The sequence below is a fragment of the Adiantum capillus-veneris genome, chromosome 24 (genome assembly GCF_014529385.1).
Source record: "Adiantum capillus-veneris isolate H3 chromosome 24, ASM1452938v2, whole genome shotgun sequence".
NCBI classification, from domain to species: Eukaryota; Viridiplantae; Streptophyta; class Polypodiopsida; order Polypodiales; family Pteridaceae; genus Adiantum; species Adiantum capillus-veneris.
Genome location: NC_140954.1, coordinates 23,474,100 through 23,601,411, shown reverse-complemented (window position 1 = coordinate 23,601,411; position 127,312 = coordinate 23,474,100). Strand labels below are relative to the sequence as shown.

The 127,312-nt window shown below is 43.2% G+C and overlaps 1 protein-coding gene and 1 pseudogene across 2 annotated transcripts; one reads left to right on the top strand and one right to left on the bottom strand.

Moving 5' to 3' along the window:
* Positions 1 to 27,434: 27,434 nt before the first annotated feature.
* Positions 27,435 to 79,620, bottom strand: LOC147426088 (uncharacterized). Of its 2 annotated transcripts, XM_086498733.1 has the most exons (9): positions 79,416 to 79,620; positions 49,582 to 49,681; positions 49,382 to 49,502; positions 49,130 to 49,251; positions 32,351 to 32,472; positions 32,109 to 32,268; positions 28,093 to 28,117; positions 27,957 to 27,992; positions 27,435 to 27,750 (listed from the first exon to the last, which is right to left on the bottom strand). In XM_086498733.1, the coding sequence occupies exons 1-9, from the start codon at positions 79,564 to 79,566 to the stop codon at positions 27,691 to 27,693; spliced, it is 897 nt and encodes a 298-aa protein (XP_086354859.1). In that variant the 5' UTR covers positions 79,567 to 79,620; the 3' UTR covers positions 27,435 to 27,690. The 2 variants fall into 2 exon arrangements, with proteins under 2 accessions (XP_086354859.1, XP_086354858.1); XM_086498732.1 differs by having other exon boundaries at positions 27,957 to 28,117; positions 79,416 to 79,617.
* Positions 79,621 to 101,586: 21,966 nt separating this feature from the next.
* On the top strand, positions 101,587 to 103,098 carry LOC147426087 (uncharacterized; annotated as a pseudogene).
* The last annotated feature ends 24,214 nt before the right edge of the window (positions 103,099 to 127,312 follow it).

Below are 127,312 nucleotides of genomic sequence, written 5' to 3'. Positions count from 1 at the left end.
ATTTTTTAATCTCAACAATAGCCAATGGTGTGTGCAAGTTCAACTCCAACGATAGGCTAATTTGCCTTTAAGCTAGCTATGGACATATATACATGGTGTGTGGAGTTGGTATCTCTACTTAATGCCCATCAACACTCAACAATATGAAGTTGGTATCTCTACCTAATGCCTTCCAGCACTAGGTAGAGGGACATACTACCTTTATGCTAGCTATTGACATATATGCATGGTGTGTGGAGTTGACATCTCTACCTAATGCCCACCGGCACTCAACAATTTGCAACCTTCTTGGAAGATAAAACCTTTTATACATAGGGTTGTTGCCAATGTGAACCTTGACCAAGCTCGATATGAAGAACACCTGCACACGAAGTGATACTTTGAATTCATGTGCTTTATCTTTGCATGAAACACCAAATTTTGTCCCAATTAAATAGGAGTTTGAATATCACAATGCAAAATTAGACCTTTGCAGTACCACATCTCCTACTAGACGAGATTGCCATATAGCTGCATTGTTGGCCTTTGATGCAGCAACGTACATTAGGGCCAAAAACGACTCAAAAAAGGTTGTGTAAGGAATTGGTTAACTTGCTGATTAGCAAAGCCGTTGACGGTCAAAATAGTTCCAAATTTGGCCATTTTGGATATTTAAAGCATATCTAAGTACATATCTCTAAATATCCAAAAAGATATTATTTTCACACTATTCCTTTGCGGTTCACCTTGAATTTTGTTCTCATTCAATTGACTTGGCAACAACTAGTTGTTTCCACTTTTGAATGATTCAATCCCTCCTTTTTCTCTCTTACTCTCCCATGACCTTTTAGAGTGCTCTACTCACTTTCACGAGCTTTCTCTCTCCTATTCTAATGCTAATAGCTCTACAACTATCATTATCTCCATTATACCTTCTAATGTGTGCTCTTCACTACTTGCAATGAGCGATACATCTTCCATTAGTGGTAATCGCAAGTTTCACTTGACCATTAAGCTCAACCAAGAATATGCAACTACATGGAGTGTTACAAATGCAAATGAAGCTCAACAACTTTGCAACGAGGGGAATAAGCACATTGACCTATGAACAGGTGGGAGTGTGTATCCACCAGATCCCAGAACCAGAAGCTATCCATTTTTCACACACCCCATGATTTGATGAGATTTATTGGAGATGGGGTTGATGGCTTACTAGGATAAAGTTCTAGGCTATCTCAGCTACACATTAACCATGCACATTACATTCATTATCTCCAAACTTCTTTGTCTTCAAATGAAACATGAATTTTAGTATCTCAAAACCAAATAGCCTCTTTAAAACAAGAAAATCATTAGCTACAAGCTACAGACCTTAAAGAAACCCCAATAGGATTAAGAGCATAAGTGAAACAAATAAGAGAAGTGGTAAACTTGACAGAAGGATCTAGACAAAGGAAATAAAGGTTAAAAATTATTAGAGAACATGTGACGATATGTCTAATGCTTGCTCAGGAAAGATTGAGATTCTTGAATGAGGTAATGGACAAGAGTGACATTTTGAAACTTTTAAAACTTCTCAAACTTCAAACCCAAAAGAAATTGGTATTTCAAAATTTACTGAAAGATATGGATTTATTGGTCCAACCTTCCCAAATGCGAAATTTGTGACACAGTGGGGTTGAGTGGAAGGGGATATAGAGTCATCTCTAAAACCTGGTTCCAAGTCCTTAAGTGTTACAAGATTAAAGCTTTTGGGTTGCCTACGCCTCACAATGTTGGGAAAGTGAGAACTTTGTTAAATGAAGAAATACCCAAACATTTTGGAGAATACTATCATATATAGGAAATGATGCCATACAAACCTACTTGTATGGACTATATTTGGCAGAACAAGGACCCCTTGCAACATGGAATACACAAGGAATGAAAAAATCCCACTATTAAGCCAGGACTTCATTTTTCAGATGTACTAGAAAGGAAGGGTGGCAAAGAAGAAGCAATTTACCAAAAGAATTATTCAATTGGTTCTATAGGAGGCCATTACAAAGGATGAAATTAAACAACCAACAACCGTGCTGCTCAACCACACAAAGACCTTAACAAAACGTTGTACCTCTTTCTGAAAAGATTCAAATTTAAAAAGTACATCTTTGCATAAAATATTGTTGGTTTTACATCAATTTTTGATTCTTTTAGTATCACTTGGCATGTGATACTAAAAATATCTAAATTCAACAAAAAAAATCTTTGCGCAAAATATTGTTGGTTTTATATAAGTTTTTGATTCTTTTAGTATCATTTGGCATGTCACCCTTGTATCTTTAAAACTTTCTTCTTCTATAACCTCCAAGGGTACTGACAATTATTTGCTTAGTTGCAGATGCATAGCTAGAGTAGCACAGAAAGTATTTTGCTCTTGACGTTGTTGGGAAAAAGAAAAAGTGGGATGCCTCTATAGATTTACAGTCCAAGAGCGTTAAAACTTCAAGCTCAGCACCAAAAAGTATAACAAAATCACCTTTAATAAACCCCAACCAAAAGGCCTATTCTCCCTTGGGAATTTACAAGCACACGTCCACCAAAGGACCATAGCACATAGGAGCAAAACACTGTCAAAACACGGATTTACAGCACACGCCAACCAATGCATATGAAAAAAAATGCCTCCCCTTTCACAATTTAACATCACAAACCCACAACTTAAACATCAATTCCACAATTAATAGATACATGTCCTCCCAATCTGTATACACACAATTTGTTACTAGGCTGCCATAGCCATAACCTGCAGAGAACTAGTCATAACCTGAAGAGAACAACTCCAATTGGGGCACTTTAAAGCTTGGAAAAAATCTTGAAAATTGAGTGGTGAGAAAGCTAAAGATAACCAAAATTGAATCTACACGCCGCTACATGAAAAATTGACGCGAACAAAGAGCTATCTCGAGGGCAAAAACTGCATCAGAAACCATCAAGGAGGCACAATGAGCTAAAACCTGAAAATTTTTGGACTTTGGATAAACTTTTTTAATTTTTTACATGAGTTTTAGTTATATACAAGTGACACTTTAGAAAACTCACCTATGGGCAGCCAAGGAAACCTAACATTTGGTACTAGTCAAGCGCCTTGCAGTGCATGGACATGTGCTTGCTAAAGCAAGATAAAAAGACCACAAAAATAAAGCCACACACACTTTTGACATCCTCCGTCATGCACATATGTACAAATTTACACAAAAATGGGGTGCACAAAATGCACGCAACATAGTTTTCCCAACCCCCAGTCTGCTAGAACATTCATGCTTAACAGTAGCATAAACACGTTTTCCACCTGGATCAAAAGGCCACATAACATAAGCACAAAATTCAAAAGAAAACACCAGCCATATCAATGCTCCCAATATCAAATCATAAACCATATGTGGAATCCAAATCCTCTTTAGGCATAAAGTACTCTCAATAGATACCACAGAGAAGCTCTTCTATTAATATAGCAAGCAAAGAAGCCTTTAACATCTCATCCAAAAGTTCTTCAACTTTTAACTAAGCCATTTTCATATCCTTATGCATATCCATCTCATTCTCCCTACTCTTTGTTAAGCATCCATCCAATTCAAATGTGTCATGCTTGATAGGTAAGCCATTTTCCATACATACCTTAGGCTCCTTAACAAGAGGATCAAGCAAGGTAGCATCAACCACATTTACATGAGGCATAAGAAGAGGATCTCCATCATTTTTCACATACTCTAAAACCTCAATATTCTCTTCATCAATTAAGGAATGACTACCCAAATCATCATACACATCACGAAGCTCCTCGTGGATAGGCTCCTTATCAACAACACAAGTATTATACCTAATTGCTTCATCACTCTTAGGCATATACTCAGCCAAAGCATATTCTTGAGAACCCTCTTCATATGCATCATCCTCTTACCCATTTTTATCTTTATTGACATCCATATTCAACTATCTCATCTATAAGAGAAGAACTTACAACATTCGCATTTGTATCACAAACATACTCCTCTTCATTAAAACATACATTAGAAGCATCATCCATATGACTTATTAATTCAATATGCTCATGCCCTTGCATTTGAGACTCATTCATGACCATGGGAGCCTTCTTGCCTTCATTCACCTTTCTAGAATCATCATCTTTGACATGACGAGTGACATCAAATTGCTTAAACAAGAGAGACGGCATAATATGAGAACCTTTATTATGCTCTTTATCATTATTACATGACTTTATCATTTGCTTAAAAGAATCATTATCAATGAGATCTCCATAACATGTATTGGTCATATCCACATTTAAAACATGGGTGACACATGGCTCCACATCTCCTTGCAATTCAAGATGTCTCACTCTCTCTAGCTTCTATTCCTTATGCTTAATGGCCTTTACTGCATCCTCAAATGTCTTTGGTCTTTTAAGCTCGACCTTTAATCTCAAATTAGCTCTCAAATTTTTCATAAACATACACTTCTTAAGCGTAAGGGGAGTAGCATCGCTTCCAAAGCAATACACCATCTTCTCCACAAAGAATTGAACTCCTTGACAAAGACATCTACACTTTGACCATCACCTTGCACAAGTCCTTCAATGGAGTGCCATACATCTGTTGGCTCCTTTAACCTCTTGAACTTCTGAATAAAATCCTTCTTTACTGCATGATAAGTCATCACTTGTGGAGGTTGTGATGATTTCAACCAAGACTCATACTCATCATACCATGTCCTTGCATCCTCTTTCAAGCAAAAAAATAAAATCTTCAGCATAAGCATTGGATCTTCTTTATTTGCAGTCAAGCAAGAAAACTCCATCTGTGAATGAATCAGCATCTTCAACCCCATGACCATAGAACTTTGGAAACTCTGTCATTATAGCCATAAAAGCTGTCAATTGAAGCTTATTTGAAGAAGATCCTTGGTGGTGGGCACCAAAACAATGTTGGACAAAAGAAAAAGTGGGACACCTCTATAGCTTTACAGCCCAAGATCGTTAAAACTTCAAAGTCAGCACCAAAAAGTATACCAAAATCACCTTTATTAAACCCCAACCAAAAAGCCTATGCTCCCTTGGGAATTTACAAGCACACGCCCACTCAAAGGACCATAGTACATAGGAGCAAAACCCTATCAAAGCACGGATTTACAGCACACTCCGACCAATGCATATGAAGGCAAGGGCCTCCCCTTTCACAATTGAACATCATAAATCCACAAATTCAACATCAATTCCACAATTCATAGATACATGCCCTCCCAATCTGTCTGCACACAATTTGCCACTAAGCTGCCATAGTCATAACCCTGCAAAGAACTAGTCGTAACCTAAAGAGCACAAGTCCAATTGGATCACTTTAAATCTTGGAAGAAATCTTGAAAATTGACTGATGAGAAAGCTGAAGATGACCAAAATTTAATCTACAAGTCGTCACATGCAAAATTGTAGCGAACAGAGAGCTATCCCGGTACGACTACACATACAGAAGGCAAGGCGAGGGCAAAAACTGCATAAAAAACCATCAAGGAGGCACAAAGAACTAAAACTTGTAAATTTCTGGACTTTGACTAAACTTTTTTAAGTTTTTACATGAGTTTTAGATATATACAAGTGCCACTTCAGAAAACTCACCTACGGGCACCCAAGGCAATCTAAAAGCTCCGGCACTAATCAAGCACCTTGCACTGCATGCACATGTGCTTGCTAAAGCAAGCTAAAAGACCACAAAAAGAAAGCCACACAAACTTTTGACATCCTCCATCATGCTTATATGTACAAATTTACACAGAAATGGGGTGCACAAAATGCATGCAACAACGTATTGAATCTTGCAGCATATCCAAATACTATAAGTGCTACAGCTCTCTCAAATAGCAGGACGTTGTTTCCATTGATTTGAAGGAGATTTTACCCCATAAACCATGAAAATATCTTCAGGGAACTTATTGGCAACTCGAGATCTTCAAAATATTGCATGTGAAAGGCACAGAAGGTGGCACTGTCCAATGTAAGCAAGTAGTGCATGAGTGGGGAGCCCTCTGTTGCTTTTCCTCTAGAGCCTTTAGCTCTCCCAAGAAAATTATCCTTGTCAAGGCTTTCAATTTGAAAAACAAGAAGCAATAAATGTTTAACAAAAACTTGAAAAAAAAAATTGTGGGAAGGGAGATCAAAGTGAATCTACCTTCTGCAACTCATCATCGGGTAGCAATGACATTTTCTTGAAGAAGGTTGCTTGATCCAACCGTCTCTCTTTTGTCAGCATCCTTTTCTACCTCCTTCAACTTAAAACCTCTACCAAAATACTGGATACCAAGCTCTACAAGCTTCGTCTCAAAATCCTCACCTAAAAGAGTAGGTTTCTTCTCTTCCACTTTTTTCATGCATAGAGCAAGCGCATCAGGAGCAGAAAGAAATAAGTTGTCGGACGTCTACAAATCAAGTTCCAAACACTCCTCCTTTGATTCTTCTTATTCATTAATAAATCCTTTGGCCACCTCAAAAGCTTCATAAATGGTTGCAATACAATAGTCCTCCCTGATATTAACCAGTCATTGAATACGGTGGAGAGGCATATACTCTTTTCCATTGATGTAAAAGAAGGGAAGGCTTGGAGTAGTAAGAGAGGCCTCAAATAACTCTACCTCCTCTGGGCTCGCCAATGACAATACTAGCCCTAAATTGAACAAAATCAAAATTTGCACTCTCCTGCTCCTTAGCTACAACATCAATTTCTTCCTCCTCTAGAACACTTTTCTCAAGCTCTAAAACTATGGCAACATTTGAATTTTTTCCCTCTTTGTCTGCATCTTTCCCTTCATCTTGATTTTTGCCTTGCATGTCAACTTTAAGAAACAAGTAGAAAATCAAGGCAACTTCCTTTGGAACTAGGTTAGAAGGCTTCGAATGGACAGGACAAGAAATGGTAGGCAAGCAAAAAAAAGAAGATTTCTTGAAAAATCTTCCTAGCCTCCTTGTTACTTTGCTTTTCTCAATTGGGTTGTAGTAAATTCAATTAGATGACAATAATTCTTGCCATCCAAGACAAAACACTGACCCTCAATTGCCTCTTCAAATTCTTTGATCTCCTCTACCAGAATATTTTTCAACTTGTCCAAACATGATTGCAAGATCAAATTTTAATAGGATTAAATATTTCAAATGCCTTTGTGAACACTTCCATGTCATCACCATCCATAGTAGCAACCAATAGCTTCTCACTTGGGCTCTCCTCCAAAATCTCCTATCGACCTTCACGAACCATACTCATCCTTTTGCTCTAGCTCTGGGGGAAAAGGATAGGAGGGAAACATGAAAGTGATGGATGGGGAAAAAGGGAATGGGAAGGTGGGAAATATTGTGGGGAGGAAAAGGATAGAGTAAATGGATGACCGGGGAGGAAGAGGGAGATTGTACCAAAGGGTGGCCGAAACGATGCGAATAGAAGGAGAGGGAGTATGTAAAAACGTAGAACATCATGTCGTGCAGGGGAGGAAGAGGGAGTGTGTGCGATAGGGTACACAAGTTTGGAAAAGCAAAATGAAGCTCTGGTCCTAGGAGGAAAGGATAGGAGGGATATGCGAAAGTGATGGATGGTCGGGGAGGAAGAGGGAGATCATATCAAAGGGTGGCCGAAACGAAGCGAAGGGAAGCAGAAGGAGTATGTACGAACATAGACGATCACGTCATGTGGGGGAGTAAGAGGGAGAATATATGAAAGGGTACAAATGTTATGAACCAATTGATATGAGGTAGAGGAAGAATGTACAAAGGTCAAATATCACATTGTGCATGAAGGTAAGGTAGGTGAGAGACATGCGGTGAAGTGTGAGAAAAGAGTAATATATGACCCAAAAAATAATCATTTGGTGATGTGGAAGTCATGCACGTATACCACATGGCATATGCCCAACGATCAATTGTACGGATGTCCGGTCATATAAAAGCTTACTTGCACGTGCTCATTTTTCACTCCCTTACTCCATATCTCACAGTGCTCTTTACCTTCCACTTTCTTTACCAACCCCTCTATCCCATATGGCATGATAAGGCAAGGCCCCGTTTGAAGAACCTTCCTTCCTCCGGCCCTCTGTTTGGTGCGATAAGGCGAAATCATAGTTAAAGGAACCCATTCTCCTCAATTGGTCCCACATGGTACTATAATGCATACTCGTACTTTGCAGAACCCATTCTCCTCGTGTCGTTCGGGCATTTATCTCTTCAAATCATCCATCCCACATGGCACGATAAGGCAAAAGTCGCACTTTGTGGAACCCATTCCCCTCACGTCGTTCAAACATTTCTCTCTTCAAACCCTCCATCCCACATGGCGCGATAAGGAATAGTCGTACTTTGTGGAACCCATTCCCCTCACTCTTCAAACCCTCCATCTCGCACGGCACGATAAGGTAAGGTCATAATTTGTTGAAACCCCCCTCTTTGATTTGTTTGGGGATTTTCCTCCTTCATAATTTTATCCTACACGATGCGATTTCCTAAGGTCGGAGGTTGTGGAACCGCTCCTTCTCACTTCATTCGGGCAATTACCTCTGCCATCCACGGCATCTCCCTTGCTCCCCCTTGTAAGTTTGCCTTCCATCCACTGCATCCCCTTGCTTCCCCTTGGATTCTGCATGCCATCCACTATATCCCCTTGCATTCTACCTTCCATCCATGAAATCTTCCTTGTTTTGTTCTTGCTCACATGGCAAGAACAAAAAAACCTGCATGGAAAGTTTACAAGGCTCCAGAGGAATTAGAGAAGCATGAGGAAAACAAGAGGATTCAATACTAAAACTAGAATCAGAGAAGGATGAACAAAGACAGGAGAAACCAGTTCCAAAGCCTCGTGTCAGGCCCATTGCTAGAAAGAGAATGAACTATCAAGTGAAGTCTTTTAAGGGAGATAAGAAAAGCACAAAAGTCAACTTGCCTTCTTATCCCTACGCTGCCCTTTATGAGAGTTGTCAAGGAGATATCAGAGAGGCTGGTTAGCATGATGACAAGTAAAACCTTTGTTTCTGTAAGGTGGCAATGCCAAGCTCTTTTAGAGCCTTCAAAGAGAGATTTTGTATTGATGGTCGGCTTTGAGAAGCTACGGCCGTGGGAACTAACCCCAACCGGGGAGCTTCATAATGCAAGAAGAAAAACGTTTTTTGTCTGTAGACGACCGCCACCACCACCCTCTCTCTCCCCCTTGCTCATGCATGCGCCCACAGTGCCCCCCCCCCCCCCCCCCCCCCCCCCCCCCCCCCCTCCTTCGCATCACCCTCGCCCTCTCCTCCATTATCCCCCCCCCCTCTCTCTCTCTCTCTCCTCCTCTCTCTCCTCTCTCTCTCTCTCTCTCTCTCCTCTCTCTCTCTCTCTCTCTCTCTCTCTCTCTCTCTCTCTCTCTCGTTCCCACACATACACACTTAGCTACACACACTTACACCCACACACACTCCCACACAGCTAGCAGAATCTCTCTCTCTCTTTTACCATGCACATACACACTCACACACTTACAAGCACATACACACAGTTACACACACACACACACACACACACACACATTTACATACACCCTCACGAGCACGTGCACATACGCACACATATGTACACTATAAGCACTCGCACGAGCACGTCCAAACAAACACACGCATGCCATACACACGTACAAGAAGAAAGAACGAAGAAACTCGCCACTGACGCCCAAAGCAACGAAGACAAACAGACCAAGAACACGCGATGGCGACCATCATTCAAAGAAAGACAACGAAGGCCGGCCGTGAAAGTGACGAACGTGCTACACCGACGCACCAACAAAGCCCGCATTCATCGGCATCTCGTCCACGACGCATCTCCGCAGTAAACATCCGTAGGGTAATCTACTTTTCCCTTTTCAAGCCAAAACCTTGTATAAAAAATATTTGTATATTGCCATCTCTCTCTAAGTGATGGTCACAAAGGCCCACCTAGGAGCTACCATTTTAAAATTCTCCTAAAACAAAGCAAGGATCAACCATCTGGGACCCGGCTCCTTGCTTTGTCTCTCCTGATTAGGGCCCTAACCTAATCACATTATCATAAACTAATGCAGCTTGCGTCTTTAGAAGAACGCTGAGAGGTCACTATTAGGGGCAGCTCACTTGAGAAGGAAGCCATGCACATACATTGACTCCAAGGGTCGCCACACACGAGAGTAGGATCTCCGTGCATATGGAATTTTTCCTAGAGAATGCACTATAGGCTCTCTCTCTCTCTCTCTCTCTCTCTCTCTCTCTCTCTCTCTCTCTCTCTCTCTCTCTCTCTCTCTCTCTCTCTCTCTCTCTCTCTCTCTCTCTCTCTCTCTCACCACGGTCTCCATCTCGCTGAAGCTAAGTTTTCTATAAATACCACTTTGAAGCAAGATTGCCCTCACATCCCCGAGGGATTTTCATCAGCTACATCTCTCTCTCTCTCTCTCTCTCTCTCTCTCTCTCTCTCTATGATGTGTTGTATTAGTGTTACTTTAATCACTATTGTCTGCATCCTAGCCGCTCAAAGCTAGGTGGTGTTCCCTGTTTATTCCCTGTGACGAGTTCGGCATGCATGGTCCTTGCGTTGAGGCCGTTGGGGTCCGTCTTGCGCTTGTGCTTGTCATTTGGTGCCCCCACTAAGGAGGGCTTCTCAGAAACCTCCAGTTTACAACACTGAAAATGATGCACGTCGTCAACCATGGACAAATGGCTGCGGGAATTGTCCAATTGAAGAACGAGGAGGAAGAAATTGAAGAAGCACTGATCGCTTTATCGAAGTGCTGCTGCCGGAATACACCGTCGTCAACATCCAGGAAGTAAGTCCTCCATCTCACATCTCTCATTCTAACCACAGATCAAGAGCCACCAAAGGTAGGGCTGCAGGCTGCTCTCATTTCCGTCACCCACCGCACACTATCAATGAGTTCCAGCAACAGAGGTAAAGAAGAAGCGGAAATCCTCTACATCGACATCCACCGCGAAGAGATCATCCATATAAAGGGAGGAAAGGGGTTAGTAAATCCTCTCTTCCCCAAGGAATCTGCAAGTAAAGGTATAGCCTTTGCTCCTAAGTGGCCCAAAGGTGCTGCTCGTGGAAAAGGAAAAGGAGGGCTAGGCCAATCCTAAATCACATGACCCCCAAGGAAGAAGAAACACCCTGCCATGCGAGTGCTTCAAGTTCGGAAAGCAGAATTGTGCCCAGGCTGCCAAAAAGAAGGTCATCTGAAGCAAAGCAGCGAAAGATCGCCTATCGATTTGCGGTGCACATGCGAGGGCTGCGAGTTCACTTTGACAACCCCAAAGCAGAGGTGGTAAGGAGGTTCCCATGCCCTAGAGAGGAGTGGTTTGGCTACTGTCCTCGTTGTTTTGGAGGGAAGGTAGAGGGCCTTCCTCCTCTCCCCGTACAACTCATTCTAAAGAAACTGTCTACCACGGGTGAAACCCAGTGGGCCAGAGATGAGCCGCAGTTAAATGGTGCAGAATCCATGCAACAAGCCAATTACGGTAATTACTTGCAACTGCTACTAGCTAAAAGACTACGAGTGGTCAAATGCGTCGCCATCACTCCATATGTGCTGAGCAATGAAGGGAAGGTGGAGCTTATGAAGGGCAATGACCTCCAGTGGATGTGCCGACTTGTCAACACCGGCACGGTAAGGGTATAAGTGAATACTCTACACTCTGTGCATCATGGATAACGGACCAACTGATTTTTTGTTTAGGCTTCTGCAACACATGCTCGTAAATATATATGTAGATAGGAATTTCTTCTATCAACAGAAGATTGTGTATCTGTTTGGTGTTGGGGTGCTAGGAGAGATCCTTAGCTCCCCAAACCCCATTATACTCCCCGCGTTGGATTATCATCCCTCCTTCAATGTTTCCATTTTCATCCTGTTTTAATCTATCCACCCAGCCTTGTAAGAAAGCCACTATAAGCTGCTAAGTCATTTGTGTATAAGAAAAAAAAGTTTGAAAAAAATATTGCTTTTGCAATGGGAAACGTTTCCTTCCCAACCTTCATGGTAAGGTGGGGGAAGATGCTTCAGATTTTTTGGATAATCTTGAAATAACATGTGTCGTCTATGGAAGGGATGATGATACTTCGTGTCTGCGTATTTTTCCATTGCTAATAACTAAAGTGGAGGCAAGATCATGGTACAACGCCTTGGTGCAAGCCACCAAGGAGAGGTGGGATCTACTAAGAGCAGCATTCCTAAGGTGTTTTGGAGAAGGCACCACATCCGAGAAACTATGGCAATTGCTGAGAGAGTTGAAGCAAGGAAGTATGGCTGAGTATGCAGCATACGAATCAAAGTTTGTGGATCTATGGGGACGATGGGTTGCATCGCTCAGGGAGGGAGAAGGGGCACCCGATTTCCTAAAGAAAGATCGATTCTATGTTATGGCCAATTCTTAAAGAGAAGGTGAAGGAAGCTTTTCTGCTACATATGAGGTAGCAGTTGGAGTAGCCCGCCTTAAAGATAAGAAGTTGCATCTACAAGCCAGAACTACCCGGAAAGAGGAACCGACCACACCTAGTCGCACCTGCAGCAGCAGTCCAGAGGAATCGACCACAGGAACCGGTTGAAGATCAACAAGACCTGCTCAATCAAATCACCAACAACTAGAGAATATTTCAGTACATCTGGTGCAGCAAGTACATGCACCTCCCAGAAATCCAGAGCAAGAAAGAGGACAGTGAAGATAGAATCAAAACTATCATTGTTACAACTGTGGAGAGGATGGCCATGGCATGTACTACTGTCCTCATCCAGGAAGGTAGAACTTCAATAGATGAGGAAGGCAGAATCAGATCTCTTCACCAAGGGCGAGACCACCACCACTCAGGCAACCAGAGCCGATTCCACCGGTCCAAATCCTTTGACCGCCCGTACAACCACCACCATCGCAACCTATCATTCCACCGCTACCTCCACCACCCGCTTGAAACCAAGTAGTAAGTGTCATCAGCCTTGAAGCTAAAGGGAAGTCAAAGGTAGAAGAGCGTGTCAAAGAGAAGGACAAAGAAAAAGAAAAAGTAGAAGAAGTGGATGCCATGGGAGTGAAGCGCGCTAGGCACGAAGAGGCCTCTCAAAGGGAGGAAAAGATGAAAGGAAAAGGAGAGTCTAGCAAGCATGCGTCTAAGCCTCGGTGAAAGATCAACATCGTGGATTTTTCACTGGGTGAGTATGCTAGACCATATGACCTAGTTCAAGATGTTTTGATGCAGGGGACATCCTACCTTTCATGGCCCACATCAAGGGGCAACACATCTCAAACATCTACATAGATGGTGGCGCACAGATATGCGTCATGAGTGAGAAAATGATGCACCATCTAGGCCTAGAGGTAAGTAGGCCGCCACCCTACCGAGCTAAAATGGCAAATAACGTCAAAGTGAAGTGCGTAGGCATTGTGAATACAGTCAAGGTGTTGAAGGCATTCAACACAAAAGTGGAGGTAGACATTTTTGTCATGCCACACAAAGGGGAGGGCTACCCTATCATTCTCGGAAGGCCATGGATCATGGCTATGGAGGCTTAAGCAAGACTGGAGTATCGGAATGATCCAGATGAAGGATGCTAAGGAAAAGCCCATATTCTACAACATGAAGTCTGGGAAGCAACACAACATGATCTTAGAGGCATCAAAAGATGAATTCACTAGTGACTCTTTGACCACCTCAAGAGAAGAGACGACAACAACTGAGGAGAGCGACAGTAGCATCGAAGTGATGAGAGTCATCTTCAGATATCCAAAGAGATTGACACCATCTGAAACACCACCGGAGAACCAAGAGGGACCATCACGTATGCAACCCTTGGTGGATACAAGTAAGTTACATCGGATGCTCTCCAGTGAGTTTGCTAGTGAGAGAAGAATACATCTCTATGCTAAGTAACTTCACCACACTTTTCATTGATGGTTATGACAAGATCACACGGATCACAGTGGTGCAACACCACATAAGACTCAAGGAAGGAAGTAAGTCTGTAGTGCAAAAGCTCAGAAGACTTGGGGTAGTTCAGCAAGAAGCATTGCTCAAAGAGGTAAGGAATTTGCTACAAGCAGGTTTCATTTACCCCGTCGAGGACTCGGAGTGGGTCTCTCCAGTGGTGGTCACGCCAAAGAGGAATGGTAAGTGGAGAGTTTGTGTAGACTACAAACATGTCAATGCAACAACAAAGAGGGATCATTTTCCCCTCCCATTCCAACACGAGATCCTCAATGAGGTAGCAGGTCATGAGTGCTACACAGTATGTGATGGCTACTCGGGCTACTTCCAGATCAGCACTGCAGAAGAAGACCAAAAAAAGACAACCTTCATAACACCATGGGGATGTTTTGCTTATAGGGTGATGCCTTTTGGCCTCACCAACGCTCTAGCCACATTCCAACGTTATGTAACTTTTGTCTTCTAGCCATACTTTGGTAAGTCAATACGGGTTTTCATAGATGATTTCTGCATCTACAACTCTTGCTCCCTCCATTTGAGCAAGGTCTATGATGGCTTGGCTAGGCTGCAAACCCTGGATGGCCATCTTAACGTAGATAAGTGTCACATTGGTGAAAGCAAGGTCACTCTTCTCGGCCATGTAATTTCAGCCAAAAGAATTGAGGCTGATCCAAGCAAGGTTCAAGCTTTAGTATCTTTCTCATCACCCACAATAGCTAAGCAATTGGTCTCTTTCCTTCATAAGGTAAGGTATTTGAGCAGGTTCATTCACTTGCTCTCTCAAGTGGTTCTCCCTTTACAACAAGTCACCCATAGAGATGTCTTCCTATGGAGTGAAGAAAATGAGCAACAGTTTAGCGAAGTGAAATAGATCCTGGCTACACTTCCCACCATTGCGCCCCCTAGATGGACAAGCCATTTTATGTTAACCCCAGTGTAGGGAGTGATATACTTGGAGCCATACTAATACAGAAGGACCCCCAAACCTCTTTCATGCGTCCTATCTACTTCTCTAATCGTGTCATGACCCCATTGAAAAAAGTATTCACCACGGTAGAGCACATGGTGCTTGCATTGATGTTTGCCACTACAAAGTTCCACTCTTATCTATTTCCTAGACCCTTTGTAATTCTAACAAGGGAAGAGGTCTTTCCGTATGTGATGCAGCACATGGATGTCTCATCTAGAATCTCTAAGTGGCTCATTAGATTACAAGAGTTTGATTACATTATGCAAGTGGAGAACTCCACTAGGGCTAGTCTAGCAGGTATTCTTACTCATTGTCACTATGAGAAGAAGCTAAAGGTCAACACAGAAGGTAAAGGAGTGACAACAATGGTGAAAATTCCTAAGCTAGAAGGAGCACACTCTCTTTTCTTTGATGGAGCTTACAAAAGGAGAGCGGACCAGGCTGCAGACAACTGGCATCGTCATTTTCAATGAGCACAAAAGGAGAAGGTATTCTCTATTGGACAACTGCTACACTCCCACTCCAACAACGAAGCAGAGTACACGGCCCTAATTCTTGGATTAGGACAATGTGTTTTGGAAGGGGTTCGACGCCTAAATGTGTTTGGTGATGCCATGCTCTTGATAAGGCAGATAAATGGTACTTGGATTTGTAAACATCAGGTTTTGCTTGTCCAATTACGCCAAATTAAGAAATTTTGAAGCGGTGCAATTATTTCATGTCCCTAGGACAGAAAATCAAGAAGCAGACGCTCTAGCCAAGGAAAGAATACAAGATGTTCCCATAGGAGCAATCAACCTAAAGCTGCCCCTCTTTCAGGGTAGCGATGTTATGCTTGATATCATCAACTTCTTAGATACAGGAGAATGTCCTGAAGGGTATACAAAGGGCCAAAAACAATGGCTTGTCCGGAAGGCAACAAGATACTGCCTTGTAAGCAGCACCTTGTACTGCAAGGGCAAAGACCAAATCCTCAGGCGAGTACCAATCTCCAGTGAAATCACGGAGGTGATCTCAAGCTGCCATGATGGTGTTTGTGGCGGCCACTTTGCTCTAGATATTACTAATAGGAAGATTCTATTGGCAGGATTCTCTTGGCCTAGTCTGAACAGGGATGTGCATCATTGGTGTAAAACATGCAGAGCTTGTCAAGTATCCAGTGATCAAACACTAACCTATGAGCCACAGACTCCTATCATCTCATATGGCCCGTTTGAGAAGTGGGGAATAGATTCAATTGGTCCTTTACCAAGGGCCCAATCAGGTAAATTGTACATTCTAGTTGGTGTAGACTACATGACCTGATGGGCGGAAGTAGCAGCCACCACATGCATTACAGCCCAGGAAGTGGCAAAGTTCATATTAGAGTACATCTGTTGCCGCTTTGGCACACCTCTGGAGATAATATCTGATAGAGGGCCAGGTTTCAGAGGCGACTTGGTGGGAGAACTAATGAAAAAGCTAGGCATCACACGTCGACATTCCACTCCATACTATCCATAGTGCAATGGTCTAGTGGAAAAGATAAACGGAATGATCTGTAAGGTCATCACAAAGCAGGTGAATAACCACACAAGTGACTGGGATAAGCATCTCATGGGCCACTCTTTGGGCCTACCGCACGACATTCCAAACATCACTAGGTTTCACCCCTTTCCATCTGGTATATGGAAAAGAGGCCATTCTACCCATTGAGGTACAGATAGCTAGCTTGGGAGTCATGGCTAGCCACTTACAGGGCCCAATTGCCCATCTCCGCAACCACACCTTAGATCTAGAAAGGCTTCAGCTAGACAGGGAAGATGCGATCAACTACTATGCAACGCAAGCAGAACGACGTCGACTCACATTCAATCAAGGGCTTAAGGAGAAGGGTATGAAGAAAGGCATGTTAGTATGAGATACGACAATAGATTCGACACTAGGAAAGATAAGAAGTTTCAACCCAGATGGGAAGGGCCATTCATTGTCAAAAAGAGATACGCCAATGGTAGCTACAAATTGATGGAAGCAGATGGTCGAATTCACAAGACCAGAGTCAATGGATGGAGGCTCAAAAGGTACTTCTTAAGGTTTGACCCGGAGTTCATGGTAGATATTCCAGAGGAGGGAGAACCCTCCAACTCCGCTGCTAGAGAGTCAGAAGCAGAGCTAGAGGTATAAATGCCTCTAGCCAGAAGGGGAGGGCTAATGATGGCCGGCTTTGAGAAGCTACGGCCGCGGGAACTAACCCCAACCAGGGAGCTTTATAATGCAAGAAAGAAAATAAAAAAACGTTTTTTGTCTGTAGACGACCGCCACCGCCACCCTCTCTCTCTCTTTGCTCACGCATGCACCCACAGTGGGACAAACCCCCCCCCTAGCATCACCCTCTCCCATTATCCCCCCTCTCTCTCCTTCATTATCGCATGTAGCCAAAGGCTCTCTCTCTCCCTCTCGTTCGTTAACTCGGGAGGGGGGGCGCCATGAAGCAAAGCTCACCCACTCTCTCTCTCTCTCCTACTCACCCACTCTCTTAGCCTCTCTCTCCCCATCTCCCGGTCTCTCTCTCTCTCTCTCTCTCTCTCTCTCTCTCTCTCTCTCTCTCTCTCTCTCTCTCTCGTTTCTTACACACCCAGCCACCCACCCATACACACACACACGAACCCCCTACACACACACGAACCCCCGCACACACACACATTCTCACCCTCTCCATCCCTCTCTCCCCCTCTTGCTCACTCACGCTCTCTCTCTCTCTCTCTCTCTCTCTCTCTCTCTCCTTTCCTGTGTCGGTTCAACATGTAAAAACTCTCTCTCTCTCTCTCTCTCTCTCTCTCTCTCTCTCTCTCTCTCTCTCTCTCTCTCTCTCTCTCTCACACACACACACACACACACACTTACCTACACACATATACATACTTACACCCACACACACTCTCACATAGCCACTAGAATCTCTCTCTATCTTTTACCGTGCACATACACACACACACTTACAAGCACATACACACAGTTACACACACCCACACATTTACATACACACTCATGATCACGTGCACATACACACACATACGTACACTATACACACTCGGACGAGCACATCCAAGCAAACACACGCACGCCATACGCACGTACAAGAAGAAAGACCGGAGAAACTTGACATCGATGCCCAAAGCAATGAAGACAAACAGACCAAGAACACGCAATGGCGACCATCATTCAAAGAAAGACGTCGAAGGCATGCCCCGCGGCCTCGAAAGTGATGAACGTGCTACACTATGCACCAACAAAGCCCGCATTCACCAACATCTCATCCACGACGTATCTCCACAGTAAACATCCGTAGGGTAATCTCCTTTTTTGTTTTCAAGCCAAAACCTTGTATAAAAAACATTTGTATATTGCCACCTCTCTCTAGATGATGGTCACAAAGGCCCACCTAGGAGATACCATTTTAAAATTCTCCTAAAACAAAGCAAGGGTCAATCATCTAGGACCCGGCTCCTTGCTTTGTCTCTCTTGATTAGGGCCCTAACCTAATCAGATGATCCTAAACGAATGCAGCTTGCACCTATAAAAAGAACACTGAGAGGTCATTATCCGGGGCAGCACTTGAGAAGGAAGCCATGCATATACACTGACTCCAAGGGTCACCACATACAAGAGTAGTATCCCGTGCATATGGAATTTTTCCTAGAGAACTCACTATAGGCTCTCTCTCTCTCTTTCTATTTATCTCTCTCTCTCACTCACTCACTCTATCACCACTATCTTCATCTCGCCAAAGCTAAGTTTTCTATAAATACCACTTGAATCAAGATTGCCTTCACATCCTGAGGGGTTTTCATCATCTACGTCTCTCTCTCTCTCTCTCTCTCTCTCTCTCTCTCTCTCTCTCTCTCTCTCTCTCTCTCTCTCTCTCTCTCTCTCTCTCTCTCTCTCTCACACACACACACACACACACACACACACACATAGGCGGGCATCTTTGAAGAAACCCTAGACTTGCCTGTGTCCCTCCCAGGATTAAGGGCGGCCTGTGGAGGGGCGTTAAGCCCACGAGCTCGCCGCTTGCAGACAGTACAACAGTCTACGCACCACTTCAACCTGGAGTCTCTCTCTCTCTCTCTCTCTCTCTCTCTCTCTCTCTCTCTCTCTCTCTCTCTCTCTCTCTCTCTCTCTCTCTCTCTCTCTCTCTCTCTCTCTCTCTCTCTCTGGTTCCGGTCCTGCCCAACTACGCCCCGGCCCTCGTCCTGGCTATGGGCTTTGGGCGTTGTTCCTACGTGGCCCTGCTCGGTTTTGGCCCTGGCTTCTACGAGTCCCGATTTTGCCCTCAAGAAGGCCTTACAGTGGGTTGTGCCTACGACCTCAAGAAGGTCGGCCCTAACCCGACCTAAGGTTTCAAGCAAGAATCTCAAGCAAGAAGGTGTTTCTATGTTTCAAACAAGAAGGGGTTCTCTGTTTCAAGCAAGCAGGTGATTTTCTGTTTCACAAGAAGAAGATCGGTCTTTAAGGCTACTCCAACCTAAGCAGCTCACTCTTTGCATTCATGGCTACCTGAGCCTCGTCTCGAGGTAAGCTCAGTTTTGTTGGAGTCGAAGCAACACCTCTGAAGGTAGACAACATCACCTGCCTTCAAACCGAAGTCGAAAGCCTCTGCAAGGACTGAAACGAAGGCTTTCAGCCTTTGAAACCCGGCTTGCCACAATAGAGAATAGCAAGGAGGAGGAGTTGAAACAGATAGAAATCAAATTCACGAAGGCAAAAGAGGAAGTAGAGACGACGGTCACAAAGGAGGTCAAAACTCAGGTACAACAGGTAATCTCTCGCAGGGTCTAAGATCGTGTGGCATCTACGCTATGTGAACAGCAACGACAATAGGATATCGCCCTCAATGTTTGCATTGGCGGGCTCCCAAGCAATTGGAAGGGGGAGGGGGACCTCAATCACGAATCATTTGCCCGCATCCAGTCCGCAATCCCTATGGTACAATGTGATCCAGCAACAATCACTTCTCTTGCACACGAACCTCGCACCAATCATGCAATCTACACTTTCAAAACTAAGGTGGACCAATCAAATTTCTTGAGCAATCAAGGCTTCTCAAGGACACCAAAATGTGGTTTGCAGAAGATCTTACACCCGCTCAACTCAAGCAAAAGAAGGAAGAACTATAAAAGATGTGAGAAGCGCGCATAGCAGGGAAATGGGCAATCTACCGAGGAGGTAAAGCCATTATTCAAGAGTTTCGAACTCCCAAACCAGCTCCCTCCTCACCCCCTTCTCCATAGATTTTGTTCATCTTATCTTATCTTACCTTCTTTTTGGACCCTCATTCCTTAACTGAGATGTATCCCAAAACCTTATCTTTGGTCCCATAGGTCACATCTGACTTCCGTGGACGATAATAAAAGCTATCTATCTATCTCTCTCTCTCTCTCTCTCTCTCTCTCTCTCTCTCTCTCTCTCTCTCTCTCTCTCTCTCTCTATGGTGTGTTGTATTAGTGTTACTTTAATCACTATTGTCCGCGTCCTAGCCGCTCCAAGCTAGGGGGTGCCCCCTATTTATTCCCCGTGACGAGTTCGGCGTGCACGGTCCTAGCGTAGAGGCCATTGGGGTCCGTCTTGCGCTTGCACTTGTCAGTCTCTTTTGACAATGATTGTGTAAAATAAAAAATAGAACAAAAGGTCAGACTCCAGTACTTTGAGCCACAAATTTAATGGGCTTCATCATCCCAAAACCACCTAAATATAGTAGTTTTGGCCAAGTGACCAAGACGTTTAACCGTTCTCCACCAAAATAGGACTATCAAGACCCAAGATAGAGGAGACAGGAGTGCCATACTTTTATATACGTGTCAAATGACTGTTGGACTATTCTTTAACCCTTAGATTAACAAATAGTCCTTTTCTAGCCGTTTTTTGCCCTAATGACTCATCTTTGAATATGCATCTGAATACAATCCTGCAAACAAAATCTCAATGGAAGTGCACTAGTAAATGTAAAGCCTTCACGTAGAGTACCATATAGCCAATGACACATGCTTTGTTTCTTCCAATCTATCTCTGGCATGCGTCACACAACTAATAGCGTACGCATAAGGAATCTTTTCCGTCTCTCCTTTTTTTCATCCAAGATGGAAAATAATCTCGGTCAAGTTTCACATGTGGAGGCAATTGTCACAAACTGGTGACGTGACGTGGTTGGCCCTCGGACACACACACATACATGGTTGACTGTACGGAATTTTGAGAAATGCACCGACAGGCTGATGTGGCAGCAGCGTACGAAATCCCCTAGAACGCATTGACATGCTAACGTGGCATGACGTACAAACAATAGTACGAACGCTCCGCTTTTTGCGCTGACAGGCCGTACAGATTTTCAAAAATTACGTTGGCCAGCTTTTGGGCAATATGCTTTGATTTTGAGTTTGAGATTTTGGAGCAAAGCTTTTGAGTTTTTAATAAGCTTTTGAGTTAAACTTTTGGGGCAACCCTTGTAACGTCTTTTGGGCCTCATTACTCAGAGCATTTGGACGCATAGTCTGAGTGTGAGTTCCCAGGGACTCACTTGTACTTTGCACACAGATTAATATAAAAAGAAATAATGAAAGAGGCACCAGTCTTTGGGGCCAATACCTCTAAGCACGGAACTACGTCAGGCAATGTCGTCTTTTGTGAACTATTTTAAAGTGAGTCTCTGGTGTGTCGTGGTAGAATCTAGACTTGGGGTGTCCAAGTTTGTTACAGTGGTCTTAGAGCACAGAAAGATTCTTCTTCTATGGAGGATTCGATCCTTTTTGCAGTGCACATAGCTTTTGTGAAAGGATCTTTGTGTCTCGATCCCGGACGTATTAGCCACTCCCACCCTTCATACATCGCGCATCGGGCGCGCTCCCGTCTTCATTGCTCTGTCTTACAAGGCATAAAGCCATAAAGAATCCAAAATTACACATGGGTTCTCGTGAAGAAACTGACAGAGATGACACCTCTGAGTGGGAAGGCAAAGAAAAGTTGAAGATCCGGCACGGAAACTAAAGGAAAGATTAAAGATTTGGGCCCAAAAAAAATTCGGACAAGTTTGCTAGAACGGAGTTCAAACGTCAACTACGGATTGGCATATGTGTGAACAGATTGATTAAGTACTCCAGGGACCCAAGATTGGCGAGATACCTGAAGAAATGCCCGATTGATAAGATTTACTCGATATGGCATGTAGCCATTGCTTCTCCTCTTAGGTAGGGAGGAAAGCCGAAAGGACAGACGAGTGCAGAAAAGCAAAACTTGTAACTCAAAGGATCACCAGAAGATGAGAGTTATAGAGCAGCAACCGAGTGTAGAAGAAAAGAAAAGATGAAAGCAGAACTGGTAACACGTTGAGTGGGGCTCGAACCGAATCAGATGAACGGAAAGTACAAAACTTTGCCGCCCTTGGGGCAAAGTGAAAGATCAGGAAGCCCTCGTTTTTCTTTGATAGAGGAGCCAAGGCCAACTTCTTGAATTGGCGGCTCGATTTGGAAATACGCCCGACATGATGAGGCCACAGGCGGAGGTAGTTCTAGCGGCACCCGAATGGGATGTTGCCATTACACTGATCATTGGCAAACTTCATTTGCAATGTCATGAGTATTTAGGGCACGAAGACTTCTGCATAATTCCCTTAGGAAGGTAGTGCCGTCCTCCTCAAAATCTCTTGGTACCATAAGAACAACGCCGTGGTTGACTATTGGACTGAGAAAGCGACTTTGACAAATAAAGGGCAAAGAGATTGTACTTGATGAAATTCACTTTCTTTACTCGATTTTTCTTGAGAGAACTGCATGATGTTTGAAGGTCGAATATGTTTGACCTCGAAAAGAAACAACAAGATTTTTTTGCAATAGAGGCTGATTGTTTCTCGGAAGGCGTACAAAGCGAGTTACCTCCTTTACGTCATGAAGATTATATGATTGATTCGTGGTAGTATACCACCGAACTGGCCACCTTACAGCGTTAGCCGAAGCCAAGATAAAGAAACAATGAACCAAATATGATTTCCACATTACGAGGATACTCGACAGACTTCAAAATTCTACTCGCCGAATTGATATGAAGAAGTGATTATCATCAGATCTGTATTGCTCCTGGAGACGTCTACAAGATAGCTTTCAGGACGCCTTTTATGATTTTCAAAGAATACCGATCATTTGTGGGTTTTCCAGACACTAAGGAAGCATAAATTGCTTATAAATGTGAAAAAGAGCTAGGTTTTTCTTGCCTGAGATACATTTCTTGGGACACATCGTCTCAACAGAAAGGGTACAGATGGATCTAGCTAAAAGTGACATTATCCGCGATTGGCCTGACTTGAAGAATGTTCATGAAATTAGAAGCTTCTTGGGCTTTTGTTCTTACTACCGGTGGTTCATTCAAAAGCTTGCAGAGGTAGCTTCCCCTTTGCACATTTTGACACAAAAAGGAGTCCCTTTCTCGTGGGGATCCACAGAGGTAACTGCCTTTCAAACACTTAAAGAAAAAAAAAATTGACGACTAGACCAGTGTTGGCTTTGCCAGAGTTGCAAAAGCCATTCGAAGTATATTGTGATGCTTGTGGTCGTAGTCCGGGAGCGAACTTAATTCAAGAAGGCCATGCGACTGCCTATGAAAGCCAATTGTTTTCAAGGCCTGAATTTACATCACAGATTTATGAGAAAGAGCTATTGGCAGTGATCCATTCTCTTACTCAATGGCAACATTACCTACTCGAAGCCGATTTCACGATCTTCACTGATCATGAGAGTTTACGCTACCTCTTGTCACAGAATCAGCTTTCGGAAAAGCAGCTGCGGTGGGCTAACATCTTGTCACAGTTTCACTTCCAGATTGTCCATGTTCAGGGACATAAAAACTTGGTGGCACATGCTTTGTCTCGGAAGCCCCTAGTCTTAGCTATTTTCGCGATTCATTATAGAAGCTTCGAGGACATGGTTGATCAGTATGTCATAGATTTGGATTTTTCGGATGTATTCACTTGAATACAGAATGGGGAGGTAGTAGCGAGATATTCCATATGGGATGGCTACTTAATAAAGAAAACGATGTTGTGCGTTACACAATCGTTGAGGGAAAAGGTTCTAACTGAGTGCCAATGTCCACTTTTTACACGTCACCGCGTCATCGACACCACATTGAAAGGTGTGGAGCATTACTTCTTTTGGCTGACTCAAGAAGGGTGTGAACGACTTTGTTCACAATTGTTTAGTATGCCAGAGGATCAAGTTTGACAGGCATAAGGCACAGGGATTACTACAGCCTTTACCCATTTCTACCCGTCCCTCGGAAAGTATTGCAATTGATTTCATCTTTGATCTCCCAAAGACACAAAGTGGGCATGATGACCTTTCGACGGTCATCAATAGATTCAGTAAGCACGCTCACTGCTGTGCAATAAAGAAGATAGTTAAACCCGATCCTTTGGCAAAACTGCTCAAATATATGGCATGTCTAGTCCATTGTTTCGGACAAAGATCTCCGATCTACTAGTTGTTTTGGACGGCAATCTGGGAGAACATTGGCACGTGGTTGCAGTTCTCGTCCTTGTTCCACCCCACAGACAGATGGGAATTTAGAAATAGCCAACTCAATGGTTTTGAATTTGTTGAAGGAAAGGAGTGGCTTTTTCCAAAGCTTGGCATGAGGTATTATGGCCCTTTCCAGATAAAAGAAAAGATAAGTGATGTCTCCTTTAGACTAAAGCTCCCCTATACTTGGAAGATTCACAATGCTTTTCATGTGAGTCTATTGAAGCCTTTTAAAGGCTATGCGCCCGATGATGGGAGCATGATAAGCAACCCGAAGTGGAAAAAAATGAGCAGATACTCGTTCTAGAATAGATTTGGCACACAAGGACAAAAAGATAAAAGGTAAAGCGATTAGGCGGTTCGTGGTTAAATTCAAGAACTATCCTCTGCATTGGATGCGAAGTGGATGGAGGAGGAGGACCTGGCAGATACTCCTCAAATTTTGGAACTTTACCTTGAAGCGTTCAGTTTAGCATAGTCTACTCTGATAGAACCTCGAATTCAGCAAGGGTGAATCTAGTGCAGCGGGTTTGCAGAAGAGGAGAGTCACTCCGCTCCTTTGTCAACGGATACCCTGATTTTTGAATAAGGTCAATGATGTCCCCTTTGGGTTTCAGGGATACTACTCGACTAAGTAGTATTTTGCTGAATGACTTTATGACAAGAATTCCCGAAACTAAATATGATTGATTTGTACTTGACTTGTTTGAGTGCAAGAACTGAAAGACGAAATGACTGCAACATTTCGGTCTCATAAATCTCTATAGACATGATTGCAATAAGGATTAGTTAATCGAGCATCCATGAGTTCCGGAATGGATCTAGATGCAATTGCTAAGAAGTTGCCGATTGATCATGGTCTAAGATTTGGAATGAATTTGTATGTGATTTGTCTTGTGATGTCCGTTGATGTCCGGTGATGTGACTGTCGATTTGTACCAGTGTTAGATATGTTGTGTCTAGTGCGTCGGTAGAAACAGTCAATGTCTACTAAGACAATTTATGGCCTCTGTCTGTTTTGCAGGCGTAATCCAGGGCAATTACCATTCTTTCAAGAGGGGGGTATGTCACAAATTGGTGACATGGTAGGTCTCTCGGACACACACACGGCTGACTGTACGAAATTCTGAGAAATGTGTCGACAAGCTGACGTGGGAGCAATGTACAGAGTCACGTAGAACGCGCTAACATGCTGACGTGGCAAGTCGAACGGACAACAATATGAACTCCGTTTTTTGCGTTGACAACCCGTACGAATTTTTGGAAATTATGCTGCCAGCTTTTGGGCAATATGCTTTAATTTTGAGTCTGAGATTTTGGAGCAAAGCTTTTGAGTTAAATTTTGGGGCTCTGTTTTTGGGGCAACCCTTGCAACAACAAATTGGTCTTTTGGGCCTCATTACTTAGAGCATCTGGACGCAGAGTCTGAGTGTGAGTTCCCAGGGACTCACTTATACTTTGCACACATATTAATATAAAAAGAAACCCCAAAAGGGGCACCAGTCTTTGGGGCCAATACCTCTGGGTACGGAACTACGCCGGGCCGTGTCGTCCTTTGTGAACTGTTTTAAAGCGAATCTCTGCTCTGTCGCGGTAGAATCTAGACTTGGGGTGTCCAAGTTTGTTACAGCAATCGAGTAGTTATTGGCTTCCCCCTCTCCAGATTGTATGCTTTAGTATCCCTTTAATACCATACTTATTATCTCTCTTTTGAGTCAATCAACAAAACTTTATGAGAACTATCTTACATATTGGACATGCCAAGAATATGAGCGGCCAGGGGGGTATTGAGAGTCGGTGTGTCTATATGTGCTCCAATATGCAGGGCGGCCCTAGGGTGGCTAGGGGACGGATGAGAACAACAACTAGCATTTTTCTTGTTGGCTGCCTGGCGTTTTCGCTAGCCCTCCCACCTTGCAATCGCTAGGCTATGAGCAGGAGCGCCAGACAGATGTGATGGGCATCAAGGGTTCTACCTTGCGGTTTTCTCCTCAGAGCATCTGCACAGAGATGATGTGATCACCCAATTATAGAGCACCACATCCAAGGCGCAAGCAACAGAGGAGATGTACCATGCTCTCTAGATGGCACCTATGCCATGAGACATGTTCCTTTCTCGCCATATCATCTCTCTTGCTAGGAGGAGATCCTGCTAGAGCCTTGCTTTCTCAAGAGGCTAGGGCAACCCATGTGGAGACCATGTCAATGGTCTTGTGTGCAAGAGCAGATGGCAGTAGCAGTTGTGTGTACCTCAAGGATAGATCTAGATCACCCTTGGTCACTTGTATGAGCAGTATGTTATCGACATGGAGAGCCTTTCCCAAATCTCTCTCTCTCTCTCTCTCTCTCTCTCTCACAGATGTCTTGTCTCTTTCTACTCAGTGATCTCTCTTCTCCACAAGTGCCTAGTCTACGGTTATAGATCCAGATATGTATATTAGTTATTCCTGTTCACAGGACCCACATCTGCATTTGTCGCCATACTCGGCACCCTCAGCTCTATGATACCATTTATCTTGTTCATCCTTACCATTGGCCAACCTATTCACTCAAAAAAGAATTTTTCTTTGAAGCAGGGCATCATCAATGGCCAAAAAAGTGAACCTATTATCATCACAATCAAAAATTTGTTATCTGTGACAAAGGCAGCTATTTAATTTATGTCTAGAGTAACAAAAAGGATGGAAGGGCGAGATAAGTACCATCACAGAGATCTAGGCAGAAAATCAGCTCTTCACTTTTTATGAATTGAAGTGCTTAGGTAACATACGAAGTAAGAATCGAACAGAGTGCTTGCAACGGCTCCTCGAATTATGCGATAAATCTAGGAGAAGCCCAAATTCCCCCATAACTTAACACCATAGTCATCCTCGAGATTGTAAACATCCACTCTATCATACAAGATACTCACAAAATACCAAAGCAAAGACCTGGTGGCTTGTAGAAAATTTGTTACAATCAACCATCTTACGTGAACATTGATTAATATTTTATGCTGAAACTTAATATCCAAAAGATGGATAAGGTAGCTTCTGACAATAGACTTACAAGTTACACAGGTTAACAACATTGAACAAGTACCTTCACAAGGTCAGCAAAGTCGTTATGTAAAAGATTGTATGTACAAATTGTATACTCATGAGAAATTGGACAGCCATTTCAATGCAAGAGTTCTACTCTTCATGTTTGGTATATATTTACGACAAAGTTGCAGATGTCCACTAAAAAATGGAAGACCAGTCTTGTGACCGAAAATTCCATGCCTGTATTCCAATCTCACTCTGCAAAACCAACGAAGATGATCCTTTCAGCGAATACGGACCACACACAAAGATCTTTGCAGACTAATAAGCTTCTGAACAAAAAATTCCCATTTTGTGGTCATTTAATGGTCCCCATGCAGCATTTGAGCTTTCAACATCATCGCCTTGAAAGCATAATTGATGCAGAGTAGAGTTCTGACACACAGCAGCTGTTTGAAATATACCTGTTCAGACTTCATCGGACTTTTGAACCAGTGTTTCTGTCTCATCCTGAAGACTTGAATCCTGTCTCCCCTGATTTCTCATTCGATAGAGTGCCACTTTAATCATTTGATAGGAATAATGCGTTTTTGCTTGGACAGTCCAAATTTCCCATAGACTCTTTCTATAGAAGAAAATATAATGGAAATCAGTCATGTCTTTTGAATCACCAAAATCCAAGATAAAACAAGATAAAGGCACGTTTCTCCATAACCACAACATATAGTTATGGATAAACGTGCCTACATTACTATAGTAGCCCTCTACAAGACTACATAGCCTTACAGCTCCATGGTGATTCGTGCATAAAAATGACTAAGCTACTAAGACACCATCATAAAAACTCATCATCATGTGTGCTTGTGAGCATGTATTTTATACATAGTTCATACCTACTGTTAATCACTGATGATGGTAATGGGAGCCTCAGAAACTCAAAAAGAAGAATCCTCAATATGAAGATATTTTGTTCTTTTTGATGTTGTACAAATAAAAGAAAAGTTATTACACCTCATACAAACCAGATTCGATAGGTATGAACAATGTAAAGGCAGGGTTCACCATGGTACATGTGTTGGCCATGGAGGGCTGGTATAAACTAACACTACACTAAATTGAGGCACAAATCAACATCGGATTGATGCGTCAAATGCACGACTCACCTTGTTACAAACCATCACTGGGTTGATGTGTCGAAAACCACCATTCTATGTTCTTTGTTGTTATGTAATGCTTGCATGTGAAATCTGTTGTGACAGTGTAAACCACAGTTTTTTTTCTCACCCGTGAGGAAAGTCAACTGGGCTTCTGGGCGTGTCCGCGTGAGGATCACATGAGAAACGTTTTTTCTCACTTGGCAGGGATTTTGACACGTGGGCATTTTTTTGCCTCAAATGTGAGCTTGGGTCATTATGAGTGAGGACGCCTGTCAGAATCTGAACCTACTCACCCAATTGCAGCCCTGTGCTCCCTCAATCTTCACATTGAGTGTCTCACCTCCTCTCTTCACCCACGAGCCGCTTCGATTCTGCCTCCCGTTGCGATGCCCTAGACTCTAGTCATTTGGAGTCATTTGAGTCTACAGTCTTGTTGGTTTTGGAGGCTCCATATTTTGCATCTCTTGCTTTGCTCTAGTATCTATTGACCTTTGTCCCGACTCCTTGATTCGGCTAGATTTTACATTTTCTATGGTGTTTTGATGCATTGGAATCAAATGGAAGTCTAAGCTAAGGGGACCACAAGAAGACTTTTGCTGCCAGAAAGATACCCTATTTTGGTGAATTTTTTACACAAGGTTCAAAAGTATATAATATGGGAGTTGTAGCTTATGAGCTGAAATTTTTGCTCCTATTTTTATTTCTTTATTTGGAGCCACGGTTGAGGAGATATGATCAAAATGGTGGACCCCAGTCTGCCCACATCATGCAGGGACTGCTCATTCAAACTTTGCCAGTTCCTGTTCACACTGGCTCTTCTCTTTCTTGTGTAACCCTTGAGGGTTCCCTTGCTCTCTAGTGTTTTAATTGCAAGTTGTTATATATATAGACTATGTTTTAGGGTGTTGTATGGTATTCCACGTATGGAATCTTCGGGGGGTCTGAATCGGGCTTATTTCGCGCTTCCATGCTAGCCTGACTGAGACGCATGGTTGACGTATGTAAAAACTATGGTCACGGTAAACTCATTAAATTCGAATGTCCATGAGGACGACACCTCTAAGGACTGGAGAGATGAATGTTTGCAGCATTCCATCTCTGTTTGACAAGTGCATTGAAAACATCTGAATGAGTTTGATGTGAAATGGCAGACCACAATATGATGGCTAGTTGTGACATCCGGGTGAGTCTAAGACCAGGATGTGACATTCAATGGAAGTATTGAACAAAATGTGTCTTATGCATATTCTAGTTTGTACCATCTAGCATCACTACATGCCAACATGGTGTGCACTGTGCAGTAGTATGTTTACTCGAGTTCGGTTTTGACAGGTATAAATAAGGAGCGGTAGATTTTTGGGAACATCCTCCCAAATAGGGATTTTTTCTAGGAATCGATGTTTCCCATCCCAATTGGATTCGAAATGTCGAAGGCACTTCTCTTTTTCCCGAATCAAACTGAATTGAGGCAATAATCATTCCTAAATATTCTACCTGAGATACAGGTAGACTATATTGCAACTTGATGACATGACATCACCTTAAAAATTACCGACGTAGCAAGTGGCCATCATAGATGCTTTTCTGTTGGACAGCTTTTATCCAAGTATTATGCCAACCATGTAATTCAAGTGTTTTTAAGTGAGTTGCTTTTAGCAACTCCAAGAGCTATAAAAGTCTACTACATACCTGTCCTGACGATTCTCCGAGAGTAGAGAGCCATTGCTCCTCTTTAAAGTTATCAATCCCGATAAAGAAAGACAGCCACAGGTGCTTGCCTTAGGGGCCATTACCTTTCCAAGATGAACTCCACCCTTCTCTCTATTCATGCAGGTGATCTCATCTCTATCGATGATGTTTCTCTGATTGCAAGTCCTTCACCACCAATCAAGAGTTTCCAACGGTTTCATACTTAACGCGTGTGACAATGAAGAAGTCGATAATCGTACTATGCCTGGATGGGCCTTGCTTGCTGGTCCACAGTTCAGGGCTGCTTCGGAGGAGGTTTGATCACGTCACTGTCGAGGTTTGGTCGCTGCCCATGATGGAGAGATTCCTTCTCCAACGGTTGCAGACTTGATCACATCCAATTGACCTTTTCCACTGCACCTTTAACACATGTTACCCACAACAAGAGCACAGTTGTGTTTCCATCCTGCACCAGTCTTCGCACCGTTTTGCTTCACAATGATGTAAAGATTTTAATGTATAGAGCCTACCTCACGATGATTTCCAGGGTTGTAAAGAACAACCAACACACAAGGTTTGACGAACGTGCATTGTAATTTGTGATCAGTATCACAGTGCACACCATGATTTGAATAAAGATCTCTGATGTCCCTATCTCTCTTCTCAAGAAAAAAAAAATTTCTTGAGTGCCAATGAGATAGGTGATGTGTTCTGCTCTTCGGTAGACTGGAAGTCAAGGTCAAGGATAAGTAAGCATAATTTCCAACAACTTCAATGGATTTGGGAGAGGAGAAACCTATAAATCCTGGATATATGGAGTACATGCTACACCGGCAAACATGTTGTTGAGCATACTCACACCATGGCTTAATGGGTGGTACGTAAAAATTCTCTTGACAATGGGTATCACGCCAAGCCATGGCACATGCAGTATGGCTTGAAAATGTTTTGACCAAATATCTCCTATACACTATAGCCTCATCTGTCTCCTAGGAACTATGCTCGATACAAAGCTTTCCAAGGTCCTATCCTGTAGTAACTCCTCAATTGTATCAAAGGAAACAACATGGTGACTTTTGGTCTTCGTGATAAAATGCCAAGTAGAATGACATCTCCATCCCAAATGTCCTCGTTCTAAATCACATGTAGCAATTCCCCCTTAGGTGGAGCAAGGTGAGATATGCTATACAGATAGCAACAGGATTCTCCTTATTTCCCAGACAGGGGGGAGGGTTGTCATTTTCATCCCTAAACCTTTTCATAGAGGATTGCATTATCGGAGTGTTGTAAATTTCTTTGGTCTCATTTATTTCATTTTTGCTCTGTGTACTTGATTAGCAACCATTATTTCAGGGCGATACAAAAATGGCTGAAAAGGAGACACTTTGAAACAATGTTAAGCAGCTATGCCTCCATAAGAAACAACACGAAACAGTATAATTCAACACAATAGTCTATAAACACACAGACGACGAGGGCTTGATGAAGCAAGGGCAAACGCTTAAACTTGTAGGAGTTTCAAGTGGAAAAAAGTGAGCAGACAATGTGTAGACATTGTCATCCTCATGAGAAAAGGCTGGCATCAAAAGGCAGGACAACATGTATATGCATATACAAGTGAGTAATGTAGAAACACGTACTCTAGCAGGCAAACTGATGATTAAGGTTGCTTTTCTTTTGGTATGTGATATGGCTAGTTGAGAGCTTAGAAAATATGAACTGCTAGACTTAAAGCATTTCAAAAGATCTGGGTCTTTATAAATGAATTACCTTTCTTCATCAATTCTTCGGCGTACAAGCATCATTGTTACCATAACTGGCACCATAGCTGAGCAGAGGTGCTTCAAAGTATGACCACTAACAATTTGATGAGTTGCACCATATATTTCCTTGTCCATTGCCTCCTCCACCTTTGCTAATAGATACCAGCCTACAAAATTCAAGGCACAAAGGTAAATGCTATAAAAGCAAGACAAGTATTAAGCAGGACCACACATATATTATATATTAACCTGCTCCCCACAACCAATAGCTCGAGTGAGTGTATTTGGATGGCAAAGCTATTGCCATTGCTGGAATTGCAAAACAAGGCCCAAACTGCACCAGTGCATAAGGACGTAAGTCATCTGTAAACCTGTGTGGAGGGAACATGGTAGCTTTGTTATGGCTAAGTTTCTCCAAATAAAGCATCCAGAAAAATTTAAGCAACTCACAGGCTCCATGAGAAAGGTATATAGAACTGAAATAAAAACTAACCTCTCAAGACCTAACTAGGATCATAACATCTATACCCCTGTCACAAATCAGCCCTTCTTTTTATAAGCCAAGGGATTGGATAATTGAAAAGCCAATGGTCGGACAAATGAAAAGCCAAAGGTCCCGACAATTGAAAAGCCAAGGGTCAAGGGCACTCAAAAGGTTAGGCGAGTACCTATATAAAGACTCCTTCGAGGGCATGTAAGGAGGAAGAATGGAGCATCAGTTTTTGAGCGATCACTCTTTGAGCATTTGTGAAGACAATCAAGGCTTTGAGCTTTCTTGAAGATGATGAAGGCTTGAACACGTGTGAAGATCAAGAAGGTCTTGAGCACTTGTGACACCAACTTGTATTGGCCATCTTTTGCAATATAAAAGAAATACACTTTGGCGGCGCTCGTCTTGAGGACCAACACTTCTAGGGAAGGAGCTACGCCTTCCTATGTCTCTTGCGTTTGGTTTCTCTTCTTCTTCTTCTTCTTCTTCTTCTCTCTCTCTCTCTCTCTCTCTCTAACTCTCTCTCTCTCTCTCTCTCTCTCTCTCTCTCTCTCTCTCTCTCTCTCTTCAAGTTGACGTGTCTGTTATTGTGATTCACCGTCTATTCTTGACGTACAGAATGCTTTCAATGGTATCAGAGCTCAATTGATTGTTCCTCTACGAACAATCGGATTCTTCGTACAGTAGCAAGCGCCATGGCTTCAGAATCAAACCTCATGCAAAGATAAAGAGGAGAGCAACATCAATGATGTGGATGACACGGATGTTGTTTTTGCGTTCTATTCAAATTTCAGTGCACCAAAAGTTATCTAACTCTCCAAGATGATAGTACAAGAGATTGCACATTTGCCCATATACTTTTCATCACGATTGACCATCTGGAACGTGGGCAAATTACGGCTAAATTTTCATGCATTATTTACTTGGAAACAATACCTTCTTGGAGTTGATTTCACAATTCATGCTGATCATCAGAGTTTGAGATACTTCTTGTCACAACCGAAGCTGTCGGACAAAATTGAGATAGGCAAATCTTTTATCTTTTATTTTTAGAGTGTGGGGAAGAAGAATGTGGCTGCATATGTTTTATCTCGCAAACCACAAATTTCAGCAATCATTGCTATTTTTCATCATGATTTCGATGACATGCGACAACAGTATGCTATAGATCTCGATTTTCAAAGAATTTATGACAGCTTACAGGATGGTGAGGCTGTTCCAAGATATACTCTTAAAGAACGAATTTTTTTTATTTTTTAAAGATAACCAAGTTATGTGTCACACGCTTTACAACTTGCACCCCTTTCGGTGGCCCTCTGGGCACTTATTCATTACAAGGGATGCCAAAAAGCAGAGTCCCACAAGCTTAAATTCTAAAAGCACTTGAAATCAAAAGTATCTGCACACGCAAGGACTTGCCCAAATCTGCCCAGCATAAAAAGCGAAAATCCGTACCACCTGCCACGTCAGCCTGTCAACGCAAATCACAGAAAATCCGTACAGTCTGCCATGTGTCATCATGCAACGTAGAATGCGGGTGTCCGTACTACTATGCCACGTCATAAGGTTTTTACGCCAACCTTGTGTGTGTGTGTGTGTGTGTGTCTCCCCTCTCTTATTAGGTTAGGCCCCTTGGCGGAACTTATAAGTTGGAAGAACTCTTCTTTTTTTGCCTATTATAACTTAGGCCCCTCCACGGAAACCCATAAGTTGGTATTTCTTCTCTTCTCTAGGTTTTAGGCCCCTCGGCCAGAATCTGCATATCAGAATCAAGTTAGTCCTAGACCCGAAGGTCACTCAAATGTCCTAACATCACACAAATGATATTCAGATGCAGCAATCACCTAGAGAAAACTGATCACGACACAGAGAATTCTGGCTTTGACCAAGAGATTGGCATGGACAACCTTCCTAGGAAGAGTGAGTCTAGGGTGGTCAAATGAACGCATTGGACCGATGCATCAATGACCTTGACGCAAAGACCCTAACCATAAAACCCGTCACATACCGCCTTCTAAAATCAAAGCAATCGTCCTCGATTACAGGTTACAATAAAAATGCTCATACTGATAACATTCATACAGCTTAAAATCTCACAATTGATCATTTAATCATGCATTCAAAAGCTAGCTGCAGACACCTCGAGTGCGTCTGAAAATTGATCTTATGGCCAGTTTCTTAGCCAATGCCTATAAAAGGTCATTGGATCTCGCTTGGATGTCGATCACACACCCAAGATCTTAGCCAATGCCTATAAAAGGTCATTGGATTTTGCTTGTGATGCATGCACACACCCAAGATCATAATCTTTATTAATCATAAATTTGTACAAAAGAATTCTCTCACCAATCCTTCTTCATAGTTTCGTTCCTTCGATTCATGATTCTTAGTTTGTCGGCACTCCTTGAGTAACTTGCTTACCGAAGTTCAACACCAATTCGTTGTTCTTGTGCTTCAATTCGATGGTTCATTCTCTAGCGTCAAAACGGGCATGATACATGTAGAATCAAAGCATGCACAGTAGAACATCACATCCTCCCAGATCCATAATGTAGAAGTCAATTGGATTTGTAAATGTATGAACTTATAGTTGAAGTGATCCAAAGGTGTCGACGACGTGTAGGTCAGCCATTTGTGTCTTAATTTGTGTCCCCTTGGCGTATTCCTCAATACCTTCTCTCAATACCTAATCTTGCAGCGAATTCTGGGGAGATGAGGACGTCTTGATTTTTAACTTGAGCTTGAATCAAAGAGGATAAGGGCGTCTTGATCTTTAACTTTTCCCATAGCTTTATATGGTTCATTGGATACGTTGATGGTAGGAACACCTATCAAATTTAAAATCAATCCGACTGAGGGTCAAGATTTCTTGTTTTCTGTGGTTTCAAAAGAGAGGGATCTTCTATTGTTGGGATATTCCGGTGTAAGGCGGAAGTGAATGTTGAACTTTGCTCAAGATGAGTGCTCCGAACTGTGCTCAAGGATTCCTTTCACTTACGAAAGGGAGAGCCTTCCGTTCCTTTAGTGAGAGAGTGCAATGGACACAAACAAAGTGGATGAACACTGAGATTGAGAGATAGAGAGAGAAGAGAATACGACACCAGAGACGTTGTAAAACCCTCCTCCAAGGGCCCCACTCTCTATGGCGAGAGCGGTCTACTTATGATTGCACAAATCTCTACAATGCTTGGACTTGCCGACGATGTCGATGACGATGAGGACGACGACGAGATGGGCTGAAATCTGAAAACGCTAAGGGCTGAAATCTGCAAATCTTTATATGCTGAATTCTGACTCCATGTCGATGGCGACGATGTGACGACGACCCGCTGAAAACGCAGATGCTGAAATCTGCGTTTTCCGGGCTGAATCTGTAAACCTTGCGGAATCTGACCATGCAGCGAGGATCTGCTGCGGGAAGGTGATACCTGCGAGGTTTGGGACTTCTACTGCGGGTGACTGCTGAAAACTGAAAACGCTAATGCTTGTGGGGATTCCGTCGCAAAGATCTGCAAAATCGCTGAAGTGTCTTGCAGATGCAAAAACGCTAGGGCTGAAAATGGTCTTAATGTGGAGAATCTGCTAACGCTGGGGAATCTACTACTTCTTGTTGTCAGGCTGTTGTCAAAGCAAAAACGCTGGCTGATCTGAAGTTTTGTCCAAAAACGCTAGCCCATCTGCCAGGGAGCAAAAACGCTAGGGTTCTTGGGGGTTCTGTTGAGAAGTTGCCTGTTGAGCGAGTGCTCCTGCTGCCTCTTCTGCCAGAAAGTGCTAGCTCTGGTTTCCTTATATATCATCTTAGCAAAATTGCCCTACCTAGTTCACAACAAAAGTCACTTAAAAATAATAAGTGAAAAATGTCAAAAATAGAGAAAATAGGTTTAATGCACTGGAAAATTCCCTTGATGGATTCTGATGAATTCTGATGGAAATGCTGATGATCATGCTGTGTGCAACAGGAGGATATGCATCTAACCTAAGTGTCTGGTCATGCATGGTCTGCGAACAGACTCACAAAAGTGCCAGATTACTTCCTATTCTAGACTGACTTGACTGAACTGAACCCTGGTCGTGCTGTAGCTTGTCCACGGAAACATAGGGTTAGATGTGTCACGTGACATCTCCTCCTTTTCAAAGTGAGGTACTGGTACCGAACTGTATGGCGGCGAGGGAGATCGCCAACAACATCCGGAATCCTGGAAAGGACTCTTCGCCGGCCCACTTTGCTGTGTGGATTGTGCGATACTTGAACTTCATAAAGGTCTGCAACGCTTGCTTCTTTGGGCCGCGCCGAAAGCGACACAAAGGCTTCTGTAGCTCCTTCGATGCTTCAACTTCGTCTAGAGTCATGCTTCTTGTTTCTTCAAGAATCTCCATGTCTGAAAATTCCTGAAGCCACTTCCAACACAAAAACATGAACATACCTATTCCATGTAAAGTGGCTGGAAAAAATCTTGTCTTCCTCAAAGACTATGCATGCAATGGAGTTGGACAAAGAGACGGAGTGCCAAACCGTTCACCACACACACACAAACAATGAGATCAAATCTTGGTCTAAATCAATCAACTGTGGCAATTCACAATGGAAATGTCCATGCTTAGTGCTCATACTTTCATGTGCTCTTTCTACAACTGTGTCGTACCAAGGAAGAGACATGGAATGTGACTTCCTTGAATGCATACTTTTCAGCTTTTCATGAATAATTCGCATACATCCATGCTCATTCATGAGTGAAACGTACTCAACGTACAATATGGCATGCCTTTCGAAAGGGATCACATAAAGACGTTGACTAAAATACAGGAAACGATCACAAATAAAACACTCGAACAATGCGTGCTAACTAATCATGCGAACACATAATACTTCCTGTGAGGGTTCTTTGGACCTAGGCTCGAGAGCCAAGATCGGTTCTTCGTGAGGGATCGAAACTTCCTGAAGGGGTTCTTTGGACCTCGACTCAAGAGCCAAGATCGATTCTTCGTGATCGATCGAATCTGCAACGAGGTTAGCTTCGCTAGAAAAAGCATCAACTAAACCATCATCCTTGTGAACAATCACATCATCTTCCTGCAAATCGTCATGCTTGTGAGAAATCACATCTTTGATCATGCAAATCATCATGCTTGTGAATAATCACATCTTGATCATGCAAATCATCATACTTATCATTATCATGCAAATCCTATGTGTCGTGCTTTGGAGAAGAAGAGACTAAGAGAGTCTCCTTTTCCCGAATCTCTTCAATCTTCGTCTGCACATTAGAAATGAGAGAGGAAGAATAAACAACGTTCTTGCGATCCAATTCTGTTTTTCTTTCTGCGTACTTGCGATCAAATTCTTTGGCCTCCAACGTAATTGCTCGCGCTCACGCTCCATGGCTGCCATTCTTGCTTCATGCCACGTTGTCATCATGTCCATCATCGTCTTGCATCAAGCCTCCATAGGATCTGGTGCAATCCTTGGCGTAGATGGGAAAAGGGGAGAGTCAGAAAAACCTCCTGGTGGGAAAATTTCTTCTTCGCCTCTCTCATGCTCATCACCTCCAAGTGAAGTATCCATTCTGCTTCGAGTGATGATTATCCACTGAAGTCGAGGGTTCTTGTGGTCTTGGGTTCTTAAGTTCACGAGGAACTTGGGTTCTTGGGGGTCTTGGTTCTTGGGGTTCTTGAGTTCTTGAGGTTCTTGCGGGTCTTGAGGTTCTTGAGGTTCTTCCTTCACTTGCAATCAGTGTTAGAGAAGGATCTTCTCTTCACCCGAGTTCTGCTCTTTTCCGGGGGCGCACCCTTGGCGGCCTTGCGCTCACACCAAGGTTGCTTTTTCCCACCTCACGTTGATTGGCCGGCCGCTAAGTGCACGGTCCGCTCTCAATGAGTGAAAAGAGGCACAAGGGGAGGCTGGACAAGCCCTTCTTACCTGGGTTTCTTGTCACTCTTCAAAACACGATTAGGAATCGACACACCAAGTGAACTTGGGTTCGTGCGACCTCAACAAGCAAAAAACAATTATGTGGTTTTTGTGGTTCTTTCCTTGAGTGATACAGAACACTGCCAAAGCTCTGATACCAATGTAAGGTGCAGCGGAAGTGAATGTTGAACTTTGCTCAAGATGAGTGCTCCGAACTGTGCTCAAGGATTCCTTTTACTTACGGAAGGGAGAGCCTTCCGTTTCTTTAGTGTGAGAGTGCAATGGACACAAACAAAGTGGATGAACACTGTGAATGAAGGTGCATAAGACTGAGAGATAGAGAGAGAAGAGAATACGACACCAGAGACGTTGTAAAACCCTCCTCCAAGGGCCCCACTCTCTATGGCGAGAGCGGTCTACTTATGATTGCACAAATCTCTACAATGCTTGGACTTGCCGACAATGTCGACGACAATGAGGACGACGACGGGACGGGCTGAAATCTGAAAACGCTAAGGGCTGAAATCTCCAAATCTTTATCTACTGAATATTGACTCTATGTCAGTGACGATGTCGATGGTGCCGATGCGACGACGACGCGCTGAAAACGCAGATGCTGAAATCTGCGTTTTCTGGGCTGAATTTGTAAACCTTGCGGAATCTGACCGTGCGGCGAGGATCTGTTGCGGGAAGGTGAGATCTGCGAGGTTTGGGACTTCTACTACGGGTGCTAACTGCTGAAAACTGAAAACGCTGATGCTTGTGGGGATTCCATCACGAATATCTGCAAAAACGTTTAAGTGTCTTGCAGATGCAAAAAAGCTAGGGCTGAAAATGGTCTTGCTGTGGAGAATCTGCTAACGCTAGGGAGTCTGCTGCTTCTTGCTGTCGCCAAGCTGTTGTCAAAGCAAAAACGCCGGCTGATATGAGGTTTTGTCCAAATACGCTAGCCCATCTGCAGGGAGCAAAAACGCTAGGGTTCTTGGGGGTTCTGCTGAGAAGTTGCCTGTTGAGCAAGTGCTCCTGCTGCCTCTTCTGCCTGAAAGTGCTAGCTCTGGTTTCCTTATGTATTATGTTAGCAAAATTGCCCTACCTAGTTCCCAACAAGCGTCACTTAAAAATAATAAGTGAAAAATGTCAAAAATAGGGAAAATAGGTTTAATGCACTGGAAAATTCCCTTGATGGATTTTGATGGATTCTGATGGGAATGTTGATGATCATGTTGTGTGCAACCGGAGGATATGCATCTAATCTAAGTGTCTGGTCATGCACGGTCTGCGAACAGACTCACAAAAGTGTCAGATCACTTCCTATTCTAGACTGACTTGATTGAACTGAACCCTGGACATGTTGTAGCTTGTCCACGGACACATAGGGTTGGATGTGTCACGTGACATCCGAGCAGTCCCAGGCAACATGGCCGTGAAGGCCACATTTGTAACACCTTCCTTCTTATCTGTATTGGGCCATCTCATCAGGAGTCAACCCTCGAGTAGAGGTGTTGGAGACTGTACCAGTTCGTGGGGTATCTTGCGTGAAAGATCAAGGATTTGGGTTTCTCTTCTGGGAAGGGCGATAATGTCAATGTTCCTGTTCCGGGTAACTCTGGCTCTGATACCACTATAACCACTTCCGGTGAGTGATTGGACGGAAACACAAAGATAACTGCAAACTTCACACTTTAACACTTCAGACACTTAAATATCAAAGAAAGATGACACGACTCAACGAAGTTCCAAGCCAAGACAGTTGGCCCTAAAGACTGGCGCCCCTTTCGGTATTCCTTTATTGTTACACTTCGCAAAGTACAACTCCGGAGGGTCCGACTCTCTGCGAGACTCTGCGTCCACATGGAAGTGGCCCTCTAGGCACTTATAAATTACAAGAGATGCCCAAAAGTAGAGCCCCGAAAGCATAGAAAATAGTGACACTCTATGTATGTATTATATGGAGGTGGTGCAAGCTCTCCATCACCATTTCCATAAGAATCTCGAAGACTGATACTATCTTGCATGTTGCTAAATTGCTTGTGAAGTAGATTTTTTGAAAGCACTTGAAACCAAAAGTAACCGCACCAAAAAGCTTACGCAAGGACTTGCCAAAATCTGCCCAACGTAAAAAGCGAAAATTCATACAACCTACCACGTCGGCCTATCAAGGCAAATCACGAAAAGTCAGTACAATCTGCCATGTGTCATCCTAGACCGTAAAATGTGAGTGTACTAATGTGCCACGTCATCAGGTTTTTACGCCAGCCTTGTGTGTGTGTGTGTGTGTGTGTGTGTGTGTGTGTGTGTGTGTGTCCTCTCTTATTAGGTTAGGCCCCTCGGCGGAACTTATAAGTTGGAAGAACTCTTCCTTTTCTGCCTATTAATAACTTAGGCCCCTCGACAAGAACCCATAAGTTGGTATGTCTTCTCTCCTCTAGGTTTTAGGTCCATCGGCTAGAATCTGCAAATCACAATCAAGTCCTAGACAAGGTCACTCAAATGTCCTAACATCACACAAATGACATGCAGATGCAGCTATCACCTAGAGAAAACTCATCGCGACACAGAGAATTTTGGCTTTGATAAAGAGATTGGCATGGACCAACTTCCTAGGGCGAGTGAGTCGGGGGCAGGCTAAACGAACGCATTGGACCGATGCGTCTATGACCTCAACGTAGAAACCCTAACCCTAAAACCCGTCACACTAGCATTTTGCACTTGCAGTCCTTAGCCTCTCAGATCCAAGCATCAGTAGCAAGATTCCATCAACATCTCAACATCTAGCACCATTGTATGAGCATTTGTGCATTCTAAAGCGAATACCTTCTTGGGGGGGGGTGGCTCTCTCTCTCTCTCTCTCTCTCTCTCTCTCTCTCTCTCTCTCTCTCTCTCTCTCTCTCTCTCTCTCTCTCTCTCTCTCTCTCTCTCTCTCTCTGTGTGTGTGTGTGTGTGTGTGTGTGTGTGTGTGTGTGTGTGCGCGCGCGCGTGCGCGCGCGCATTTGGGGGATCTCGTTTTTGGAGAAGAGGGGCCATACAGGAGAGCTCGTTGAGGAGAAGAAGCACTGGCGGAGAAAGGGCAAAAACGAAGGAGAAGAGGCACTGATTGTAATCAAGCTTGGAAAAGGAAGAAAACAAACCCAACCTTTTGTTTTTCTTGCTATCGGTCTTCCCACCCCCTCTCTCTCACACACAAAACTTTCATTCACAGTATCATTCTCGTTTTTTTCTCTAGTCTTTTGCACATCTCTCATGAATTAAAAGGAACTCTCGTGAAGTACAAGGAACCTTGAGTACACACCGAACACTCATCCTGAGCATTCACCATCAATTACTCGCTACACACTATCATAGCAATATAGTCCGGGGCCTTTAACATTGTTGAAGGTGGTAAGAAAATTCCGCTTATCTTATGCACCAAAGATAAGATTTTTGAGGCAGATCACTTTGTGGAGGATCTTGACACCTCATTGTCCAAGATAAAGGAGGCCTTGCAAACCAAGAAAAACACAAAAAGGCAATCGATGAGCATCGCAAAGACCTGCAGCTTAAAGAGAATGATTGGGTGCTACTCAAGTTTAAGAAAGCATGCCTCAAAAAGAAAAATGACAAAGAGAGGCTTTATCAAAAGCTGAGTATGATCCTTTCCAGATCAGTGAGCAAATCAATGATGTTGCTTTCAGATTGAAGCTGCCACATCTTTTGGAAGATTCTGAATTCACAATGCTTTTCATGTGAGTCTTCTGCGTCCTTTCAAGGGACAAGTGCCAGGGGATATGATTGTTGATGAGCAACTTGAAGTTGAGGAAACAAAGGAAATCCTTCAACGTGAACACATACTAGCACACAAGGAAAGAAAGATTAAAGCAAAGCTAATCCAAAAATATTTTGTCAAGTTTCGGAATTATCTGACCTTGGATGCCAAATGGATGGAGGACTTGGCAGATACTCAATTATTAGAGCTCTACCTTGAGGCTTTTGGATTGGCTCCTACAATACCACCAAGAGTTCATAATGATTTAGCGGTTGAGTTTGGTGCAGGAATTGTTGCATAGGGGAAAGCTACTCCACTCTCTTGTCACAGATCAACACAAATGATTGATAGTGGTTTTTACTGACCGGTTGTTATCTTTTCAGGGGTGCCGAGCTGACGGCACTCTGCCATCACTATATATTTTGATGAAAGTTGAAACAAGAATGATTTACTCTCTCATTTTGACTGATGTCTAACTATTTGATTGAGTGTAATTGGATCGAATGCTTGCAACATTCTATCTTGATGATGTACTAATTCATCAAACATATCCGTAAATCGAGTTAGAACTAGATGTGATGATTAGTATGGATAAATCTAGTGCATCAAGTGCAAACACTGAGCTTGTTGCTATTATTGCGCCCCCTGCTCGCGTCGCCCTCGAGCTCTGCCGCTTCTCTCCGTGGGGGTTCATCCCCTGCTACTTGGTCACGCTCACCGTGCTCGATTTAGCGGGAGCCTCGGCCCCCTTCGCTTTTCCTCGTAGTCGCAAACGCAGATGGAGGCTTGTGCTCTGCCTTAGAGGGACTCAGATGAAGCCCCCTCGTCCGACTCTGCCGAGCCTACCATCCGACTTGCTTTGTCGCCATCGGAGCAAGCGAGCCTTGCAACAGAGGTGGAGCACCTTCAGGCCTCCTCTTATCATCTGCAAGATCATTGACATTCGTCCCAGTAGAGGCGAGGTAGGCGACCTCCTACAGGCCCGTCTGCTAGCAGAGGTGGGAAAGATCATCGACATACAGCTTCTCGGGCGAGGATACTACCAGATAGAGTTTGAGACTCCTGAGATGCTTGACAAGGTCATCTTGATGAGCCCTGCAATCCGAGCGATCAAGGCTCATTTCAGACAATGGCGCCATGGTTTTGACCCTTCTTCACATGTTATTGCCAAGGAAGCAAATTTGTTGGCCTGAGGAGAGAGTACCTCCCGCTTCTCTCTAGAATTAGTTCCAAGATTGAGACCTTATTGGAGACACCACGCACGGCAGCTTCTGTTGCTGTCAAGGCAGCAAGCATACCTACGGTACGTGTTCTGGTTCGAGATACCCACGCACTCCCAAAGGTAGTTCTACCACCTCGGGTGAGTGGTGGTTGGCTCCATCAGAGAGTGGAGTATTCGGGGCTCCCGAATCAATGCTTCATTTGTAGAGACAGATGGACCATCTTGCGAAGGTCTGTCCACGAAGGAGGCCCCGACCCTTAACACAGACCCAACCTACTAAGGTTGGCTAGGCTCAGCACGCAGAGACGCAGGGAGCACACGCGAGTACCTCGTCCGATACACGTGCCCAAGCAGAAGAGGGCTGATAACAGGTTCGTGACCATCGTCGCTAGGGATAGACACGCCAACTTGGCGTCCCTGGTGGTAGGCTTGCACCAGGCCAACAACAATGGGTTTCCTCAAGAAACCGTTTCGACCCTCTTAATCAGGATGAGCTGGCGGATACCCCCTCCACCTCAGCTTCGCCACCGACAGCCCCTCCTCCTCCCCCTCCGCCTACTGTTCCCACCTCTCTGCCTCCACCTTCACCTACTCCACCTCCATCTCTCCCATCCCCCTCGTTTCATGATTCATCGCCTGTATCCTCCCATACCCCGCCGCCGCTCAGGGGATAGTCACACTTCGGCAGCTCAGAGGTCTCTTGACATTGCATTTGCCACGAGCCGCTTGGTGCCAGAGGAGCAACCATACCTGCGAATGCCCTTGCCGGTGCAGGCATCACCCTTTGCGGCAGTCCCTCGTGGGCTAACCAGTTTTGACATTCGTCGCCGCTAGGACTTCTTCGACTACGACTTTACACGTTTTCTCGCAACTCTTCTCCCGACCTTGAGGCGGCTTGCTTCAAAGTCCGTACACTGTTTCTAGCAACCAGAGGGGCAGAGGCCCTAGACACAACGGTTGGTTTCTCCTTCCCATTGTGTGGTAGGGATCAAATTGAGTGACTATGGATATAGTGCTGTCGGAGGGATGTATGCAGAGAACAGGTGTGGGCACAGATGCCTTGCCTTGTCACTGAGGAGATGCGATAGATGCTAGAGAGAGAGCCCTCTCTTGTTAGAGGAGCTTTAGGAGGCTCTCAAAGCACTCCCTCATGGTAGTTGCCCTGGAGAGGATGATTTGACTCCCAGTTTTTTCTTAGAGTGCTGGGAGGTGATTGGACAAGACTTATGTGGCACATACCAGCACATTTTGCACACTAAGGAGATGCCTGATAGTATGAGCGAAGGTTTGATCTACCTCATCCCCAAGGAGGGAAGATCTCCTTATGAGATTCGATAGTGGCGACCCATCACCATTCTCAACTCAGCCTACAAAATTCTTGCAAAGGCTCTAAGTTTGAGAATTCAGCCACTACTTGAGAGCATCATACATGAGACTCAGATGCACATTGTCAAGGAGCGTAGTATCCTTGACAACATCTTCACCTTTTGGGAGGCGACTACCCTCGCCCGCCTGTGAAGAGGGGATCTTGTGGTGCTCCTTCTCGACTTTGAGAAGGCCTACAACAGAGCTGATTGGGACTTCCTCGAGGGCACTTTGTGCAGATAGGCTTTTCAGATGCATAGATCAGAGGGATGCCTGTTCTCTACAGGTGTGCTCAAAGTCGGGTGTTGCTAGCAGGAGGTCGAGGGGAACGCTTCATGCTTACATGCTCAGTACAGTAGGGCTTTCCTCTTGCCCCCTTCTTGTTTCTTTTCTACGCAGAGGTGATGAGCAAATTTTTGGCCTCACGGGAGGTTGGTTTGCGTGGTCTACAATTACCCATTCAAGGAGAGGAGCTTCTTGACACTGAGTTTGTCGATGACTCCAGCATGTTTTTGGAGGGTTGTGAGGCCAATTTGCACAAGTGTGAGCAGGCTTTGGAGGTGTTTTGTTGTGCGTCGCGAGCATTGATCAACTGGCGAAAGACAGTTGCTTTTTGGGATGGTGATGCTCCCATGCCTAACAAGATGTCTAGAGAGGGCTTTCGTTGGATCCCTCCTTTGACTGCCAGGTTGGCTTGGACTTGTCACCAGAGCAACAGACTGCCCCCCTCCTCCTAGCCATCAGGAAGAAGCTGTTACATTGGAGCTCGGCAAGGCTTTCTCTTGCTAGTTGTTGTGGCCAACCACATGCACTTGGCCACCATGTGGTTCATCACATCTTTTTGGATCTTCTTGAGCTCTTGTATCAGCCAGCTAGAGAGGCTGATTAGGAACTTTCTCCGGATAGGGAGAGACATGCAGTCAACTCGGACCAAAGTCTCCTAGCAAGTCATCACCTTACCTTGCTCTCAAGGGGGGCTGGGTATCATCGATCCAGCACGGCAGAGTAGAGCCCTCCTTGGGAAGCTCATTGTCAGGGGTCTTCTCTAGCGGAGGAGCCCTAGAAGTAGAAAGAGCTTTTTGTTACATTGGATCAAAGGTCAAGTTCCACAGATAGGTGGCCCTTGGAGCCCCTCCACTCGTTGGATCTTCACAGAGACACGCAGAGTGGGCCTAAGCAAGAGATGGGAGGACCATTTTGTATTGAGCTTACTTCGGTCGTGGGAGCACCTAAGGGGGGGACTTGAGCAGCATCAACCCACATGCACTGCAGAGCGCTTGAGGTGTCTGACACATGGAACCCGTTGATCACTACACAACGAGGTCACATGGTTGACAGTAGACCCCATGTCTCATGTGGTCCCATGGCAGAGGGTCCGGCTCGCACACTCGGAGACTAGTTGCAGTTTACAGTAGTTCCTGAGGAGAGTCTGCGCATCCAGCTACACCGCATGAGGGGGGTACAGAGCATGTGTTCGGACATCGTCGAGGCTATACCAGCAGAGTGGCACACGCCTCTCAAGCCGGCGAGGGCCTTTACTCACCTTGAGGTCGTCAGTGCAGTTCGCGTCTACTCTGATCCATGCCTTTGCATGTTCTTTGAGGTTCAGTGAGAGGGTCGCCTTCACAGAGTTGCTACTGAGGCACCAAAGGTAGCAAGGAGTTGCTTTTGATAAATTCGAGTTGTGGGCATTACACGGAGGATGTGTGCTTTGATCCTGACCCGACAGATCTTGAGACTGGACATTGGAGGCTCTAGGCTTGGGAGAGTCGCCCTCTGTCGCGACTGCAGTGGGACCCTGGGGAGTGGTTTTGGCAGGACCCTATCAATTCGACTGATCACCCAGGGATCCCTTTTTTCCGATACACAGCACAATTAGAACGTCACATGCTGGTTGTTCGGAGAGAGGCCCGCTCTACTACAGGCTACAGCAGATCACTGGCAAGAGGAGGGTCTCACAGCTGAGTTCCTTACAAACTTTTGGGAGCACTTGTGGGACAACAGGCAGTGGAGGAGAGTCACCATGTTCCGGTGGCTTGTGGCCCATCGACCTACCGCAGTGGGGAGTTGGTTCCTCTACAGTGGCCATCCGACGAGCTCTGCCGCATGTGATCACCCACTTGAGTCATGGAGGCATTGTCTATGGGACTGCCCCATGGCGTAGCAGGTTTTCTATGGTCGATGCCAACCCTGTCGTAGGGTCCACCCTCACGGGCCCAGCACTTCGTTTTGAACTGTCCTCAACCAGCTTGTTATAGACTTCCACCCCAAGAATAGAGCAATGATAGAGAGATTTAATGGGAGCGTATCCGCAGCCCGACTCTCTTGTTCATATGGAGAGCCGTTGGTTCCGCATCTTCGAGGACCATCTCATCCCACCGATGGAGACTGTATGAGATATAGATCCACACACATCGAGGTCCGTTCGAGAGATTGCAGGGCAGCTCGTGTATGTGGGAGCACCGCAAGGCATTCCTACGACTTTGGCATCCAAGGCCTTTCTACACCATGAACCATGGGGCTCCTACATAGCACTACCGGCCACCTATGTGGTTGTTTCCTCCTCCCATATCATGATTTAGCCGTCATTGTATATATCTCATTATTTCATTAGGCCTCATGCTGATGCAGTCCCCCTCTTGTTGGGGCAGCTTACAGCCTAATGGGCAGTTTTATTAACTAATAGAAGGATCTTTTTTCTTGGGGAAAAAAAACCTAGAGCATCAAAAGTTCCAATTTGGATGAGATAAACTAGGTATGTGGTTTTAGTGCATCAAAACATCCGTCAGATATCGGTGAGATTTGGATCTGATGGCTAATATTGATACTCCAAGATATCGAAAGTTATGATAGGGATGATGGCTGGATAGAAATCTGATTGATTCTGTTGCATCAAAGACATCCCTGGAGTTCAAGATAGACTTGTTCAAGACAGATACATGTGATGTATGCCATGTGGTTTGTACCATTGATGCATGTACATGAATGATTGATTAATTGATAGATATTGTTGTGTTACCCTTGTTCTATTTTGCAGATGTAATCAAGGACGATTACTATTTTCTAACGGGGGATATGTGAGGCGCATAACACAAATCAGCCCTTCTTTTTGTAAGCCAAGGGATTGGATAATTGAAAAGCCAAAGACCCCGACAATTAGAAAGCCAAGGGTCAGGGGCACTCAAAAGGTTAAGTTAGGCAAGTACCTATATAAAGACTCCTTCGAGGGCATGTAAGGAGGAAGAATGGAGCATCAGTTTTTGGGCGATCTCTCTTTGTGCATTTGTGAAGACAATCAAGGCTTTGAGCTTTCTTAAAGACGACAAAGGCTTGAGCACTCGTGACAATCAAGAAGGCCTTGAGCACTTGTGACACCAACTTGTATTGGCCATCTTTTGCGACATAAAAGAAATACCCTTTGGGGGCGTTCGTCTTGAGGGCCAACGCTTCTAGGGAAGGAACTCCGCTGTGTCTCTTGTATTTGGTTTCTCTCTCTCTCTCTCTCTCTCTCTCTCTCTCTCTCTCTCTCTCTCTCTCTCTCTCTCTCTCTCTCTTCAAGTTGAAGTGTCTGCTATAGTGATTCACCGTCTGTTCTTAACGTACGGAAAGGTTTCAACCCCTCTCAGAACACCTCCTCACAAATGAGCACTGTGAAACTATAGGATGCGACCAAATCCCATGTAGGGAAGAAAAAACTGCTGTTAGCAAGCACTTATTTTGACAATGATCATGAAGTAGCATGATTTTCTAGTAATTCTCCAAATACCTTGAGGCCATTGGCTTTAGGGATATCCAAAGCAATGTACTATGCTTAGATAGAAGCTTTGGAGTAAAGCACCCATCATAACATACATGTAAATTGCTAAAGTTTGCTATTCTCTTGCCTTAAAAAGACATCTTCTAGATATTACAAAAGAAATGACAGGGCAGACGAGTGTTTAGGAAAGAATATGGAATTTGCTATGTTTCTATGAATCTCTTTCAAAAGAGGTATAAAGATGGTTCTTTCATTACGACTCACAAGACAATTCAATGACATTGATTAAAACGGTTGTTCGGATTGTGCCAAGGCCAAACATAAGGTGACCTTTAATAAGGGGCATTTGGACAACAATGTAGTATCCAACTGAAATGACAATAGAATCAATGATTGTGACAAAAAAGCACATAACCAAAACAATCAACAATTGTACAAAACAACAAATACTCTATGAATAGCTTATTCTAGAAGAACGTGAGTCAATTGAGGCAGAAAATGTCAATTCCACAGATATCTTCAACCAGAAAGGTCAGATACATACCTCCAATATGCAACGCTAACAGCACCAATAAACAAAAGTGGAGCAAGTGATATAGTTCCCTTTCGCTCGTCTATCCTTTCTATGATGAATACTGCCAATATTGACGAGAACGCAATGGTCATCTGAAATTAGAATTTCGTTAAGAGCATTAAGACTCTAACCTTTACATGCTGGTAACATCAAACAGAAAGCGTTGCGATGATAAAACAACATGAGTACACGTTGAAGTTGACTAAAGATTTCAGAACTTACAGGGAGGCGATCCCAAACTAAAGTGGAATCGTTAGGCTTCAAGTGATAATACGCAGATCCGAAAGCTGTAGCTGTAATCCCAATATAGAAAAATGCAAATCCCCATACTTCACCCTTTGAACTGTAAAAGATAAAAGCATTTGATTTCAATATTCTTGCAACTAAAACTCATGAATGAAACCAAACCACCTTATCAATACCTCAATCCCAGATAGGTGGGATGAAAGCATAGCACTAATCCCACAATACCAATTATCAAGTATGGAAAGTTTGAAATCACGTTCAGTGTATTTGGAATCCCTGAAGACCCACCACAGGGCATTAAAAGGTTCGTAAAGTTGTATCCTTAAAATTATGAAACCAAACAAAGAACCACAGCAAATGTCATTAATAAAACTTGCAGCAGAAATAATGAACCAGCCAACATGTAATGATTTGTAAACATTTCCATTACAAAAAACAAACAGTAAGAAAGGAAGGCCTTGCAACATAGGACCTGGAAAGCAAATTTCACATGTTTACTGGAAAATTAATTCTCGTCTCAATTCTCGACTATGCTCGTGGTGCGTGCCAGTGCATGTGGGTGTGCGCACACGCACACGCACTATTAAAGATCATTTAGAAGAGTGACTGTTTTAAACCGAATGGACCAACCTGAAGCTTGAACAGACCAAGCACAAATGCTGCCGCGGCAGCCTGGTTTATGCGCCTGGTTCTGCCATGTCATCAGGCTGTACAGATATGACCTGATGTTTGAACGGACCAAGCAGAAATGCTGCCACGGCAGCCTGGTTTATGCACCGTTGCTCATGTAAGGTGCAGCGGAATGAATGTTTGAACTTTGCTCAAGATGAGTGCTCCGAACTGTGCTCAAGGTTCCTTTTGTTCTTATGGAAGGGAGAGCCTTCCGTTCTTAATGAGAGAGTGCAATGAATACGAACAAAGTGAATGGACACTGTGCGCGCAAGTGTATGAGACTGAGAGATAGAGAGAGAAGAGAATACGACACCAGAGACGTTGAAAAACCCTCCTCCGAAGGCCCCACTCTCGTTGGCGAGAGTGGTCTACTATTGATTGCACAAACTGGTACAAAGTGGATGCATGTGACTGATGCAAGTCTAGGCTAGATCGATGACAACGACGGGGATGACGAGACCGATCTAAGGTCTGGAATTGGCTGCTTTTGTCTTGCTGTCCAAAAACGCTACAGGCTGAAATCTGATGCAAACTGCTGCTGTCCCAAAAACGCTAATGGCTGAAAATGTCTGGAACCAAAAACGCTGATGGGGGCTGATCTTTGCAGGCTGAAATCTGTTGGTCTTTAGGTGGTCAAAGGCTGAAATCTGTTGGTGCTTTATCTACTGAAAACGCCATGCAAATGGGGGGCGACTTGGGGTTTTGGAAATGCTAGGGGTTGTGTCACCAGCGTGTGACATCTATCTATCCTTTTTGTTGATTTCTTTCTTATTATCTATTTACTTTCACTTTTTGGAAACACCCCTCGGGAAATCTAACTGCCCTGCATTGCATAGCTAGTGTGGAACTGTCCAGAGGGAGTCCAGGCCTGAGGGCAAGAGAGCACTAAGGTTGGACAAGGACTATGGTTAGCCAAGTGGGGTCATTGACTAGCCAAAGTGGAATCCTTTGCTACAGAGGCTACATTTCAGTTCTGGATGTGGCCGCAGTGTACAAAGAGGGTCGGATGACCTAGAAAGATACAATGGCAGCATCTCCTAAAATTTAGGGAACTGCTATTTTGGGACCTGAAAATGTGTTGGCGTCATTACCTCCGGAATGACAAAGGGAACATTTTCTTACTCTGCCGTGAAGTCAACTGGGCAACCCGTTGGGATATTTTTAGGCGGCAACCCCGAAACGGGAAAATGCTTGTAAAAGTGCCAAGTGGCACCTTCTGGTGCACTTGCCTTATGCAACAAGAAGTGGCGCTGAATTTGAAGAGGAGAGAGCCTCATTTTCAGATTTTGTCACACGTTAAGAGCTATGGAGTGCTTGCTTTCCCTCTTATGCACAGTGCGGTGCCAGGAGTGATGCCCTGCACGCTACGCACTGCCCTCTCTCTCCCCTTTGGCAGTATGTTATGCCCCTCTAGTGGGCTCTTCATTTGACCAATGTACAGTTGTGTGGGTTCATGCGCGATTGCCGAGGCAAGAGCCTCTTGCACAGGTACTGGAGTAGCTAGCGGCTAATCCCCCCGCAGGTACAGGTGAATTCGGAGAGGTTTCACGCCAGAAATCTCGTCCGATTCAAAGGGCAAGTAGCCCTACAGGTGCGGGAGCTCGAGGACTTGCTAGGGATGCGACCGGCACGCGGAACGGAGCCCGAAACAGTGAATTACAGCCTGCTGTGTATTTTTGCAGGTTTAGGGTTTTGGCCCTAAACGGACCCTAATACCCCCAGGAGGTTCGGGGACGCAAGGGGACCGCTGTACAGGCGATCTGGCGCATTTTCAGGGCTGAAAACAGAGAATTCAGCGTGCTGCAGTTTCTCGCCAGGTTTTGCAAAGTGCCCGTATGCGTCGGGAAAGTCAGTCAATGCGTGGGAATACTGACCGTGAAGGGTTCTAGTACAGTTATGCTGCCGAAATCGGGCTGAAACAGTGGAAATTCAGCCGAGTTTGTGCGGGGCAGCTTGTAGGAACCACAGCGTTTATTCCCTCTTTTGAACAATAAAGAAATACCGAAAGGGGCACCTAAGTTAGGGGCCAATCTGGTGTCTGTCTACTCATACAGGTGCAATCTAGCAGCCTGTATCCCTCTCCCCTTTGTTGTGTCTTGAAAATACAAGTAAAATAGACGACTAATAATGGGTGAAAGCTAAATCAAGGTTTAAAGTAAAGTCTACCGCCCTTTTTGGATCATACAGGCCGGTTACATGGTTCCATCGACGGGATTAAATCACTTTTTTCCATAGAAGTGAGCCTTGGTCAGTTTTGGGCTTGAAGACACAGGGGATCATAGACCAGACACAGGGAATTGTAATTATGGCTGACAGACCAGATGATGTGACTGAAGAGGTTTCCTCTTCACAGGGTCAACAGACACATGAAGTGGGTGAGTCCTCAAGACCACCACAGACTGATGATGATATATTCAGGACCCAGTTGGCTACTGCTGTGGCTATGTTCACACAAGTAATGCAAAATCCGAGGTTTTTAGCCTTTCTGCAACCTCCTGTTCCGTCTCAGCAAGTTGGGTCACTGGATCATATTCAAAAGCCTGTTAAGACTCGAACACAGGTGATTCATACCGCACAGTCAATGGAAACACCTGTACACTTGACGGAGAACATGCAGTCTCCACAACGTACGCCTAAGGTGCAAGAACAGGTGGCTGAGATGCCAGTTTTTCAAGCTGTACCAATTCAGCCCGCCACCTTTCAGCAGCCTATAGCTGGTTCTAATGGGCAGGGAAGCAACTTACAGGCTATGCAACAGGTCTTCCCACCACCTTCAGTACACCCTACCACCTTCAGTACACCCTGGCTATTTTGGAGGTGGATCCGTATTCCAAAGCATGGCTGGTCATGCACCTGGAAATCAGTTTTATACACCAGGAACAGTGTTTGGGGGTGCTCAAACGATGATGCCTAACCCCATGTACAGTGTCATGGGTATGCAACCAGGGTTTCAAAGCACTCAGGGACAATTTGGGATGCCACAAGCAAATTTTGGTATGGCTGGAATTACAAATCAGCAGCCAAATATGGCATTTCCAGGTCAAGTTAATAGCGGCCAAGGAACACAGATGAACCCTATTAGTGTTCCCATGTTTCAGTCACTTCCATATGACAATTTAACGCCGCTGGAGAGGCCAACTCCGTACAAAGAAGGTGGCAAAGGAGTGTCATTCACGACCTTTACAGGGTTTGATGACAGGAAGAAGGCTCTTTCATTCCTCCAGCAGTTTGACAAGGCCTATGCAGGGGGAAACTTTACAGAGGCTTCAAAGGTCCGCAAGGCAGCCACTTTCTTGACAGGGAATGCGGGACAATGGTGGACAACTTTATTGCTTCAAGGGCAAGCTCCGTCCACATGGATTTACTTCAAGCAGATTTTTGCAGCAGCATGGTTATCTGATGATTTCGAAGCAGATGTCATGACAGAATGGCACCAGCTTAATGCTGCCACTTGCAGAAATCTGGATGATTACAATCGGAAGTTTTGGAAAGCTCTACTTCCAGTAACTTCCTATAGGTTTGTGCCATTGACAGAACAGATTGAAAAATACTGTTGTGGCCTACCTAAAGGATTGAGAAAGTACTGTACGAAGACAAAAGTCACTACTTTGACGCAGCTCATCGAGGTAGCAAACACTGGCAATGGTTTGCTCAAGGGAGAAGATTGTGAATTTAACACTGGCGTCAAGGCAGGATCAGGCAAGAAAAATTCAGCCAAGAAGCACGTTCCCAATGAGGCTCCTAAAGGGACTCAGGAGTCGGCCAACGCAGGGAAAGACAAAGCTACGGCTGAATCAGAAAAAGGACCAGCAAAGAAATGGAAAAGACGTTTTCCTCGCAAGTCAGAAGAGCAAAAGAAGGTCCTGAGGACAGAGAACAAATGCTTTATATGTGAGCAGCCTGGCCACATTGCTTACAACTGTCCTACAAAGAAAAGGCCAGGTGATTCTGAAGACAAGGAGGACAGGAAGGGAAAGAAGCCCATGGTTGGTCTAGTGCCAGATATGGTGGGCGACAAGCCAAATTCAGATGCAAGTGAGCTTTGCAGAGCATGGGGAAAGGTTAGGGATCAAACAGTGCTTATCTTCTTTGATCCAGGTGCCAAAGCCAACTTTATTTCCCCAGAATTGGCTTCAAAGTTGGGAATCAGACCTGAAGAGATGGGGTATACAGCAGAGGCAGGTTTGGCATGTCCTGGCCATACAGAGGCTGTGACACCCATCATTGGAAAGTTTCGTCTACATATCCAGTCCTATGTAGATGCTGAAGAATTTTACATCATGCCACTGGACGGATGTGATGTGTTGTTAGGTATTCCTTGGTTATTTCGTGTACAGGGAATCATGGATGCCTACAACAAAAAGATCACTGTACAGAGCAGGGGAAAGACTCACATTCTGGATGTAAAGCTTAAAGGGGAGTCTATTCCTACTGTATCAGCTTCTGCTATTACTTCTGTAATGAAAAAGCATCTTTCTGCGTACTTGGTTTTTGCACGTGAAGTGTCAGATTGTGATGAATCAAATTTATCTGTGCTAGATAAAGAAAGGTCAATGTTTTTACAACAGTATAGTGACTGTTTTTCCGATTCATTACCGTCTCAATTACCGCCAGAGAGACCCGAGGACCATGCGATAGATTTGGTGCCAGGCTGTAGCCCACCAAATAAGCCTCCGTACAGGGTTAGTGCGGCTCAACAGAAAGAGATAATGGGCCAAGTACAGGAGTTGTTAGAAAAGGGGCTGATTCAGCCCAGTTCATCTCCATTCTGTTCTCCAGTGTTGTTGGTGCAGAAAAAGGATGGCTCATGGCGTATGTGCATCGACTACCGTGCACTGAACAAGAATACCATCAAGAATAGGTTCCCTATACCTAGAATTGATGATATTATGGACAAATTAGAAGGAGCAGCTATGTTTAGCAGGATAGATCTAAAGAGTGGGTATCATCAGATCCGCATTAGATCAGAGGATGTGCACAAGACTGCTTTTAGAACAACGTTTGGCCTTTACGAATTTTTAGTGATGCCCTTTGGTCTCACAAATGCTCCTGCTACGTTTAATAGGATGATGGACAGAATTTTCCGTCCACACCAGCAGTTTGTTGGTACATTCTTTGATGACATGATAGTCTATTCAAAGAATGAAGAGGAGCATAGGCATCACTTGGCCATTGTGTTCAAAGAGCTACGCAGTCATAGGTTGCTCATCAATGCAAAGAAAAGTGAGTTTTTTCTGGAAGAGATTCACTTTCTGGGACACATTGTCTCAAAGGACGGTGTCAGAATGGATCCTGCAAAAGTCGAAGCGATCAAGTCATGGCCAAATTTGAAGACGGTGCATGATGTCCGAAGCTTTTTGGGACTATGCTCCTATTACAGAAGGTTTATCCGAAATTTCGTTGAGATTGCTTCACCTTTACATGCTCTTCAAAAGAAGGCAGTCACCTTTAGATGGACACAAAAAGAGATTTCAGCTTTTAATCTCTTAAAGGAAAAGATGACTTCGGATCCAGTCATTGTGTTGCCAGATCTTAGGAAGTCATTTGTGGTCCAGTGTGATGCCTGCGGTAGTAGCATTGGTGCAGTGCTAATGCAAGATGGCAGGGTAGTAGCCTATGAGAGCAGAATTTTGCAAGGGCCAGAGATGACCATGCAGGTCTATGAGAAAGAGTTACTGGCTGTGATTCATGCGCTCTTAAGTTGGAAACACTACCTGCTAGGTGCAGATTTCGTTGTCCAAACGGATCATCAGACCTTGCGATACTTCTTGACACAGACAAAGTTATCTGAGAAGCATATGCGATGGGCAAATATCTTGTCCATGTTCCATTTTCAGATTGTGCATGTGGAAGGCAAGAAGAACGTTGTGGCTGATGCCTTGTCAAGAAAGCCACAAATTTCAGCTGTGTCGATTCCTTATCATCATGAACTTGATGATATGAGAGAACAGTATGCAAATGATGAAGATTTTGCAAGGGTCTTCGAGCAACTAATGGATGGACAACGTCATGAACCCTATCTTCTTAAAGACGGGTTCATGATGATGCATGGCAGATTGTGTGTCACAAAGCCATTGCGACGCAAAGTTATGGAAGAGAGTCATGTCCCACCGTATGCAGGGCATCGTGGTATCGATGCTACAGTTAAAGCGGTTGAGACATTCTTCTATTGGCCTACATTGAGAAGGGATGTGGATGCCTTTGTGCGAGAATGCCTAATATGCCAAAAGGTCAAGTTTGACAGGCAAAAGGCACCAGGGTTATTGCAACCACTACCTATTCCAGATAAACCATGGGAAAGTATTGCTATGGATTTTATCTTTGATCTTCCAAGAACGCAGACAGGAAATGATGGTATTTGGACCATTATTTGCAGATTCAGCAAACAGGCTCATTTTATTCCTGTCAGGAAGAAGATAAAGCCAGATCAGATGGCACGCTTGTTTATGAGCAATATTTTCAAGTATCATGGCATGCCACAGTCGATTATTAGCGACCGTGATCCACGCATGACTAGTTTGTTCTGGAAAGGCTTGTTTGAGAATATGGGTACCACGCTCAAATTCTCTTCGTCATTTCATCCTCAAACAGATGGGCAGTCAGAAGAGGCAAATTCTACTGTCCTAGATCTGCTGAAGTGCTATGTGTCAGAGCATAAAGGAAAGTGGGAGCAGTATTTGCCATTGGTGGAGTATGCATACAATAATACAGTGCATTCATCAACTCGCAAGGCACCTTTTGAGATAGTTGAAGGTGGCAAGAAAGTTCCTCCCATACTGCATACAAAGGACAAGATATTTGAAGCAGATAAGTATGTTCAGGACATGGATGAAATGTACAAGAAGGTCAAAGTGGCCTTAGAAAGGACTCACGCAAAGCAAAAGAAAGCAGCTGATCGTCACCGTCGTGAAGTAGTATATTCACTTGGTGATTGGGTGCTTTTACGCTTTGAAAAGGCAAGGTTAAAGAAGATGAAGGGCAAGGAAAGACTGTTTCCAAAGCTCAGCATGCGTTACTATGGGCCTTTTCAAGTATGCGACATAATCAGTGATGTTGCATATAGGCTGAAATTGCCTGACAGTTGGAAGATTCACAATGCGTTTCATGTGAGTCTTCTCAGACCCTATGTGGGTGATGTGCCAGAAGATATGCCAGCTGAAGATCAGCCGGAAGTCGAGGAACTTGACGAAATCTTGGTCCCTGAACAGATTTTGGCACACAAAGAAAGGAAAGTGAAAGGCAAGGTTGCTAGGCGTTACTTGGTAAAGTTCAGAAACTATCCACCAATGGATGCTAAGTGGATGGAAGAAGGTGAACTTGCAGAGTCACCAACTGTGTTATCACTTTACCTGGAAGCCTTCGATTTGCAACCTACCTTGACCCCTTGAGTTTCAAAGCTACATGGATTGTCAGTGTGACAATGGCTTCTGAAACAAATGATGTACATGGTATTTAAAGTGAGCTCAAATCAAATACCTGTTACATGAATGTTAGAGCTGTACAGATTGTCAGTTTGGCAATTGCTCTTATGGAATGTCCAAAAGTTTGGTTAGTGCTATAGAAGTGAGTATTTCTTGTCAGTTTGTCAAGGATACAGTGATTGCTTCTATTGAAGAGTACATGTGTAACTGCATTCTTAAACTGTCGGTTTGGGTATGCTCGAAAGTGTTACGGGATCCAACGTGTACGATAAGACAGTGGCAAAATGTGCAGCTATCATTTTGTCATTGGAAAGTTAGTGACTCAAAGCAATGGCAGAGTGCGAAGCTACCACTATGTCATTGGGACAGGGTTCACACGCAGGCAATACATGAGTCGACGAGGTGTTGAATACACCAGGGTTGACAATGAGCATGTATGTGTCGTATATGTGTCGACAGGTGTTGAATACATCAGTGTTGACAGTAAGCATGTACGACATAGATGCAAACGAGGACGTTTGAGATTTCAAGAGGGGGGTATGTCACCAGCGTGTGACATCTATCTATCCTTTTTGTTGATTTCTTTCTTATTATCTATTTACTTTCACTTTTTGGAAACACCCCTCGGGAAATCTAACTGCCCTGCATTGCATAGCTAGTGTGGAACTGTCCAGAGGGAGTCCAGGCCTGAGGGCAAGAGAGCACTAAGGTTGGACAAGGACTATGGTTAGCCAAGTGGGGTCATTGACTAGCCAAAGTGGAATCCTTTGCTACAGAGGCTACATTTCAGTTCTGGATGTGGCCGCAGTGTACAAAGAGGGTCGGATGACCTAGAAAGATACAATGGCAGCATCTCCTAAAATTTAGGGAACTGCTATTTTGGGACCTGAAAATGTGTTGGCGTCATTACCTCCGGAATGACAAAGGGAACATTTTCTTACTCTGCCGTGAAGTCAACTGGGCAACCCGTTGGGATATTTTTAGGCGGCAACCCCGAAACGGGAAAATGCTTGTAAAAGTGCCAAGTGGCACCTTCTGGTGCACTTGCCTTATGCAACAAGAAGTGGCGCTGAATTTGAAGAGGAGAGAGCCTCATTTTCAGATTTTGTCACAGGTTAAGAGCTATGGAGTGCTTGCTTTCCCTCTTATGCACAGTGCGGTGCCAGGAGTGATGCCCTGCACGCTACGCACTGCCCTCTCTCTCCCCTTTGGCAGTATGTTATGCCCCTCTAGTGGGCTCTTCATTTGACCAATGTACAGTTGTGTGGGTTCATGCGCGATTGCCGAGGCAAGAGCCTCTTGCACAGGTACTGGATTAGCTAGCGGCTAATCCCCCCGCAGGTACAGGTGAATTCGGAGAGGTTTCACGCCAGAAATCTCGTCCGATTCAAAGGGCAAGTAGCCCTACAGGTGCGGGAGCTCGAGGACTTGCTAGGGATGCGACCGGCACGCGGAACGGAGCCCGAAACAGTGAATTACAGCCTGCTGTGTATTTTTGCAGGTTTAGGGTTTTGGCCCTAAACGGACCCTAATACCCCCAGGAGGTTCGGGGACGCAAGGGGACCGCTGTACAGGCGATCTGGCGCATTTTCAGGGCTGAAAACAGAGAATTCAGCGTGCTGCAGTTTCTCGCCAGGTTTTGCAAAGTGCCCGTATGCGTCGGGAAAGTCAGTCAATGCGTGGGAATACTGACCGTGAAGGGTTCTAGTACAGTTATGCTGCCGAAATCGGGCTGAAACAGTGGAAATTCAGCCGAGTTTGTGCGGGGCAGCTTGTAGGAACCACAGCGTTTATTCCCTCTTTTGAACAATAAAGAAATACCGAAAGGGGCGCCTAAGTTAGGGGCCAATCTGGTGTCTGTCTACTCATACAGGTGCAATCTAGCAGCCTGTATCCCTCTCCCCTTTGTTGTGTCTTGAAAATACAAGTAAAATAGACGACTAATAATGGGTGAAAGCTAAATCAAGGTTTAAAGTAAAGTCTACCGCCCTTTTTGGATCATACAGGCCGGTTACAGGTTGAGGTTGTCTGGCGATGAAGCTATGATGAAAAACGCCAATGCTTGGGACTGTATGGCGATGGGTACTCCTGAAAACGCCAGCCACGAGAGGCCTAGGGCGATGCTTGATGGAAACGCTAGAGAAGGTGAGGTTCTTGCTTGGAGGAAAAACGCCACCAAGGGGATCTTGCTGAGAAGTTGCTTGTTGAGCAAGGTGCTCCTGCTGCCTCTTCTGCCAATTAGTGCTAGCCTAGGTTTGCTTATATACAAACTTACTCAATTTGCCCTACCTACTTTCCAACAAAAGTCACTTAAATTAAGAAGTGAAAAATGTTAAAAATAGGGAAAATAGGCTAAATGCACTGGAAAATTCCCCTGAACGATTCTGATGGGAAAGCTTATGATCATGCTGTGTGCAACCAGAGGATATGCATCTACACTAAGTGTCTGGACATGCACGGTCTGCGAACAGACTCACAAAAGTGTCAGATCACTTCCTATTCTAGACTGACTTGACTGAATTGAACCCTAGTCATGTTGTAGCTTGTCCACGGACACACAGGTTTGGATGTGTCACGTGACATCCCCTCCTTTTCAAAGTGAGGTACTGGTACCGAACTGTATGGCATCGAGGGAGATCGCCAATAGCATCCGGAATCCTGGAACGGACTCTTCGCCGGCCCACTCTGATGTGTGGGTCGTGCAGTACTTGAACTTCATAAAGGTCTACAACGCTTGCTTCTTTGGGCCGCGTCGAAAGCGACACAAAGTCTTGTGTGGCTCCTTCAATGCTTCAACTTCGTCGAGAGTCATGCTTCTTTCTTCTTCAAGCATCTCCATGGTTGAAAATTCCTGAAACCATTTCCAACACAAAACCATGAACATACGTATTCCATGTAAAGTGAGTGGAAAAAATCTTGTTTCCCTAAAAGACTGTGCATGCAATGTAGATGAACAAAGAGACGGAGTGTCTAACCGTTCACCACACACTCGCAAACAATGAGATCGAATCTTTCGCTTATGATCTAAAGCAATCACCTGTGGCAATTCACAACGGGAATGCCCATGCTTGGTGCTCATACTTTTATGTGCTCGTACTACAACTGTGTCGTGCCAAGGAAGAGACATGAAATGTGACTTCATTGAATGCATACTTTTCACCTTTTCATGAACGATCCGCATACATTCGTGCTCATTCATGAGTGAAACGTGCTCAACGTACAATATGTCATGCCTAGGAAAGGATCACATAAAGATGCTGACGAAAATACAGGAAACGATCACAAATGAAACACTCGTACAATGCGTGCTGACAAATCATTCGAACACATAGTACTTCTTGTAAGGGTTCTTTGGACCTAGGCTCGAGAGCCAAGATCGGTTCTTCGTGACTGATCGAATTTGCAACGAGGTTAGCTTCACTAGAGAAAGTATCAACTAACACATCATCCTTGTGAACAATCACATCATCTTCATGCAAATCATCATGCTGGTGAGAAGTGACATCTTGATCATCATGCTCATCATTATCATCCAAATCATCATGCTTATCATTTTCATTCAGATCCTGTGTGTCATACTTGGGAGAAGAAGAGACTGAGAGAGTCTCCTTCTCCTGATTCTGTTCAAACTGCGCCTGCACAATTGAAAAGAGTCACAAAAACTCTTTCATGTGTTGGTCGCTCTTCTCTTTTCTTGCTTTGTTCTTGCAATCAAATTCTACTTCTCTTGCTTTGTCTTCCAAGTGTGCTTTCTCGTACTTACGCTCGATGGCTGCCAATCTTTCTTCGCGTTCACGTGCTATGGCTGCCATTCGTTCTTCGTATTTACGTTCTATGGCTGCCATTTCTGCGTCACTTTCTAGCTTACTGTCCATCATCATCTTGTCGAAAGCTGCCATAGGATCTGGTGCAATCTTTGGCGTAGATGGGGAAGGGTCAGAAAAACCTCCTGGTGAGGAAAATTCTTCTTCGCCTCTCATGCTCAATCATTTCCAAGCAAAGTATCCATTCTGCTTCGAGTGATGACCATCCACTAAATTCTTGGGTTCTTGTGGTCTTGGGTTCTTAAGTTCACAAGGAACTTGGGTTCTTGGGGTCTTGGTTCTTGGGGTTCTTGAGTTCTTGAGATTCTTGCGGTCTTGAGGTTCTTGAGGTTCTTCTTTAGCTTGCAATCTGTGTTCGAGAAGGATCTTCTCTTCACCCGAGTTCTGCTCTTTTCCGCGGGCGCACCCCTTCGCAGCCTTCTGCTCACACCAAGGTTGCTTTTTCCCACCTCACGTTGATTGGCCGGCCGCTAAGTGCACGGTCCGCTCGCAATGAGTGAAAAGAGGCATAAGGGGAGGCTAGACAAGCCCTTCTTTCCTGAGATTCTTGTCACTCTCAAAAACACGATTAGGAATCGACACGACCAAGTGAACTTGGGTTCGTGCAACCGCAACAAGCCAAAAAAAAAAAAAAAAAATCTTGTAATTCTTGTGGTTCTTTCCTTGAGTGATACAGAACACTGCCAAAGCTCTAATACCAATGTAAGGTGCAGCGGAATGAATGTTTGAACTTTGCTCAAGATGAGTGCTCCGAAATGTGCTCAAGGTTCCTTTTGTTCTTATGGAAGGGAGAGCCTTCCATTCTTAATGAGAGAGTGCAATGAATACGAACAAAGTGAATGGACACTGTGCGTGCACGTGTATGAGACTGAGAGATAGAGAGAGAAGAGAACACGACACCAGAGGTACAAAGTGGATGCATGTGACTGATGCAAGTCTAGGCTAGATCGATGACGACAACGGGGATGACGAGACCGATCTAAGGGCTGGAATTGGCTGCTTTTGTCTTGCTGTCCAAAAAAGCTATTGGCTGAAATCTGATGCAAACTGCTGCTGTCCCAAAAACGCTAATGGCTGAAAATGTCTGGAACCAAAAACGATGATGGGGGCTGATCTTTGCGGGCTAAAATCTGCGGGTCTTTAGGTGGTCAAAGGCTAAAATCTGTTAGTGCTTTATCTGTTGAATACACCATGCAAATGGGGGGCGACTTGGGGTTCTGGAAACGCTAGGGGCTGAGGTTGTCTGGCGATGAAGCTATGATGAAAAACGCCAATGCTTGGGACTGTATGGCGATGGGTACTGCTGAAAACGCCAGCCAAGAGAGGCCTAGGGCGATGCTTGATGGAAACGCTAGAGAAGGTGAGGTTCTTGCTTAGAGGAAAAACGCCACCAAGGGGATCTTGCTGAGAAGTTGCATGTTGAGCAAGGTGCTCCTGCTGCCTCTTCTGCCAATTAGTGCTAGCCTAGGTTTGTTTATATACAAACTTACTCAATTTGCCCTACCTACTTTCCAACAAAAGTCACTTAAATTAATAAGTGAAAAATGTCAAAAATAGGGAAAATAGGCTAAATGCACTGGAAAATTCCCCTGAAGGATTCTGATGGGAAAGCTTATGATCATGTTGTGTGCAACCAGAGGATATGCATCTACACTAAGTGTCTGGACATGCACGGTCTGCGAACAGACTCACAAAAGTGCCAAATCACTTCCTATTCTAGACTGACTTGACTGAACTGAACCTTGGTCATGCTATAGCTTGTCCACGGACACACAGGGTTGGATGTGTCACGTGACAACTAATGTCACATCCGTACAGCCTGATGACATGGCAGAACTTATGCAAGGAGTTGACAAGGCATTTTCAGCATGCGTTCATGGCCCCGATCGCTTTTAAGGTCAATACTGGCTGATTTAGAGCACAATTTTGGTAGCTTTTAGGGGGCCCTGAGCCTATAAATTAAAGGCCAGGGCAGATTATGTCAGTGATCCCACTCAATACTATTGTAACACTGTTTGATCAATACTAAAGAGACACCGCCAAGGTCACTCAACTTGGGGGCCACTCATTCTGACAGAGAACTCCGCCCCTCTATGTGTCTTTACTTGAGTGTTATTTCAAGTTCAGTTTGTTGTTTTCAGTTCATATCAATGTTGTTACAGTGTTTTACAACCTGTTCAAGCGACCAACCAGTTACAGTAGTATCAAAGCACCAGTTAATCATTCTTCTCAATATAATGCAATCCAGTTGTGCAGCAAATAACCATCGAAGCAGCACCCACCAACCAACAAGAAGATGTAGAGTATGAGAAAGGTGCAATATGAAGGAAAAGAGGAGATGATGGAGATGCAGCAGAAACTGATAGACTTGCTAAATTAGCTTAATCTAAAAGGAATATAATTCTAAATGAATTATTGGAAATAACCAGGTCCATAAATATGTGTTAGCGGCACCAATCTCGTGCAGCGGAGATTCATCTTGTGATGCCATGGCGCGTAAATAGTGATATATGGGGGTATGTAGTAGAGGCTCGCTTGGAGAAAATACCCAAGGCACTTAGGTAAATACGAAAAATGATAGTAGATATAAAAGAAAACAGGAGATAGAGTGGGCCACAGAGAGAGAGAGAGAGAAAGAGGAGAGAGAGAGTGTTGCGTGCGGGTGATAGTTTGAGGTGAACAAAGTGATCACACTCTCTCGCTGGCACCTATACATAAACAAAATGATTAACTACCCTTGATGCTTAACCGCCTCAAGAGGAAGCTTGCTTGTCGTGTGGGGAAGCTTAACCGCCCTTGATTCTTAACCTGGCCTTTAACTGAATATGAATTATCGGAGTTGTGTGAAGCTCGAGTATGCATACAGCTTGATGATAAACGGAAGCTTGAAAAATGGCAGATACGCGCTCGCCAATGGGCTTTTGTTGATAAAGGATGTGCTTTGAAGCAATTTCTCAAGCATTTGCATCACCAAGGGTTTCTCAGGATTTTTGGCGTGTAAAGATTTCTTCAGATGCTTGGACATCCTCTAAACATGAACTTGTTGATGCCATGGTCTCGCATTATAGACAGGTTTTTGCAAATGCTCCTCGAGAATCGCCAGCGGTATGTCAAGCAAGACAGTTGTTGCTATCTCATGTACGACCGATCATCCCTTCCCGTGATGCATTATCTCTTGAGGAACCTTTCACTGATTTGGAATTGCATAATGCATTGCTTTCGTTGGGCCGCTGGCGATCCCCTAGCTGGGATGGGCTTACTCCGGAGTTTGTTCTCTTTTTGGGAGTCTCTAAAAGAGCCGTTACTTTTATGATGAATGTTGCATGGGAGAAACAAGAATTGCCGGTTTCTTGGAAAGAAGGCTTGCTTAAATTGTTGCCTATGTAGGCACTTTGTTAGCATTTCACGCAATGGAGACCGATTACCTTGATGCCTGTAGTGTATAAGATATTGGCTAAGTTGTTGGTTAACCAGATTAAGGATCATCTTTTTGAAGGAATACATCAAGCGCAATATGGTTTCATACCACATCGTCAAATCAATGGTAACTTGACTAATGTTCTGATTGGTATGGAATATGAAAGTACTCGTAGTAAGATGTACTTGTAATGCAAGTTGATAAAGAAAAGGCTTTCGACACTGTGCAATGGGACTATGTTTGTCACATACACATCTAAACCTATGTGTACGTGGACAAGCTAGTTCATGACATGGGTTCAATTCAGTTAGCTTAGGAAGTGTTCTGGCACTTTTGTGAGTCTGTTCGCAGACCGTGCATGTCCAGACACTTAGAGTAGATGCAGATCCTCTGGTTGCACACAGCATGATGATCAGATTACCACCAGAACCCATCAAGAACATTTTTACAGTGCACAGACCTATTTTCCCTATTTTAGCCATTTTTCACTTATTATTGATAAGTGACTTTTGTTGGGAAACTGGGTAGGGCAATTTGACAAGCAAGTATATAAGAAAACCCAGCGCTAGCACTTTCTGGCAAAAGAAGCAGCACGGACCTGACATCCAACAGAGCACCTTCTCAGCAAGACACACCTTCTCAGCAAGACACACACACACAAACCCCCCCCCCCCCCCCCCCCCCCCCCCCCCCCCAGCGGATAACTTAGCGTTTTCAGCCAAAGAACAAAGACCAAGAGCCAGCGTTTTCAACATCGCAGATCCGCCAATGTTTTGCATTTGCAAATCCACCTGGCTACAGCAGGACACATCAAATCCACTAGCGTTTTTCCAGTAGATCACAGATCAGCCCTAGCGTTAGCAGAAACAACAGATTCAACCCTAGCATTTTTGGATCAACAGAACAACATAGCATTTTGCAGATTCTCCGCGACAGAACCAGCATAGGCATCAGCGTTTTCAGTTTTCAGCAGTCAGACTCCGCAGTAGAACCCCCAAACCTCGCACATCTCACCTTCCTACAAGCAGATCCTCGCCGCACGGTCAGATCCACTGAAGTTTGCAGATTCAGCCCGGAAAACGCAAATTTCAGCATCTGCGTTTTCAGCACGTCATCGTCACATCGTCATCATCGCCGTCGTCATCGACATAGAGTCAGAATTCAGCAGATAAAGGTTAGCGGATTTCAGCCCTTAGCATTTTCAGATTTCAGCCTGTCTTGTCATCGTCCTCATCGTCGTCGACATCATCGGCCAATCCATTGCATTGTCGAGATTTGTGCAATCAGTAGTAGACCGCTCTCACCATAGAGAGCGGGGCCTTCGGAGGGGGGTTTGACAACATTCCGGTGTCGTATTCTCTTCTCTCTCTATCTCTCAGTCTCGCACCTTCATTCACAGTGTTTATCCACTTTGTTTGTGGTCACTTGCTGTCACAAAGTGATGACGTGGCTACCGACAGCAGAAACCCTAATTTCTGCCAGAAACCCTAAAAATTCTGCAAACCCTAATTTCTGCCAAAAACCTAATTTCTGGAAACCCTAACCCTAACTGCTGGCTGAAAACCCTAACTGGCTGGAAACCCTAATTTCTGGCAGGGAATGCCACGTGGCAACAACTACAGATTTCCGGAGATTGCTGGCACATGATGACGTGGCACTGTACGGTCATTTCCGCTTTTTGCGGCGTGAAATACGGCAGCCATGAATGCTTTTTTTCTCCTACGCAATTTGAGCTAGAGAGATAGAGAGAGTTCTATTGCTTTATTTTTTTTTAAAAGCCCTATAGAGGGTTTGAGAGAGAGAAGTTTTTAGCTTTTGATTTAGAAGCTTTTGGGGCTCTGCTTTCAGGCATCCCTTGTAACTTTAAATAAGTGGTTTGGGCATTCACTTCTCAGAGCATCTGGACGCAGAGTCTGAGAGTGAATCCCAACCCACTCTCTTGTACTTTGAACTGATTAATACAAAAAGAAATACCGAAAGGGGCGCCAGTCTTTGGGGCCAATATCTCTAGGCACGGAACTCCGCCGGGCCAGTGCAAATTTATTGTGATCTGTGAATTGTTTGAAGTGGTTATTGGGTGCTGTCGCGATTGATTCTTGACTTGGAGTGTCCAAGTCTATTACAGTGGTATCAAAGCACAGCCGATTTCTCTTCTATGTGAAATCCGATCCCCAAACTTTTTTCCACGGCACCTATGGCTTCACGCAAGGATCAATCGACTCCCTCTGCATCTGGAGATGCAGGCAAGGATCACAACGAAGATTCAGACAGAGTATGGCCCGCCTTGGCCTACTCAGGCGGAGCAAAGAGAGATGAAGCGTCGTCAATTGATCGACAATGCTACAAAGATGATGCTCAGTTTTGCGAAGGATCCGAAATTGGCAAAATATACGAGACTTCTTTTCAGGAAGTGCATGCACAATGGTAGAAAACCACTACACCACCACTGAAACCCGCTCTCAAGAAACCTTCTAATCACAAACAGTATTCAGAGGAGGAATTACAAGAGGTGGTTGACTTCGGGAAGGCTACTTGATGAAAAAGACTATGTTGTGCGTTACACAGCCGTTGAGGGAAAAGGTTATGACTGAATGTCACTGTCCACCTTTTACGGGTCACCGCGGCATTGCTACCACCATGAAGGGGGTAGAGAGATACTTTGTTTGGCCGAGACTCAAAAAGGATGTGGAAGAGTTTGTGCGCAGTTGCTTAGTATGCCAAAAGGTCAAGTTAGACAGGCATAAGGCACAGGGATTGTTACAGCCTTTACCCATACCCACCCGCCCCTAGGAAAGTATTGCGATGGATTTCATTTTTGATCTCCTGAGAACACAGAGTGGTCACAATGGTATCTGGACTGTTATTGACAGATTTAGCAAACAAGCTCATTTCATTCCAGTGAAGAAAAAATTCAAGCCGAATCACTTAGCGAGATTGTTTGTGGCCCAGATCTTCAAATTACATGGCATGCCTGAGACGATTGTCTCCGACAGAGACACCAGATTTACGAGTTTGTTTTGGAAGGCAATTTAGGAGAACATTGGCACGCGGTTGCAGTTCTCGTCATCGTTCCACCCGCAGACTGATGGGCAATCTGAGATTGCAAATTTAGTGGTTCTAGATTTATTGAAGTCTTATATCTTTGATCAGAAGACTCAATGGGAAAATGTCACGTGACACATCACAACCCTATGTGTTCGTGGACAAGCTACACCACAGCAGGGTTCAGTCAGTCAAGTCAGTTTAGATTAGTAGTGATCTGGCACTTTTGTGAGTCTATTCGTAGACCGTGCATGCCCAGTCACTTAGCAATAGATGCATATCCTCCGATTGCACACAGCATGATCATCGGAATTCCCATCACAATCCATTAGCATCAGTTAGGGGAATTTTCCAGTGCATTTAGCCTATTTTCCTATTTTTGGTTATTTTCACTTATTATTTTTAAGTGACTTTCCAACAAAAGTAGGTAGGGCAATTTTGCTAAGTTAATATATAAGCAAACCCAAGTTAGCAGTAATTGGCAGAAGAGGCAGCAGGAGCTTCCCGCTCAACAAGCAACTTCTCAACAGTACCCCCCCTCATGACCCCCTAGCATTTTCCATCTCCAGTAGCCATTGCCATAAACCTCCATTGCTTGGCGTTTCCAGCCCTTACCGGCAGCAGCATCAAGTTTCCACTAACGCTAGCCATCCTTGGTCATCATCAGCGATTTCAGCCATTACTAACGCCAGCATCATCAGGCACTTCAGCGTTTTTGCTTTGCAGAGTTAGATCAGCCTAGGTTTTTGGCTAGAAGCAGGAACCATCAGCGTTTTTCAGTTTCAGCCCTTATCGCATCAGAACCATAGTGTTTTCAGCCTACGACACAGTAGCAGATCCGCCCCAAGTTGGTTGCAGATGTTCCCCCATTTTCAGCCATAAAAACGCAGCCAAAACAGTCATTTTCAGCCACCGAAACAGTCCCGAAATTCAATGATTAGAAATCTCAGATTTCAGCCATCGAGTCGTCGTCGTCATCACTGTTGTCGCCATCGGCATAGTCCAAGTTGCATCAGTCCATTGCATACGCATTGTACACCTTGTGCAATCAAAGTAGACCACTCCCGCCGACGAGAGTGGGGCCTTCGGAGGAGGGTTTTACAACCTCTCGGGTGTCGTATCTCTTCTCTCTCCTTCTCTCAGTCTCATTCACTTGCACGCATAATAGCCACTCACTATGTTCGTGATCATAGCACTCTCCATAAGACGGAAGGCTCTCTCCTTCCCTAAGAACTAAAAGGAACCTTGAGCAATAAAGATCACTAATCTTGAGAAAATACAACATTCATTCCGTTGCACCTTACATTGGTAAGGCTAACACAATTGCTAAACCTAAGCTTACTCCAGATGAAAAGGTAGCACAAGGAATTGTAGGAGGTTACATCACTTCGGAAGAACAAAGCACTTATTCTAAGGAAGGTCGCTGTTTTCATTGTCACATTAAGGGTCACATAAAAAGAACATGTCCTAAGCTTGAATCGAATGAGTCTAAAGAACCCACAGCACCCACTACATCTGTCAATGCAATGAATGATAACACGATTGTGCCCAAAGTTTCTCAGGACCCTCCCATTGATGATTCTCTCATTAAATGTTATGGTCGTACGTCAGGGCACCGTTTTGTCATATTGTTTGACCCAGGTAGTATGCATGATGTGATCAGTTCCTCTCTTGTTGAGAGAGCCTGCCTCGAAGTTAGTCCGAGATCTCCTATCGAGGTCTCTGGCTTTCGCCTCGGTATGGACGCTCTCATCACAGAGGAATGCCTTGATGTGTTGTTTGCAATTCAACAAACTGCCTTCACTAGAAGATTTGTTGTTTCTCCTCTCTCAGGATGTGATATGATTTTGGGCATTCGATGGTTTCGTGATAATGACGCTCTCATGAAATTTGCGGCTAACACTATAACTCTCAATGCCGACAGTGATTCTCCTATTGTCATTCATGGAGAGGACGTTGCTCCTTCTCCATCTCTCATTGCTAATATGCAGGACAAGGTTGAAAGGATTCGGGATAAGGAGATTCTCTCAATCTCTTTTTCTCCACAACATGACACACAGGATTTGCATGATTATGAGAAGCACGATGATTTGAAGGATAATGATTTGCATGATCAAGATGTGATTTCTCACAAGCATGATGAGTTGCATGAAGAAGATGTGATTGTTCACAAGGATGATGTGTCAGTTGATGCTTTTTCTAGCGAAGCTAACCTCGTTGTAGATTCGATCAATCACCAAGAATTGATCTTGGCTTTCGCGTCAAGGTCCACAGATCCCCCACAAGAAGATTCGATAGATCCCGAAGAAGCGATCTTGGCTCTCAAGCCTTGGTCCAAAGAACCCTCACAGGAAGTATTATGTGTTCGCATGATTGATACGCACGCATTGTTCGAGTGTTTCATTCGTGAAGGTTTCCTGTATTTTAGTCAACATCGTTATGTGATCCCTTTTCCTAGGCATGACATATTGTATGTTGAGCACGTTTCTCTCATGGATGAGCACGAATGTATGCGGATTTTTCGTGAAAAGCTGAAAAGTTTGTATGTAAGGAAGTCTCTTCCTTGGCATGACACAGTTTCCGAAAGAGCACATGATTATATGAGCACCAAGCATGGACATTTCCATTGTGATTTGCCACAGTTGATTGATTTCGATCAATCAGAAAAGATTCGACCTCATTGTGTGAATGTGTTTGATGAACGGGTTGTCACTCCGTCTATTTGTTCATCTACATTGCATGCACAGTCTTTGGAGAAGACAAGATTCTTTTCCTTCACTTTACATGGAATGGGTATGTTCATGGTTTTGTGTTGGAGATGGTTTCAGGAATTTTCAGCCATGGAGATTCTTGAAGACGAAAGAAGCAGGACTCTAGACGAAGTTGAAGCAAGAAAGGAGATTCAGAAGACTTTGTGTCGCTTTCGGCGCGGCCCATAGAAGCAAGCATTGCAAACCTTTATGAAGTTCAAGTACTGCACGACCCACACATCAGAGTGGGCCGACGAAGAGTCCCTTCCAGGATTCCGGATGCTGTTGGCGATCTCCCTCGACGCCATACAGTTCGGTACCAGTACCTCACTTTGAAAAGAAGGGGATGTCACGTGACACATCACAACCCTATGTGTCCGTGGACAAGCTACACCACAGCAGGGTTCAGTCAGTCAAGTCAGTTTAGATTAGTAGTGATCTGGCACTTTTGTGAGTCTATTCGTAGACCGTGCATGCCCAGTCACTTAGCAATAGATGCATATCCTCCAGTTGCACACAGCATGATCATCGGAATTCCCATCACAATCCATTAGCATCAGTTAGGGGAATTTTCCAGTGCATTTAGCCTATTTTCCTATTTTTGGTTATTTTCACTTATTATTTTTAAGTGACTTTCCAACAAAAGTAGGTAGGGCAATTTTGCTAAGTTAATATATAAGCAAACCCAAGTTAGCAGTAATTGGCAGAAGAGGCAGCACAGTAATTGGCAGAAGAGGCAGCAGGAGCTTCCCGCTCAACAGGCAACTTCTCAGCAGTACCTCCCCCTCATGACCCATAGTTACAAGGGACGGGGGGACGGGCCCTAGGGCCGGGGAACGGCCGTAACCAGGCCGGGAACGGCTGGGAACGCCGAGGGACGGACGGAAAACGGGCCGGACGGGCGGGTCGCAGGGGGACGGCCGGGGCCGGACCGGGGTCGGACGGACCGGACGGGAACGGCAGGGGTCGGCCGGGGTCGGATTCAAAAAAGTGGCCGTTTTTTACCGTTTGCAACGGCTCTGTGCAGCCCCAACTGCCATATTTTTTAAGCCTTGGCCCTTGGGAGGCTATAAAAGGCTCCCTTGGGCCTCTTAATACTCATAGTCTCAATGCTCAATGCTCATTCCATTTCCCTCAAGCTCAAGGCTTAAGCTCATTCCATTTCCCTCAAGCTCAAGGCTCAAGTTTGAACTTTGAAGCTCTCCTCTCCCTCTTCTACCCACTTTGAAGCTCTCCTTTACTCTCTCTCCACACAAGCTCTCCTCTAACCCTTCTAACTTCTAAGCTCTACTCTCTCGAGTCTCTCCACCATCATGTCATCTCAAGCCAACTCCACTTCTCAAGCCGCTTCTTCTCGAAGAAGGCCCGCCGTGCAAACGTGGTCGTGGTGGGATGAAGTCGACTTTAGCTCGCGTGGCAAAGGTGGCGGTGCAAGACCATGGACGTGCAAGCTATGTCCATACAAGAGATCGGGTGGTTCAAACAAAGTGCGAGCCCATCTTCTTCATGAACCCGGTCACGAGGTGAAGTTTTGCCCTCATGTAGCTCCCGAGAAGAGGTTGGATCTTCTTGAGAAACTCACGGTGTATGAGGTTGCGGAAGCGGCCAAGAGGGGCCGTTTTGTTGCCGTTGATCCCTCCGCCACGGCGACACCGCGAGAGCAAAGGGAAGCCTGCTCTCGCGAAGCCAACCTTGACGACATCTCTCGAACCTTCAAGAGCCATGGATCTACACCGTCCTCTTCCCTTCCGCATCGCCAAACCACTCTCAACGAAAATTGGAATCCTAAATTGAAGGAAGAGGTAGATAGGTCGGTTACCCGATTCTTCTTCCACGACCACATTGCCTTCCATGCTTCGCGGTGAGTTTCCCTTGGCATATGCACATTGCAATCTTCCATTTTGTATTCATAATGGGTTATAATTTCTCGATTCTCCATACTAACGCAACATGCTCTATTTTGTGTGGATAGGTCTCCATACTTTCGAACCATGGTTACGAAAATAGGGGAATATGGCTCCTCTTATGTGCCACCTTCATCGGAGAGGCTTCGCACCACCCTCCTTGACAAAGAGAAGCTTGCCGTGGAGCAAGCGGCCCAAGCAACAAAGGATTTGTGGGAGACCAATGGCGTCTCTCTTCTTGTAGATGGATGGAGCGACACCCGCAAGCGGTCCATCCACGGAGTGGTGGCCTACTCTTGGGGGGAGATGTACTTTGTGGAGTCACATGATGCATCCGATAGTGGCAAGGCCGCCGAGATGCTTGCTGCGGAGTGGACAAGCACCATAGAGATCACCGGCCCGGAGAATGTCCTTTGTATGGTTGCAGATGGAGAGGCGTCAAATAGGGCAGCCGGAGCTATCATTGAGGGCATGTATCCCAGCATCCATGTCACATTTTGCATGGCGCATTGCCTCAATAACCTCCTCAAGGACATAGGGAACTTGTCATGGATTTCACCCACCATTGGTGATGCCTCTCGAATTGTCTCCTTAGTGCTCAACCATCAAAAAGTGTGCCATGAATTCTCAAAGAGGAGCCACTTGTCTTTGCTCAAATATTCAGAGACAAGATTTGCATTCAATTGGCTTATGCTAGGCCGCTTGTCTACATGTGGCGGAGCCTTAAGGGGCCTCTTTCTCAGTGATGAGTTCCAGGCCATGCCGGAGTCTACATCAGCAGTAGGATTGAAATGCCAAGAATGGGCCGACAACGCCGCTTGGTGGGAGGAGGTGAAGACTCTTGACGCCATGGTCAAGCCTATTCTACACCTACTTCGAGTGGTGGATGGCTTGCAGCCATGCATTAGCAAAGTCTACGAAGCCATGGATCGGATGATAGAGGCACTTGAGAAGCTTGTGCCTGACCCTGTTCAGTATGCGGAGATTCATGGCTTGTGTGAGTCGAGGTGGAATGGATACTACTCTCCACTTCATGCGGCAGCTTATGTGCTTGACCCTGAGTTTCAAGGAAGGCGTCAAGAGACCGACAAGGAGGTGAGCAAAGGATGGCGGCTTGCATTGGAGCGCCTTGAGCCTAGCAGTGACATTAGGCGCAAGATTAGAGACGAGCTACTCAACTACAAGCAAAAGAAGGGCTCCTATGGATGCTTGATCGCAACAAGATTGGCTCGGTTTTGTGGTGGGAGGACTATGGAGGAGATGGCCCACATTTGCAGCGCTTGGTTGTTCGTGTCCTTAGCCAAGCATGTACCACTAGTTGCTTGGAGCAACTATGGAGTGTGTACAGCCACATTGCTTCTAAGAAGAGGAATCGCCTTGGCGTTCAGAGGGCCAATGATTTGGTGTTTGTGAGCGCTAACTTGCGCATGCTTGCCAAGAGCGTCACACACAAGGCAGATCCTTTCATTGAGTGGGAGATGGCACAAGAGAATCCATCTATGGCCGATACTCTTTTGGAGGAGCTAGAGGAGGATTTCGAGCCTCAATGCGAGCCTCTCGAGCCGGAGCCCTCATACGTTGCTGACGACCTCGACTACGACGACGATGTGGAGATTCAGCAGGCGAGCACTTCTTGAGTTTGATGATCATTGATCACTCGACTCTGGAGTCTAGACTCTTGAGTCTACGACTCTACCTACTACATAGCCCTTTGTACTTTTTGTTATCCTTGAGGCCTCAGGCTTGTCCTAAGTCCTTTAGGCTTTTTGACTCTTGAGCCCTTGTGGCATGCACTTCTCATTTTGTATCCATCGATCATCGATGTTTTATTAGCACATTTCAGCCTATATGACTCGTGTTCTTTGGTCTATTTAGTGTAAATTTATGGTCAAAGTGATGCTCTATGTGTGTGGCATGTGTGTAGGTCAAAAAATGCCAAAAAAACTCTTCTTTTTTTTTTGCCGTTCCAACCCCCGTCCCCGTTTCCTGACTTTTGCCGTCCCGACCCCGTTCCCGACCCCGACCCGCTGTCCCATGTAACTATGTCATGACCCCCTAGCGTTTTCCATCTCCAGTAGCCATCGCCATAAACCTCCAATGCTTGGCGTTTCCAGCCCTTACCGGCAGCAGCATCAAGTTTCCACTAACGCTAGCCATCCTTGGTCATCATCAGCGATTTCAGCCATTACTAACGCCAGCATCATCGGGCACTTCAGCGTTTTTGCTTTGCAGAGTCAGATCAGCCTAGCGTTTTTGGCTAGAAGCAGGAACCATCAGCGTTTTTCAGTTTCAGCCCTTATCGCATCAGACCCATAGTGTTTTCAGCCTACGACACAGTAGCAGATTTTCCCCAAGTTGGTTGCAGATGTTCCCCCATTTTCAGCCATAAAAACGCAGCCAAAACAGTCATTTTCAGCCACCGAAACAGTCCTGAAATTCAGCGATTAGAAGATCTCAGATTTCAACCATCGAGTCGTCGTCGTCATCACCGGCCTTCGGAGGAGGGTTTTACAACCTCTCGGGTGTCGTATCTCTTCTCTCTCCTTCTCTCAGTCTCATTCACTTGCACGCACAATAGCCACTCACTATGTTCGTGATCATAGCACTCTCCATAAGACGGAAGGCTCTCTCCTTCCCTAAGAACTAAAAGGAACCTTGAGCAGTAAAGATCACTAATCTTGAGAAAATACAACATTCATTCCGCTGCACCTTACAGAAAAGTACTTACCTTTGGTGGAATTTGCCTACAATAACACGATACACTCTTCGACGGGGAAGGCACCATTTGAGATTGTTGAAGGTGCTGCGAAGGTCCCACCCTTCCTAAGCACGATAGATAAGATCTTTGAAGCGGATGAATATACGCGAGATTTGGATATGGCTTTTGCCAAGGTTCGTGAGATTTTGCAGAAGTCTCAAGAACGACAGAAAAAGGCAGCGGATCGCCATCGTCGCGACATGAAATTGAAGGAGGATGATTGGGTGCTCTTACGTTTTGAGAAGGCACGCCTACAAAAGAAAAAGGAAAAGGAGAGGCTTTTTCCAAAGCTTAGTATGCAATACTACGGACCTTTCCAGATCACTGAAAAGATAAATGATGTCTCCTTCCGATTGAAACTGCCAGATACTTGGAGGATTCACAATGCATTTCATGTGAGTCTCTTGAAACCTTTTAAAGGTGATGTGCCTGATGATGGGGAGCCTGATGAGCAACCCGAAGTGGAAGAAAACGAGATCCTTGTTCCTGAACAGATTTTGGCACATAAGGATACGAAGAATAAAGATAAAGTCTGAAGGCGGTTCTTGGTTAAGTTCAAGAACTATCCTGCATTGGATGCGAAGTGGATGGAGGAGGAGGACCTAGCAGATACTCCTCAGAATGTGAAACTTTACCTCGATGCTTTGGTTTAGCATAGTCTATTCCAAACGGAACCCAGAATTCAGCTTGGCCCCAGATCTGGTGCAATGGGATGCACAAGAGGGGAGTCGCTCCGCTCCTTTGTCAACAGATGCCTTGATTCTGATGTCTCTTTGAGCTTCAGGGATACTGAAAGCTGACAGTATTCTGCTGTATGACTTTAATGAAATGGAATTCCTGATTATGATACTGACTTGTTCTTGACTTCTCTTAAGTGCAGGAACTGATAGACGAAATGACTACAGCATTTTGGTCTGATTGACCTCGAATAGACATGGTTGCAATAGGGGTTAGTCAATTGGACATCGATAAGGTCCCGATTGGACCTAGATGTGATTGCTAGCTACATTGCCGATAAATCATGCTCTAAGATCTGAATGAATGTTGAATGTCATGTGATGTCCTGTGATGTTTGGTGATGTCCTGTGATGTGACTGTCGATTTGGTACATGTTCTAGATGTGTGTTCTTAGTACGTAGATACTAACAATCAGTGTCTGCTAAGACGGTTTATGGCTTTTGTCGGTTTTGCAAGCGTAATCGCGGTCGATTACAATGCTTTCAAGAGGGGGGTATGTCAAAGTGATGACGTGGCTATCGACAGCAGAAACCCTAATTTCTGCCAGAAACCCTAAAAATCCTGCAAACCCTAATTTCTGCCAGAAACCCTAATTTTACAGAAGCCCTAATTTCTGGAAACCCTAACCCTAACTGCTGGCTGAAAACCCTAACTAGCTGGAAACCCTAATTTCTGGCGGGGAATGCCACGTGGCAACAAGTACAGATTTCCGGAGATTGCAAGCACATGATGACGTGGCACTGTACGGTCATTTTCGCTTTTTGCGGCGTGAAATACGGCAGCCATGAATGCATTTTTCTCCTACGCAATTTGAGCTAGAGAGATAGAGAGAGTTCCATTGCTTTAATTTTTTTTTTAAAGCCCTATAGAGCGTTTGAAAGAGAGAAGTTTTTAGCTTTTGATTTAGAAGCTTTTGGGGCTCTGCTTTCGGGCATCCCTTGTAACTTTAAATAAGTGGTTTGGACATTCACTTCTCAGAGCATCTGGACACAGAGTCTGAGAGTGAATCCCGACCCACTCTCTTGCACTTTGAACTAATTAATACAAAAAGAAATACCGAAAGGGGCGCCAGTCTTTGGGGCCAATATCTCTAGGCACGGAACTCCACCGGGCCAGTGCACATCTATTGTGATCTGTGAATTATTTGAAGTGGTTATTGGGTGCTGTCGCGATTGATTCTTGACTTGGAGTGTCCAAGTCTGTTACACTTGCACTCTCTCACTAAAGGAACAGAAGGCTCTCCCTTCCGTAAGTAAAAGGAACCTTGAGCACAGTTCGGAGCCCTCATCTTGAGCAAAGTTCAACATTCACATCCGCTGCACCTTGCAATGTTGCAGCCATGATGCGATGTCTTCGGTTTGGTCCTAAATTAGCCAATATTGTTTATTTCTTGTATGCTCGCAGTGCATCTTCGGGGCTTCTTAACGGTGAGTTGACAGATTCCTGGCCTCTTGGTTGCTCGATTAGACAAGGTTGTTCCCTTAGTGCATTGTCGTATGCCATTGCCACACACCCTTTGCTGATGTATCTGAATTTTTTGACTTCTGCTGGTCGTCTTCATAACCTGCAGTTATCGTCAAGGCGCAATTTCGTTGGGAATGCTTATGCACACGACTCCTTGTTTACGCCCCGTAACTACCAAGCTGATGTTTGAATGATCATGAAAGCTGTGGATCTGTATGGGCTTGTGGCTGGTCTTCGAATCAACTTTCGTAAATCGAAGCTTCTCCCTCTGAATTCTTGTGATTGGCATAAGTTGCTGTGGACAGGAGAGATTGTTCCTCCAAATGTGATTGTGAGGCATTTGGAGTATCCAATCGGTTGGAATGTCAATCATGCTCAAAAAGTGGATTGGTTATGCAACGTTTAAATGCCAAATTACATTACTGGAAGCTGTCTACATGGCCATTGCATGTTCGTTTGAGAATTATCCAAAGTATCATGATGTCATATGTACAGTTCTATTTAACGTTGTTGCATTGGCCTTGACATTGTCTCACTTCACTCATGTCATCGATTTTGTCTCATCTGTGGCGTACTCATGCTCACAAAAAAGGCCTGCATTTGATGTCCATGGAGAAACTTTGCACTCCCAAGCGCTTGGGTGGGCTCAATATTTTGGACTTGCGCCGGCATGTTCTTGCCCGGAAGGCTATGTTGTTACCGACTCTCGTGCTACAAACTCAGTCGTGGGCTATTATGTTTGCCTCCTTGTGTTGGCATGTTATTACTTCCTCCTTTGGCCATTGGCAGCCAACCTTTTGGAAGGTTGTGTTTGGCAAGATGGAAGGACGTATTCCTGGATGCCCTAACACCTCCAGCCTCATTGCTGATTGGAAGGAAGTTACAGTGCATTTATCATGGCAAGGTCGACAGTAGCAGGACGGGAACTCGATCCGGTTAGAGAGTCTTCATTGAAGTAGGATGTTCTCTCTTACTTTGGTCGACCGCTCACCTTGCCAGACCTACTTTCTCTCATATCGTGGCCTTCAAGTGGTTGGTGACGTGGTTGATAATGCGGGGTACAATTTCCAGTTTCCCTTTGCTACTCGTCGGTTTGGCTTGGGTGTGCATTACCGACAGTTTTGGAAAGAGCTTCAGCACATGCTGACTGACTTTCTGCATGTTCCGCCTCTACTGGTTGGGGATCACATGTCTGATTGGTGTTTGTGGGACAAGCCCCTTGACACTATGCCGGCCAGAAAGAATTGTAATGCCCTGTGGTCAATGCACAAGCCTGAAGAAAAGCGCTTTCTGTCCTTTGGAAGAATCATTTGCCTTTGAAGGAGCGATTGTTTCTTTGGCGATGCTTGCTTGGAGTTCTTCCAACGTGTTCTTTTCTCAGTGCACATCATATCTGCTCCTCCCGTTGTGTTCGTTGCTCGGCTACAAAGGAGACTGTTAGTCACCTCCTTTGGGATTGCTGCATTACTAGAGAATTTCTTCGTGGTATAGCAGTTGGCATGTGGCTCCGATTCCCCTCGATGATTTTCCATAAAAGGTTTTGGGCTTTCGGCATTCTCCCCACATCCGCTCGACCGTTTGCAGTTTTCGTTATGTGAGTCAGATTTTCGGCCTATTGGACCTTGTGGCGTCAACGCAACAGTTGCATGTTCTCTCATGTTGATGAACACTTCAGTGTTCACGCCTTTGTATTTGCTCTTTTCTGTGGGTTTTCCTCGCCTTGAGGTTTTCCACTTGTAATTAATCCCAAAGATTTACCAAAAAAAAAGGTGTGTGTGTGTGTGTGTGTGTGTGTGTGTGTGAGAGAGAGAGAGAGAGAGAGAGAGAGAGAGAGAGAGAGAACGAGAGAATGTGAAATCTGCCCAAGACTCAAACAAGTGTAGAAATTGTATGAGAAACCCCTCGCCCTCTCCCTCTCCCTCTCTCTCTCAGAGTCAGCCCAGATTTGTACACGCACAAAAAAAGCAAGTATGGAGAACATATGAGCAAAACAACAGTGTCCTCAGTCGAGTAACAAACCGATGAAGTTACGTTGGTCGGCGAAGTCATGGTAGGACTGATCCTGAGGAATGCGAGGCGTGACTATCATAAGCACGATAAAGCAAAGGAGGGAAACGCCCCATACCCACAGTCTCCCATGCTCCACTCTGGCAGTCTCTTCCCTCGGCATCACTTTCTGTACGCAGAAACTTCGATGGCTTTACGTTCAGATTGTTAGTCAACTAATTAATTCACAAGAAGATTTAGAAATTTTCTCATGTAGGAAAACGGAGTCTTTTCATACAATGAATAACATCATGAGCTTCGGAGAGGGAAGCACCGCATACCTAGCTAAGTACAATCGGGGGATTGGGGGCAGGGGACCCCCGGCCACCGGGCGGGCATACCTAGCTAGGTACGATTGGGGGCAGGGGCCCGGTGGCCGGGGGTCCCCTGCCCACAATCGTACCTAGCTAGGTATGCAGTGCCTCCCTCACAAAAGCTCATGATGTTGAGGTAAGTCACAATGTGGGAATTATTGTGAGAATTTGTCCAAAACTTCTTGTGTATGATTTGTTATGACTAGAGAAACTTTGATGTTTTACTTCCTATTAACGAGATAGTTAATAGCACAAATACGTATTGAAAATATTGTGAGGTATCCCCTCTCTCTCTCTCTCTCTCTCTCTCTCTCTCTCTCTCTGGCAACACATAGAGTACTTTTTCTCAGTTTTTGTGGTCGATGAATATCCTTGAATTTTCATGGAGTATATGCGAAGCGAGGGCCCTTCTCAAATGCAATAGATTACCTATGATTTCACGTTGAAGGCCTATGTCCTTACACAAGACGTTGCAATGGGTGAGAGAAATTGCAAGGAGATTGTAGTGCTTTCGGCAATGCATGTGAGGAGGGGGGAGGTGGAGAGAGCAGAAAAGGACTCTCTCTCTCTCTCTCTCTCTCTCTCTCTCTCTCTCTCTCTCTCTCTCTCTCTCTCTCTTCATGGGGCATGAGCAAGAAAAGGTCTCTTTCCCATCGTACCCTGCTTGAATGTGAGGGGGGAGGTGGAGAGAGCAGAAGAGGAGGCTCTCTCTCTCTCTCTCTCTCTCTCTCTCTCTCTCTCTCTCTCTCTCTCTCTCTCTCTCTCTCCCCTTCTGGGGCATGAGCAAGAAAAGGTCTCTTTCCCATCGTACCCTGCTTGAATGCTCAGCTTTTGATCACATTAGAGCTTGCTTTCCCCACATTTTCAGCCATGAGTTCTCCCTACACACATTCCTCTCCCAAGCATGATGTAGACTCTCTATTGCAACACTCATTTTCACAACACTTGAGCATTGAGAGTCACTTAACACCTCCACACACCCTATATGATATGTTTCTTTTGATTTCATAGGTCATATTTGACCTTCGAGCATAATAAAATCTAGCTCTGTGTGTGTGTGTGTGTGTGTGTGTGTGTGTGTGTGTGTGTGTGTGTGTGTGTGTGTGTGTGTGTGTGTGTGTGTGTGTGTAGCTTTCAATGAAGGGACCTAAGGACATCAACTTAACACAAGTACAAAGCATAGATGCTTCAAAAGAAGATACTTCCATTAGGTTGGTAGTTACAACAGAGTGCTCTTTTAGAAGAATTTGTGTACAAAATATAGAAAGCTCCACGAATGATACCTGCATCAATTATGAGAAAAAGAACAAATTAGTGCTATGAATGATACTTGCATCCATTATGAGAAAAAGAACAAATTAGTACTTCACTCGTAGATTGCAAGTGTTGTGTAAGTGGAGCACTTGTTATTGATGTCAACTATATGCTAAACACAAAATAAAAAAGTACTCATGTTTTTCTAAAACCTGAGTGGGAAGATCCATGTAGAATTGGTTGGCGTTGTAAGGCCCAATGAGAAAGTCTTGCAGGTTGAGAGCCTCAGGATCAAAGACCACCACCTTCATATATAGTTGAAGGTGCTCCATGCATGAGAATACAAGCAGTTAGAATTGTGGCGCTGAAGGAGTGGGGGTAGTGGGAGAGGTGGTGGACCTACGAGAGGTTTTTTCTTGCACCCGCCATGCAAGGATAAGTCCAGAGTGGGATTGTGGATTCGTGTAGGGAGGTACTTTGATTTAATCCCTCATGTATAATGGTTGCCCACGTCACTTGGTACCCCTATAGATTTTGCTAAAAATTCTAAATGATAGGATTTTTATAATTATGGGGAGGTTCCTACATAAATCTCAAATGGAGCAAAATTATGGTGTGTGTGTGTGTGTGTGTAACCCTCCATCCAAACCCGCACTAGGTCAGGAGTATTATAGAGTCCACTGATGGGGGCACTAGGCCCCCATTAGGGACCTAATGCCTACCTTTTGAGGAATGAGTTGACTTTTTTGAGATCTTTGTAAACTGTGAAGATTCCAAGTACTTGTATATGATTCGCCAGAGCCTGATCCACTCAAAACCGTTGCTGCAAAAAGCCTTTACAAGGTCTTTGATCTCTTTGCTTGCTTGCTCTGTTGAATGGTTGTTGAATATGACACGTTTGATTTGAGAGAGGATGACTTTGTGTGCCCATCCAGTTGGTCTATTGCTGCTTCTATGGATAAACTTAAGCACCTCTACTAGCACCATCAACTCCTTCCTGAATCTGGTTCTTTGAAGTTGGTCATTATGAACTCATGCTTAAGAAGGATGTGCTTACTCCAGTTGTACCTTCAAAAATAGTGGCACTGTCACCGATGGATAGGAAAGAGGGACAGATTGGGTTAGAAATGGTGAAATGTTTTGGGGCTCCATTGTTAATCCAAAGGATGTCATCAAAGTATCAAAAGGGAACCCTGAGATGATGAAGGTGGAGTCGGGATTGGGGATTTTTCAGGCAAGAGTAGATGTAGTCATACTCTAGTGCATTGTTTTGGGGCTCCATTGTTAATCCAAAGGATGTCATCAAAGTATCAAAAGGGAACCCTGAGATGATGAAGGTGGAGTCAGGATTGGGGATTTTTCAGGCAAGAGTAGATGTAGTCATACTCTAGTGCATGAAGATAAAGATTACACCAAATTGGGGAACATGCTAGTCCCATAGGGATGCCGTTGACTTGCTGATAGGTTTTTCCATTGCACTGAATGTACATATGATTTATCAACCAGGAATTAAGCTCCATTGCTTGAGATTTGGTAAAAGATAGGTGGTTCTTGTATGATTGTGTGACCAGGTTCCACATATAGATATGTTAGGGAAGCTTTTAAATGAGATAAAAGGTCCTTGTTAATCCAAGGCATAGCTAAGTAGATTGTTGATAATTGTGACTAGGCCTATGTCTCCATGATGTGAGATATTTCCATAGCGTTTTGTAATATCGGTTGAGTAGATTAAGTTGACTTTTTTTGGTAAGTTAAGGACAACATCATATAGAGAATCGACTACCCACTACGATTGTAATTTAATATTGAAACATAGAAGAGCTTTTTGATTTAGTAGGTGAGCTCGATGTTTTAGGCATGGAATACAACTTTTTAGTATGCATGCTAAGAGTAGTGAAGCTTCCGTAAAGCAACAATTAGACCCACAGGTGATCCATCTGAAGGCTTTCTGATGAGCTTTGTATGCAGCAATGAGATATGGGAGGGAAAGGTGGTTTTGGGCTTGAAATTTTCCCAAGAAGGATTGAATTTCTTGTAGAGCGGTGGAGGGGGAATTGTTATTAGGTAGGAAAAATCATTGCCGTCCAATCTCTTCCATGCTTCTTGTATTATAATGGATGAGCAAATGAGTATGTGGTTGTTAGTTGCTTTGTCCAGGCAAGTAATAAAGAACTTTCTCTTTAGATTATCAATGTAGGGATCTAGTGGGGTTATCATTTTTGAGGATATTTTTGGTGGAAGGAAAGTTTCACAGTACTTCCAAAAGAGACTTTTAACATAATCCTCATGTAAGTGAGGGGGTAGTATCACAATGCCCTCTCTTATGACTTTCACAAGACACAACCAAAGCTTATTGGTGGCAATATGTCTACATAAGGGTTGAGTGGGAATGTGATCCAATCCTTTCATGAAGTGTGTTTCTTAAGAGAATATCTTCAAGAATCATGAGATCAAAAAACAACACATGTTTCAAGTCTTGGTGATAAATAGGCATTGCTTTATTACAATAACATACAGACACTAAAGGGTGAGTAAAGACATCCTTAGCATTACATACCATATGCTTGATGGGGTCAAGAAAAGACCATGCAAAACATATGTCATCCCATATTGCATTAGGTGTGCTATTGAATCCATACAAAAATAGCCCAAAAAAAGCTTGAACATGCCTTAAGTCCATGAAGGCATTCCGATAGGTTAAGTGAAAGATAATGCGGTTTCTAGGTTGAGTTTGGGGGAGTTATCTTCGATCGACTTCATCCTTGATAGTAACCTGCAAACCATTCAAAAATATAACACATTTTTAGCACTAGGGGTACAACCAGGTGTAATTGCAGAGCGAGTTCTAGGGATGTGGGCATAGGGCTTTGATTGACTATAGACCAGTTGAAAGTGTAGAGTGCATGTGCGTTCGGATATGTGTGTGCGTAGGTGCACTAGCAAGGGAGAGTGTGTAAGGGGGAATTGGGGAAGAAGGAGAAGTTGCACAGCACAGTGGGTTAGTGGAGACAAAAGTGAGAGAGTTGAACATTCTCTCACTTTCCTCTCCATCAACCCATTGTGCTGTGTGTAGCTTCTCCTTCTTCCCCAATTCCCCCTTACACACTCTCCCTTGCTAGTGCACCTACGCACAAACGCATCCAAACGCACGTGCATTCCACAATTAATATCAGTGTGTTTGGTTCGGCGGCGATCTCGTGGCAGCGACGAAGCTCGATCGAAGCTCGGCGCTTCACGACATCGGATCGGACTAATTCGGGCTGGATCTGACACGGATCAAAGAGATCAGGCGGTTCCCGGCTTCTCAACGTGTGCAACCCCTCTCCGAAGGAGAAGAGAAACCATAGCATCTCTGGAAAAATAGAGACCTGCAGGAGATTTGCTATAGAGCTTGTGTGCAAGAAAAAGCTTCATGTCGGCAAGACAGTTGAGCTGGAATTGGATAGGGTCGGACACTAATCTCAACAGGTAACTCGATGTGAGCACTGCAAGCTTGAGAAAATTACAAGCAAACCGAGATAGAGTTGGAATTGTAGTGGGAATGCGGGTAACAATTCAATCGAGCTTGAGGGGGAGCTTGGAAGAATATAGCACCTTGGGAGAGAGCTTGCAAGCAGCCAATCAATCGGGGCACTGAGAAGCAAAGGGGGAATCGAATGCAGGTAGTTTGTGAGATGCATTGCAAAGAGAGCCAGCAGGTCAAGCATCATAGAGCTTTGAGAGCTTGGCAAGACAGTCGAGAGCAGGTCTAGCTGGCAGTGTGTTGTCCTCTCTCTCTCTCTCTCTCTCTCTCTCTCTCTCTCTCTCTCTCTCTCTCTCTCTCTCTCTCTCTCTCTCTCTCTCTCTCTCTCTCTCTCTCACACACACACACACACACACACACACACACACCCCTCACCCTTTTCGCCTCGCATCAAAACTTGCAAAGGTCGAGTTGCTGCAGCCCGTAGCAGTAAAAAGAAAAAAAAACATTAAAGTTTTTTTTTACTTGGCCCTTTTGTGTGCAAGGGAAGGTTCACCCACCCCCCATCGATAGCCTTGACCCTCGGCACACTGACCTATGACCCACACCTCTCCTCTGCTCTCTCGACCGCCATCGGTTTTGTTTTTTGAGCCTCGATTTCTTGGCATCAAGCCTACTTACTCTCGGCTTTTCTGACAGCGAGTCTATTTGCTCTCAGTTTTTCGACTTCAACAACTCTTGGGCATAGAGAGAGAGAGAGAGAGAGAGAGAGAGAGAGAGAGAGAGAGAGAGAGAGAGAGAGAGAAGTAGAAACTCTACAGTTTCTTCAACATCGGCTCGGCATTGATATCGACCTCGACCTCGGCGAATTTCCTTGACACCGGCTTCGAGCATAGGCGTCTGAGACTATTTGTCTAGCCATTCCCGTCTGGCGGCGGCGGGAGACAACATCGGCACTTTTTGGCACCGGCTTGACATCCTTACACATTACGACAGATTTCTCAAAATTTGACCCAACACCGATTTCACGCGGACAACATTTTCTCGCGATCGGCAGTTGTACTTGGCACATGCACATGTGAGGTGCCTCTACCATAGAGGAGTGACACCCGGCCTTGGCACTGAGCACACCAATCACGCTGTATGGCATGGTTTTTGTCTACCACACCTTTGGCGGCTATTCAACTAGCACATTTTTGCCTGTCAGCAGAAATTGACACATAGCGACACCGACACGCAGGTTACAGGTTACAGGGGTTTTTTTCAACCTGTTCACACACAATTCTCCATATTACCAGACATAGTGCTTTCACAGGCAATTTGGTAGTCATTTCAATAGTAGATTCTCTACGGACAGATGCGTTGGACAGATGCATTTTGCTGTGAGCACACCTAGTGCTACTAAGCTCTTTTGAGAGCAGATATCCCCGTAGGGATCATGTTTACTACATGTAGCAGTTCTTGGTGCCTGTTTAAGCGCGGTTTACTCATGTACGTTGAGTTGCGGACACTTCCCATTGTACTACATGTGGAGCCATTTTTTGCTATTTTGGTAGTTTTTCCCGACCGTTTCTGAGACTCGGACCGGAAGAGCCCTTTCTAAGACTGTGGCTAGTCCATTTGTGTCTGCATTAACCTTTGGAGGGTCGATAGCTTGAGGTTTTCTTTGAGCTGGGGTGTGCTCAAATGTTGAGACACCTTCGGTGATACAGGTAGCTAGAGTTCCCCTTTACGGTACCCTCGCCATAGGATATGTATCTGGATGGTTTTTTGTTCTCTTGATGCCGAGTTGGCAGTCACACAGCAGTGGTTTTGTGTAGTAGATGCCCAGTTAGTGCAGTTGGCACATTTATGCGTATTTTGAGTTGAGATTTAACTCCTCATACAAAGGAGACTCTGCCCAAATTTCTGCAGCTTCTCGCCATAGTTTGGCACCTCTCAAAACCTCTTGTTAGCGATGGATTCTTCTTCAGAAAAGGAGGAGTATTTCATTCGTAAGTTCGATGCAGCAACTTCACCATGTGGAAAGTTCGTAAGTTCGATGCAGCAACTTCACCATGTGGAAAGAGCGCATGAAAGATGTTTTGACAAACAAAGGCCTATCAAAACTGTTGAAAGAGCGTGTAGAGGATGATGACTATATGCAAGCTCAGTGGGAGATTTTGGGTGCGAGAGCCATGGCTACGATACATCTACATCTAGCCCAGTCAGTGTTCTTCACTATCATAGTGAAGACAACAACCAAGGAACTTTGGGATAGCTTATGTTCAACATGGGAGAGCAAAAGTGCATCCAACAAAGTTTCTCATGAAAAAGCTTATGAAGCTCAACATGAAAGAAGGTAGCACATTTTCTGGTCACTTAAATAAGTTCAACTCCTTGTTTAATCAGTTGACATCTCAGGGCTTTAAGGAGTTTGACGACGAACTCAATTCTATAGTCTTGTTATGCTCTTTACCCAGTTCATGGGACATTTTTTGCAAAGCCATTAGCAATTTGGCTCCAAATGGCAAGTTAGTGTTTAATGTAGTCACATATGCGTTGCTCACTGAAGAAATTCGATGTAAATCTCTTGACGGTGCTTGTCATGGAGATGCATATATGGTTTGCAGTTCAAGGAAGGCAAGAGGTTGTGACAGGAACATATACAAAAGCAAAAGTAGAGAGCGAAATCCTCGTAGTCCTAGCAAACACATGAACTCAAGTAGAGACCGCAGTACCAGAAATGTCAAGTGTTACTATCGCCACAAGAAGGGCCATTACAAAAAGGATTGTCACAGTTTCCTAAGAGATCAAAAAAACGTGCTAAAGGATAATTCTGGCAAAGGCAAAAGTACGATAAAGATTGAGGAGCTCAATGTGGTTGAGTCTCACATACCTACCACTGTAGTAGAGGATGCTCCTCCTCCAGTGATGATCATTATGTCAACAGAGATTCATGCAAAGGTGACAAAAGATCCCTCAGATGTTCTCATTTTCACTTTAGATCTCACTCCAGATGCTTTGGTTGCACAGGATGAGGGTTATGCACAAAATTGGATTCTTGATTCTGGTGCAAGTTTTCATGTCACACCGCATAGAAAGTGGTTTTCCTCTTATGCATCTATGCATGGCATAGTCAAGCTTGGTGATTTCTACGAGCTTGACATTATTGGCATTGGTGATGTGAAACTTCAGATGCATAATGGCACTACTTTTGTGCTGCAAAATGTCAAACATATACCCAAGCTTACCAAGAGCTTGCTTTCTATAGGGCAATTGGATGATCTTGGCTACACTACAGTCTTTGGTAATCGTTCTTGGATGATCCGCAAGAACAACCTTATCATGATGAAAGGTCATAAAAACAGATCCATGTACTCTATGTTTGTTTCAAGTGTCGACGAACACTCTATCTATGTTGCCGAGCTGCCGTATACTCAGTTGTGGCATAGCCGGCTAGGGCATATTATCCAAAAGGGAATGAAACCACTTCAACGTTTTGGCTACTTACATGTGTTAGACTACACAGACTTTTCATTGTGTGAGCATTGTCGATACGGCAAACAGACTAGGTTGACATCTTTGCCATTGAACAAGAAACTAGGCAAACCCCTAGACTTAGTGCACAATGATTTGTGTGGTCCAATGACACATAAAATTCTCGGGGGGGCAAACTACTTTCTCACGTTCATAGATGATTCCACAAGAAAAGTGTGGGTGTATCTCCTTAAGCATAAGGAAGAGGTATTTTCTATGTTCCAAAAATTCCTCGCCATGGTTGAGAACCAAGCAAGAAAAAACCTCAAAGCTTTTCACACGGACAATGACGGAGAATACGTCTCCACGGAGTTCCAAGGATTTTTGCAATCAAAGAGGCATTTGTCGGCAGTTCACTGCTCCATACACACTTGCAAAAAATGGGATAGTTGAAAGAATGAATCGCACGATTGTACGCTTTGCCGTACGTGTCAGAAGCTGGGAACTTGCATGTACACTGTGTGTGAGCCTCGAAAGGCTGCAAACACACAACTAGAGCAAGCTCAAAGGGGTAGGGGTGTGTCACTCACCACTCAATTCTTTTGTCGTGAAGGATCCTATGCTACAGAGAAGAAGGAGCCACCACCGATGCCGCACTCAACCGCCTCGCTGCCGTCGATGCCGCCGCAATGCTCTCTCACCCACACTCTCTCTCTCAAGCGCTCACACACACACACACACACACACACACACACACACACACACTCGTGAGCACACGAAGGAGATATAGAAGCTCATACTTCCCACTTTGACTTCACTCATATACTCTACATTTTGAATCACATGTGCCCTCGAACAATGAGCCCAAATACGGCAAAAAGTCATTTGACTCAACGTCGATGCTTCCTTCTACCAACTTCAATTGGACATAACTTTGTGCTCATAGTTCCAATTGATGTCTTGGAACTGTTGACTAGTTTCATATGTTGCATACTACCTTTGCAAACCCTTGCAAGCTAAAAAAACTCCCTAATGGTACACTAATCAAGGTGACCAAACTGACACATAATTGGACTTGAAAAAACTTCAATTGCTCATAACTTGGCCGATTGGATTCTAATTGCCGATACAAAAAGACCGACACGCTAAAAAATGTGAGCACTTCAAACTATTAGAATATCCAAGATTTGACCACCCATCTACACTTGTCCAATTCAGTGATGTCTACAAACCACCTTCACATTTAGGCTGCCATATCTTGCACCTTGTAGCTCCAATTGAGGAATCGTATGGACCAACTTGGAGCCCCTCCTTGGGCGGATCCCTCCCTTTTGCTCCAACACTTTTAGGACCACCTTTGGCACTTCCAATTTTGCACTTTAAAACCTTTGATAGGACCTATGGTAGAGCACCTTGACCCAAGAAGCATACAGAACTATAATCATCTACTTGCCCTTCATCTTCATAGCTGCTTTACCTCTTTGGCATGCACCTATAGACACGCATAGCCCTACTTTTCCCTCTTCATAGCATTGACCAAATTTAGCTACACCAACGTGGTAGACATGTGGAACCTAGACAGAGATGGTATCAAGGTTGAAGAAGGTCTCAAAGTTGTAGATATATTCCGTGGGACTCGTGAGGAAGAGACACTATGAGCATGAATTATTAAAAAGGTAATTAGATGAAAGTTTATGGAAACATTATACTTTTATAATTAGATACTTAACTCATACTATATAGCTTAATCTTGCTATCTGAGCTTGCTATATGGTGGCACTTAAGTAGTCGATGGGTGCTGGTGGGCTGAGTAGCACTAGCTGGCCCTTGAGGAGTGATCTTGATATTTTCACAAATTTAACACATTTTTGGCGATGAAATGGTATACTTATATACACAATATATATACATATGGTGTTTAAGTAGTCGATGGGTGTTGGTGGGCTGAGTAGCAATAGCTAGCCCTTAAGGAGTGATCTTGCTATTGTCACAAATTTATCACATTTTTTGTGATGAAATGGTATACTTATATGCACAATATAGATACATACATGTAAGACATAACATAAAAAGAGATTCAACATGGGTGCTTGTCTTGCATGAGGGTCTCAAGAAGAGCCCTCATTTGGGCATACAAGCCCCAACATCTTTTGTAGGCAGCATATGGTAGCCTCCAACTCCTTGACAAGGATCTACTGGTACTCTATGATTTCCTTTGCTATCTGCTCCCTCAAAATGCTGATAGCTTGTAATAATAGGCCATTCAAGACCAATAGTAGCCTCACTCAATCTGACTGGAAGCCATCAAAATGACCTTTTTGAAAATTTGAGGTTTTAGTCAGCCATTTGATTTGAATTAAAATTGAAGAGAAAGTAGATGATGAATAGACTATATTAAATCGCTTTTTATGCTTTCTAGTCTCTTTCTTGGGTTTGCTTTTACTTAGCTTCTTTTGCTTTTTCTCATCCTCACTAGAAATAAAGGGAGACAATGCATCCACATAGCCCCCCACACTATTGTCAATGTGGTATTTTCTTTTGATTGCATAAATAGAATGTACACAAATGCAATACTTCAATACAAACTCTACTGACTCAATGGGGAATGTTATCACAGTAACTCTTCAAAATGAATCACCTCTAGGGCTGATTTGATGCACCTTTCCATCCGTCTTGATGTGGGGTTTTTGATGGTCACCAAGAAATAGATCTAGAGCTGATTTGTGCTCTTGATGTGAGAGGAATGAAGGTTGAAAGTTGACTAATTTGCACACTCGATGTGGAGGAACGAAGGGCTAAAAGCTGGCTACAAAAACACACATCTGATACACAAAACCCAATAGATTTGTCACGAGAAAGAGGGCTAAATATGTAAATGATCATGGAGAAAATGATTGATATCCCATATGAAAGCACAAAAAATAGGAAACCCCAACCTTTAGGTGGATTGATCTCTGATTTGTTGATAAATAGTCATCGATGAACCATGCAAAGCTATGGGAAAAGTTAATCAAGATGCCCTTATTCTCTTTGATTTAGGTTTTAGACTTTACACTTCCACAAATCTTTGCTTCTTTCCTTGCTTGAATGATGGTTCCTTTTAGAGCGAGAGAGAGAGAGAGAGAGAGAGAGAGAGAGAGAGAGAGAGAGAGAGAGAGAGAGAGAGAGAGAGAGAGAGAGAGAGAGAGAGAGAGAGAAGGGGGATACCTCGATGGGGTCCCAACCACTCCTTTGAAGGGGCCCCCACATGATTTCCAATGTAGTATTGGCTTTGAACAATGCATTACCTCAAATGTAGACTCTACTAATTCAATGGGGAATGTCATTATTGTAACTCTTCAAAATTAAGCACCTCCAAGGGTGATTAGATGCACCTGTGGATTGATCTTGATGCGGGGCTACTGCTCATAGCCACCAAGGGTTGGATTTGGGGTTGATTCATGCTCTCAATTTGAGAGCATGAAGGGCGCAATTTTGGCTACAAAAACACAAATTTGGCATGCAAAACATAGCAGATCTATTGTGAGAACCAAGGCTGAAATTGCAATTGATGATGGAGGGGATGATGGGTAGCAATGGGAGCACTTGATGCAATGGAGGGAATGGCCAAGAAAGAGGCTTGATGGGTTGCGGTGTGGGATTTAGTAGGAGATTCCATACACTTGATGATATCTTCACACTGAGAGTGATCATTGAGGAGGGCAGAGCACATGGGAGAAGGATTAATTTTATCTTTGTGGATTTCCACAAAGTCTTTGACACAGTCCGAAGAGCCAGGTTGACACAAAGACTACATAATTTAGGAGTCCCATAGGAGCTTGTATGGGGTATCATGGAACTATATGAGATAGTTATAGGGAGAATATGGAAAGCAGAGGGTCTCTTTCAAATCCTGTTCACTCTACTATTTGGGTGAATTAGAGATGCTCGCTTTCTTTGAATTTGTTTGGATTGTATATTGATGAGATTTTTGACTATATTGAGACTATAGGGATAGAGGAGCATAGCTATCAGGTCAATGGATACGTCTTTTAATTTATGCCAGCAGTGATTTTGTGCTTCTTTTGGACTCTCCAGAGAGTATGTAGGGACATCTAGAAGAGTTAGATGCTTGCTCACACGACGGGGGGGTCTCTATGTATAAATTGTGTATATCACATGCAATCAAGGACTATTTCTAAAACTCCTTATCTATGAAATTTTGACAAATAAGATACACCCTTTTCCTATTCAATCTATAAATTTTTTTCCCAATTCCATTTTATGGGATCCTTTTGTATGTGAAAATATGAGAAAAAATATAATTCAATAACCCCTTTTGCTCCACTCATGTGCTAGTCACATAATAATTAAGTGACCTCCCCCCCCCCCCCCCCCCCCCCCCCCCCACGAGTGGTAGTGATGGTATTCAATACTACAACACGATGGGTCAAGAGATCAACACCTACTTTTACATATGCATAGGAGATATTGGGGTAACTAACTTCTTATACATATCTTAATCTTGTATTTAGTGGACCTACTTTCTCTTTAAGAGTGCCGCAGAGATAAGAATGATGAGGGGATATGTAGCTTAAGGAGGACTAGAGAGGATATATGTTAACAGGTGCAATTTCAGGAGCCACGCACTAAGTTGTGTCAGCGCCTAAATAATTGTGTAGCCATCTCATCCTTTTGGGACTCTTGATGCAGTGACAATAGTATTTAGTCATCTCATCTAGATTGACATGTTGATGTACTAGAGGAATCCCAAAATCCGAGCCAATAAAAGCGAGCAAACCATAAACCGAGCAAAACCAACAAATTTTTTTGATATCCTTGTGCAATATATTAGTTGCAATACAAAATTACGCAAACCATAAACTTTTTTTTGATATCTTTGCAAGACAAATTTTTTGGATATCCTTGTCCAATATATTAGTTGCAATACAAAATTACGCAAACTATAAATTTTTTTTGATATCCTTGCAATACAAAATTACGCAAACCGCAAATTTTTTCTTGATATCCTTGTAATACAAAATTATGCAAACCATAAACTTTGCAAAATTTACAATGTTTTTGTAATATATTAGTTGTATATATTGTGGTGTGTGGTTGTGAAGGTGGAGTCCGACCACCTAGTGTGGTCAGACATGTTATGGTTGTAATTGCTTGATGGTAATATAAGGAGGTTCCGGATGAGAGAGAGGCACACTTGGTTTGGACTTGTAGGCAGAGTCGACAACACACCACAATATCTTGGATTTTTGTTGGTTAGAGATACTCCCTACCTAGTTTCTTAACCTAAAAAAATAATTTTAAATTGTTCTATCTCTAACACATGCCAAAAACCTTCCATCAACATTGAAATTAACCAAAAAGGTGTATTGCATCTACATATCAAAATGGAGTGTGCAACAAAAAAAATAATTCCGCACTGGAATATTTGGGGCAAAAGTTAATAGCCATAAGCACATATCACCGAAAAAACTACTGCTATAAAATCATAGCAAGGTCCACAAGCCTTTAAGGCTGCATCAGCACCCGTGAACCTCCAAGTGCTTGGACTAACTCCAATTTCGTTAAAGCCGCCTGATGCATGAACTCATGAGCATGAGGGTCAAGGCCAAGTACTTGCAGAAATATGAAGTAAATGTGCTTACATGGCATATACACAAGGCGCTTGCTTTCTTGGTTTTGAAAATCCTCGCAAGTACATCTAGGAAAATCTGACATTGTCACAGAGTATGTCACTCCCTTTGCACTTGACCCCACAGTATTAACATAGAAAACATGTGTTTCATTGCAAACCACAATGACCTCTCGCACCAACTCTGCTGCCATGGTTCTACCCACTTCAATCTTGCCATGAAACTCCTTCGTTAATCGTGATCTCCATTTCACAATCTTTCCATCTCTAAATTTGGGACGGATGCTGCTAGTAACTCTTTGGTTCAATGGAACTGTTTCATGCATTCTTGATGCTGATGCAACTCCTGCTCGCAAAACAAAACCATTGGCTTGCAGTTGTGTTACCTCTTGAGATTGCAAATTTGTGCCCTCTGCGACCACCCAAACACCGGGAGCTGGACCTGGTGGCCCTTCGACTATGCTGTGAACCTTCCAAGTGTGCATGTTTTTGGAATTACAAAACCAAATGAGCCCTTCCACAAGGCCTCCCAATTGTGAACCACATGGAGGATATTTCCTGCGACCCCAAAAACAAGGAGCTGGCACCCCTATTTTGGCATTCGTTGAACAGGCATTAATGAACCGCCCACATCGATCTCCATCTTTTGACACTACACCAAAACAAGTCATCTTTCGCCCAGGTTCTGTTCTCCTTATTGCCCAAACTGACTTTGCTACATTTACTTCGGGATATGGGACATCCTTTGAAGCTTTTTTTTGGTGTTGAAGCCCACCAATTGAAGTTGTCATTGTAACATACTCTGGCCTGTGGCTATCCTCCTCCAAGACAATATTTGCATCAGCAAAAATTGGCCTCTTTTTTCTAATACTCTTCTCTTGGAGTATATTTCTATTCATTTCTGGACTATTGACACCCATTTCATGCATAGAAGAATGTGTGAGGTCAACTAGTTTCTTTCCAGTTGCCGCAGAAGCAGATGAAGGTCGGTTCATAAAGAGATCTGCCAAGTCTTTAATGTCGGGACCGGTGGAGCTCCCAACATCTTTCAAATAGGCATTATATTTCACACTTTGAAGCACAGCTAAAGCCATACCTACACATGCTGCCTCATACAAACTTATGTGATCCTTGTAACCAACCGAGGCATGCATACTAGCATGTTTTGACTTAGACAAGTTTGTGTTAGGAACAAAGATACCTACAGCATCTTGTGATACAAATGTTTCCCCCCAATGAGGCACTCGTACATCCCACCAATCCAACCATGTCTCCAATGAAGAAATCTCCCCTTCAATGGCCATTCCTGTTTTCCAAAATCTTCTAAGGTCTCCCTTACAATGCTTAGCCGCATTCTCTGTAGGTGCAGTCCTCCACTTGCGACACAAAATCTTGTGCTCCTCTTGAAATGCTGGACGGATGCACTTGACAGTATGTCGAACCATACTTTGCTCCCAATGAAACAAACATGATCTCTCTTTGTCTGGAGTAGACTTCTTTGCTCCCCCAAAATAAACAGTACGCACAGCAATCCAATTGGCACTGGATTCATCTGCCATAAATCCCCTAAACTTTGGCTTATCAAAACCCTGTTGCTTAACCACATTGTTCAGCATCTTCCAAAATTCAATCTGAGCATATTTATTTTCCACGCTAAACTCAGCAGTTGCAATGGTGAGTAGCTCTCGTATGTAAGGGTCGTAGACATGCGCTGACATAGTCGGCCATCCTTGAACACGGTGAACATGATCAAAGTGCACCCACATTTGCTCCAAATTACCTCCAGGACACATGCGATTCACCAAATCAACTCCACTGCCCGGTCCCTTAATTGACATTTTAAATACATGAGGTTGTACTTTATCACCCAATTGGCCTGGAAAAAGGATACTATGGATAAAAGGATATCTTTTCAAGTCAAGCACTGCCTCAAGACCTTTTGAAGTGATATTCTTTGATCTTTTGTAGACTCCAAACTTCGTTCGACTCTCCTTTTATTTGACAGGGGAGTCATACTGTCAAGGAATTCAGCAAATTCCAAATCTTCAATCATAGCACTTGCAGTTGAACCTGCTCCAATAAGCTTTTCCATGATAAGATCATTACTGGTGGCCCTCTCCAATTGTTTCGTAGTCACCATAGGGTCTCGACTTGCTCGATCAAGCAACATTTCATCTATGTGACTTTCAACCATCCGACTCCTCCCTTCTGCACATGGATGATTATGTTCTCCAAGATGCAAAGCACACCTAGTACAATTATGCTTATCTCTAGGAAAACAATAGTAAATCATTGCAGGACATGTAGATACACATTCTAGAATCTGTCCACAATGAGTGCATACCAGTGTGCCATATTGAGAAGATATCAATACTTTAGGACTGGATTTAACAAGCGGACCTCGCCATTGAGACTCATTGAACATATTTGAGCGCAAATAAAATGGACAATCAATGTTGATGCAACGCAAATGCCCAGAGCATCTACTAAATCTGACAATGCCATTAAAACTATCACTGCTACAAGTGACATACTCTGTCCACATGTGACTATCATGTCTTTGCTCCATACCACTCATACCTGAAGAATTACCAGATGGCGGTAATTCAAAAGCAATATACCCATCATAATGAGCTGGTACCTCATCAGTACAGACCACTTCCTTGGCTTGATGGAGGGCAATATATAAATTGCTTTGCAATGGCATGCACTTAATCATGTCAATAACACTCGCATTGATCTCAGAGAGAGGTACTTTCTTGTCTTTCATGTCTTGAGAAACTCTGCCAATGCCAGCATCAATCTGATCCTCACTTCTCATATCCACCTTGTAGAACTGGTGTTGTTCATGATCAAGCATAAAAGTTTGCTCACCATTTGATGATATAGTAGCTTCTACCTTGACTTGCGGTCCAGATAATGTTAGTGGACGAAGACAAAAATTAGCATCACGAAGCTCAAAATGTTCTTGCAAAGAAGCAACTGTCAAAGAATAAATTCTGGTATCGAACATAAGCACTAGCTTTTGTCCATGCCCTGGACCAAAAACTGTAATGCATCTCCCCATGGGTTAATAGTGTGTTTGGCAGAAGGTAATAATATCAAAGAGCAGTGGCATGGTTGTTTTTGATACAGCGGGTGTAAATAGAATAGAGTGATATCTTTAAAATTCTATCCATAAGCCCAAGCCGCCAGCAATATTGCACGTTTGTGTTCACACGAACATTAACTATTGTTTTATAAAATATATATTAGAAATAATAATTCACTATATAATATAGTCAAAAAATGAAATATAAAGTGTTCAAAAAACGAGCCTGCTTTTAGTGTTAAAACACTTAAAAAGGATCTGTTTTAGTTTTAAAAACACTAAAAAAACGAACCTGCTTTTAATTTTTAAAACACTAAAAAACGACTCTGCTTTTAGTTCTTTGAGTTTTACAATTTTCAGTCAATCAAGCATATTAATGACAACCGAAATTCACCTACCCAGTTAAATGTCCCATGCACAATATCCCATGCCGAAGTTAAGGGTGTTTAGCCCATGCTGAGTGTTTTTGGTCACAAATTTCTAAAATGCTCTTCAAGTTTTTCAAAATTCCCAAAGTACCCCTTGTCGTGAGATTGAATTTCTTGAAATGCAGAAAAATTGTAGCTTTTCATAAGAAGACTAATTGTCTATTAATATGAGTAATTGCTTTATTATTTTTAGTTATAATTTTGCATGGTAATTTGTGCCAAATTACATGCTAAGAAATTAAAAACGGAGTCATGGTTTCATATTCTTTAATCAAGCTCGGAAAAAACCTAGATATAGTGTAATCCCAACTACAAATTTTGAAATTTACCTTTAAATTTTATATTTGAAGGTGAAAAAACCCGTAAAATTTAGAAAAATTAGTGTAATTTGGTATAAATTACCATGCAAAATTTCCATTATTCCACATATGTAAAATTTAGAAAAGATATAGTGTAATTTGGTATAAATTACCCGTAAATTTTAGAAAAATTTAGTGTAATTTCCGTTGTTCCACATATGTAGGTTTGCCAAGTTTTTGAAAAAAAAGTTTTTTTCAAGCATTGTGATCATTAGCTATACGCGGGCAACTCCATGATCATTAGCTATACTCCATGCACTAATTATTACCTCCTGAGTTAGAGAGAGAGAGAAAGAAAGAAAGATAGGGAACGATCATAATATGAAAGGGCCCCTGTAGGCCCCTACTTTAGTTTTTTATAGCAATTCACAGGTATAGCTTTAAAGAAATTCACATGTCTCTGCAGCGCTCTATCTCATCTCTCTTTGCAGCGCTTTCTCTCATCTCTCTTTGCGCTTTCTCTATTGTATGATGCCGCTTGCTGCTTTGCCAAGCCTTTCACGCCAAGCCTCAGGTTCCCATCTCGCCTCAGGTTCCCTCTCACCTCTCCCCTCCACCTGCTCGCCACCAAGCGGCTTGCTTGCGCCCACTTGAGGGAATTTAGCCTTCGCTAATTGAGTGCACTAACTAATGAGTTAAGCTCTCAAGCTGATAACGTTCGGAGAAGGGAGAACCTGCTAGGAGTCAAGTTCGGAGCTCGGAGCTCGTACAAGGGAGAACCTGCTGGGAGTCTAACTCGGCCATGGGGAGAAGGGAGTCAGCCCGAAAACCTCCTGCCAGGTAGATTTGTAAACTACCTGTAACCATTCGCGCCGGCGTGGATGGCTACGGGTAATTTTTTTTTCAATGTTTTAAAGCTATGTTTCTAAGGCTTATGGTTTAATTAAAATGAGAAGCCTTCTGTAATTGTAACTCTTCACTCTTCAATAGGAATTTGAACCTTTCTGTAACTATAACGCTCTCTATAAAGCCCAAGAGAGATGTTGGAGGGGTAGTGCACCCCCCGGAGAGAGAGAGAGAGAGAGAGAGAGAGAGAGAGAGAGAGAGAGAGAGAGAGAGAGAGAGAGAGAGAGAGAGAGAGAGAGGGAGAGAGAGACCTTCTAGCCAGTGTATAAGAGAATCATGGCGAAAACTCAAACCAAAGCGCTTGTGTTGGGATAAATTGCCAAGGCTCTGCCAGGACTTCTGTGTAGCTTCCTTATCATTATGATTCTAAGCCTAAACTGCTTGTAGCCATCCACGCCGGCGTGGATGGCTACAAGGAGTTTTGGATGTGAAAATCTACCTGTTTATAAGCTCTCTCTGAGAATCTTCAGATCTGTATAGCTTCTCTTAAAACTACCTGAAGCCTATCCACGCCGGCGTGGATGGCTAGAAGTAGTTTCTTGCAACATTTGTTTAGCGGTAGTGATTCATTTTTGCATTGAATTCAATCATGTTTTATTAAGCTAAGTAAGCTCAGTCAAGCTATACACGCCAACATGGATGTCTAGAGGGAATTTCTCGAGATTAATTTTTATAATTGACCATACTTTTTTGAAATTGTTAGCTCCCCTCTATCAATCCAAGCCGACATGGATGCTTAGGTGGAGATCAATAAGATAAATTTTTGATTTTTTGAATTGCCTCTAGGCATCCGCGTCGGCATGGACACCTAGAGGGAATTTTAGTGAAGTAATTAAATTGTTTTTGGTTTTGTTTTGCGAGTCCTTCAATTCGTGGACGAGGTCGCAGAGGGAGATGGATTTATTGAACTCAAGATTCCAGTATCTTAGAGAGCAGTGATCAAATAAGTGCAGTCTCTGTCACAGATATGACAGATGGTTTGGAGACACAGGAGGAGGAGATGCAAAGTCAGGACTTGGGGCTTGGCTCCATAAATGAAGTTGATGAATCTCTTGCCCCACAAGAGGCATGTTTTCAAATAGTGCCTTATGTCATAAGAGATGAAGTAGCAGTAGAGACTGAGACAGGGGAAGAGCACAAACTTTACATGCATAGAGGACAAGATATTCTTCAATGTACTCGCATGTTCAGTTGTTTTGACTGTCCGCCAATTCCTTTATGTTGATTGATCCCTTATGCAAGGGTGAGAGGCTTACGAGATGATGTTAGTGGATTGAAAGCTGCTTTTGCAAAGGAGGGCTACATGCAAGAAAAAGAAGCTTTTATTGTTTCAGTTTGGAATTGCAAGAAGGAGGAAGCTTATGTGACAGGTATTTCATTTCTCTGCTTTGGTCTTTCCTACTCTCTGTTTCTATGTTGTTTTTTGTTTTTCTCATAAATAGTAGTTGAGTGTGCTTTTCTGCCTATGATTTTCTTTTTTGTAGAGGACCTTCTTTCTTCATGGGACCCAATATGGGTTGATATACATAAAGAGTTTGAAATTGAGCTTTCTAAAAGACCAAATCTTCAAGTTCTCTCTAATAAAATGTTCTATGTTTGGGAGGGTAATCATAGAACGGTCGCTTGGATGGCTGCTATTAAAGAGAGATTCTCTGTTGATCGAGAGAAACATTGTAGTGTGCTTTGTACAGTTATTGATCCTACTCGAGTGCTAGAGATAGCTCTGCTTAGTAGCTTGCAAAGAATGAATTTGTAAGCTTCATGACTTTCTATATATTTTAGTATAAATTTTCTATGCTGTGTTTCTGACTTTGTATATATTGTATATGACCTTGGAATAGCATGAATACACATGCCCTTGTAGTCACGCATCTTAGGGATGAGCTTGTCAACTGCTCCCACATTTGTGCAGCAGATCATGAAGCCTATGTAACAGGGCTACCAGAAAAAGATCAAAAGTTGATTACTGCAGTCCGTAAGAAATACTCGAAGGGTGTGGAGCCTTGGTATCCACTTACTCGTCGTCGATACTTGGGAAAGCTCTTATATGATGTGAGTATCTTTGGCTTGGTTTTTTGGAACGATCTTATATTTTCTTTTTGTGCAAATTACATATATTAAATTGTGTATTGAAGGATAAAATATGCAAGTAATTGAGCCAAAGAGTATGTGCTTGTTTTTTGCAAATTATTTATTTTTAAGTATGTGTTGAAGGTTCAAATGTCCAAGGAATTGAGCCAAAGAATAGAGCAAGCTAGGCACACAACGACAAACGAAGAACTAATAAAAGAGGAGGAGAAAATATTGAATGATTTAGCACTCAAATATGGAGAGCGCGTTGGGAAGGTGGTTGAAGTATTTTTGTTTTGGGTGTTTTGCACATAGTGTAATAGCTGTTTAAACTTGGTTTTCTATTCGTTCCTCAAAAACTACAGTTGCTAAATATTGTTGATCCGAATCTTGGACCGGATTGGAAGGTTCAAGTTCTTGCACTCAAATGGGGTCCTGATAGTTGGGCTACGCTTGAGAAACTGAACTTGATTGCTATGCATGATGCTCTTGTCTTGAGCAAACTATTATGGGTTTCCTTGCTTGAGGCAGATAAGATTACTAGATCCTCTTATGGTTTAAAGAAAGGAGATCATGTGTATCGCATGTGAGTAAAGTTTCTTTTGACTTTCAAGAATCTTTGATGTAGAGTTTCTAGTTTTTGTGATTATTTTAGTTTTTTCTCAACTTCCTTGTTATGTAGTTGGATCCGTAGAGAGGGCCTTCTACAAAGGATTTTTGATAGAGCCACAAAGTTTGTGAAGGACTTGAGCAACATTGCTGGTGGTATTTTGTTGCCTCATGATTGCTCTCTTGTCTCTTACTTTGAGGAGCTCAAGTTTGAAGCATGACCCTATCTTTATCCTTTGGAGACCTCTCTTGAAGCTAAGACAAAAGATGTTGACAAGCAAGCTATGAAGAAAGTGGACACGGTATGCATGGAATCTCAGCGGCTAGCCTACAGGTCAAGCTCGTCATACTTTTATTTCAAGCTTTCCATAATTACGAAGTGTGTAGTGATGTTATTTTGTTATTTTGTTTTAGATTTCTATTATTCTTGGTTGGAAAAGACTTTCTACCAGGGATTCCATTCTTAGCTAAGCAGTGGGCACAGCTATCTACTGGGGAAGGATGCATGAACTCCCCTTCCATGCATAAGCTCACTACTTGGGATATGGAGGCATGTCCATGGTGGATAGACATGGCTTCTGGGCATGTATTGGCAAGAGAGAGAGAGCTTCACGATACTATGAGAGTTGGTGGCACATCCGTCGATGTGCCTCTCCCTCTTAGAGTGGACGAGGTTGTATCCGGTAAATGGCTACTAAAAATAGCCTCAAACATAATTTTTCTAAGAGCTTTAAATTCTCTTTTCCCTATAGTTATTTGTTATACATACCGGTAATATTGTGTTTCTTTGCTTTTTTCAAGCTACAAATACTTCTCGCAAGGGAAAGGAGGTGATTGTTGAGACTAGGGTGGATGCAAACATGGAGGGAGAGCATGGTGAGCTTTCACTTGCAATGCAATTGTTTGTTTCGTTCGTTTATTGGAGTTAAGTCACTTTGTACTGCCTCTTGTATCGCAGTACCTCTTGGGGAGATTATTGCAAAGAAAACCATTTCTTTTGTCTGCATCGTTGATACTCCCTTGTCTTCTCTGTCCTCATTGCCTGACTCACGATGCATGGCCATTTCTGGGGACTACATAGCCATTGCTGCTGATTTTAGGGCCGATGTTCGACATCCGGCATGGATTCGTGTTCATGAGCACATGGGATGTGCACGCCTCGATGGGACCTTATGCGTGCGTGGTGGGAGAACAGTCACATAGGCTGCTGATTTTATTTTTTTGAATCTTCCCTTTGGTGGTTCCCCATTAGCCTCCCCTGTTGTACCCCTTTGGGATGTTTGTAGCGAGGATCATGTTCGTGCAGGCATGCAACTTGCATATTCGATTTTGTCAGACTTAGGGTGGTTGTTGATCATGGTCTCTATGGCAGGTTTTTGCTTCATTCATAATTTTATACAATACTTGTTGATTTTTGTTGTGTGTTTTCTATTGTGACTTTTGGAAACCTCTTGCAGGAGATACCATTGGTTGGGTTGAGAGATTTTGTCGTGCATCAGAGATGGCTATTCATCGTCGCATTGTGGTCCTCCATCATGGAGCTTATGGTTATGGTAACAGCTTTGGTGGTCGGATTGAGGTAATGCTCTTCTACATATTAACTTGTTTGTTTCTCATTTTGGTGTGTTATTATTATTGTGATTGTCCTCTAATTGTCTATGTGGTGGTGTAGTGTCATTGTTCTCTCTTACTTATGGTGCATAGGGTTGGCATGCAACCACCTTGCTTTGTGGTTGAGAGCACCCCACTATTCAATCGGCTTGGCACGCAGCCTTTGGATTCTTACATGATGCACCATCTTCCAGAGTCTTCTCTAGCCAGATCATCATCAGGGGAGCCATGGCATGGTGGCTTGCAACGAAGTCACTCTTTTATTGCATGTTTTGTGGAGCTTCCTTGTAGGCCTGGAGGTCTTTGTTTGGAGTTGGGATGTGGTACAACGCCTGTATTGGCAGCATGCTTAGGCACAGGGCAGGTGTGTGCAGCAGTCGACATTGATGACACTTTGATTTCAGATTATGTGCAACCATTATTTCGCCCTAAAAAGTGAAGCAGAGAGGGAGCCTCCACCTCTCTTGATGTTGATGATGTGGGTGACATGCCTTCGCGTGTCAACCCCTTTGATGACTAGTGAGAGTCCACCTTACACTTCATTTCCCCCACCTATTTTATGTTTCCATCATACTTTTATGCTATTTTGTCACTTTTTTGTATCATTGTTTAGTATTTGAAAATTATGGATAATGATTCAAACAACAATTTGAGATTTCTTGTGCTTTTAGGATGTAGATTTTGTATTGCTTGAAGGTGGATTGTGAGACTTATCTTTTTCTTTTTGTGTGGAAGTGTGTTGCCAGTTTATGCTGAGGGGATTGCAAAAACCATGGCTGCTGATATACGATACGATTTTGACACCCACAAGAAGTGTCAGAGACGCAATGTCTTTATTGATGATGAGTGTGACTCTTCATAGTCACGAGATAGAACCATAGCATTTCTTGTTGTCATTAGAGTGCAGAGGCACGACATGCTGTTCTCTATATTCCACTTGTTATCTTACAAATCTGAAGAAATCTCTTTTTTTTTGTATAAGATATGGCAATTCTCTCTTAGTACAGTTTTAGAAACTTTGTAGATGTATGAGCATTGTTGACTTGCATTAGATTGCTACGTAAAATTTAAAGTTAAAATAAAAATTATGGTGTTGAATGTAGTTGTGGATCATTGCATGGTTTGTAATAGCTTTGCTACTAGCTTGGATTTCTCATTGCTCGACATCAAGTATCAACTGTGCAAAAGAATCTAGAGTCTAATTTTGAACAATCATATTGCTACGATTACTTAGGGATTCAAGATCCTACTATTATTAAAGTAGGATCTTCATTCATCTTTCTTATCAAAGCCCATTTGGTTTCCTTATTCATTTGCTCAGATTTTCCTTCGCTCGAAAAGTCTCGCTCGCCACACGGTAAGACTCATGTACTAAAATCTCATTTAGTTCTCATTTACTTAGCCATCACATCCAGACCTTGTTGATCTCTATCAAATGTATAGATGCACTAGGTTCAAACCATTCATCAAATAAAATCTTGCAGACATTTCATCTTTTTCTACATGTCTCCAACAATATACACATGAAAGAGCACATGTCTTTAGTTCAATCAAGGAAAATTTCCAATTCAATGTACATAAAGTCATAAAGTTATACCGCAAAATATTGTCAGGTCGTCCAATATCCCTAAAATCTCAAAGAGAAATTAGTGACTTTCTTCAATCTAGGCAATCTATGACAAACTGGTGGAGTGGATCCCCTCTTATGCTGTTTGCACCACACCATATTCAACCTACTAATTCATCGGTAACTTTTGGCATAGATACTGCTAATAATACAAAATCTTAAAGGTACAGCTCTCTCTGAAGAGAATTTGTGATGTTCTCCTCCTCCATCCACTTTGCATCAAAGGCCAAACTTTTACCCTTGACCAAATTATCCGGTGGACCTAGCTTAACTTTCTCTTCTTTTCTTGTGCCCTATGAGTTGTTGGTAGCCTTGTTCATCTCCCTTATCCACCAGCACCTTGATTTGAATTGTCAAAATTCTTCGATGGACCATCGGCCGATTCCCTTGCTTCATCAAACCCTCAGATGCACTATCATCAGATTTCCTTTCTTCTCTAGATTCCTTTGATGAGATTTCATGTGTTTCCTTGGGTTGTTAAAACACTAAGATACACTAGCAATTAATTCCCTACTTCTCCAAAATCATCTCTGATGAACTTTCATCCAGTTCCCTAGGGCCTTTCTCTTCACTAGAAGACACTTGCTCCATTGAGGTGGACACTAGCTTGTCCATAGGATAAGTCATTGAGACGGCATGCGTTCCAAAACCTTGCTTGGAATGTCGCATAAGTCTCTAAAAAGAGTTACACTTCTATTGTAGACAATAAGTTCAAATCTTTGCTGGAAAATCACATCCAAACTACTCAATGCAATCCCTCAAAGTGACCCTCTAAAACGAGGAGACAAATAGGTATCCCAAAACCTCTAACCAACGTGTCTTTCTTCGTCATTCTTAGATGATGCCAAGCCGTGATGAAATCTTCTTCATATCCTTCTTTCTCCCACTTCTTGGGTGCTTCTCTATGTAGCAACAGAGCAGAACACCGTGTATGTGTATTTTGTTTCAAGTAAGATGCCACCCTTTGCACCTTAGAGCATTTTGAGAATGGAACTCCCAAGAAGACAATGTCAAACTACTATATGAACTCAAGGGCTTGATGGGTGTCCGGTAGCCTGAAAATGTGTCAAACCTAACTCCTTGGCTCCCATCCTTGAACCCCTTGGACTTCTTGTCCATTTGTTCACTTTCAAAAGAAGACAAGTTCTCCTTCTCTGAATTGCTAAATGGTCTCCCATGCCTTCTAGAGTTTTTCAATAATCTGCTTTTCTGCTTCTTCCACATTGATTCATCCTCCTCTTTGGAGGATGAATCTTTGGAGCTAGAGGATGATGAATTGTCAAAACTCTTTGAAGGCAAAGAAAAATTTGTGTTGTCCTTGAAACAAACATGCTTCTTGGATCTTCTTACCACATTAAAAGTCAATTTCTAGCCCAAATGACTAGTGAAATTTGCTAATTTCCTCTTCTTTTGAGAGTGCTTTATTCCTTTCCTTATTCATCTTATTTTCAAGAGCTTTGTCCAACTTTCTCTATGAGTATAGTTTTTGCTTTTTTGCAATCAAACTTGTTTTTCAATTTTCTTACCATCTTGAGAGGAGAATCAATGGCCTCTTGCCATCTCAAGAGAATCTCATCAATCAGGTGATTCTTCAAATTCTTTACATATCTTGGGTCTTGGGAGTACTTCTCTAATCTTTTCAAACATGTGTCAACCTGCAGTTGACATTTGTACTGATCTCTGTCAAGATTCTAGTTCCCGTGCTGGGTTTTTTCTTCTCTTCATCTCCCTTGTGACCCACAATCGTAGGGGTGTTGTCTCTATAGGATTCTCCGCAAGGACCTGAATGTGTTACAAAAGGGATTGGATCCTCTCTACTAGAAGCATCATTTTGAGCATTGATACCATTGTTACAGGCTTGGACACTTCAAGCAAGAAATCTATGTCAATAACACAAAGTGAAGTTGCAAACTCATTGAACTTGAAGAGACAAAGAGAGAGATGATTGACATGGCACGTCAGTGTTTTGAGCCAAGACCTACTGGCCCCAAAGATTAGCACCCCTTTTGGTAATTATTTATTATCTCTCTTTGTAGAGTACAACACCCGAGGGTCCAACTCTCTCTAACTCTGCATCCAAATGCTCTCCAAAAGAGTGCTCTTACAAGGGATGCCCAAAAGTAGAGCCCCAAAAGCATCAAGTTCAAAATCACTCACACCAAAAAGCACTTGCATCCAAAAGCCTCTACTAAAATATGTGAGTGCAAAACACAAACGTTTGTATAGATTTTCATGTCATTACTACCAGTGAAAACCACAAAATTTTGTATAGTAATAAAAACCTCTAACCCCTTCCATTTTACGCCCCCCAACCACACCTTCTGGATTCAGTTCTTCAAGTTTGAGTTACTCTTGTCCACCCAACCATTCCTCTTCCATTTGGGTATGTGATAGGGAGCTACCATGCAATAGATATGCATGACTAGCGCTTGAGACATCACAACAAGTGGCTAGTGAGGGTTATACTTCATGTTGGTTTGCATAGACATCATATTGGTTTGAAATACCACAATTTAGTATGGATGGGTTGCCCCCTTGTTAGTATTCCATGGATGCACCATCCCTCACCCTCACACATTTAAATATTGAGTGCTTTAAGACCTCAAACGAAAGAAAATTATGTTGTAGCTCAACAAGCAGCAAGCCCATCTATGAGTGCACCTCTAATGAGATCCAATGTATGGTGTGGGAAGTGTAATGGTTATGGCCATTTGGCAACTGAGTGTCCAACTACATCAAGAGTAGTGCCAGACCAAGTGCGTACACTGTTTTGTACCTATTGTCTGAAGAATAATCATGTGGAAGAAAACTGCTTTGTAAAGCAAGGGCATGAACCCCGTCAAGTGAAGGCTATGCCAACTGATTATAACTTTATGGATAGAATCAATACAACCTATGAGATAGGTCCACCACCACAACCTTTATGCAAAGGGCACTGCCTAAAACATATCAGCAATAGTTACAACAACAAAGGCAAGGGTTACCCACACAGGGTATACCACATACACCAAGGTTGCAAGGACAAATGAGGGGGAACTCACCATATAGACCTCCGTTTTGACGGAATAATTTTTGATACACTAATAAAATTATGGGGTCATCTAGTCTTGTGGTTTTCTATAACTGTCAAACAGGAAGGGCATATAGCTCCTTATTGTCCAAATCCCTGTAAAAATCAAGATTATATACCGTTATGTCAAATCTGTAGCGAAGAGGGTCATTATGAAGACCAGTGTCCAAAACAGGTAACTTCAATGCAAAATGACAAAGGGAAACAGAAGGTTGATGAAGGGTCCTAGTACCTCTGCCAATTTAGTAGAGGTTGAACAATTGCAAGATGGATTCCCTCGTAAATAAAAATCAAGGAAAGTAACTTTTTCTAAAGAACCCGTGATGATTGGGGTGGTCACTCGATCTCAAAAGATGGAGCATGATAAAGGGATTACTATCCCAAATGTGAGTAAGAAGAGTGATGAATCTTTCATAAAAGAATTTGTAGAATCTCTTGAAGAAGCATCTAAGGACCATTCTGCTGATGAATCACCGATTGGTTTTAGGTTACAAGAAAAGGAAGAAATTACAAAAGGTATAGCACCTTTTCTAGAAAGGTTACAGACCTCTGTAGTTCAAAAGAAAAGCATGCCAAAGACCTTTAATTTATGGGAATCTATGAAGGATTGCAATATCATTGGACTTGACCACTTTGGTAGAGATATCTCCTCTTTGTAAGAAGTAGTTATATAATAATCTTGTACGTAGGAGAGGGAAGAGAAGAAGATCTAAAATGATGGAGCCAGTTAAAGAGAAAGGAGTTCAAGTAGTAGATATGTTTATGGATTTAGAAGCACCTACTATTTCCTTGGAAATAGGAAGCCATAGCGTGACAAGAGTGCAATTAGATGGTGGAGCAGTAGTACTAAGATTAATGACTGAGAGACTATGGGAGAGTTAGGATTGAAACAAGTGGAACCTACAAACATCATTTTACGCTTGGCCGATCAACAACGTGTTAAACCTTTAGGGATTTTACAAGGAGTCAAAACTATAGTGGCAGGACTTGAATTTTATGTGAGTTACTTGATAGTTCGAACACATTCATATGGGGCATATTTTCCAATTTTGTTAGGGAGACCTTAGCTTGTAGAATCCAGGTGTGTGCAAAGTTGGCATAAAGGAGTGATCACTATTGGTCCTTCGCAATGATAGAGTGGAACTATGTGTTGTCTATAAGAAGTTTTTAAGGGAATATAAAAAGCCAACTATGTCAGAAACAGAAGGAACACAGATTATAGTGGTGATAAATCAGAGGATGAAGAATCAGTTAAACAACGCTTCTCTTTAAATACGGATAAATATTCTCTATTTCTGCATAATGGTTACAATATGCGGATAGAAGATGATTCCATTGAGACACTCTCCACATCAGAGGGTGTTGGTAATTATGCTTGTCACCTAAGAATGGGTGAGTTTGAAATTCATTACTCTTTGGGTTATGATTCTGATAAAGATATCACACAATGGCTGTCCACCTTAGTTGAGTGTTTAGCAAACTGTTTTAATATAACCATGAAGGACAACTTAGATGATATGGTTATAGAGTAGAAGAGAATCGAGTGCACTTGTAGAAGTAAAAGCTATTTGGGAACAATTACTAAAAGAGCGTGAGTTAGCAGACGAAGCTATGGCTCAAGTGCTACAAAAAATGGCCCAACTAGAAGGAGAAAAAGTTCAAGCTATTTTGGAAGCTAAACATAATAAATACTTAGTGAAGTTGATTGATGATTGTTATAGTGATGATGTTATAAAGTTAAAAGAGGAAATAGGAGAGATGTCTCAGATGATTAACCTCGAACGTAAATCTCATGTTGAGCAAATAGCATCATTAAGAAATCATGTTAAACCTAATGAGTGTAGACAAGTTGCATTAGGTGTTCAAAACACAAGTGTCCATCAGGGAGATGAGAGTCTAATTGCATTATGAGAGATGGATAGTAATAATCATCGTGTCAATCAAATTGAAGAGCCCAATCTAGTGGCTATGCATACTTCAGGTTCCTTGGAAGCTAGAAAAGAGCTAACTAAGGAAATGAGTGAGTTGAAAATTATCAAGCCCAAATATCAATCCAAGTGCAAGCATTGCGGTATAGCAAGCCATATTACTAGATCATGTGAAAAGAAGAAATTATCCCGACAGATACCGGTGCAAGATAGGAGATAATGTGCGCAGTGGATAGGGCATTTTACATGTAGGACACTACAAATTTCCAGTGGAAAGTAGGTGTCTATAGCATGTATATAGGTTTGGAATCCATAGCACAATAGAAGAAAGAGGATAAGGTTTAAAGTTTTTACTGAGAGTAGGCAACTAGACCATGTGTGGATATATGTAGTCCATAGCATGTAGTACCTTTTGGCCTTGCCAATGCACCTGCTATATTTAGACACATGTGAGATAGCAACTTACTTTGCTTAGTTTCATGTACACATTTATTTTATTTTTTTAAACATATAAATTTATAAAAATCCAAACAAAATAAAAAACCAAACAAAATCCAAAATGTTTATTTTTTTGTTTTCTTCAAAACAACACCAAAAACACAAAAAACAATTAAAAACAAAACAAAAACAAACAGAACTCTATAAAAATTAGGAGTAGGTCCATAGTACATGTACTTTGTAGGGTGTGTGGATTTTATTTTGCAGATTAAATTAGAGATGTGGCCACTTGGAGTGCTAAAAAGTTTAGCGGTGTTGAAGCTGTCCCTGGGGATGCAGGTTAATGAAAGCTTTCAAGTAAATAAACAGGTGGTTCCGTTCCAATTCTAATGTTGCTTTGTGTTAAAAGAAATTATGTTTAAGAAATGTTAAATCAGTGGGAATTAACATGCTACATTTTAGAGTATTTTGAACTTTTAGCTTAGTAGTTTATATAATTGAACTATTATTCTCTAGTCTCACTTATTAGTTAAGTAGAGGTGATTAATTAATATAAATGTTGTAGCTAAACTAAGTTTTAGATTAATATATTTATGCTCTTAATATTGATTTAACAACTTTGGAAGTGTAGTAGGTCTATATGGTTAGGTTTTGTCCCTTGACCTTAGCTTATTAGAGATATGATAGAATGTTTTACAAATATGATGAGCTTGGGGAGGAAAATTATATATTTTTATGTTGTGTACCTATTGCCATAAGAGCTTGGTAGGCGGGTGGAGTCAACTTTGTCTCTAATGTTAAAGCCACAAGCCGTATCCAAGTTTTATATGGGATACTAAGTGTAATGTGAAAGGATATTCTTGCTCGACACAGCAATGAGTGTGGAATGCATGTTTGAATGAATAAAATAGTAAAAGAAAATGCAAGTCTGAATTGGCTTTTAAAAAAAAAAGACAACTTAAAAAAATCTAAGAAAATGCTTGAATGATTGCAATAAATTACAAGAATGAAAAGAATGAAAACAAAGAGGAAAATTTTAATTTCAGCCATGACTTCCTTATTAGTAATTGCTATTATAGTTCTCATATGTTAAGGCTTGGGAGATGTTACCTCTATAGAGACTTAAAACATGGAAGGGGGTCTTCTCATTATTAAATAGTAATAAATTTATTGACTAGATTTGGTAAGGTTTTCATATTTATGTTAACTAATCACCTTTAGTATGTACTTCTAAGTTACTTGTGACCAATAAGGGATTTTTGACATGATAATGTCTACAATTGATTAGTTAGTTCAATTATATAATTGGACATATTAATTTGTTCACTTTACTATGGTAAGTAGATTTTAATTTACACTGACTATGTGTCAATTTAATAAAAATGTGGGATTAAAAATGTGTTTTTTTAATGGAATCACTAGTGTTAGTGTGTTGTGTTTTATGATATTTTGCTTACAAGGACGTTCGCAGTTAAGGAGAGGAGACATTTATTTTCCAAAGTGTAGTTGTAAAGTTGGAAGTGCAGCAATTTAAAAAAGTTCATTTACAATGTCGAAGACATTTTCTTGCTCGTTGAGGACGACTTCACAATCCAGTGCAGGAGGAATGTAGACCCCAAGACTTTTTAACATTTTGTACTAAACTCGGGTTAATTTGGGACATGCATGGGCATGTTAGAAGCATTTGTATTTTAAATCATTGAATATGTATGCCTGGTTAACATGATTTGATGTTGTCGCATATAAATGATTAGATAGAACATTAAAGCGTTTGTTGATGTTTACATCAAAATTTGAATGCTATGTTAGTTCTTTTAAGGGAAGTTCAAAAGTTTATTAGGGAGAGATGTGATGTTTAATGACTAAAGAGAGAGTTTTAGGGGTTTAGTATGATAAGAGAGATAACTTGAGTTCAATTTAGCCAAAGTAGATCTTGGAAGTCTCTTGAGTTTGCCATAACTCATGTTTAATGCATGTTAGTTGGTCAAAATTCTAAACTCCTTGCTAACTTTTGAGCTTACCTTGAGGGAAACAGGGAAACAAGGGAAATTTACACGTGTTGGCATAATTACCCGTAAAAGCTTTAAATTTTGACTTAAAAACGGGCCAGGCAAGTTTCAAAATTGGCCTTAGTGTTACTAGTTAGAGAAAATGTAGTGTTCTAGCTTTGCCAATGCCTAGTCCAAGTGAAAGTGCAGTAGTGAGGTCTTGAGTTCAGTTTTAATTGATTTGGATCTTTGAGATTACTTTTTACAAAACCCGGATAGGGTGCTATTAGAGAGAAAGAGGGAAATTATTGTCATTGATATATGTCAAGCTACAAAGATGCCATATGCAACAAGTTGCATGGCTATAATGTTTTGAAGGTTACGAAGAAAACGGGCAGCTTTGAAGTTGAAGTTGTTGCCGAGCTAGATAATGATGGCCCCTGAGCAACGACCTGAACAAAAGGTTTCTTGTGCGGTTGTTTTAGGCGGGATTGAAAAGAAAAAAAACGTAGCCCAGTCTCTATCGAGCCATGCGGAGTACAAGGTATTGCGCTTGGTGGAAAATGCAAAATTCAGGCCAGATTGGTTTTTTTGGAATTATTTTTACCACATTAATATAAATGGATTACTGAGGAAAAGTGAGAAGTTGTGAGTTCAAGACTCGACAAGATAGATTTTTTAGGGCCGTTTTTGCGTGCTAGTGGGAATGGATCCTAACCAAGTTTTTTTAAAATTAGTTTTTTTTTGTAAATATGCTGCAAACTATAAACGGTTGCAGATTCAAAAAAATGGGGAGGCTTGTCGTCAGGTGAAATGGGACTGCGAGAGAGAGAGAGAGAGAGAGAGAGAGAGAGAGAGAGAGAGAGAGAGAGAGAGAGAGAGAGAGAGAGAGAGAGAGAGAGAGAGAGAGAGAGAGAGAGAGAGAGAGAGAGGGTGCATAGGTAGTTGGAGAGCACCAGAGTAAGGGAAAGAGACTGCGTGTGTGTAGTGAGATAGAGAGAGAGGGAGAATACCCTGTAGCGCAAGTAGAGAGAGAATTATATTACAGACATTCTCTGTGTGTGCAGAGAGAGAGAGAGAGAGAGAGAGAGAATGAAAACCCTACGAAGCAAGTAGAGAGAGAGTATTCTTGTATGCAATGCCATAGTGTGTTGGGGTCGCAAGAAGTAGAGAGAGAGAGAGATCTAGAGAGGGAGAGAGAAAAACTATACTGCAGCGCTATTGATAACAGAAAGGAGTTACCAAAAAGTTAAAGAGAGAGATATTACAATTATGTGTATGTGTGTCACTATAAGAGGAGTAGTCTATAACCGCTAACATTGCCGCAAAAAAACAAAGAAAAATGGAGAGAGAAAAAATTGTGTGCGTGGCAATAAGAGTGGCTCGAAACACAGTAGTGGTTTGGAAGCAATAAGCATGATAATAGGAGCGGTAATATACCCGCTGCAACTATTGAGGCGGTCATGGGTGGGCAACAAGAAGAGCGGCCTCTAAACACCCTTCGAGGCTCCCGTGCTGCTCAATTAGGGCTGGGGCAAGCACAATCAGAGACAACAACAACCCACAGCCAGAAACCATACAAGAAAAGGGGCACCACCTAGTTGTAGATGAGAACTAGGACGCACGTGATATCTCCTTGTACTCAAACGCACAAAGAGAGGGGAATGCAAGATAGCCACACACACCAAACACAAACATTCACCATGCCAGAGAGAGGTAAAGAGCACAAATCAACTTGAGCAACTCAGTCTTAGCCTTAAAGACTAGATGCACACAAAGCTTGAGGAGAAATAGAGAGACAACACAAAACTTGACCTTGTTGCAATACACAAATTGTCTTAGGGTCACGGGAGCCCTCTCATCGAGCACCCTCTTACAATTGACCTTTTAGGCAAACAATTCAACAAGCCCTCAAACCACCAAGCATGAAATGGCACAACAAACTTCAAGGACAAGATATCTTCAACCACGTGATAAGCCAACTTATCAAGTCAATTTGGAGAGAAGAGTCGTAGTTGCAGCATACAATTGCACCCAAAACTATAAATCTTATTTATGCACAAGAGTAGGCAACAAGTGTGGTGAAGAGTATGTCATACACTCCACTCCTCTAGATGGCATAACTAACTTCAAGCTTCTCCATGCACCTATGTGTAATGATGGAATAGAGCACTCACGATACACACACTCTACACAACTAGGCTTGAAGAGTGGTGTGTTATGTGTTCATAATGGTGTGGTGTAGTGTGATCATGTGATGATTTACAAGGGAGAGAAGGGCTCTATTTATAGGTTTTAGAAGTCTCTCTTGTCCTTTGAGTCACATGGATGTGGGCTCAAGGGAAGAGAATTATTGAGGATGAAAGGAGAGAGGATTGAGTGAATAATTGGGGAGTGCCTACTCTAGTAGAGGGTGCATTTTACAATAAGGTTAGTGGTTAGTAGTTAGTAATTATCACTAAAAAATGTTTACAAAATCATTCACCAAATGGTGAGATATATGATGAGAAAAGTTAGAGAAGGGATGAGCTTGTAAAGAGAGGTTGAAGCTTTGGAGAAGTTGACATTCACCTCTTTACAGCACCGGAAGAAGAAGCAGTCAGCATGGCGAAGCAGCGCGTGTCGATGAAGCTATGTTATTTCAAACCTTGGAAAATTCATGACAAAAGCCTTCATTTGCAGAGGTTATCCTTGGATTTTTGCTGATTTTTTGAAGTTCTTTACAAAGCTGAAGAGAGTATGGTAATATGGACATATATGTAGAGAGAAAGGGGGACACATAGGGTGTAGAAATGGAGGATGAAGGCTATAGAGGTGTGAGAGAAGTGGCAATGGTGAAGAGGGTGAATTAGGACATGGGAGTTGCAGGTTTGGGAGTGGGAAGGAGAGGGAGGAGTGTGTGTGAAAAAGGAAAATGATAAAGTGGAAGAGGGAGTGTGGCTGCATAGCATGGGAAAACTGGGGTCCACCAATAAAATCATAGCTCACAGCTCGTAGCTCAAAAAAATATGAAACAATTTGAGGTAAAATGTCAGCTCACGAGCTACAACTTTTGTTTGTATCACATTTTCAAATTCGGGGAGCATGTGATTTTTAAAAATTCAGCAAAACCGACTGTTTTTTCCACTGCACAAGGTCCTTGTGAGGTCCTTCTTTGGATGATTCTTTTGAATACCTCCAAGAGCGAGTTCCCCATGGTGCATGCATGCATTCCACATACCCTTGACCTTATTTGGTAGGTCTATAATTGAAGATATTGTTGAGATCATGATATAAGTGAATAGTACAACTAAGAAAATCAAATATTGAGGGGTCTAAAAAAATATGTACATGTCAAATATAAATGATATAGGTGGAAAAAATATAAAGGGGTCAAAATAAATCTCTCTCATTATAAGTCTACCATAAAAAGATGAATATTTTTGGTGTTCTAATTTATGAGAGTAAAAGAGAATAGATGTAGGAAGGAAAAATCACAAGAGTGAAAAAATATACACATAAATAAAACTAGTTTTTTTGGATTTTTGTTGGGATGGAGTTGTACCAAAAATAAGAGAAGCTTGCTTGAAATTTTTTTTATATGGAATAAAGAGTATGCAAAATGGTAAGAAAAAATATGGTAATGGTGAGTCAATGTACATAGCATAAATAAAACACCATAGGTAGAAATATTTAAATAAATACCAAAATAATTATGAAAAATCCTTTTATTTAGGCCCTATATACAATGAAATATTTACACACAAATGGGCCATAATATACTTATATTTTTTTAACTTTTTAATTTTTTTTGGCTCAACTAGCCTAGTGACTAGCTAGCTTAGGGTTTTTAAGAAGATATGGGAAAAGTCCCCTAACTCACACACACCTATATACAGTGAAATGGTAGGGATAGCCACAATGTTTTGATGATTTTGGTAGGGTGGGTTAACTCACTATGGCAATTACGGAGAGCCGAAAAACGGCTATCACTATCACAACTGCTACCACTGATATTACTGTGCTTATTATCGCTAAACGGCCATTCAAAAATAAAGGTGCTCATTTGGGCCACCCAATTTTGGGTGGCCCAAATGAGCACCTTTATTTTTGACCTGCATAAAACAATGAAACATCAATTGTTTTCTAAAAGAGTATACAAAAAATCAAAGAATTGAAATTAAATTTACTTTACGTTGACAATTTAATGTTTTAATGTGCAGAAAATCAACTATTTAAAAAAGTTACAAATAAATGTAAATAGTTGTATATACATTGTGTCACATTGGGACTTTACGAAAGTTTGGACAAATATTTTTCTATATAATCCTCCTCGTTTTCGTCGTCCGTCGAGAGGCACGTACGTTTGATCACCTTGACTCTACATAAACCCAAACCAAATTAAACAATTAACTGCTTGTAGTGATCCAACCGCTATGTCGAATTGCTCACGAGAGATGTGATTCTTGAACAACCATCACCAAGTATCAAATTCTGCATGGCACTCCTGATACTTGACCATCTCTCTGGTTGGTCGAGTAAGAGTGATATTTTCCTAAGTTAGCGATAACAATAACAAATCATCAACTACAATCTTTATAATCACCGATTTAGGTTATAATTTAATCAATCTTACATATTTGTCCTTCCAGGCTACCTTGCCTCCTGAGCCATAGTGCGTGGGTGTTTGCCTGGCGCGAGCTTCGCGTTGTTGTCGATAGGATGAGCCCGTTGTAGTCTGATCGTTATTTTTTTGCATTGCCCACTCCCACTTCGTGTCTACCATGTCTCCCACTTCGTGTCTCTCTCTTTCTCTCTATCTCTATCTCTCTCTTTCTCTCTATCTCGTCTATCTCTCTCTCCCTCTATATATCTCTATCTATCTATTTCCTCTATCTATCCCTCTCTCCCTCTATCCATCTCTCTTTTTCTCTCTCCCTCTCTCTCTCTCTCTCATTCTCATTGTCTATTTCTCTCCCTCTCTCCCTCTCTCTCTTTCCCCTCTCTTTCTTTTTCTCTTCCTCTCTACCTATCTTTATCTCTCTCCTTCTTTTCCCTCTTTCTCTATCTCTTTCCCTCTCTCTCTCTCTCTCTCTCTCTCTCTCTCCTCTATCTTTCCCTCTCTCCCTCTATCTATCTCCCTCGTTCTCTCCCTTTCTCTCTCTATATACCTCTATCTATCTATTTTTCCTCTCTTTCTCTATCTCTCATAATCTATTTCCTAATAAATCCATCTTGCACATTCATTTGCAAACAAATCTAGCACGACGAGATTCTAACAAATATAACATTTGCAAACAAATCTAACAAATCTACCACACACAAAGAGATTTCATCTACGTCACAACGCAACCTATATCATGAATGAGATATGTCTTGTTAAGTATGGAGCCTGATTTACCCTTGTAATTTTTTGTGGTAAAAGCGCACATTTGTAAGGTCCCCATTATGAGGAGAAGCCATCGTGCGTGAAGGAAAATCACTCACCGGAAACCAAAATTTTCACGGACAAGAATCAGGGGCAACTTTAAAGGCTTTTTTCGTCGGAATATTCTTTTTCACCGGAATATTATGGCCGGACGGCGGCCGGAAAGTGGTCGGAAAACAACCGGTCGGTTGGCCGGTGGCCGGTAGTCAATGGCCAGTGGTCGAATTCAAAAGCGGACTTGTCTTCTCAAGGACGGCCACACATGGGCGGATTGGAGGGTCCGATTTGGACTTATTCGCACAAGGGCGGCTACACATGGCTATCTCTCATAAGAGAGGGCAGCCCTTTTGGCCTATAAAAGGAGGCCATTTCTACACACATTTCATAGTGTGAAGTTGATGCAACAAGGTGAGTGTGAGGTGGTGAGAGTGAAGCAAGGCGGGAGCTCCATTAAGGGTATAATCCCTTTGTAAACTACTTCTTGTTTTGAAGTACTAAAGCCATTGAGTGGCTGCTTTCCCGTGGACGTAGCTCACATTGGGTGAACCACGTATATCGTGTGTACTCTCTCTCTCTCTCTCTCTCTCTACTCTATAATCTCGTGTATATAAATCTGTCTCTCTCCATTAAGTAATCTACTCAATTATCTATTTAGCTACGTCTTATTTTCTAACAACTGGTATCAGAGCAAGGTTTGCTTGTAGCTAAATTATCTCAAGGAAAGATTTCCTTGAATTGAGTGGGAGTTATGGCGGAGGAAGGGAAGCTCAAGATTGAGAAGTTCAACGGCAAAAACTACAAACATTGGAAGATGCAGATTGAAGACGATCTCTACCAGAAGGACCTCTATTTGCCACTAGGCGGTCTTGCGAAGAAGCCCGCAACAATGGCAGATGAAGCATGGATTGTCCTTGATCGAAAGGCACTGGGAACAATCCGGTTAAGCCTGGCGTCAACGGTGTCCTTCAATGTTTCGGAGATGAAGACCATAGAGGACTTGATGAAGTCACTTGACGACTTCTACGAGAAACCATCGGCATCCAATAAGGTATTTCTTATGAAGCGCTTGTTCAATCTAAAGATGGCAGAGAATGGTTCAGTTGCAGAACACCTAAATGACTTTAACACAAACATAAGTCAACTTCGAAAAGTGAAAATCAATTTTGATGACGAAGTGCGAGCTCTCCTTATACTATCATCTCTACCGGATAGTTGGGACAGCCTTGTGATGGCTGTAAGTAATTTTATCTCTGGCACAAGTACTCTTAAGTTTGATGATGTTGTGGGTGTTCTCCTAAGCGAGGAAATGCGAAGGAGAAGCACAGGAGAATCATCAAGTGCTGCACTATCAGTGGAAACAAGAGGAAGGCTTAAGGAGAGGTTCAAAAACCAAAAGGGTCGTGATCGCTCAAGGCGGAGCAAGTCACGCACAAAGTCAGTTCTTGAATGTTGGAACTGCGGCAAGAAGGGCCACGTCAAGAAGGATTGCTGGTCCAAGAAGAAGAAGGAGACAGAGTCTCAAGACAACAAGCTAACATCGGAGGCCAATGTGGCAGGTAAAGTAGAGAAAGATGCTCTAATTCTCTCATTAAACAATGTGTCTAATTCCTGGATAGTAGATTCCGCGGCTTCATTCCATGCGACACCACAAAAGCAACATTTCCAAGACTACACCAAAGGTAATTTTGGGTATGTATGCTTGGGAGATGATGAAGCTTGTGAGATTGTCGGCAAAGGTACAATTTCTGTCAAAACTGCTAACAGAAATGAATGGAAGCTTGAAGATGTTAGGCATGTTCCTTCTCTTCGCAAAAAATTGATCTCTACAGGACAATTGGACGATGAAGGTCACAACATTGCATTCGGAAACAAACGGTGGAAGATGAATGCAAATCCTTCAAACAAAGAAGCTTCTACTAGGTTTGAAAGAAGTGGACTTAGAGTTCTGTGAAGATTGTGTTTATGGTAAACAAAAGAGGGTAAAATTTCAAAAATCAGGAAATGATAGAAAAAATAAAAAACTTGAGTTGGTTCATTCTGATGTTTGGGGTTCTGCAAGTACACCATCACTTGGTGGCTCATTGTACTATGTAACATTCATAGACGATGCGACTAGAAAAACATGGGTTTATGTCATGAAGAATAAATCCGATGTATTTTTCATATTTCAAAGGTGGAAAGCCTTTGTGGAGAATGAAACAGGTACCAAGGTTAAATGCCTCAGATCTGACAATGGAGGCGAATATTGCAGCCAAGCTTTTGAAAGCTTTTGTGCTAGCAATGGCATTTGGAGGCAAAGGACAACTCCAAGGACACCTCAACAAAATGGGATTTCGGAAAGGATGAACAGGACAATCATGGAACGAGCACGAAGCATGCGGCTACATGCAGGCCTAGTGCTTGAGCTTTGGGCAGAAGCTGTAAGTACGTCTGTGTACTTAATCAATCGGTCACCCTCAATGACATTGGATGGGGGAGTTCCAGAAGAGGCATGCACAGGTAAACCGGTGAATTATGCATTTCTCAAAGTGTTTGGGTGTGAGGCTTTCATGCACATAGATAGAAGCCTAAGATCAAAGTTAGATGCAAAGTCCAAAAAGTGTTTCTTCATTGGCTATGGAGAAGGAGACTTTGGGTATCGCCTATGGAATCCTGAAGATGGTAAAATATTAAGGAGTAGGGATGTAATTTTTAACGAACAAAATATGTACAAAGATTACTTGGAAAGAAAACAAACAAAAGAAACAGGTGATGAGTACATGGAGCTTGAGGACGGTGAAGACTCAAGGACTGCAAACGGTGACAATGTGCAACAACGTCAACCAAATGAGGAGCCTCAACCTATTCCCTGAAGATATACAAGAGCAAGTAGACCTCCAGAAAGGTTTGTTCCTTCCTTCAACCATCTCTTGATCTCAGATTCTGGAGAGCCGGAATCATATGAAGAAGCTATGCAACATGAATCCAAAGAAGAAGGGACGAAGAGCATGCAAGTGGAGATGGACTCACTACATTGCAACCAAACATGGGAGTTGGTTGAGTTGCCTAAAGGTAAGCGGGCACTTCAAAACAAATGGGTGTACAAGCTAAAGGAAGAAGAAGGTGGGAAGAAAAGGTACAAGTTTAGGCTTGTGGTAAAAGGTTTTTCTCAAAAGAAAGGTATTGACTTCAATGAAATATTTTCTCCTGTTGTAAAAATGAACTCAATTAGGCTTGTCTTAAGCCTTGTGGCTGCTCATGATCTAAATCTCGAGCAAATGGATGTAAATACGACATTCCCTCACGGTGACTTAGAGGAGGAAATCTACATGCTTCAACCAAAGGGGTATGAAGTAAAAGGTAAGGAGAAAATGGTTTGCAGATTAAAGAAGAGCTTGTATGGTTTAAAGCAAGCATAAAGACAATGGTACTTGAAGTTTGATCGATGGATGTTGGATCATGGATTCACAAGATGCAACTCGGATCACTGCGTCTACACGGAGAATTTGGGAGATGGGAAATTCATCATCCTAATGTTGTATGTTGATGACATGTTGATTGCAAGTGCTAACATGCAGGACATCAAAGACCTAAAAGAGGAGCTGTCCAAATCTTTTTCAATGAAAGATTTAGGTGCTGCAAAGAGGATACTTGGTATGAAAATATCAAGGGACAGGACGAAGAAGACAATAAAGCTATCTCAAGAAGATTACATCAAGAAGGTACTAGAAAGGTTTGCAATGCAAAATGCAAAACCAGTTTCTACACCTTTGGTTGGTCATTTTAAACTAACGAAGGATATGTGTCCAAAGACACAAGAGGAGATAGCCTATATGTCTAAAGTTCCATATGCTGCAGCGGTAGGTTCTCTAATGTATGCTATGGTCTGGACAAGGCCAGACATTGCACATGCAGTGGGAGTTGTGAGTAAGTTCATGGACAACCCAGGTAAAGAGCATTGGCAAGCTGTGAAGTGGATACTTAGGTATCTAAAAGGGACAACAACAAATGCTTTGTATTTTGGAGGAACTGATATTTTTCTAGAAGGGTATGCTGATGCAGATATGGCAGGTGACAAAGATACTCGAAGGATCACTACTCGCTATGTGTTCACGGTTGGAGGCACAACAGTAAGCTGGGCTTCAAAGCTGCAGAAAGTGGTTTCACTTTCTACCACGGAAGCAGAGTATGTAGCAATGACGGAGGCAAGCAAAGAAATTCTGTGGCTTCACAGATTCTTAGAAGAGCTTGGATTCAAACAAGACAATTGTGTCTTGTACAGTGATAGACAAAGCGCTATCCATCTTGCAAAGAACTCAGCCTTTCATTCAAGGACAAAGCACATTGAGGTGAGATATCACTTCATACGCACTCTTTTGGAAGAGGGACAACTAAAGCTAGGAAAGGTGCATACAAGTGAAAATCCTGCAGACATGTTTACAAAGGTGGTCAACAAGGAGAAGTTGAGCTTTTGCTCATCTTCAATCGGCATTCAAGGATAAGAAGCCAGAATGGAAAGCAGTCACAGGCTTGGTTTGGAGATCAGTCTCCAAGTGGGAGATTGTTAAGTATGGAGCCTGATTTACCCTTGTAATTTTCTGTGGTAAAAGCGCACATTTGTAAGGCCCCCATTATGAGGAGAAGCCATCGTGCGTGAAGGAAAATCACTCACCGGAAACCAAAATTTTCACGGACAAGAATCAGGGGCAACTTTAAAGGATTTTTTCGCCGGAATATTATGGCCGGACGGCGGCCGAAAAGTGGTCGGAAAACAACCGGTCGGTTGGCCGGTGGCCGGTAGTCAATGGCCGATGGCCAGTGGTCGGAAGTCAATGGCCGGTGGCCGAATTCAAAAGCGGACTTGTCTTCTCAAGGGCGGCCACACATGGGCGGATTGGAGGGTCCGATTTGGACTTATTCGCCCAAGGGCGGCTACACATGGCTGTCTCTCATAAGAGAGGGTAGCCCTTTTGGCCTATAAAAGGAGGCCATTTCTAAACACATTTCATAGTGTGAAGTTGATGCAACAAGGTGAGTGTGAGGTGGTGAGAGTAAAGCAAGGCGGGAGCTCCATTAAGGGTATAATCCCTTTGTAAACTACTTCTTGTTTTGAAGTACTAAAGCCATTGAGTGGCTGCTTTCCCGTGGACGTAGCCCACATTGGGTGAACCACATATATCGTGTGTACTCTCTCTCTCTCTCTCTACTCTATAATCTCATGTATATAAATCTGTCTCTCTCCATTAAGTAATCTACTCAATTATCTATTTAGCTACGTCTTGTTTCCTAACATGTCTCTCTATCTCTATCTTTCATATTTCGTTTTTTCATTTATGCATGTGCATGTGTGTGTGTGTGCGTGCGCCTGCGTGCATGTTTCTATGCGTGTGTTTGTGGAGTAGAATACAATAGGGAAAAAGAGGGAGGGGGGGGGGGTTGTGTTTACCTTAGGTTGTAACGCGGTTGCCCGTTAGGTTGAGCTTCCAAGGACGAGTACGATAAACCCTCTTTGATGAAGTCACCGAAAGAAAATCGAAGCTCCTCCTCAACCCGAACGTGCATGTGCGTGTGCGTGTGCGTGTGTGTGTGTGTGTGTGTTGTTGTTGTTCTGTTTGTGGGACGGAGAAGGTGTAGAGAGATGGACTAGGGAGAGAGGGAGTGAGGGTGTGGGAGGTGGAGAAGGAGGGAAGGAGCTTGAAGAACCGGTGATGGCAGAGAGGAAGGAGGGCAGGGTATGCAGCAAAATGCGGCATACTCTGTCCTCCTTCCTATTTTAGTCGCACCAGACTTTACCACCAGTGTTACCACGACCATTATCGCAGGTATATTTTCGCGACCTGTCATTTGAAACGGATACAAGAGTATCCGAGGTTGTAGGGAGGGCGGGGTACAAACCACCCCCTCTACCCTTAGATATCGATTATTTCATTTCTTAGCCTTTTGAGTTTTTTGATAACGATTTTTAATTTTTGAGTACTTTATTTTTAGTACTTTTACATGTTTTCTCATTGCATTTTTTAAGTCCACTTTTATTTTAAAATATTTGTAGCACTCATTGCACTTTATTCTCTTTGAATTTGACGTCATTTCTTTTTTTTTATTGAAATTTAGAACTCCTTCTAATTAATTGCTTATTTTTTAGGGCACATATGACTAAATAAAAAATTTATCGTGTGTGCAGGAGGACATCGACTGGGATGATCGTGGCCCCCTTGGAGGCCCTTAGCGTACTTGTTAGCTCAAAGAAAAACTCCCTTGCCCTTGCACCAAGTGCAAAAGGGCAATCCCTCGCTTGAGGTGCATTGCATCGGAGCACGTGAAGAACAAAGGGCTTTGGCATCTTCAAAAAAACACTCGCAGAGATGAGAGCACCACTCACCCATCGCTTGAGGAGGTGCCCCATTGGTCTGTGTTTGGGGGTGGTGCATCAGCACGCAAGGCCGAATGGCAGAGGCAAGAGCAATTGGATGATTTGGGTGCACCACATGGTGATCCTCCCATTAGATCTACTTTGACAACTCATGTGGCATCTCAGTTGCACTTTGAGGCAGAGGATGAGCACATGTTTGACATGTGTGATGAGTTACTGGCTCATGAACGCGACATGTGCGAGGAGGATTGTCAGCCATGCACTCAACGGGCGGCGGCAATGGAGGATAGATTGATGGCGAGTGCCCGAACACCTCTTTACGACGGTGCAGAGTACTCGGTGCTCTGGGCATCATTGGATGTCCTCAACTTGCAAGCAAAATTTGGTTGGAGCAATGCAATTGTCGATGCACTCTTTGGGTAAGTTTGAAATATGGCTCCTTAATTATATACCCTTCACTCGCTTTACGGTGTCGTCTCCTTGTAATTGTACTAAAATACGCTTGTTTGTTGTAGTTTGAAGGGTAAAATGTTGTGAAAAGATCACCACATGCCTCCAGATCGTCAACGAGCTAGATCGTATGTCACTATACTTGGAATGGAGTATGAGCGCATCTATGCGTGCGTCAATGATTGCATGCTATACCACAATGAGCACGCACATGCTACCTCATGTCCCATGTGTGAGGAAGCACGATATAAGACCGAAGTGAGCAGAACACACCTACCCTACAAGGTATTGAGACATTTTTCATTAATTCCTCGCATTCAAAACATGTTTAAAAGCATGTATACCGTGGAGCTTCTCACGCGACACACCAATCACCGCTGAGATGATGGAATGATACGGAGTCCCTACCGATTCTCTTGCATGGAGGCACATCGAAACTCAATGGCCAAAGTTTGGGTTGGAGCCTCAATACTTGAGGCTTGGGTTAGCAAGTGATGGTGTCAACCCCTTCGGCACTAAGCCTACTTCATGGAGCACTTGGCCTGTGGTGATCGTCAACTACAATATTCCACCATGGGAGACAACCAAGAAAGGCAATATACTTCTTTCCTTGCTTGTGCCAGGGAAGTACAAAGTGTCAAATATGGACATCTACCTCGAGCCCCTCATTGAGGAGTTGGAGGAGTTATCAAGAGGCATTCCTACTGTAGATGTCTCATTTGCAAAGGGGGGAAGAGAAGCCATTGTGAAAGGAATCCTTATGTGGAATATGTACGACTATCCTGGGCTTGGAGAGATTTCTGGTATATCTCTTTCCCTCTCTCTCCCTCTATCTCTCTCTCCCTTTAGTGTTGTCTCTCTCTAACAATATTATATGTATGTAGGGTTGTCCACATCGGGTCACAATGCATGTCCTACTTGCGGACCATCATTGATGACAGAGAGGCCCGATGCCTTGTGCAAGGTAATCTATCCAAACAACCATCATTTCTTGCCCCAAGGGTATAGCAAGCACAAGGCTCCAGCAAATGGGAAGACCCCTTTAAAGCTCACAATGGCAGATTGGGCAACCATTTGGGAAGAGCATTACAACAAAAATCCGACTTCGTGCCCTCCACCAAAAGGTATGTCAAGGTGTTCCATATTTTTAAGGCTTCCATATTGGAAGGACTTAAAAACACAACACCTCTTGCATCCCATGCACATATTCAAGAATGTAGCCCAAACACTATGGGACCACATTATTGGCAAGAAGGACTCTTTGGGTGCAAGGGAGGATTTGAGGCTTTTGAAACATCTCCCCGCCTCTACTACTCCACATCGTGCCCCCAAATGGAAAGATTGTGCTTCCTAAAGCACCATGGATGCTTGCCAAAGAAGAATTAGACAAAGTGAAGGGTACCATTGTTCTATTCGCACACCAAAAGGATACATGAGGTCGCTAAAGGGAGCTTTCACAAAAGCGAAGAAAGGTGGAAGAGTTTAATTGTATGGTTTGAAGTCCCATGATTGTCACACGATGCTTCAGGTAATGTCCCTCTTTCTATTCTATATATAGTTTGTGTGTGTGACTTTCTCTCACTTTCCCTCTTCTTAATTTACATTGTAGTTCATTATGTCGGTGAGTATGTGTATATGTCGGGACAAGAAAGTCAAGGATGCTATTTTCAAACTTGGAGAGCTAGTAAGGTACACCACAAGACTCAACCCAACTACACCTTTTTTATATACACAATAATCTCAACTAGCACTTAGCGTATCTGTGTGTCTTTTCTTGCATATTTGTGAGCTCCAAGGAAATTGAAATAGATGCTATCCGTGTTGCTCAAACACTTGCAACAGAAACTGTCTGCAACATTAAGGATACATTTCCTTGATCGGTCCTTCTTAGTCAAAATCCACCTCTTGGTTCACGTGGTGGAGGAGATTGCTATATGTGGATTAGTGCATGCATGATGGATGTTCTTATTAGAGAGGTTTTTAAAGACCCTCAAAGATTTTGTGCGGCTACGGTCTCAACGAGAGGCATCTATGGCTAAAAGGTGGATCGTGCAAGAGGCACTTGTTTACATCTCAGAGTATTTGGCACAAGTTGATCCTTCTCAATGCCTCGCATGTGGTCAGACGAGGAAGATGCAAGGATGACTTCACACTTACCAAGTGGAAAGGGAAAACTACTTAACATGGATATGAATCTATCCCGAGTATTTGGCACAAGTTGATCCTTCAATGCCTCGCATGTGGTCTGTTGGACGGATACACCGCGACGGACGTCAGCACAACGAGAACTCACCTAACATATAATGTCAGCTAAGGACGAAGCACGACCCACAGGCGCGTGGAAGCAAGCATAAGGTGTCAAACTACACTTGATCGACTCCTAACTAATTCCTACAGAGGTCTCTACCAATTGTCTAAGTCACAGCCTTCAAGAGTGCATAAGAGGAAACTTCCTACAACGCTGTCTAGAGCCGAACATCCATCAAACAATCTCGAAACACCATAGAACTTGAAGGAGACCCTACAACGCATGTATCACCTCCTTGGAAGGCTGACAAGACAGATCATAGGCACATCTGTAAGTCTCTTGGAAGAAGAAGATATTGTCTGTCACCTGGCCTGGCTTGAATGTCTCAAATACTGCTAAAAGAGTTTTGCAGATTTTCTTCATCATGATGCACGTAAGGTCAGGTGAGCCAGTGAACAATTTGATGGCACTCGTTAGGGTTTTCACCATGTGTTGGACACGTATTCTCTCACCTGCCTTCAAGCCAAGCAGATTAGGATAATTCAGCCAAGTGGGTTGGCTCTTTTGTAATATCTCCTAGGCCTTCCATGTCCTGATCCTTGGTAGAGGACAAAAGCTGAGGTTGTCTCTGATGTTTTTTGGTGCCTCTACCAAATGGATTAGGTATTGTGGGTACTTCGTCAGCCACGCCTTCCTCCATTTTGGCTGAGAGTCAACTATTAACCTAGCTCCTTCTGGTTGAGAGATATCTGCGTTGTAGAGTGGCACTGTCGGCTCTTCTCTAATCCTCTTATTGATGGTGGTGGCTTCATATTTTAGCAAAGGATATGGGAGAGATGGTTGAAGGCATTCGTGCCTGAGGTTGCTGGCGTCAATCTTCTGGATAGTCATGGACTTGAAAACCCTCTGCTCCCACTCAAAGGCTTCCTTAGTTGTCCCTCTCATCTCCACCTCTATTGCTTTACGCAGCTTTTCTTCCTCTTCCTATGTCAGATCGTGTGGCTCTTGAGAGGATCCTTCTAGGATTTCCTCTTGCATAGGTGTGTCCACAAGATCTGCCACATTTTCTAAATCTATGCCCTCATTGTCCGCTGGCCCTGTGCCTTCTTGCTCTCCGGCTTGCTGTCCTCTCAGCTCAATTTGCTTTAGGAGTTTCTGTATTTCTGTTTCAGCCTCTTCTCCCATGTTCACGAGGAGGTCGTTCAACTTTGCGTTTATCTTCTCCGCCT

Coding starts and splice junctions, on each gene's coding strand:
- LOC147426088 (XM_086498732.1), bottom strand. CDS start 79,566: ATGCCGAGGGAAGAGACTGCCAGAGTGGAGCATGGGAGACTGTGGGTA. Junction 49,252..49,381: donor TAGTTTGGGATCGCCTCCCT/GTAAGTTCTGAA, acceptor TTCTAATTTCAG/ATGACCATTGCGTTCTCGTC. Junction 32,473..49,129: donor GTTAGCGTTGCATATTGGAG/GTATGTATCTGA, acceptor CCCTCCACACAG/GTTTACAGATGACTTACGTC.